Consider the following 144,179-nt stretch of genomic DNA (forward strand, 5'->3'; position numbering starts at 1 on the left):
TAGGGTAATCACTCTATCCTTCTCTAATCATGCTCTCTAACTTTTGTTTTTCTCCTAACCAATCAACAACAGTTAATATACCAATGCAAACATCATGAGGTCTTTTCAGGGTTGTAATGGGGCCAAGGTAGGGGTAGGGTTACATATATGGTTAAGTGAGCTTATAAATTGAATCTTTAATTAACCCAAGCTTTAACCCAACCTATATATATTTAATGTAACCTTAGAATTCATACCTAGCTACCCAGAATTCCCTTTTTCATTCCATACTCATGTATCAACTTTTTATTTTAATTTTATCATATGTGCATTGATATTTGAATTCTTAATTCAGCATTGGGGTGATTTTGTCCCCTTATTTATTTATTGATATTTTTTTTATTTTTTTTAGACATAAAAATAAACATAGCTTATCAACGCACATAGATTTTTAATTCTTATAGTTTCACCTGAGTAGGTATCCAAATTCCCATTGTGTTATCATGACACATTCCCTTAATAACTTTTGTTCCCACAATTTCCCATATTTAACTAGCACACACAATTCTATCTTAAGCTAACCAAAGATTCAATTTGGATATACAATTGTTTTTCTTCTTAAGGCTAGTAATGTGGTGAAATATAGAACAAATGGGATTTAAAGGCTCAAAGTGGTTAACAAAGGTAATTGAAAAGGGTAGGCTTAATTTGGATAAGTGAGTTTGAACAAAAAAAAAGGCCTCAATCATATGCAAGCATACAAATATAATAAATATTGGACATACAGGATGAAACAAAATATAGATTACAATCATAGAGAAGTAAACACACAAGAATAAAATATTTATGGTTAAATAATGTAACCATGCATAAAGGCTCAAATCTTCACAGGTTGTGTGTTCTTTAGCTCAAAAATCATGTTCCAAATACAACTTCAAGCAGATTTATCATAAAAAATTTTTTTTAAAAATTAGTGAAATTTTGTTCCAAAGATAGAGTCTTAGAAGAAACTTATTGTCTTTATAATCAAGTAGAACATGCATGCAACTAACCTATTACTGTGAAATTTATCTTATTCTATAAAAGAAAGAAAATCTAACTAAAATATCCTAATTTATTTGTGCTAGGGAAGAGAAATTACCTCCGGAAGTCAGGTACTGACCGACCTCCCTGCACTTAAGGCTTTGCACCGTCCTCGGTGCCATCTTTCAGGAATAGGGGTGGGCTGGTGGCAGTATCTCCACAGTCGGGACCATCATGGCTCCCTGTGCTGGTAAAGGAGGTGGAGTTCGGGGTGTCTGAGTCCTTGAAGTGTCCCTTGAGTAGCTCCTTGAGGTGTTTGAATCGGTGCTCGTTACGGCGCTCTCTTAACTTCGCTTTCTGTTCTTGCCGATCCAACCTTTCGATTATCTGCTGGAGCAGTGCGTCTGTTGTAGGTGCTTATGGTGTTGAAGAAGGGATATCTTCAACCGGTGCAGTAGGAAGGCTTGTAGTGGCTGCTGGAGGTCTGAGGTATTTCCCGTTAGGGACATACTAATCATCCCGTGGAAGCATGGCTTTGGTGTCCCCAGCTCTGTAGAAGACTCCGGCTGCTGAGACAAGATCTGAGATCAAGGCGGGAAAAGGTAAGTTGCCCGCGATTTGTACGTGTCCCATGGCATTCCGGATATGTCTTGGTAGATTCAGAGGTTGGTCTGTAAGGATGCACCATAGTAGAACGGCCATGTCCGCAGTGAAGGAGGACTCGTGAGTGCTCGAAAAGACGTAATGGGACATGATTTGTGCCCATACGCGAGCCTCCAAGGTAAGTGCTGAAGCTGATATTCCCTTAGGGCCGGTACGATGGTATCCGTAGATCCAACGGCTGCCAAGTAGTGCGATAACTCTGAGAACAGCTTCCCAGTCAAATTGGTACATCTGGCGCTTGAGTGCGGCTTCTTGAAAGGCGTCCAATCCTTTTGGAATAGGGGGAAGACGTAAAGCTTTTTGAATGGCCTCTTCTGTAATGGGGACTTGCTTCTGACAGACAAAGACAGACTGCAGGGTAGGCAGCTAGAAGTTAGAGTAGAACTCGACTACCCAAGAAAGATTGGCCTGCCTTGGTTGTCTCTGTAGGAAACCCCATTGTCTTCGTTCAATGTACGGGAGGATAAGAAGGTGTTCGTTGTTGTAGCTCCTTTCATCCAGGATGGGGAACGTCTGCTCACAGTAGCGATTGGGAAATCGCACAGTGTCCTTTGCTTGAAAGGCTTTCTCCTTTTCATCAACCTTTATGATCCTCTTAACTCTTTTTGTTGAGGGCTTGACTGTAGTTGAAGAAGGCTCTGCCACTAGTGCTCTTTTAGTTCCGCTTCTTGTTGGGGGTTTGGGAGTAGCTTTCTCTTTTCCTTTCTTGGTGGCCATCCTGAAAAAGGGAAGAGAAAGTAAATTAAATTCAAAGGGATATATAGCAAGGAAGAGAACGGAAAAGGAGGTGATGGATGCACATTAAGAGGTAACTGACATTAACACACGCTCATGAGTACATGTGAAAAGTCATAAATGGAAAATAGCTAGTGCATATAATGACAAGTGAATGCGAGGTGTTTATTGGCATGCCGGCAAAGGGCATGAGTAGCATAGATCAAGCATCACGTTGTAGCAAACTATCACGTTTGTAATGACAATTAATTTCAATTAATACAATAGTAAAGGGAGTTTATGAAAAACAGCATTGAATAGTAGAATAACATAGAGAAGTGCATAATGCCATATGGGCTTTTTCACAAACACATAGCATGCATGGTAGATAAGGTATAGAAAGTATTATAGTGAACATGCAAGCAATCCTTTAAAAATTTATATATAATTATCAAACAAGTGCAATAATCCACAAGCATATAATGAAGAATAATGACTCAAATAAAATTCTAACACCATGTAAAAAGGAAAGAAGAAGAAATAAAATATGGATAATGAAAAGAAAATGAAAAGAAAAGAAAATAACATATAAAATAAGAAGAATTGTAGAAAAGGAAAAAGGGAAGAAGAAAATAAAACCTTGTTAATGGAGGTGAAAGAGAGAGAGAGAGAGAGAAAAAGGGAAGATAGAAGGAAGAAGGAAGAAGGAAGAAATAAGGAGGGAAAAGAAAAATTAGGATTTGGAGAGGAAAAAGATAAGATATTTTGGCAGTTAAGGTTGAGCTGTGCGGCGCAAGCAACGCGGCCACATGGGGCACGCGTTCGCGCGATTGCGCTTTAGTGCAGGTGACGCGGTCGCGTCGGTCACGCGGTCGCGTGACCCATGTTGTGCTTTTGGCGCGAGTGCAACCTCGCGCCTGCACAACTCTCTGTTCGAATTGATATATTTGCCAAATTTGGGGTGACGCGATCATGTGGGGCATGCGAACGCGTGAGTCGGCTTCAAAAGGGAACGACACAGACGCGTGGGCTAAGAGTCCGCGTGGGTAGAATTGTGCATTCAGCACCAATCTAGCACCACTCTCCCACAATAATTCATTCTGCACCCTTTTTACGTCGAAAATCAGGGCACGCGGCCGCGTGGGTCACGCGGTCGCGTGGGAGCCATTATGCCCATACGACGCGGATGCGTCGGCGACGCAGCCGCATGGGTCGAATTGTGCCACTGGCACGCCTCCAGCCACGCTCCAGCGTGACTCTCTGTTCGTTTTTATTTTTCTCCCATCTCCTTGCGACGCGGACTCGTCGCTGATGCGGTCGCGTCGCGTGGCGTTTTTTTTTTTTTTAATAAGAATATGCAAATGCAGATGCACGAAATGTACTGATAAAGAGAAGAGTTATTGAATAGAAAAACTAAAAATAAAGAAAAGAACGATCATACCATGGTGGGTTGTCTCCCACCTAGCACTTTGCTTTAACGTCCGTAAGTTGGACGCTCCACTAGCTCAATCTTCTGCTATGTGGGGATCTTCCAGGAGGAAGATCTCAAGCTCCTTATTTTTTGGCATCTTCTCGTCATGGTATAGCTTCAGGCGTTGTCCATTAACTTTGATAAGTTCAGAACTTGAAGGATGACTTAGGTGATAAACTCCGTACGGTTCGGCCTTCTCTACTCTGTATGGACCTTCCCATCTTGATCTCAACTTACCTGGCATGAGCCTCAGTCGAGATTTGTAAAGGAGGACTAAATCTTCAGGTTGGAACTCTTTTTTCTTGATGTGCTGACCATGTGCAGCCTTCATCTTCTCCTTGTGTAGTCTTGAGTTCTCATAAGCTTCTAGGCGAAGGCTCTCCAGTTCTTGCAGTTGCAACTTCCCTTCAGCTCCGGCTTTCTCGATTCCCATATTGCACTCCTTGACTGCCCAAAAGGCTCTGTGCTCTACTTCAACTGGGAGATGACAAGCTTTTCCATAAACTAAGCGGAAAGGACTCATCCCAATGGGTGTTTTGTATGCCGTTCTGTATGCCCAGAGTGCATCTTGTAGCCTGGTGCTCCAGTCTTTTCTATGAGGTTTGACTATCTTCTGCAAGATACGCTTTATTTCTCTGTTTGACACCTCGGCTTGCCCATTGATCTGAGGATGGTATGTTGTTGCAACCTTATGAATTATCCCATGCGTCTTCATTAATCCTGTTAGTCTACTGTTACAAAAATGGGTGCCTTGATCGCTCACGATTGCTCGTGGTGATCCAAAGTGACAAATAATATGGTTTCTCACAAAGGAAACAACAGTGTTAGCATCATTAGTGCGGGTAGGAATTGCTTCCACCCATTTGGAAACATAATCCACAGCTAACAATATATAAAAATAACCATTAGAATTTGGAAATGGACCCATGAAGTCAATGCCCTAAACATCAAAGATTTCACAGAAAAGCATAATTTGTTGAGGCATCTCATCCCTCCTGGATATATTACCAAATTTTTGGCATGGGAGACAGGATCTACAAAACTCAGCAGCATCTCTAAAAAGAGTAGGCCACCAGAATCCACAGTCTAAGATCTTTCTAGCTGTTTGTTGAGGGCCAAAATGCCCTCCACTCTCAGATGAGTGACAGGCCTCTAAAATGGGCTGGAATTCTGATTGAGACACACAACGTCTAATTACCTGATCAGCGCCACATCTCCATAAATATGGGTCATCCCATATATAATATTTAGACTCGCTTTTCAGCTTGTCTCTTTGATGCTTAGAAAAGTTTGGAGGAAATGTGCAGCTAACTAGATAATTAGCGACAGGTGCATACCAAGGGAATACTTCAGATACTGCTTGCAAGTTATCAAATGGAAAATTATCATCTATAGGAGTAGAATCATCCTTAATGTGCTCAAGGCGACTCAAGTGGTCTGCCACTAAATTCTGGTTACCACTCCTATCCTTTATTTCTAAATCAAATTCTTGTAATAGCAGTATCCAACGTATAAGCCTTGGTTTGGACTCCTTTTTAGCTAATAGATATTTTAAAGCTACATGGTCCGAATACACTACTACTCTAGTACCAAGAAAATTAGCTCGGAATTTATCCAAAGCAAAAACAATAGCAAGAAGCTCTTAGACGCTAAAGTCTTAGACGCATAAGCAATAACAAAAGGATCCTTACCTTCACGCTGAGCCAGCGCTGCTCCTACTGCATGGTTGGAAGCATCGTACATGATTTCAAACGGTTGGCTCCAGTCTGGTCCTCTTACAATTGGGGCTTGAGTCAGGGCGGCCTTCAGCTTATCAAACGCTTGTTTGCAATCCTCACTGAACTCGAACTCAATATCCTTCTGCAGTAATCTGGATAAGGGAAGTGCTACCTTACTAAAGTCATTAATAAATCTCCTGTAAAAACCTACATGGCCAAGGAACGAACGGACTTCCCTCACAGAGGAGGGGTAAGGTAAACTAGAAATAAAAATAACATTCACCTTTGCTGGGTCTACAGAAATGCCATTATTAGATACTACATGTCTTAATACAATCCCTTGTTTTACCATAAAATGACATTTTTCAAAATCCAATACAATGTTTGTATTAACACATCTATCTAATACTCTAGATAATCCATCTAAGCAAAGGCTAAAAGAATCACCATAAACACTAAAATCGTCCATAAAGACCAAATGGCATTTTCTTGTAAGCATAAGTCCCAAAAGGACATGTGAAAGTGGTCTTTTCCTGATCCTCGGGAGCTATATGAATCTGGAAATAACCTGTGTAACCATCTAAAAAGCAATAATGTGATTTACCTGACAGGCGATCCAGCATTTGATCAATGAATGGAAGTGGGTAGTGATCCTTACGGGTGGCTTGGTTGAGACGCCTGTAATTAATGCAGACTCTCCAAGTGTTCTGAACTCTAGTTGCTATGAGCTCTCCATGCTCATTCTTCACTGTAGTGACTCCAGATTTCTTGGGCACCACTTGCACTGGGCTAACCCATTCACTATCTTAAATGGGATAGATGATACCTGCTTCCAATAGTCTGGTCACTTCTTTTTTGACAACTTCCATGATAGTGGGATTCAATCTTCTTTGGGGTTGACGGACAGGTCTTGCTCCCTCTTCTAAAAATATTCTATGCTCACATACTTGAGGTTTGATGCCTACTATGTCTGCCAAACTCCACCCAATTGCCTTTTTATGCCTCCTCAGTACATCAAGCAATTGCTCTTCTTGTTGTGAAGTGAGTTCCCTTGCAATGATAATTGGAAACTTTTGCTCATCTTCAAGATAAGCATATTTGAGATGTGGAGGAAGAGGTTTTAATTCCAACTTCTGATCATGGGCAGGCTTTGGATTGTCTGAAGCTTGTGAAAATGCCGAAGTGCCCTCATTGTCAGTCAAGAGGGTCCCCACACTTGGACCTTCTCCAGTGTGCCTCTCCTCTAATTCTTCCTTATGAACTTCAGCTACAGTTTCATCTATGACATCACACTGGAAGATAGAATGATCTTCTGAAGGGTTGTTTATGACTCCATTCAGATTGAAGATCACTATTCGGCCATCTATTTCAAAAGAGTATGTTCCTGAAAAAGCATCCAATTTGAATTTTGATGTCTTCAGTAATGGTCTTCCAAGTAGGATTGATGATGGCTTATCTGAGTCATTATGGGGCATCTCTAAGATATAAAAATCAGTGGGAAATGTAAGCCCTTTAATATTCACTAAAACATCTTCAGCAACTCTAGCCACTGTAATAATGCTTTTATCTGCTAACACAAAACGAGCTGCCGACCTTTTTAAGGGAGGGAGCCTCAAAATATCATATATAGACAAAGGCATTATACTAACACATGCTCCTAAATCACACATGCAATCATAAATTACTACTCCACCAATAGTACAACTAACTATACAAGGACATGGATCACTACACTTTTCAGGTAATCTTCCCATTAAAGCAGATATGGAACTACCTAAAGGAATAGTTTCTAATTCATTAATTTTTTCTTTATGTATACATAAATATTTTAGAAACATTGCATATTTAGGTACCTGTTGAATAACATCAAAAAGGGGAACAGTTACCTCAACCTTTTTGAATATTTCTACCATTTTGAGATCGGGTTCCAGCTGCTTCCGGGGCTTCCTTGCAAGTTGTGGAAATGGAATGGGAGTGGTGTTTTCAGTAGTGTCTGTGCCTTTTGGTGCTTCCTCTTGTGGTTGGGCTTCTTCTTTTTCAGCTATGTCCTGTATGTCCTCTTCCTCTTCAACATCTTCTATTTCTACTAACTCTTCAGCTGAGGCGTGTTCTGGTGGGCTTGGCTCCTCCTGATTCCCCTTCTGCAGTGTAGTTCTGGACCTTAGGGTGATGGCATTAATGCCTCCCTTTGGATTGGGTAATAGTTGGGAGGGAATTCCAGTGGAACTTGAAGGTTGGTTATTGGAATTTTGCATTGATCCAATATGTGAGACAAGAGCTTGCAAAGTAGAGGTCAGACCATTCAGACTGGCATTAATGTTATTCATAATGTTATTTTCCATGGTCTGTTGTCTCCGCTCAAAAGATTGTAGTAAGTCTTCATTAGAAGATGAAGAAGGATGAGTAAATTGAGAGGTCTGCTGTTGGGTATTCTGTGGTCCTTGGGATTGCCTCAAGTGAGGTGCTCTGTAAGGTTGATTCTGCTGCCTGTTGTTGTTATTATTCCACCTCTGATTTCCTTGATTATCTCTGCCTCCTCTGTTATTGTTGTCCCTCTAATTCTGGTTCGAATTATTCTGCTATCCATGGTTATGATTTCCACCTTGATTGTACCCTTGGTTGGGGAGGTCATAGAAGTTATGAGTGGATGCCACCATGTTGTCTTCCTGGTGGAGCTGCGGGCATTCATCAGTATAATGGCTATAATCAGCATAAATTCCACAAACTCTCTGTGGGACTAACTGTTGACCTTGCTGTGCTGGAGAAGGTTGAGCTTGCTGAACTTGTTGTTGATTCAGTTGCATCTTCTTCAGCAAGTTGGTCATTTCACAGATACTCTGAGCTAGAGCAGCAATCTCTCTGCTAGAGGATACTTCTGCAACGGCTTTTGAATGGCCTTGTTTCTGCCTGTGGTTCCTAGTAAATTCAGCTAAGTCGCTGATCAATTGCCATGCCTCATCAGTGGTCTTGTACTTCTTCATAGACCCATTGCTAGCACTTTCCAATGTGGTCTTATCTTGGGGCCTCATGCCCTGTGTGATATAGCTGAGTAACACTATCTTGTCAATCCTGTGGTGGGGGCATGCTTCCAGAAGATTATTGAAGCGCTCCCAGTATTCAAAGAGAGTCTCGTTGTCATCTTGAACAATTGTGGAAATGTCTTTCCTCAGTTTATCAGTAACTTTAGATTAAAAGAATTTCTCCAAAAACTCTTTTCTGAGCGTATCCCAGTTGGATACATTTGGTAGGGGTTGAGTGCAGTACCACTCTCTTGCTTTTCCCTCAAGAGAAAACGGGAAAGCTTTCAGCAAAATTGAAGTTTCATCTGCACCATCACGCCTAACAGTAGAACAGGCTGCTTGGAAATCTCTCAGGTGCTTGATAGGCTCTTGAGCAGGTAAGCCATGAAACTTGGGCATCAAATTGAGCAGTGCGGTATTTATTTCCAAATCTATAGCCACCACTGGGTGATGCGCTTGAAACGGTTGCATTGTAAAATTAGGGGCTTCTTCCTCCTGGATAGTAACTCTTCTGGCTGCCACCATGTTACCTGTACGTAAATCAACCGAATCAGTAGAACGGGAGCTGGTTTCTTCCTCAAATGGCGTTTCAAATCCGCCCTCAGAGAGGACTAACCGACGCCGAACTCGCCTTATTCGTGAGATGGTTCTTTCAATCTCAGGATCGAATACTGGCAAGCGTGGATCAGGAAGTGAACGCGTCATCTAGCGAAAGAAACAAGCAGCTCATAGGAGCAAAACAAAATAAAATGCAAATAAATAAATAAAAATCTAATTAATAACTTTAGCACTCTATTGCAACTCCCCGACAACGGCGCCAAAAATTGATGCGGGCAGAAATTGACGAATTAAAAATTGTTAATTTATATACGTTGCAAGTATAGTCCTTAACTCGCCAGAAATCTGCCTATCAATTTAAAAAGGTGTCACAGAAAATTGAAATTAAATTACTGGGAGTATGAGTCCAGGTCGTCTCCCAACGATTTGCAGAAAGGCGTGCTATTTTATTAATCAGATATTTTCAAAAAGGTTTGAGTTGAGTAAATAGTAAATTAAATTGGTGAATTTGAATAATGTAAATAAAAGCCTTGACTGGGAGTTGATTAGTTAGAATCCCTATTATTGTTGGAATACTCTCAAGATTAATTGACAATTAAAGGTTGTCCTATTTAGTTATCCCTTACTAGGTAAGGAAAAGTCAAACAAGTTAGAATTTTGCGTCTGTTCACAAGTTGCAATCCACTTAACTAAAAGAGATTGGTGTTAGTGACTAGAAGGCAATCCAACCATAAACCCAATTACAATTTTTCTTTCAAGCTTTCCAACTCAAAGGTTCCTTTCAATCAACTCCCCATCAAGTTAGGGAACTACTCGCTCATTTTGAATATAAAATTCATAGCATATGAAAAGGAATTAAGGAAAGACATTGTAAATAAAAATTGAATTAGTCAATTAAAAATAAAAGTGATCCTTGTATTAAATAACCCTAAAGATATTCCAATGGTAAAATTAAACAAAGCAAAGGACATGGAAGAGTAAAGCCAAGTAAAGAAAACGAACTAGAATGACGAAGTCTTGATGAGGTAATAGCTCTTCTCAATATCTCAATGTAAAAGCGAGAGAAAATTAAAATCCTAAGAACTATGAATGTGCAGAGAGAAATCTAGGGGAGGAATAAAAACTAGATCTAAAACTAAAACTGTGTAGAATGAATGCTGTTCTTGGTTTCTGCATGTTCTCTGGCTCTAGTCTGCTGTTCTGGCCCGAAAACTAGGTCAAAATAGGGTCCAAAATCGCCCCCAACGAATTCTACAGATTATGCAGATCGCGTACGTCACGCGATCGCGTCACTCATGCGGATGCATCATTCGCGCTGTTCCATGCCGTGCGGTCACGTCGTCCATGCCTCCGCGTCGCTTGTGCTTTTCCATTCCGCGCGGTCGCGTGAGCCATGCGGCCGCGTCACTGTGATTTCTCCTCTTCCGCGTGGTCGCGTGAGCCATGCGGCCGCGTCACTTCTCGCTGGTTTTCTCCTCAATTTCTTGTGTTCCTTCCATTTTTGCTAGCTTCCTTTCCAATTTCCAATTCATTCATGCCCTATAAAGCCTGAAACGCTTAACACACAGATCACGGCATCGAATGGAATAAAGGAGAGGTAAAATGTATAATTAAAAGTCTCTAGGAAGCAGTTATTCAATCATGTAATTATTTCAGGAAGGAAATATAAATGCATGCTATTTTAATGAATAAGTGGGTAAGGATCATGATAAAGCCACACAATTAAACACAACATAAACCATAAAATAGTGGTTTATCACTGCCCCGAAGCCAGGCAATGTGAATGCGTGGATCACGCGGACGCGTGACCTGGCAAAAATGCAATCCACGTTAACGCATGGACGATGCTTCCGCGTGACTTTGCAGCGACCTGTACGTACCAGAAATTGCCAGGCAATTTCTGGGCTGTTTTTGGCTCAGTTTTCGGCCTAGAAAACACAGATTAGAAGCTATAAAGTGGAGGAATCAATCCATTCATAAAAAATAACATATAGAACTTTCATAATAACAATTTTAGGATTAGATGTAGTTTTTAGAGAGAGAGGCTCTCTCCTCTCTCTTAGGATTTAGGATTAGGATTTCTCTTAGATTTTAGGATTAGGATTCCTTCGTTTTCTTCAATTAAGGTTCAATATTCCTTTAATTTATGTTTCTCTTCTACTTTTATTTATTCTAATGCTTTTACTTGTAATTACTTATGTTGCCAAATTGGCTTATGAACCTTCCCATGTTAGATTTGAATTTATGTTTAAATGCAATTTGAGGTATTTCAAATTTATGATTGTTTTCTTCTATTTATGATATAAATAATTTAGATTTTTCCCCCTTTTGCTTTGGTTGAGTAATTGGTGACACTTGAGTTGTCAAACTCAGCAGTTGATTGAAAATTGGGAATTGCTGATTAATTTGGATCCCTCTAAAGGTAGTCTTTCCACGGGAGTTGACTAGGACTTGAGGAATCAAATTGATTAGTCCACTTGACTTTCCTTTATTTAGTAAGGGTTAACTAAGTGGGAGCAATAAACAATTCTCATCACATCTGATAAGGATAACTAGGATGGGATTTCCAGTTCTTATACCTTGCACTGGTGTTCATGATAATTTATTTACTTTATTGCCAGTTTATTTTCCTGTTCCCTATTTCAAAAACCCAAAAATATACTTTTTTCCATAACCAATAATAAATCATACCTCCCTGCAATTCCTTGAGAAGACAACCCGAGGTTTAAATACTTCAGTTTATTATTTTTATTGGGTTTGCTTAAGTGACAACCAAAACTTTTGTACGAAAGGATTCTCTGTTGGTTTAGAAGCTATACTTACAACGCGATTATATTTTTATAAAAATTCTTTACTGGCAAAAGTCTGATTGTCATCCACCTCCATGAGATTGCGAATATGCTGACAGAGCGGAGTATGGTTCCTCCTTGGTTTATTTATGTTTTTCTTTGTTATAGTTGCTCTCACATCTTTTGAATATTTATCTTTATAGCCTTAGAGGCTTACTTGAGAGAATAGTTGTATAGGCTATTTTTTTTAACTCCAAACTCGGTATGTCTGTATATATACTAGTCGGCTTAAACTCCGCAAGTCGTGACTTGTCCCCTATGATTATTATACTATTACATCTATATATATTCCATTCTTTTGCATCTATATCTTGTATCTTATGCGTTAGCATCGTGTGCACGTTTCGCGCTTTTGTAATTATGTGTTTGAGCTATATCCTTCATCAGGCTTCTAGATTATATTATTTCCTTCTATATATATAAATATGTATAAGCCTTAGGACTGCCGTAACCTCTGATTAACCTTTGCTTTATGGCTAGAGGTAAGGCTTAGGGTAATTGGGGTGTTACACCCTTGGGTCGGGATTTAAGGCTCCCTCGGATCCAAAATGACTCCGGTCTGGCATGACTCGGCGGATAGCATCCCAATTAAGAACAAAATCAAAGTCATCACGCTGGCGGAGGACCTCTTGGTAACCATCTACCTCATCCGCCACTGGCAAGACCTTGAGGATCCCTTGGATAGCTTCTTCCGAGACTGGGACTTGCTTCCGGCGCACAAAAATAGTCCGAAGAGAGGGAAAGTGGTAATTGGAGTAGAACTCCACTACCTACGAGAGATTGGCTTCTTGTGGTCGACACATGAGAAACCCCTATTACCGCCGCTCAATGCAAGGTAACACAACTTGAGCTATATGCTCCGGAGGGGTAAGAAGAGGTTCAGAATGATAATTCCTTACAATCATGATGTGGTACATAAGCTCACAATAGCGGTTGGAAAACCTAGTGGGGTCCCTCGTAGGGTTCTCCTTCTCTTGTGCATCAATATTAATGATGCTTTGCGCCTTCTTGGAGAGAGGCTTAGTCTTAGGCCCATGGTGCACATTGGCGTTGGATCTTTGAGGTGCCCTTTTGGTAGGCGGCTTCTTTGGTGCCTTTTCCTTGTCTTTTTTTATGGCCATTTGATAAAGGGGAGGAGAAGAGAAGACATTAAACTCAAAGAAACAACACTTGAATTAGAACATGCAAGTGAGACAAATGCCACAAAAGAATAGGTGTCTTGAAAGCATGACAGCTGCAACATGCAAGCAAGACAACAATTGAAACATGGGGCAACGCACTAGCATGGGATGCAAGAGTGAGATAAGCATGCAAGTAAAAGGCATGAGAGGAATAAGCTCAAGCATCAATAAGAATACAAAGTAGCATATGCAAGAAGGGAATAAGCACAAGAAGGTGATACACCTAGTCCAATTCCATGACAATGAGGCATACAAATGAAGTAAGGCGGAATTAGAGAAAGTGGAACTAATAGTTTTGTAACATGCCACAAGGAAGGAAGTCATAGGTAATGAGCACGTGAGTGGGAAATAAGAAGAATAACCGGCGCAACACACAAAAAGATAAGCAAGTGTAATGAAAAAGGGCACCAAGTTGAAAGCATAGTGTCAAATTTGAAACAAGAACTCATTGGTGCCTTTCATCGAACACTTGGTGTGAGACCCTCAAACAAAAAGCAAGTGGAGGAAATTTAGCAATGTAGCACCCCCAAAATGCAATACAAGTCATCAAACAACACCTCATATTGCCAAGAAGTCGAAACATATCAAAATAACCCACCAATGCAAGAGATAAATCCAACCTCAACACCCATGGAAAATGGGAAAAGAAAGCAAGCAATTAAACAAGACTGCATTAATCAAAATGTAACTAGGGAAAAATGGGAAAAATAATGGAGTGCAACTAAGGATAGAAAGATTTAAACAAAAAGAATAAAAGAAGAAGTAGTAAAAAACCTTGAGTAGAGAGAGGGGGCAAGGTGTAATGCAAGTGGAGATAGGAGAGGAGGAATGGAAGGAATAGATGATCCGCCAGAGGTGGCGGCGATGGGTGGTGCTGTCGGAGGTGGTGGTCGGCGGTGAGAAGGTGATAGGAGGGGGTAAAGAAGAAATGAAGAAGGAATGGAAGAGGAGAATGGAGAGGGAAAACTAAAACAGGGCACGCTGCATCATAAGTGCCGTCGTGGAAATGACGGGTGAGCGCCACCCACGCGTGCGTTGGTTGGTAAACTGGGACGGGGCACGTACGCGTCAAAGCACGCGCACACGTGGAGGCAGCTGTAGCGACCCAACTTCCAGCATGTCTAGATCATACTAGAAATCGAATGTTACCAACTTGTTTTTCCTTTTTGTATTATTAATTAATAAATATAAGCCTGTACGTTGTTAAAACCCCGCGAATTTTACAAGTAATTTTTTTAACAAGAATAATTTAAAGTCGCATACCTTCCATATATCAAGGGATAATTAAACATTCACATACATAAGACAAAAGATAACAGAATATGGAACAACACACTATAATATACATCATGTTACAGAAGTGGTTCAGTTATATAAGCATAGAGCTATGGTACAGCACCCCTAAGTCAGTGACTCATATAGTATATACATATATGTACATAAGATGCCCCAGGGCCTGGCCTGACCCAAAGTCCCTAAGCTAGCACCCAGGCTAGCCTAACTCAAATATATGCCTATTCCCTTTAATCATGCTAATAAAAGTGAGGGAGACACTCTAATGTACTGAAGTTAGACTAGGTGTCTCAAAAAGTCTCCTCAATCCTGGTCTAGAGTACCTCACGGAAAATCACCGGGCGAATGGTGATGCTCGCCTGCTGGTGCCTCTCCTGGCTCATCGTCATCACTGCCAGAGGAGATAACTATGAAGTTAGGATCTTCCTCTGGATCTTCTTCTTCCTCGTTGTCTTCTTCTGCCGTAGTGATAGCAGAGGAACTACTGCTGGCCACAGGAACCATAAAAGGATAGCTACCAAACAAAATACAGTCGGGAGAAGGAGGTGGCACCTCCATGATCTGATCATACTCATGTCCCTACTGCTCATCAAAGACAGGAGGCTCGATCGTCTCAGGTAAAGGATCAAGCTCGGGTGGTAACACAGGAACACCCCACTCATCAAGGACAAAGGGTGCAGGAGGTGCCTCATGGATATGCTAGGCAGGTATAGGCTCATCAGGTAGAGGAGGTTCAGGTGGAGGAGGATAGTCAGGTGGAGGTGGCATCTGCTCCTCAGGATGAGGTATCCCAGGTCCGCCGGGGTGTAACCAAGATAAAGGAAAGTCATAGGGTGCATCAGGATTAAAGTATGCTGTCCTAATAGGGTACTGGAAAGATCTACCACGAACTACATAATTACGGATACGAGGTACCGCACAGTAGATGTAATACTCGCCACGCACCGGGTCCTCGTAGAATAGGACTCCCGTGTCCATCTGTAGAGGTGTAAGGGGTAAGAACTGGGGAGTTCTTAGTAAGGTCGGGGTTTACAGTTAAGTTCGTTTATAATATCCGTGGTCATAGAAGTATAAGGCCCTCCCAGAACTTAATCCCAGATTAAGTACCGCATACCCTCTACCAAGTGCTCTCGACTTACAGGACTGCTATTTGCTCAGGTCTCAATATACCGCAGGTATGCAAGTCAGGCCTCTACCAAGCATTCAGCTTGCAGGGCTGGTACTACTCTACCGCAGCCTGTCTGGGAAGCAACATCACAATACGGGCGTCCCCGCACAACATTCACAAGCATTGCCCGAAGGCTCATAATTCACATATAACCATACTTTACATCATTTAGCAATCATCATAAATTAAGCATTACAACATCACAGAAAGCTCATTTTACAATTCTCTGTTTACTCTGTAAGGTCAGGTACACAGCTATATCACTTTTAACTCCTTTTCTTTTTAACTTAAACACAGGTTTCAAAATCTTGTTTCTTTACCTCATATACCTCTATATCTTCTCTTATACCTCTTCTTAGGTGTTTAGTAAAGGAAATTAGAGAATTCTGGACTCAAATCTGCCTTCCTGAGGCTTTCAGGGAAAACTGTCTTTTTATCAATATTTTATTATTATTAATAAAATAAAATAATTAATAAAATAATATATTAATATTTTATTATTAAAATAATAATATTTTATTTAACTTTCAAAAATTGCATTTTGGCCCCGGACTTCTTGGAAATTGCACTTTGACCCCTATAACTTTTAATATTTGCACTTTAGCCCCTCAACTTTTGATTAATTAATTTTCAACCCCAAACTTTTTAATAATTGCATTTTGATCCCAAAACTCCTTGAATACACGTTTTCATGTTCTTCCAAAAACCAAAAACATTTTTTTTTTCCAAAAGTTCATCAGATTTCTGCTTGATTTTCAGCTAGTTTTTCAATCTTTTCGGAAACCGATTTGAACCCGATTTTTATCAAACCAAAGAGAAACTTTTCAGCCATCAAATACACATCAAATAAGCATCAAAAATCATGATTTTCATGGCTGGAATGTCACGTTTTCCAGCAGCACCAACAGCCACTTCAAAACCATCATAAACATGATTTTCAAGCATTAAACAACAAGTTTCCATGATCAAACCATCACACAAACACCCAAAATCAAATCTCAAGCAACAAGATCTGGTTTAACACTTCAAGAACACAGCCAATCATTGACTAATTTACCAAACCTTACCTCCTTTGCTGCTGCCCGAGATTGCACCAAAAACAAGCTTCCAGAAGCACTTTTACGCCTATTTTAACATCAAAAACAACTTTAGAATCTTATGAACCATGAAGGCTGAAGCTTCATGATGATGAAAAGAAGGTTTTCCTCACCTTAAGGTAACTAGAAATCACGTTTTCTTGGAGCTTTTGGTGATTGAATAAGAGATCCTAAGAAAGAACATGAAGAAAACATCATTAACTTAAGGAACCACCATGGCCGAATCTTCAAGGAGGAGGAGCAGCCTTCATACCTTGATTTACTCCATGAAAAGTGACATAGAAATGAAGAGGAGGAAGAGGTGAACACTTTGGTAAGATTAGATTTTTGATAGGGGTTTCGGTTTGAGAAAGAACGGAGAAAGTAGCTCAGGTGTTCATGGAAACTTCATGGTTTTCTTTCATGGTGTTCTAAGCTTTTCCAAGAACAAAAATGATAGCCAAGCTGTCCTAGGGAGGCCGTGGCTTTTGGATGATGATTATCCAAAAGTTACTTGTCAAAATATCTCAGAAAAGGATAATTACTAAAGCAAGATGTATTAGAACTTAAGTAATTACACTACAAATGGATAAACATTAAGTTACTTAGTGTAAATGACACTAGTAACTGGATAATCATAAGAATAAAAGATATATGATGAAGCATTAGCAGTGCTAAGTTCATCTAAGAATGCCGGTATTATCCGTTACCGGTAGATTTCAAGCTCAGTTATTATATTACTAAACATAGATCAACATTAATCACAGTAGAGAAGATAATAATATAATATTCTGAATAAAATAATAATATATAAATATTATATTAATATAATTTTTCTCTCGAAATTTGTGACCGGCTAGTCACATAAAGACTAACCACGTAAATCAGAATTTTGAAATTCGGGCCCTAAGTGGCTCAAAAACGCAACTCTTCACGACGTGCCTACTTAGATTAGGAGAGGTGTCCTGTGCAATCAAGCTGCTGACTCAGCAGCTTGATGATGCAGCACCTGTGCAGTGGAGGTGCTTATATGCATAGAAATTCCTAAAAATTCTGTAAAAATTCCGTTTGATCCCGAAAAAGCGCCGTTTCTTCGGGGCTAGGCCGTTACATTCTACCCTCCTAAAAGAAAATTTTGTCCTCAAAATTTCAATTACCTGAAAAGAGAAATGGGTAGTCTGTTCTCATCTTATCTTCCAGCTCCCATGTGTACTCTTCAGTTCCAGTTTGTCCCCATGCTACCTTAACCAATGATACTGTCTTGTCTCTAAGCTGTTTGTCGCTTCGTTCCACAATCCTGACTGGTAGGGTTTGATATGTCAAGTCGGCTCACAGCTGTACTGTCTCTGGTTGTAAAACGTGGCTTTCGTCGGGATTATACTTTTTGAGTTGTGAAACATGAAAAATATCATGAAGGTTTGACAAATAAGGAGGGAGAGCTACTTGTTATACTACTGGACCGACTCTTTTAAGAATTTGAAAAGGACCTAAGTATCGTGGATTCAATTTCTTATTCCTAAGAGCTCTACCTATTCCAGTCGTAGGTGTCACTCTTAAGGAAATATGGTCACCTTCGTTAAATTCTAAGGGCCTACGCCTATTATCTGCATAGCTCTTTTATCGACTTTGGGCAGTTTGAATCTTCTCTCGAATGTGCTTAATCCGTTCGGTAGTTTCTTGTACCAAGTCTGGCCCTAAAATTCTGCCTTCCTCCTTGTCATACCAGCATAATGGTGATTCTACAAGCTATGTGCAAGAAAGTATAAGCAAAGGTAGATCATACCATGGTGGGGTGTCTCCCACCTAGCACTTTTCTTTAACGTCCTTAAGTTGGACGGTCATGAGCTCAACTCTCGTCGCCTTCGGGTGCATCCTCAATGAGGAACACCTTAACCTCTTTGTTGCTTTTCATCTTTTCTCCATGGTATAGCTTTAGACAATGACCATTAACCTTGAAGATATTGGGGCTTGAAGGATGGCGCAAGTGGTAGATCCCATACGGCTCTGCTTTCTCCACTCTATACGGGCCTTCAACCTTGATCTCAACTTTTTGGGCATCAATATTAACCTAGAGTTATAGAGGAGAACTAACTTTCCTGCTCTAAAATCTCTTCTTCTAATATTTCTATCATGCACCGCTTTCATCTTCTCCTTGTAAAGCCTTGAATTCTCATAGGCTTCCAAGCGAAGGTTCTCAAGCTCCACCAATTGTAACTTCCTTTCGACTCCAACCCCAAAACCCGTGTTTAACTCTTTCACGGCCTAATACACTTTATGCTCTATCTCCATCGGTAGATAGCAAGCCTTCCCACAGACCAACCGGAACGGGCTCATATGAATCGGCGTCTTGTAGGCCGTCTAGTAGGCCCAAAGTGCATTACCGAGCTTAGAACTCCAATATTTCTTGTGAGGCTTCACAACCTTTTCCAATATGTGCTTGATTTCCCGATTGGAGACTTTAGCTTGCCCGTTCATTTGTGGGTGGTATGCCGTGGCCACTTTATGGATGATTCCATACTTCTTCATTAACCCTGCCATTCTTTTGTTGTAAAAATGCGAGCCTTGATCACTCACGATTGCTCGTGGTGATCTAAAGCGGCAAATAATGTTATTCCGAACAAAAGAAAGAACCACATTAGCATCATCGGCTCGGGTGGGAATCGCCTACACCCACTTGGAAACATAGTCAACGGCTAGCAAAATATACATGAAAGGGCCCCATAGAGTCAATACCCCAAACATAAAAAATTTTGCAAAACAACATTGTTTGTTGGGGTATCTCATTCTTCTTAGAGATATTTCCAAACCTAAGGCATTGTGGACAAGAGCTACAAAAGAGAGATGCATCTTTGAAATGTGTAGGCCACCAAAACCCACAATCCAAGACCTTCCGAGCCGTCCTTTGAGGACCAAAATGGCCACCACTCTCGGAAGAGTGGCAAGCCTCGAAAATAGCTTGATGCTCAGATTGTGGTATGCACCTTCGAATTACTTGATCGGTACCACATCTCCATATGTATGGGTCATCCCATACATCATATTTGGATTTGCTTTTGAGCTTTTCCTTTCGATGTTGAGAAAAATTAGGAGGGAAGGTGCGAGCAACCAAGTAATTGGCAATAGGTGCATACCAAAGGATCACCTCAGATATTGCTAGCAAGCCCTCAAGAGGAAATGTATCATTAATAGGAGTGGAATCGCCCTTTGTATGCTCAAGGTGACTCAAGTGGTCCGCCACTAAGTTTTGCGAACCACTCCTATTTTTGATTTATAGGTCAAATTCTTGCAATAGCAACACCCATCAGATCAACCTAGGTATGGGTTCCTTCTTGGCCAACAAATATTTCAATGCTGCATGATCCGAGTACACTACAACCTTAAAGCCAAGTAGATAAGCCCGGAATTTATCCAAGGCAAAGACAATAGCTAACAACTCCTTCTCGGTGGTAGTATAATTGGATTGCGCTCCATCTAAGGTTTTTAAGGCTCAAGCAATGACATAAGGAATTTTACCATCGCACTGTGCTAGCGCCGCTCCCACCGCGTAGTTTGATGCATCACACATTATCTCGAATGGCCTAGTCCAATCTGGCCCTCTGACGATGGGAGCTTGGGTCAAAGCGATCTTGAGCTTGTCAAATGCCTCCAAGAACTCTTCACTTAAATCAAATTTCGTATCCTTTTGCAACAATCGAGAGAGAGGTAACGCCAACTTACTAAAGTCCTTAATGAATCGCCGGTAAAAACCTGCAAGTCCAAGAAATGCACGGACTTCCCTCACAGAAGAGGGATAAGGCAAACTAGAAATAACATTGACCTTTGCCGAATCCACAGAGATCCCATCATTAGAGACAATGTGCCCTAAAACAATACCTTGTCTCACCATAAAATGGCATTTCTCAAATGTTAACACAAGGTTTGATTTAGAACACCTGTCTAATACTTTTGCTAAATTGTCCAAGCAAAGGTCAAAAAAGTCTCCATAAACAGAAAAATCATCCCTGAACACCTCCATGTAATGCTCCAAAAGATCCGCAAATATACTCATCATACACCTTTGGAACATTGCCGGTGCGTTGCACAAGCCAAATGGCATTCTCTTATACGTATACGTTCTGAAAGGGCATGTAAAGGTGGTTTTTTCTTGATCATTTGGAGCAATGTGGATTTGAAAATAACCAGAAAATCCATCTAAAAAAACAATAATTAGATTTACCACATAGGCGATCAAGCATTTGATCGATGAAGAGCAACGGAAAGTGGTCCTTCCTAGTGGCCAAGTTTAGGCACCGATAGTCAATACACACCCTCCATGAGTTTTGGACTCTTGTAGCTATAAGCTCCCCTTGTTCGTTCTTGATTGTAGTAACACCGGATTTTTTTGGAACCACTTGGATGGGGCTCACCTACTCGCTATCCTAAATCAGATAGATAATGTCCGCTTCTAATAGCTGGGAGACCTCCTTCTTCACAACCTCAAGAATGGTAGGATTTAGACGCCTTTGAGGTTGTTTAACGAGTTTGGTTCCTTCTTCTAGGAAAATCCCGTGTTCACACACTTGGGGTCTAATGCGAATTAAGTCCACTAAGCTCCACCCAATGGCCTTCTTGTTCCCTCTGAAGACATCAAGCAACTTCTCCTCTTGGTGGGAGGAGAGCTCCTTAGCAACAATTACCGGGAGCTTTTAGTCATCCTCAAGGAAGCCATATTTTAGGTGGGCCGGGAGTGGTTTCAAATCTACCTTTTGCTCATGACTTAGCACTTTGTCATCCGGTGACATTGGAGGTGATAAGGCATCTTCTTTACATATATGGGAACTCCCCACACGTGGATATTGAATCATACTCTTTCCATCAAAATCATCTTGTTGAACTTGGGCCACAACATTATCAATTAAATCACACCAGAATATAGAGTGATCCTCCAGTGGATGTCTCATGGCTTCATCAAGATTAAACTCACTTCTCTTCCATCGATCTCAAACGAGTAGGTACCCAAAAACGCATCTAGTTTGAACCGGGAGGTTTTCAAGAAGGGCCTCCCAAGCAAGATAGATGAGGTCCTCCCGGAATCATTAGGGGGCATCTTGAGAATATAAAAATCAACTGAGAAGACCAACCCCTTTATACTAACTAGAACATCCTCCGCGATACCAACTACGGAAATTATGCTTTTGTCTGCCAAAACAAACCGGGCGGCTGACCGTTTCAACGGTGGAAGCTTCAAGACCTCATAAATGGACAAGGGCATAATACTTACACAAGCGCCAAGATCGTACATACAATCAACAAATTTGACCCCATCTATAGTGCAAGTTACTTGGCAAGGGCCGGGGTCACCACACTTCTCCGGCACATCATCCATTAAAGCAGAGATTGAGCTTCCTAATGGAATAGTTTCTAATTCACAAATTTTTTCCTTGTTCATACATAAGTCCTTTAGAAACTTTCATATTTAGGAACTTGGCAGGTAGCATCAAAGAGAGGAATGGTTACCTCAACTTTCTTGAACATCTCCACCATTTTGGGATCCAACTCAACTCGCTTCTTGGTCTTCCTTGCCAATTTGGGGAATATGATTGGAGTAGCATCTTGCAAGACATCCCCATCCTTAGGTATTCCACCCCTTGGTTGAGCAATCACCTCTTCAACTTCCTCTTGAGCTTCATCCTCCTCTTTAACTTTTTCTATCTCAACCACATCCTCATCTTGAGTGACCACTATTAGACTTGGCTCTTCATGACTCCTCTCTTGCAATTTGGTGCCGAACTTCAAGGTCATGGCATTGATGCCACCCTTAGGGTTGGGTAGAGGTTGAGAGGGTAAGGCGCTTGAACTTGAGGGTTGAGTGGTAGAGGTAGAGGTAGAACTTGAGGGGGATTTCATTCGGGAAATACAGGCTTGGAGTATAGAAGTAAGACCGGTAAAGCTTGGGGCAAGTGTTGCTTGAAGCTCCTTTTGCCCTTGGAGGATGGAGCGAAGTGTCATCTTGGTTGGAAGAAGGGGAAGGATAAGTGATTTGGGGGCTTGTGGTTGGTTGGGTGGCGGTGCTTGCCTTTAATGAGGTGCTTGGTAGGTTTGGTAGGCTCTTCCTTGGTTTTGGTTTTGGTATGGAAGATTTTGTTGGTATCGGTTTTGTTGGTTGTTGTTGTTGTTCCATCTTTGGTTCCCACTACTGTCCCTTCCTCCTTGATTATAATTGTCCCTCCATCCTTGGTTGGAGTTGTCCCTCCATCCTTGGTTGGAGTTATCCTTCCATCCTTGGTTGGAGTTATCTTGCCACCCTTGATTGAAATTGCCGCCTTGGTTATAGTTGCCTCCTTGTTGATGGTAACCTTGGTTTAGACGATTGTAGTAGGCGTTAGTAGCCGCCAAGGTATTATCTTCTTGGAGGTTTGGGAATTCATCGGTGTAATGGATGTAACAAGAGCAAATTCTGCACATTCTTTGGGGGACCAATTGTTGACTTTGTTGTGGTTGAGGAGGTGGAGGTTGTTGTTAATTTAGTTGGAGTTTCTTTAGAATATTTGTCATTTCTCCCAAGGTTTTGGTAAGGGCGGCAGTCTCACCACTAGTAGAAACTTCATTTATAGCTCTTGGATGGTTATTTCTTTGTCTAGCATGTTGGGTGGACTCGGACGAATTGGTGATCAATTGCTATGCCTCCTCCACCGTTCTATACTTTGTCAAGGAACCATTGCTTGAGGCATCCAAGAAGATCTTGTCTTGTGGTTTCATTCCTCGGCAAAAATATCTTATCAACACTAGAGTGTCAATCATATGGTGAGGGCATGAGTCAAGTAGTCTCCGAAACCTTTCCCAATATTCGTATAGAGTTTCCATTTCACCTTGGACAATGCATGAAATTTCTTTCCTCAATTTATCCGTCACCTTCGGAGGAAAGAATTTATCTAAGAACTCCCTTCTAAGCAAATTCCAATCACCAACAATCTCATTGGGCAAAGTGTAGAACCACTCTTTGGCTCTTCCTTCTAGCTAGAGAGAAAGGGAAGGTAAACAACCAAATAGCAACCTCATCGGAAATCTCCCACCTAGTTGTTGAGCATACACCTTGAAAATCACTAAGGTGTCTAATAGGATCTTGGGCGGGGAGTCCATGAAACTTGGGTAGAAGATGAATTAAAGCAGTCTTGAGTATAAAATTAGCGTTTAACTCCGGATAGCGCACTTGAAGCGGTTGAAAAACAAAGTCGGGAGCACCGGCTTTCTTAAGAGTGACTTTCCTTGGAGCGGCCATCGGTTTGGTACCTAGATTGATAGAAGAAGAATTAGTAGTATCGATGGAAGAATAGATGGTTTCCTCCTTAAATGATGTGTCCGATTCACCCTCGGATATGGTTGGTGAATTAGTAGAAGCCCTTTCACCACCTCCAAAGGCTAACTGTCTCCTAGCTTGCCTAAGATGTGAGATAGTTCTCTCAATTTCCGGATCAAAAGGGGCTAAGCTAGGATCCAGTAGTGAACGCATCATTCAAAGAAAGAAGTATAGAGCTCATGACAATAAGATGCACTAAACAAATAATAATCCTAACTAACAATTGAACTAGCAAACAATCAAGAGAAAATGCAAGTATTCACATATCCACATATTTACACTAACCAACAACATGGCACACAATTGCAACTCCCAAGCAACGGTGCCATTTTGATGAACTATATTTTGTCGGTATAGAATTATCTAATGGAATTATGTCGTGTGTATAGTCTAAACCAACAAACTATAACGCATCAAATAAAGAGAGTGTGTGTCCACAATTCAAATCAACAACCGAGAGCATTAGTCTCGAGTCATTCTCCCTAGGAGTTGCCTTAAGGTGCACATCATTGGCTAGAAATTCTCTTTGTGTTTGAGATTGAATGCAAGATATGTAAATAAGCTTGCATAAGAGCAATGAACAATTAATAAGTAATCTAATGGACACAAGAAATCGAACTAAACAAGTGTGAATGACAATCAATCAATGTAAAAGACTTGGCTAGGGTTGGGAATTGGAAGTCCTATCATCATTAGCTCCATCAATTGTGACATCAATTGGTTATTGCTCCACTAGTTAACCTCTAACTATGAAGGAAAGTCAAGTGAAGATAATCAATTTGAGTCCACAGGTCCTAGTCTAATACTTGGAAGAGACTAGAGTTAGTGTCATTCAAATCAATTAGCAATCTCTAGTTGTCAATCAACAAAAGGCCTTAATAATTCAAGTATTTCCAATTACCCAACCCCTAAGCCAAGAGTGAAGAACTATTCCATAGCTATAGTTGACATTTTATCAAGCATTTGGTGAGCAATAATGGAATACATCATGAAAATTGGAGAAAGGAATTGAATTAAAGCTATCTATTGCAAACAATTAACAACAATCAAACAATTACCAACAATAAAAATGAAATTCGTCATTGCATTAATGGAAATTAAAGTAACAAGGTCTAGATCCAAGATCTACAATACTAGAGCATCAAGAACACCAAATTGAGAGAAAAAGAAAAGGATCTACAATCTAGAGCAATGTAAATTTGAATCAAATTTAGATCTTACCAAAGTATCCAAGTACAATTGGGATTGAGAAAGCCAAAAAATCCTAGAGAGAAGTTAGAGTTTCTCTCTCTAAAAATGTAACTTCCAAAAGTAACCAACTAGAAAGTGTGTAAAAGATGAGTTCTCCTTCAATCCTTGGTTCTTTTAATCTTTTCCAGCCAGAATTCTACTCAGAATTGAGTCTGGAAACCCTCTAAAATTGCTAGGCACGTTTTCACTAAAGAGATCACGTGCGCGCTTCACGCGTACGCGTGGGTCATGCATACGCGTCGATGGGATTTTGCGATCCACGCGTATGCGTCAGGCGTGCGTACGCGTCGATGAAGATTCCGCCCAGCCATGCGTATGCGTCCATGCTCCCGTGCCGATTCCAAATTTTAGCTTCCACGCGTACGCATCAGCTGCACGTGCGCGTCGATGCCAATGCTCCAAATCTCCATTTTTCATGCTCCTTCCACTTATGCATGCTTCCTTCCTCTCTTCTAGATCATTCTTGCCCCTATAAACTCTAAAATCACTCAGCAAACAGATCACGGCATCTGATGGTAATAGAGAGTGATAAAAATATAGCTCATTTAGTGCCTAAAAAGCATGTTTTCAATCATCAAGCAAAATTAGGAAGGAGACATAAAATCATGCATTTTATATGGATAAGTGTGGTAGAATGTTGATAAAACCATCTAAATTATACATAAAATATACCCTAAGATTGGGGCTCATCAGTCAATTTCGCACACCAGTGGTGGTTCTTGGGTCTAGGAGGTTGAAGGGGGAATGTGAAATATTGGAGGAGGGGAAAGGTGTAGTGACGCGAAGAGGGGGGCTTGTTTTGATATCGTGCATACGTACCAACGTTCGTGCGTATGCACGGATTGGGAAATGGGCAATTGTGTGTATGCAACATGCTGTGCGAACGCTGTGAGCGGAGGGCATGCATGAGAGTGTGCGTACACACCAGGCATGTGCGTATGCACAGGGTTTTTTTTTCAAAATAGGATTTCTCCCAACATTCCAAAATGCATATAAACAAAAAATAACAAAAATATACAATTATTCACATTAAACTTTAAAAACTAGCTAAAATTTTATTTTCCAAATCAAAATCATTGGACTATTCAAAGCATTTGTAGTATGCACAAACAAGAATTTACCAAAACTATTTCAACCATCCAAGAACTAATTGAAAATTTTAAACGTGCAATTCAAGTAAAAAAAGCCATTTAAAACAAAATTACTAACTATTCAAATATGAATTTTAAAACAAAAATTTATTAAGGCAAGCTAACAACCAAGAGATATATTTACAAGTAAAAACAAGCAACCAATCAAAAATAAACTATTCACATCTTCACATATTAATAGTAGCCAATAATGTAACACCATTGCAAATCCCCAGCAACGGCATCAAAAACTTGATGTGAGAATGATTGTTAATCTAAAATTTCACAAAAATATGGAATCTCATTGCAAGCATAGTCTAGACCAACAATTAACTATCAATCAAAGTTTAAATTTCAAAGGCTGTCACAATTAACACAAAATATCTGGGAGTTTTAAGTCCCGGGTCGTTCTTTCCAAGAATTGCAATAAAGTGTCCTATTATTGGTTATGGAGGAAACAAGGGGGATTTTGATGGCAATTGACAAGAAATTTAAAAGGCAAGAAATTAAATAATCATGCAAGGAATTAAACTCAAAGCAATAAATCAAAAATAGAATTTAAGTGGCAGAAAGGACTCTTGGTAAGGGTTGGAGAATTGAGGATTTCTATCCTAGTCGTAGACCACAAACATGGTAATTGCGTAGAATTAATCCCAATTAGTCTATCCTAACATCGAGGATAAGTCAAAAGGGCATAATTGATCTCAATCCATAAGTCCTAGTCAACTCACTAATTAACTTAGTGAAAGATTAGCATCAATGGAAACCAAACCAACTAACAATCATAACACAATGTGGAATGGACATCCATAACTCAAGTTCACCTAATTACTCAATTCCTAACCAAGAGTGTGAAAAACTATACAAAAGCTAAAAGAGACATTTTATCAAACACCTAGCATGCATAAAAGGAAAAATATCATAAATTGTAATAAAAATAAAATCTATACTACCAACTGCAATAAAATGATAAGAACAACTCAAATAGCATAAAATATACATAAAACATTAAAATTGCATTAATGAAACCAAAATTGACAAATGTATTCATAAACTAAAAATGAAAAATTAAGAAAATGACAAAAGAAATTAAGAAGATCAAGACAAGAAAACATAGAAACATAAATAAAACTATATTAAAACAAGAATTAAAATCTGAAATTAAAAAGAAACTAAGACAATACCCTGAATTCTAGAGAGAAAGGGGGCTTCTCTCTCTAGAAAACTAAGCTAAAACATGTAAAAACCTAAACCTAATTACTTCCCCCTTCAGGCCTCTTCAATTTGGTTTGAAATAGCTTCAGAATTGAGTTGGATTGGGCTTTGGAAGCCCAAAAATCGCTGCCAGCGAGTTGCAAACGTGCCAGGACTTGTTGTGCATGTGAACAAATATGTTCGTATGCACACCCAAACTCCATGTCCATTATAGACATATGCATATTATTTTGAAGTCCCGGATGTTAGCTTTCTAATGCCACTGGAACCGCCTGATTTGGAGCTCTGTAGCTAAAGTTATGATCAATTTAGTACCAAGAGGTCAAGATTGAGAGCTTTACAAATCCTTCATTTCTTTAATTCTCCCATTTTTCATGTTTTTTTTCTTCACTTCTTCAATCCATATTTGCCTTCAAAATCTTAAATCACTCAACAAACGCATCAAGACATCAAATGGAATTAAAGTGAATAAAATTTAGCAATTTTAGGGTTTAAAAATCATGTTTTCACTTTTAAGCACAATTCAGGAATAAATCATGAAACTATGCTATTTTAATGAATAAATGCAAGAAAAGTCAATGAAATCCACCCAATTAGAGCAAATAAATACCATGAAAGGTAGATTCATCAATAAGCGCAAAGAATTCTCACTTAAGCACACAAACGTTCTCCTTGACCCACACAATTCAGCTCTACACCAACCCTTGCAATTTAACCTTAATCTTTCAACCATAATGAATGTTGAATGGCAGTTCCAAAAATAAATCATCTCCCATTTACTCTTAAATCTACAAAGAGCTCTAAGTTGACCATCCATTTCAAGCAAACCATATTCAAGCGAGAAAGTAAAGCTTAGGAATAGAAGATTTACGCACTTGAATGAAGAAATGGATGGTGATGGCTTGGGGAGAGGTGTTTCCAATGGTCTTGCATGTTCCACTCTCTTGTGCTCTTTTTTGACTACCTCCACCTCTTAGCAAGCTTCTTCAAATCCAATCTCTTCCTCATTGCTTATCAAAGGTCTAGGAGGTTGTGCACGTTCCTCTTTGACCTCTATTTCATGTCCAAAAGGAGAGGATTCAACAAAATCATTGAGGGGATAAGTGAGTGTAGATAAGAACTCATCAATGATTGAATCCATTTCTTGATCAACCTCTCCAAGTTTAGAGGGCTCTACAACTTTAGATTCTCATGGACATTCGGTATCACCTAAATCTTCAACCACTTCTTCCTTTTCAATAATTTCGGCTTCCTCCACTTGTTCTAATACAAAATCCCACTATTTGTTCTCCACTGGAGTTTCTAACCTCTCTTTCATACTCCTCTCTTCATTTGATTCTCCAAATGTGACCATGGGAGTGCTTTGAGTATCTAAGCATTGGGAGACTAAATTGGTTACTACCTCAGTCGAGGTAGCCATGAATTCATCTTGCCTCCTTAGAGCTTCAAGTAGCTCTTGAAGAATGGTGCGACATTCCTTTAGCTCTTGGAGATATAAAATGAGGGTGTCATCCATTGGGGTTTGGGGTAGATAGGAGGGTTCATTGTTTAGGAGAAAGGGCTCATAATAGGAAGGTGGTTCATTTTGGTAAGAACATGGAGATGGTGTATATGGAGGTTGTTCTTGGGAGTAGTTGTGTTGGAGTTATTGTGGTTCTATGTATAGTTCATATGGCTCATATGGTTGTTGGTATGGTGGATATGGACTAGGGTCATATGGAGGTGTTTGATGGTATGAGGCTTGTGAGTATGGTGGTTGAGGGCTATATTGAGGAGGGGGTTCATAGGCATATGGTGGGTGTATACAATAACCACAAGGAGCTCCACCATAACCAATGATTGGTATGCATCATGGTATGGTTCTTGCTCATAGTATACCGGAGGAGGTTGTTGCCATGAATGTTGTCCATAAGCTTGAGGTTCCTCCCACCTTGGATTGTCACATCCTTGATGCATATCCTCATTGTAATTCCCAATTCCTACAACATAGTTAGAACCAAACTCATAGCCAAAGAGGTGAGAATCCATAGTAGCAAGAGAAAATAAAAACAAATACTAATAACAAATAAAGAAAACAAACTCCTACAACTAGCAAAAAACTAACAAAGAAGCAAAAGGCAAACATTAAAATATTCACATATATACAATAACCAATAACAAGCGCACATTTGCAATTCTCCGGCAATGGCGCCAAAATCTTGATGGAGGATAAATGTCGGTTAGAATTTTTGCAAAAATAATCTTGTCAAAGTATAGATCTAAACTGACAAACAACCCTCAGTCAAAGTTTATTTCTTTGTCACTTAAGCAAACCAATAAAAATCGAGAGTATTTATACCTCGGGTCGTCTCTCAAAGTAATTGCAGGAAAGTGTGCATATTATTGGTTATGAGGTATTTTTGGGGTTTTGGGTTGATAGACAAGAAAATTAAACTAACAACTAAGAAATTATAAATGCTAAAAGTCACTCATGGAAAGGATCAAGAGTCAAGGTTTCCCATCTTATATCATTGACCACAACATGGTAATTACAAAGGATTAATTCCACTTAGTTTTCCTCTAATGTCGAAGGGTGAAGTCAAATAGACATAGTTGATCCTAAAATCAACTAACAACTCTAACATACCAATAATACTGGACATCTATAATCTCAAGGGACCTAAGTTCTCAATCACAAGCCAAGAGTATAAAAATCTACTCTAAAACCCAACTAAGCATTTCATAAAAAATTTTGAAGGCATAAAAGAAAAGCATGGTAAAATTACAAGAATGATACAATCTAAAACTACCAAATGCAAGAAATTAATAACCAACAATTAAAGAAAGCAGCAATAACATGAAAACATAAATTGCATTAAAGAAATCAAAACTAACAAGAGTTCATAAACATAAAGGCAACAAAGTAAAGGAAATAGCAAATAAGACTAAAGGAACAAAGATGTAAGAATAATACATTGTAAAAGGAACTAAATCAAAGCAACAATTAAACCTAAATCTAAGAGAAATCTAACCTAATTCTATCCTAATTCTAGAGAGAAGAAAGAGTTTCTCTCTCTAGAATATCACCTAAAGTATATTTGTAATCTATCCTAATTACTCTCCCCTTGTTCCTTCTTAAATTTGGCCACAAATACTTCAAAATTGAGTTGGATTTGGGCCTCAATGAGCTCAGAAATTGCCCCCAGCATGTTTCTTTAAGTTGGTCACGTACTGCTTGTCACGCGTACTCGTGGGTCATGCGTACGCGTGACGGAGGTAAATTGTTGGTAAAGCATGATCCTAAGCTACAGTAATTGCTCCCCCCTTGATCCATCTTGAATTCAGCCTCTAATTGCTTCATAAATGAGTTGGATCCGGGCCTCGGTAGTGATTAGTCTATATTTTTTGATATATTTTAGCTTGATTTGAATGGAGTTCATCATATAAACTCACACTTAAGCACCAAAATAGCATACTTTTGTTTTTTGTCCCTAAATTGACCGTAAATATGAAAACATGCGTTTTTGCGCTTAAATTGAGTAATTTAATTCCACCTTTATGCCATTCAATTCCATGACTTGTTTGTTGACTGATTTCAGGCCTTAGAGGCAAGATTGGCAAGGCAAAAGTGGAGGAAAGCATGTACAAGAGAGAACACATGAAGAAAACAAGGAAAAGCACACACAGCAAGGTGTGCGTGCGCACAAGCAAGCGTGCGTATGCACAAGACCGAATAAGCCAAGTGTGTGTGTGCACAAGCCAGCGTGCGTACGCACAAGAGGAAATTTGTATATGTGCATGCGCACAAATAGTTGTGCGTCCGCACAGGTGGATTTTTAGCAAAGTGTGCGTACACAGACATCTATGCGTACGCACAGGACCCTGCACGTGGTTGCATTAATAAAACACATGCTTTGCGATTTCTGAGGCCTCTTGGCCCATTTTGGAGGGCTGGAATGCTGAATTGGAGTGATATATCAAGAGGAATTCAACACATATCAAGGGAGCTCACTTAGATAGTTTTAGAGAGTAATTAGGAGTAGAAGTAGGAGTAGGAGTAGTGTAGCATTGCTCCCTTAGGGTTTCATTTTTCATTTCCATTGTAGCATTTTATAGCAAGCTTTGATCTTTGATTTTGCTTCTTTAATTGTAAGTACTCTCAATTTCCTCTTTAATTATAGCACTTTTACTTTCATTTCCTCTTGGTTCAAGCACTTTGTTTACAATTGCAATTTTGAGTTCTTGAAGTTTTGATTGATGAATTTAATGTTTCATGCTTTCTTTATGTTTGTTTGGATGTTTATTGTTGATATTGTTGATAGTTGGTTATAGTTTCTATTTTTCCTTGCAATTTTTCATGTTTTACTTTTATGCACACAAGGTGTTTGTGAAAATGCCAACCTTAGAATTTGATTAGACTTTCACACCTTGGCTTGGGATTTAAGTTCCTAGGATACTAGAGTCATAATGTCCGATATTTAGTGGTAATTCTTGGGTAGTTAGTTGACTCTTGTTTCCATTGACGCTAGCTTTTTATCATCTAGTTTGGTAAGTTAGCTAGGACTTATGGATTAAGGTCAATTATCATAGTTGTGGTTACGGCAATGATAGGATTCCTTAGATCCTCATATTCCCAAGGAAAGGTTCTTTTTATTTCATTTATAGCATTTTCACTAGTTTTGATGTTGTTTTCTCTTTACTTGCATTAATTCACAATTTCGCTCATTCCTAGCCTATGCAAATTGGCCGTTGTCAGGTAGCTCAAAAATCGCCCCCAGTGAATTTCCTTTAATGAGGTCATGTGCCGCTTGCCACGCGTACACGACAGTCATGCGTACGCATCATCTTGCAATTCTATGTCACGCTTACGCATCATGTCATGCGTACGCATCGTTGACAAATGACCTTATCACACACGTGCGTCGCTCACGCGTGCGCTCGCCATGAAATCTCCAAATGCTCATTTCTTCAGGAATTCTCCACTTTGCATGCTTTTTCTTCACTTCTTCCATCCAATCCTTGCCTTGTAAGCCTGAAATCACTCAACAAACATATCAAGGCATCGAATGGAATCAAAGTGAATTAAATTTAGCAATTTAAAGCCTAAAAAGCAAGTTTTCACTCTTAGGTGAAAATTAAGGAGAATTACAAAATCATGCTATTTCATTGAATAAATGTGAGATAAGTTGATAAAGTCCCCCAAATTAAGCACAAGATAAACCACAAAATTGGGGTTTATCAACCTCCTCACACTTAAACGATAGCATGTCATCATGCTAAACCAAGAAAGACAAGAAAGGGTGTGAACATTTATTCAATACAAACTATCTAAGTGCAATCTAACTATATGAATGCAACTACTTGGTCAAAATAAATCAACCTCCAAGAATACATATATGAACATTGCTGACTGCGCATCATGTTATGTTTTTCTATACTTTTTCACCTTTAATTTTCACTAATCATGCTTAATTATTGAATACTTTTGTGCTTAAATCATAGATTACTTTCAATTCTTTGATTTGGTTTAAATTTTTAGAAATTGGTGGAAAAGAAAGTAAAAAGCACAAAACAAGCATGAAAAAAGAAAGGAGTTTAAAGGAGAAGCAAAGGAGAAGCAGAGAAGAAGCAGAGGCCATAGCGTTAGTGGCCAAAGTTAGCCCACTAACGCTATGGTTAATGTTGCCAAGGAAGGAGGAAGCAACATTGGTGACCCAAGTTGGCTCACCAACGTTGCCCATCAACGTTGGCTCAAGGAGAAAGGAAGCAATGTTGGTGGCCAAAGCTGGCTTACCAATGTTGTTATAAACGTTGCCAAGAAAGGAAGCAACGTTGGCGACCAAAGCTGGCTCACCAACGTTGCTACAAACATTGCTAAGGATGAGAAGCAACGTTGGTGGCCCAAAGTTGGCCTTCCAATGATGCTACGCAAAGAAGGGTGCCAACGTTAGTGTGCTAACGTTACCCAAAGTTAGCCTACTAACGTTGCACTTGGCAGCCTGACTGTATCTTCTTCAAACAAGAATAACTTGAGCTACAAAGCTAAAAATTAGGTGATTCTAATAGCATTAGAAAGTAGGAGTCTAAAGATTTCTAAGCATATATGGCACTACATGGTGGACACTATATGGCACTACATGGTGGACACTATATTTCCAAGCAAAGATGAACATGGTATCAACCTGTAGTAAGGCCACCTGACCTCTTCACCTTCCATGGAGTATAACTCGAGCTCTAGGGCTCCAAATGATTCCCTTCCAACTGCATTGGAAAGTAGACATTCAGGGCTTTCCAACAATGTATAATAGTACAGGGTAGATAATAGGTTTGAGCTTCAGAATCTGGCATTGTTAACAGTATTAATACTGGCATTTGTGGCAGCATTGGCACACCAACACCAGCAACAACACCAGTGACCTTGTCCACTTCAAAGGAGCTAACATGAGTTACAGATATCCAATTAGGGTGCTTTTAGTTGCGTTAGAAAGCTGACATTCAGAAATTTCCAACGATGTATAATACTCAATAGTGGGCATGAAATTGGAGCACAAATAGTAGGCATCTTTAAGCTCCAAAAATGGTAAGACCAAGTCAATCTGGAACCTCAATTTGGATCAAATATTTCACTCCAAACATCAAGCAAGCAAGCCCACAATTGTCAACTAATCAAGGCCACAATAAGCATCTAGAATAGTTTATTTTTATTTTATTGTAATTTGCTTTTAATTTCATTTAAGTTTGTAATTTAGGGGAGCCTATATAAAGGTTTTAGTTTCATAGAATTGGGGAGGAGGCTAGACAAGGAACTCTAGAGAGGGGTCTTCGAACTCTCCCCTCATACACTCTTCCTCTTCTTTTCTTTCTTTTAATAGTTTAGTTTTCAAGTTTTAATTTTCATTTATGAATCGTTAGTTTTCATTTTAGTTATGAATCTCTAATCTTCATCTTTACTTTCATGCACTTGAATCTTCATTTGAGAGCAATGACCACTTAAATCCCCATTCATGAGGGAAGGCAGCTCTGTTTCAAATTTTGATTGAATTGATGTTTATTTCTTCTTCTCAATCCACTTGTTGTATCTAAGAGATAACTTCTATGTTTATTTTGATCTATTCACTCCGAAAGGGTGTTTAGATCCATTGAATTTCTATGTGAGCCTCAGAAGGGAAATCATGGAAATTAGTTTGGAGTTCTGTCTCTCACAACTCTCTTGATCAACACATTCGGGAGAAATTGAGATCTTGAGAATTTGTATGGCTTATGGAAAAGAGAATGCACTTAACCTCTTCTTACGACAATTAGATCAAGGAATTGGCAAATTTATTGTGCTAAGAGAAATTGGGTTGCCAACGAATTGGGACCCAATTAATTATAATCCGCCATTGCTTACTTCATATGATTGAGGTTAAGATCAATTGATTCATGAAGAATTAACATCTCCAATCCCTTATGTTTTCCATCTTTATTTTCCAACATTTACACTTTCCTGCACTTCACTTTATTTTAATTACTCTCTTCTACTTTCTTCCTTGCAATTTACTTTTCTTGGCAATTTACTTTTCCGCATTTACTTTCTCTGTACTTTACATTCCTTGTCATTTACCTTCCTTGCTCTTTGTTGCCTTTATTTACTTTTCTGTCATTTACATTTCATGCTTGCTCATCACTTTTATATCTTTGTCTAACTAGATTAATCAACTCACTATGGTTGCTTAATCCTTTAATCCTCGTGGGATCGACCTCACTTTTGTGAGTTTTACTACTTGATATGACTCGGTGTACTTTCCGGTAGTTGTATGGATATATAATTTTTCCGTATCAAGTTTTTGGCGTTGTTGCCAGGGATTAATTGTGATTGACAATCTACCGGTGGTTGATTACCTAGATTAGACATTTTTTTCTTTTGTTTTTGTCATCTAAGTTTTTTTAATTTTCTATTTTCTTTTGCTAATAAGGTGTTTGTGTTATTGCCTCACTAAGAACCCCTTATCTGTGACATAAGAAATTTCAATCTTTTTTGATGATTGTATTTTACAAAAATTCAAATGGAGTTTACTTCACATTTTGATCAATCATATCTTATGGGATATTGTCCACCACCACAAAATGATGCAAGTCATTATCCTAATGGTGGCTAGAAATATCACCAAGAAATGATAGATTATGAGCAATCAACCCAATTGGAACATGCTCCAGGGCCACAAAATGATCAAGAAAATTTCTTGGGATATTTTCCACCACAATAAAATTATTCATGTCATTATGCTAATGATGGCTGGGAATATCAACAAGGAATGTAGTGTGAACAATCAAGTGAAATGGGATACCTCCCAGGGCCACAAAATGATCCATACTTTGATGAATTCAACAATTACTTAAGTTGTGGGTGGAAGGATCAAAATCAAAGAGCATTCAATAGTCCATACTCCACTTATCAAGAGCCATCATCACTTGAGCGTACCTTCAATTTATTTATACAAAATTGTCCAACTTCACCTCCCAGTTTTTCATATGAAAATTCCTCATCACTTGACTATGCCTCAACACAAAACCCCTTCCAAAACCCACAACCCACACAAACTTTCTTGAACCAAAGACTCTCAAAACTTGAGTCCATGCTTGAAAGATATGAAGAGGAGATGAGAAAATCATGGTAAGAACAAGAAACCTCTTTCAAAAACATGGAAATGCTTTTAGACCAAATGTTGAGTACAAAGGAGGAATTAGAAAAACAAGAAAAAGAGGCTCCTATACCAAGTGAAAACCCAATGAAGAAGGAGGTGGTGGAGGCATATGAGCCTAGGATTCCATGTCCATAGAGGCTACTTAAGGTGACAAAGCAACATGAAAAATCACTCCTAAATTAAGTAATGCAATACCCTACAAAAGAAAGGGAGGAAGACTACCAAGGGAGTCTACATTCCCATGATACAGAGAGTTGTATGAAGGATAGGTGATGAATAAATTTTAACTGTTTAGAATTCACACATGAATTTCCATTGCAAGTATAGTTTCTAAACCAACAATAATCCTTTCATACAAAAATTTGTTTGTCACAAGTACAAACCCCTAAAAATAATAACCAAAGTATTCAAACCTCGGGTGGTTCTCCCTAGGAATTGCGATAAAGTGTTCTTGTTATTGGCTATGAGGTATGTTTTGGGGTTTTTGAGACAAGAGATATGAAATGTAAATGGCAATGAAAGTAAACTAACAACTAACAAAGCTCTTGACAAGGTATGAGAACTAAAAGTCCTATCCTAGTTATCCTCCTCAATTGTGATGAGAATTGTCTATTGCTCCCACTTAGTTAACCTCTAACTATGGAGGAAAGTCAAGTGGATGGATTAACTTGAGTCCACAAGTCCTAGCCAAATCTAGATGAAAGACTAGCTTTAGTGGCATTCAAAATCAATTAGCAACTTCTAATCTTCAATCAACAAAGGAATTAGATAACTCAAGAGTCACTATTTACTCCACTTAGGCCAAGAGGAGGAAAAAATCTATACTAAAATCCAACCAAGCATTTCATCAAACACTTGGAATGCATAAAAGGAAAATAAATGGAATTAAAAAACAACAAAGCAATTCAACAATAAAAGAACATGAATCATAAATTGCATTAAAAGAGAAATAGAAGAACAAAACTACATCAACATAAGACTAAAGAATTACAAGAATTAAATGCTAAACTAGAGAGACGAGAGGTAGAAGAAGAAGAATTACAAAAGGAAAAGTGAATCAAAGCATGAAATTAACCTAGATCTAAGAAATTCTAATCTAAATCTAACCTAATCCTAATTCTAGAGAGAAGTGAGAGCTTCTCTATCTAAAACTAACATTCCCTCCAAAACTCAACTCAAACTAAACTAATGATAAATAGACATGTGATTCACCTTCAGTCCTTGGGTTAAATAGCATCAGAGATGAGCTGGATTTGGGCCTGGGAAGCCCAGAATTCACCTCCAGCATTTTGACTTTATGTGAGTCACGTACGAGCATCGACGCGTACGCGTGGGTCACGCGTACGCGTCGCTTTACAATTTTCCATCCACGCGCACGTGTCATGTAAACGTACGCGTCGCCATGCGATGTCACAATCCACGCATGCGCGTCTGCTGTGCGTGCGCATGGGTCTCAACATCCCAAATCCTTGTTTCTTCATGAGTTCTCCACTTGCATGCTTTTCCTCTTCACCCCTTTGATCCATTCCTAGCCTTTCCAATCTGAATTCACTAACAAACATATCAAGGCATCTAGTGGAATCAAAGGTGAATCAAAATTTACAATTAATGGCCTAAAAAGCATGTTTTCACACTTAAGCACAAATTAGGAGACAATCATGAAACCATGCCATTTCATTGGATAAATGTGGGTAAAAGGTGATAAAATCTCCTAAATCAAGTACAAGATAAACCATACAAATGGGGTTTATCAACCTCCCCATGCTTAAACCAAGCCTGTCATCATGCTTAAACCAAGAGAGAAACAAAGGGTATCAACATTTATTCAATGTAAATAAACTATATGCAACCTAAACAATATGCAACTATCTAAATGAATGGAATTGCTTGGTCAAAATAAATCAATTTCCAAGAAGCATATATGCACAAGGGCCAAGGACTAGCAAGTATAATCCACAATTGAATTGAGTTATTAAATATTTTTATAAACTTGCAAAAAAAGTGATGATTGTAGGTGAAAACATGTAATTGAGTATCAAACCCTCACCGGAAGTGTTTGCACTCTATTCGCTCAAGTGTTTAGGGTTGATTCACTCAATTCTCCCCTAATCATGCTTTCTAAGATTTGTTTTCATCTAACAATCAACATTTATTTCATGCATGCATACAAATATCATGAGGTCTTTTCTTAGGTTGTAATGGGGCTAGGGTCAAGGTAGGATGCATATTTGGTCAAGTGGACTTGAAATTTGAATCCTTGATAAGCTTAGACTTCCCACCTAACCTATGACATCCTATACAATTTCAAGGCTAACCTAACTACCCATTCTTCCCACTTTTTCACATACTCATGTGTTTCCTTTTTACTTCACAACACATATGCATTGATTTTATTATTTTGCTTTGGGGCATTTTGTCCCCCTTTTTTTTTTTTCTTTCTTTTTCTTTTTCTTTCTTTTTCTATTTTTTTTCTTTTCCATATTATTTTTTCTTTTTCCTTTCTTTTTGCTTTGCAATAAAATATATACAAAAGCATCAATGCGTTAGGTTTTACATTCATTACACATGAGCATGTACCCAATTCTCAATATTTACAACAAAAATACAAAACTACCCTTTTATTCACCCAATGTCCCAAGTTTTCCCACACTTGAATGATACACACACACTAGCCTAAGCTAATCAAAGATCCAAATAAGGACATTTATTGTTTTCCGCTTTAAGGCTTGTAATGTGCTAAATTAAGAACAAGTGGGTTAATCGTAGGCTCAAATTGGCTAACAATGGAAGATAAAAGGTAAGGCTATTTGGGTAAGTGAGCTAAATGAAATGATGGCCTCAATCACATAAATGCATGAATATACAAAATAATGGACATAAAGAATTAAACAAATCAACGATTACAATCATAGAAAGAGAATAATGCACATAAGAAAGAAAATAAGTGGTGATAAGATGTAACCACACCATTAGGCTCAAAACTCACTAGGTTGTGTGTTCTTAGCTGAAAAATCATGTTCCACAATATATATAATTCAAGCAAGTTCAAAGAAAAGTTTTTCACTCAAATCAATTGAAATGCCTTATAGATAATTTTCTCGAAAGATTTCATTATTCTGACTAAGCTTATTATGTATATATATATATGAAAAAAATGAGAAAATGCAACAAAAAAATCCTAAAAGACCTAAAAATGAAATGCAAAACTGTTGGGATTAGAAATTTGTCACCCAAAAGCGCCGATTGGTCAGATGACCTCCCCACACTTAAAAGTTTGCACTGTCCTCGGTGCATTGATGAGTTAATTTTTGATGGTATAGAATTTTACAAATGAATTCTCGTTGCAAGTATAGTTTCTTAACCAATAAATAATCCTTTTATACAAACATTTGGTTGTCACAAGTGACAAACCCCTAAAATTATAAACCGAAGTATTCAAACCTCGGGTCATTCTCCCTAGGAATTGCGATAAAGTGTTCTTGTTATTGGTTGAGGTATGTTTTGGGGTTTTGGGGATAATAGACAAGAAAAGTAAATGGCAATAAAAATAAACTAACAACTAGAAAAGCTCTTAGTAAGAAATGAGAATTTGAAGTCCTATCCTAGTTATCCTCCTCAATTGTGACCACAATTGTCCATTGCTCCCACTTAGTTAACCTCTAACCATGGAGGAAAGTCAAGTGGATTAATTAATTTGATTCCTCAAGTCCTAATCAACTCCTAAGGAAAGACTAGCTTTAGAGGCCTTCAAATTAACTAGCAACTTCTAATCTTCAATGAACAAAGGCATTAAATAACTCAAGAGTCACTAATTACTCTACCAAAGCCAAGAAGAACAAAATCTATACTAAAATCCAACCAAGCATTTCATCAAACACTTAGAAGGTAATAAAAGTAAACAACATGAATTAAGCAATTCAACAATAAAGGAACATGAATTATAAATTGCATTAGTAGAGAAATAGAAGAAACAAAAGTACATCAACATAAAAGTAGAAAATCACATGAATTAAATGCAAAACTAGAAAGAGCAAAGGTAGAAGAAGAAGAATTACAAAAGAAAAAGTAAATCAAAGCATGAAATTAACCTAGATCTAAGAGATTCTAATCTAGATCTAACCTAATCCTAATCCTAGAGAGAAAAAAGAGCTTCTCTCTCTGAAACTAACTTTCCCTCCAAAAACTTAAAACTAAACTAAACTAGTGTGTAAAAAGTGTATTGATTCCTCTTCATTTCTTCGGTTAAATAGCATCAGAAGTGAGTTGGATTTGGGCCTGGGAAGCCCAGAATTCGCCCCCAGCGGATTCACTTTAAGTGGGTCACGTGCGAACATCGACGCGTACATGCACGTCACGCGTACGCATCGCTTGACAAATTTCCATCCATGCGTACGCGTCATGTGCACGTACGCGACGCCTTGCGACCTCGTCGTTTCACGCGTGCGCGTTTGCTGCGCGTGCGCGTGAAGTGAATTTTCTCCCAATCCTTGATTTTGCATGATTTCTTCACTTTGCATGCTTTTCTCTCCATTCCTTTGATCCATTCCTAGCCTTTTCAATCTGAAATCACTAACAAATACATCAAGGAATCTAGTGGAATCAAAGGTGAATTAAAATTAGCAATTAAGAGCCTAAGAAGCATGTTTTCACACTTAAGCACAACTTAGGAGACAATCATGAAACCATGCTATTTCATTGAATAAATGTGGGTAAAAAGGTCATAAAATCCCCTAAATCAAGCACAAGATAAACCCTTTATCATGCATCATTCATGAAAAGTAGAAAATAACACTGTAAGATAAGAAGATACAAAAGCAAGGAAGCATACTTTGTTGGAATGAGGTAAATCACTAGAATGGAGTGAGTGAATTAGTGTGACATTAAGAAATATAGGTGTGTGAATTCTAAATTAGGCACCTTTTAGAACACGCATTAGCATAAAAAGCGATGTCACAAAAGAGGCAAGCACTTTACTCATTCTAGTGTACTTGAAATGCTCTAAACTTATGGGTTAAACAACCAAGCAAGCAATAAAGAAGCATAAAAGTATTCAAGCTAAACACATATAGATGCATATGATTAAGAAATACAATGCATTAACATAAATGCACGTCATCATCCATCAAGAAATTGCCTATTCAAAGGATAGGATTCAAATCACATGGTGGCCAAATCATGCAATTCAAAAGGGTTAAGTGCTCTAAAGGCAATATCATTCACTTGGTATTCAGAAAAGTTAAGCTTGAAGAAGTAAACTAAGTAACTAGCTAAGTAACTAACTAGCTAACCTAACTAACTAAAAGAAGTGGTTATAGATGGTGGTTGGAAGTGTTGGATGGGGGGTAGGAGAAGGGGAGAAGAGAGGAGAAGGAAAGAAATGGAAAGAGGAGAAGAAAAGAAGTGGATTGAAGGAAGGGCATCCACGCGTACGCATGCATCACGCATCTGCGTCGATGGGTTATTTCGAGAGTGACGCGTACACGTCGTGTACGCGTACGTGTGAGTTGGTTTGTGCCTCAGGCACAATGCTCGCATACTGCACGTGCAACTCTTGGGTTTGTGGCTGGGAGGTGAAAATTTGGCATCCACACGTACGCGTGCATGACGCGTGCACGTGGATGGGCGAAAATGCTTGGCGCACGCATATGCGTGAGGTACGCATATGCATGGATGGTGCTCTATTTTTCAAAATTTTTCTATGTGTTTGCACGAATCCAAGCATTCCAAACCTCCAAACAGCTACCAAAACACCATAAAACCTTATTCAACATACCAAACTACTAACTAAACTCAACAAATCAATCAAAACTTGAATTTAAACTGATTCTATCAATATGTACAAAATAGAAAATGAAAAGATATTACCATGGTGGGGTGTCTCCCACCTAGCACTTTTGTTTATTGTCTCCTCTCAAGGTGGCTTGTGCTTGAATTCTTCTTAGAACTCCCACCAATACTTGGTTCTCCATTGTGCCCTAAGATTTCTCATGGATTGAGCCAAGTCTTGATGGAGTTCTTTACAAGTTTGGGGCTCCCAAAGTTGATCCTCTTCTTGTAATCTGGGATCCCACATTCTATTTTCACACCCGTCTTGAAGTTGATCATTATTGTTCCATCCGGGTGGTGAGCAAGATGAATTCTCAATGAAGTGCCCAACAATCCTCCTAGACCCATTTATGTGAGCACTATTCCAACCTTTGTATTCAACTCTTGATGTATCAACCAAAATGAGCCTTGATTTGCAACGCCAACCACAAAACATCATTCTCTTACATTTCATCCCACAAAGTTCCCTAAGTTGACCATCCTTTTCAAGCAAGCCATATTCGAGTGGGATAACAAAACTAATAGAGATGAATTTTACCCACTCAAATGAATGAGTAGATGACAACCTAGGCAAAGAGGCTTCCAAAGATCTTGACAAAGCGTAACCAACCCCCATCCTTCTATTTCTAAGGACTTCCACCTCTTTACAAGATCTCTTAATTTCAATCCTTTGTTCATCAATTCTATCTAAGCCTTTTCCCTCACCCAAATCATAAATGGGAGGATGAGAGAAATTTACCTCCACATTGCTTTCTATCTCATCGGAAGAAGGTTCTTCAAGCTCAAAGGATTCTTCACCACTAAGATTTGATGCATGGTCTTCAATTCCAAGGGAACTCGACTCTTGCTCTACCCCGTCCAATTCTTCATATGGAATATGCTTTGGAGGTTGTGCACATTCCTCCTTAGCATCAAATTCAATCATCTTGGAGGGGTTTTCATCAAATCTAGATTCCCATGGAGGTTCCACATCTCCTAAATCTTCAACCACTTCTTTCTTTTCTTTAGCAATTATAGCTTCCTCCAATTGTTCCAACACAAAGCAATATTTCTCAACATTCAATATCTCCTTCATGCTATGCTCTTCCTTAGATTCTTTGCATATAGCCATGGGAGTACTTTTGGTTCCCAAGCATTGGGATGCTAACCGGTTTACCACCTCATCTAAGGCAGCCGTGAATTATTGTACATCCCTTTTCATCTCCTCTTGCCCTTGAAGAAGAACACCAAGGATGTCATCCATTAGAGGTTGAGGTGGATGAGAGGGCTTATTGTCTTGGGGGAAGGGCTCATAGTAGAAAGGTGGTTCCTCATAGTAAGGATGTGGTGGTTCTATGTTCTCCATTTGTTCTACTTGTTGCCCAACACACTCCAATCCATTGTTCTCAAGTTAAGATTCTATAATCTCCGTCATACTCCCCTCTTCGGTTGCTCGTCCGCAATCATCCGTGAACATGTGGTATGAGTCCCATGCATATAACTTTTGACGGACGGTTGCCTAAAGCCGATCCATGGTATCCTTGAGATATTGACATTGATAATCTTCCATGGAGGGTTGTGGTGGGAGATAGAATTCATCTTGAGGTTAAAAATTTGTGTACATTGGAGGTGGCTCATTGATGATTGGAATTTTGGCAGTCTAGAATTTCTCAAATGAAGTCTCATTGCAAGTATAGTTTCTAAACCAACACTAATCCTTTCATAAAAAAATTTGTTTGTCACTAAAACAAACCCCTAAAATTATAAACCGAAGTATTGAACCTCGGGTCGTTCTCCCTAGGAATTGCAACAAAGTGTCTTGTTATTGGTTATGAGTTTTTTTGGAGCTTTTGGATGAGAAACATGAAAAGTAAATTACAATGAAATTCAAATAACAAAAAGGCCTTGGCAAGGGTTGGTGGTCAAGGATCTCTATCCCTATCACTAACCACAACATGAGAATTGGCAAGGATCAACCCCATTAAGTCATCCTCTAACTAATAAAGGAAAGTCAAATGAGCTATGTCAATCCAAGTCTATAAGTCCTAGTTCTCCACCAATTTAATTAGTGATATCTAGATTTAATGGCTCCCAATCATCAATCACTTGGACATTAGTAACTCAAGAGTTCTTAAGTTACCTTCCCAAGCCAAGAACATAAAATTCTACTCTAAAATCCTTCCAAGAATTTTATCAAACACATGGAAGGAAAAAGAATAAAGCATAGTAAATTAATCAACAAGAATAAAATCTAACAACAATTATTGCAAGAAGTCAATGACAACAATTAAAAGGAACACAATTATTATGAATTACCTTTAATTGAATTGAAAGAAAAGAGAAAGAACAAGAGTAGATCTACAACAAAATATAGAAGCAACATAAAGGGAATTACAACAAAAGAATAGAAGAAGAATGAATGTAACAACAAGGAATTGAAGAGCAAAAGTAGAAGAAAGCATGAATTAAACCCTAGATCTAAGAACTAAACCTAATCCTAATCCTAATTCTAGAGAGAAGTGTGAGCTTCTCTCTCTAAAACTAACTTTCCTTTCAAAAATTAAACTAAACTAAACTATTGTCTAAAAGTATGTTGATTCCTCTTCATTTCTTGGGTTAAATAGCATAAAAAATGAGTTGGATTTGGGCCTGGGAAGCCCATAAATCGCCCCCAGCGGATTCACTTTAAGTGGGTCACGTGCAGATATCGTTGCATATGCGTACAGTGCGTGTGCGCGTCGCTTGACAATTTTCCACCCACGCGTACGCATCATGTGCGCATACACGTCGCCATGCGACCTCAAATTCCACGCGTGCGCGTCTGCTGCGCGTGCGCGTCGTTGATCTTATCCCAAATTCTTGCTTTTCCATGATTTCTCCACTTTGCATGCTTTCCTCTCCATTCCTTTGATCCATTCATAGCCTCTTCAACCTGAAATCACTTAACAAACATATCAAGGCATCTAGTGGAATCAAAGGTGAATTAAATTTATCAAATTAAAGCCTAGAAAGCATGTTTTCACACTTAAGCACAACTTAGGAGACAATCATGGAACCATGCTATTTCATTGAATAAATGTGGGTAAAAGGTGATAAAATCCCCTAAGATCAATAAAATATAAACCCTAAATATAGGGTTTATCAATCTCCCCACACTTAAACCAAGCATGTCCTCATGCTTAAACCAAGAGAAAGCAAGGGGTATCAACATTTATTCAATGAAATCTAACTAAATGCAACCTAAACTATATGCAACTATCTACATGAATGCAATTGCTTGGTCAAAATAAATCAATGTCCAAGAAGCATATATGCACAATGGCTAAAGGTATTAGCAACCATGCCAAACCACAATTGAATTGAGCTATTAAATATTTTTACAAAGTTGCATGAAGAGTGATGATCATAGGTGAAAACATGTAATTGAGCAATCGAACCCTAACCGGATATGTTTCTACTCTATTCGCTCAAGTGTTTAGGGTTGATTCACTCAATTCTCACCTAATCATGCTTTCTAAGATTTATTTTTCTTCTAACAATCAACATTTATTTCATGCATGCATACATATATGGTGCACAAATTATGAATCACACTTTTCACAACTCGTACCACTGACCAGCAAGTGCACTGGGTCGTCCAAGTAATACCTCACATGAGTAAGGGTCGAATCCCACGGAGATTGTTGGTTTGAAGCAATCTATGGTGATCTTGTAAATCTTAGTCAGGAAGTCAATTATGTTTATCAGTTGAATTGCGAATAAACAAGAGAGCATGAATTAAAGGTTACTTGTTATGCAGTAATGGAGAATATGTTGGAGTTTTGGAGATGCTTTGTCTTCTGAATCTCTGCTTTCCTCTATCTTCTTGTTCACGCACGCACGTCCTTCTATGGCAAGCTGTATGTAGGGGTTCACCGTCGTCAATGGCTACATCCCATCCTCTCAGTGAAGAATATGCTCACATGCTCTGTCACAGCACGGCTAATCACCTGTCGGTTCTCGATCATACTGGAATAGGATCCTTCTTCCTTTTGCGTCTGTCACTAACGCCCAGCACTCGCGAGTTTGAAGCTCGTCACAGTCATTCGATCATTGAATCCTACTCGGAATACCACAGACAAGGTTTAGACTTTCCGAATTCTCATGAATGCTGCCATCAATCTAGCTTATACCACGGAGATTCTGATTAAGGAATCTAAGAGATATTCATTCAATCTGATGTAGAACGGAGGTGGTTGTCAGGCACGCGTTCGTGGGGGAATGATGATGATTGTCACGTTCATCACATTCATGTTGAAGTGCGAATGAATATCTTAGATAGGAACACGCATGTTTGAATAGAAAACAGGAATACTTGCATTAATTCATCGAGACACAACAGAGCTCCTCACCCCCAACAATGGAGTTTAGAGACTCATGTTGTCAAAGAGTACAAAGTTCAGATCTAAAATGTCATGAGATCCAAAATAAGTCTCTAAAAGTTGTTTAAATACTAAACTAGTAGCCTAGGTTTACAGAAAATGAGTAAACTATGATAGATGGTGCAGAGATCCACTTCTGGGGCCCACTTGGTGTGTGTTGGGGCTGAGACTTAAGCAATTCACATGCATAAGGCCATTTTGGGCGTTCAACGCCAGGTTTGGATCCATTTCTGGCGTTGAACTCCATTTTTTAATCCTTTTCTGGCGCTGGACGCCAGAATTGGGCAGAGAACTGGCGTTGAACGCCAGTTTACGTCGTCTATCCTTGAGCAAAGTATGGACTATTATATATTGCTGGAAAGCCCTGGATGTCTAATTTCCAATGCAATTGGAAGCACGCCATTTTAAGTTCTGTAGCTCTAGAAAATCCACTTTGAGTGCAGGGAGGTCAGAATCCAACAACATCAGCAGTCCTTTTTCAGCCTGAATCAGATTTTTGCTCAGCTCCCTCAATTTCAGCCAGAAAAATACCTGAAATTACAAAAAAACACACAACTCATAGTAAAGTCCAGAAATATGAATTTTTCCTAAAAACTAATGAAAATAAACTAAAAACTAACTAAAACATACTAAAAACTATATGAAATTAACCCCAAAAAGCGTATAAAATATCTGCTCATCACAACACCAAACTTAAACTGTTGCTTGTCCTCAAGCAACTAGACAAATAAAATAGAAGACTAATAGGTTGAGAAGCAATAATATCTCAGAGTTTTGAGTGAAGCTCAGATTCTAATTAGATGAGCGGGACTAGTAGCTTTTTGCTTCCGAACAGTTTTGGCATCTCACTTTATCCATTGAAGCTCAGAGTGATTGGCATCTATAGGAACTTAGAATTTAGATAGTGTTATTGATTCTCCTATTTCAGTATGATGATTCTTGAACACAGCTATTTCATGAGTCTTAGCCGTGGCCCTAAGCACTTTGTTTTCCAGTATTACTACTGGATACATAAATGCCACAGACACATAATTGGGTGAACCCTCTGGATTGTGACTCAGCTTTGCTAAAGTCCCCAATTAGAGGTGTCCAGAGTTCTTAAGCACACTCTTCTTTCTGCTTTGGACCTTGACTTTAACCGTTCATTCTCAAGTTTTCACTTGACACCTTCACGCCACAAGCACATGGTTAGGGACAGCTTGGTTTAGCCGCTTAGGCCAGGATTCTATTTCCTTAGGCCCTCCTATCCACTGATGCTCAAAGCCTTGGGATCCTTTTTATTACCCTTGCCTTTTGGTTTTAAGGGTTATTGGCTTTTTGCTCTTGCCTCTTGGTTTTAAGAGCTTTTGGCTTTTTCTGCTTGCTTTTTCTTTTTCTTTCTATATATATATATATTTTTTTTTTTTGCCTATTTTTTTTCTACAAGCTTTGTTCTTTGCTGCTTTTTCTTGCTTCAAGAATTATTTTTATGATTTTTCAGATTATCAATAACATGTCTCATGTTCATCATTCTTTCAAGAGCCAACATATTTAACAGTCTTAAGCAACAAATTCAAAAGACATATGCACTGTTCAAGCATTCATTCAGAAGACAGAAAGTATTGCCACCACATGTAACTAATTAGAATTTCTCTTATTAAAACTCGAAATTTTATTGCCTCTTATTCAAAAGATCTACTATTTTATTCATGTTTGCTGATGATGAGAAAAATAAACTATAGCTTAATTGGAGATAAGATCAAAATAGATACTAATTACTACTATATAACTCCTAAGGTGAACTTTTCTAATGACACTATCACAGATTTAAAGCAGAAATTGGAATTTAACAACCTTTATTCTGGGGGAACAGGGGTTCCTCTGATACTTGGGGTGCTCGGTCCTGCAAGAGATAACTTATAGCGCTTCAAGTCCCTTAAGTCACGCCCTTGCTCCTCTTGTTCTTTAAACATATAGGTAAGAATTTGACTGTGTTCCTTCTGTTCTTTTATTATTTGCTCCATAGCTTCCCGTATCTTGGTGATGGACGTCTCAAGATACTCCCAATATTCAGATTGAGGGATTTCTGGGAGGAATTCCTGCGTTTTCTTCTTGGTGGGATCCTCCTGCGCTTGTTGTTTTTCCATTGATGCTTTGGTGATTGGCTTCTCAACTGAGATGTACTCAGTTATTCCCATCCTTATTCCAGCATCCTTGCAGAGCAGCGATATCGCACTTGGGTAAGCCAACCTGGCTTCTTTAGAATTTTTATTAGCAATTTTGTAGAGTTCAGTTGAGATCAGCTGATGAACTTCCACTTCTTTTCCCATCATGATGCAATGGATCATCACTGCTCTTTTAACTGTGACTTCAGAACGGTTGCTGGTAGGCAACAGAGAATGCCCAATGAAGTCCAGCCATCCTCTGGCGACTGGTTTGAGATCTTCTCTCTTGAGTTGATTTGGGACACCCTTTGTGTTGGTGGTCCATCTGGCTTCAGGGATACATATGTCCTCTAGAATCTTATCCAGGCCCTTGTCTGTTCTCATCATTCTCCTGTTGAAGGAATCTGGATCATCTTTCAGCTGAGGTAGCTTTAAGATCTCTCTGATCTTGTCAGGGGTGGTATGAACAATCTTTCCTCTGACCATGGTCCGATATTCATAGAAGGCAGTTCCAGATAGTTTTTGCTTGTCAGTCTGCCACATATTAGCATAGAACTCCTGGATCATATTCCTTCCCAGCTTCGTTTCAGGATTAGCTAGGACTTCCCAGTTTCTGATTTGAATTTGCTCCTGGATCTCCGGATATTCATCTTCTTTCAGATCAAATCTAACTTCCGGGATCACTGATCTCAGACCCATTATTTTGTTATAATGGTCCGAATGTTCTTTAGATAAGAACTTCCCTTGATTCCAAAGTGGTTTTGGAACGCTCTCTTTCTTGCCTCTTGGAGTGGGTTGTTTTCCTTTGGGGGCCATGATCTTAGTGATCGCGGATAAACACACCAAACTTAGAGGTTTGCTTGTCCTCAAGCAAAAGAAAAGAAAGGAGAGGGATAGAAGGAGAGCTAGGTGCAATTGTTGGTGGGAGAGGAGGGAGGCCGAACTCAAATTTATAAGGGGGGGAGGGTGGGTTTTCGAAAAAAAAAGATAAAGATATGATAAAAAGATTTATTTGGAAAAGATAAGATAGAAGATATGATAAGAGAAGATATAGTTTAAAATTGAGAGGATATGAAAGATTTTTGAGAAAGATAGATTTAATTTTTGAAAAAGATAAAGTGGAGGTTTTGAAAAAGATATTGATGAGTTGAAAAAGATAGATTTGTAAAAAATTTTGAAAAGAGTTGGATTGAATTTGCAAAGATGCCTGGTGCTTATGGATTAAAATACATTTGATATTTTTAGTGGTAGGTTTTTTAGAAATTATGGAATTTAGAAATAAGGGTTCTTAACATGTTTATGTAAGAAATCATGAATTGAAGTAGGAAAATCAAGGTTGGAATGAAAAATTTTGAATAAAAATGAGTTTTGTCTCCTCCCTGCCATCCTGGCGTTTGAACGCCCAAACACTGCCTGTTTTGGGCGTTCAGCGCCCAATTGCTGCTCTCCTGGGCGTTCAACGCCCAGCTGTTGCCATTACCGGCGTTCAACGCCCAGTGGGTGCCCATTTCTGGCGTTGAACACCCAGATTGCTGCCATTACTGGCGTTCAACGCCCAGTGGATGCCCATTTTGGGCGTTGAACGCCCAAAATACACTTTTACTAGCGTTTTCTTGCCAGTGAGCTCTTTTTCTCTGTTTTGTGTGCCGAGGTCTTCTGTAAATGATTCCTCACTTTAGTGTCAGTGAAATTTATATAAACAAATAAAAATAAAAATAAAAATAGGGCAAAATGCTTAGAGGATTGTTGCCCCATGGCTGGGTTGCCTCCCAGCAAGCGCTTCTTTATTGTCTTTAGCTGGACCTTGCTGAGCTTTTAATCTAGCTTCAGCCTTGAGCATTCTTGCTCAATGTTGCCTTCAAGATAATGCTTGATTCTCTGTCCATTGACAATGAACTTCTTATCAGAATCAATATCTTGAAGCTCCACATAACCATATGGTGATACACTTGTAATCACGTATGGTCCCCTCCACCGGGATTTCAGTTTCCCGGGGAATAACCTGAGTCCAGAGTTAAACAACAGGACCTTCTGTCCTGGTTCAAAGATTCTAGATGACAGCTTTCTTTCATGCCATTTTTTTTATTTTTCTTTATAAAGCTTGGCATTTTCGAAAGCTGTGAATTTGAATTCCTCTAGCTCATTTAGCTGGAGCAATCATTTTTCTCCTGCTAATTTGGCATCAAAGTTTAGGAATCTGGTTGCCCAGTAGGCCTTATGTTCCAGTTCCACGGGCAGGTGACATGCCTTACCATACACGAGTTGGTATGGAGAGGTCCCTATAGGGGTCTTGAATGCTATCCTGTAAGCCCACAGAGCATCATCCAAGCTCCGTGCCCAATCTTTTCTACGGGTATTTACTGTCCGTTCCAGGATTCTCTTTAATTCTCTGTTAGAGACTTCAGCTTGCCCATTGGTTTGTGGATGATATGGAGTAGCCACCTTGTGGCGAATCCCATACCGAACCATGGCAGAGTAAAGCTGTTTATTGCAAAAGTGAGTGCCCCCATCACTGATGAGTACTCTAGGGACACCAAACCTGCTAAAGATATGTTTCTGGAGGAACTTCAGCACTGTTTTAGTATCATTGGTGGGTGTGGCAATGGCCTCAACCCATTTTGATACATAGTCAACTGCTACCAGAATATAAGTGTTTGAGTATGACGGTGGGAAAGGTCCCATGAAGTCAATTCCCCATACGTCAAACAACTCAATTTCCAAGATTTCCTGTTGAGGTATGGCATAACCATGAGGCAGATTACCAGCTCTTTGGCAACTGTCACAGTTACGTACAAACTCTTGGGAATCTTTGTAGAGTGTGGGCCAATAGAAGCCACATTGGAGGACCTTGGTGGTTGTTCGCTCACCTCCGAAATGGCCTCCATATTGAGATCCGTGGCAATGCCACAAGATCCTCTGTGCTTCTTCTCTAGGCACACACCTACGGATAATTCCGTCTGCACATCTCTTAAAGAGATAAGGTTCATCCCACAAGTAGTACTTTGCATCAGTAATTAATTTTTTCTTCTGTATCCTGTTGTACTCCTTGGGTATGAACCTTGCAGCTTTATAGTTTGTAATATCGGCAAACCATGGTGTTTCCGGAATGGCAAACAAATGCTCATCTGGAAATGTCTCAGAGATCTCAAGAGAGGGGAGGGGCGTCCCTTCTACTGGCTCTATCCGTGATAGATGATCAGCCACTTGGTTCTCTGTCCCTTTTCTGTCTCTTATTTCTATATCAAACTCTTGCAGAAGCAACACCCATCTAATGAGCTTGGGTTTTGAATCCTGCTTTGTGAGTAGATATTTAAGAGCAGCATGATCAATATACACAATCACTTTTGATCCTACTAAGTATGATCTGAACTTGTCAATGGCGTAAACCACTACAAGTAATTCTTTTTCTGTGGTTGTGTAGTTTTTCTGGGCATCATTTAGAACGCGACTAGCATAATAAATGACATGCAGAAGCTTGTCATGCCTCTGTCCCAATACTGCACCAATGGCGTGATCACTGGCATGACACATTAGCTCAAATGGTAACGTCCAGTCTGGTGCAGAAATGACTGGTGCTGTGACCAGCTTAGCTTTCAGCGTTTCAAACGCCTGCAGGCACTCTGTGTCAAACACAAATGGCGTGTCAGCAGCTAGCAGATTGCTTAGAGGTTTTGCGATTTTTGAAAAATCCTTTATAAACCTCCTATAGAATCCTGCATGCCCTAGAAAGCTTCTGATTGCCTTAACATTGGCAGGTGGTGGTAATTTTTCAATTACCTCTATTTTTGCTTGATCCACCTCTATTCCCTTGTTTGAGATTTTATGCCCAAGAACAATTCCTTCAGTCACCATGAAGTGACACTTTTCCCAGTTTAAAACTAGGTTGGTCTCTTGGCATCTTTTCAGAACAAGTTTCAGGTGATCAAGACAGGAGCTGAATGAGTCTCCATATACTGAGAAGTCATCCATGAAGACTTCCAGAAATTTTTCCACCATATCAGAGAAAATAGAGAGCATGCATCTCTGGAAGGTTGCAGGCGCATTACATAGCCCAAATGGCATCCTTCTATAAGCAAACACTCCAGATGGACATGTAAATGCTGTTTTCTCTTGATCTTGGGGATCTACTGCAATCTGGTTATAGCCTGAGTAGCCATCCAAAAAGCAGTAATAATCATGACCTGCTAGTCTTTCTAGCATCTGGTCTATGAATGGTAAAGGAAAATGATCCTTTCTGGTGGCTGTATTGAGCCTTCTGTAGTCAATACACATGCGCCACCCTGTAACTGTTCTTGTAGGAACCAGTTCATTTTTTTCATAATGAATCACTGTCATGCCTCCCTTTTTTGGGACGACTTGAATAGGGCTAACCCAGGGGCTATCAGAAATAGGATAAATAATCCCAGCCTCCAGTAATTTGGTGACCTCTTTCTGCACCACTTCCTTCATGGCTGGATTTAGTCGCCTCTGTGGTTGAACCACTGGTTTGGCATTATCCTCCAAAAAGATTTTGTGCATGCATCTAGCTGGGCTTATGCCCTTAAGGTCACCTATGGACCACCCAAGAGCTGTCTTGTGTGTCTTTAGCACTTGAATAAGTGCCTCCTCTTCCTGTGAATTTAAAGCAGAGCTTATGATCACTGGAAAAGTGTCACCTTCTCCCAGAAACGCATATTTCAAGGATGGTGGTAATGGCTTGAGCTCGGGTTTAGGAGGTTTTTCCTCTTCCAGAAGAAATTTCAGAGGCTCTTTCATGTCCTCTGAATCCTCTAAATCAGGCTGAACATCTTTAAAGATGCTTTCCAACTCTGATTCAAGACTCTCAGCCATGTTGATCTCTTCTACCAAAGAGTCAATAAGATCAACTTTCATGCAGTCTTTTGATGTGTCTGGATGCTGCATGGCTTTGACAGCGTTCAACTTGAATTCATCATCATTGACTCTCAGGGTTATTTCCCCCTGTTGGACGTCGATGAGGGATCGTCCAGTTGCTAGGAAGGGTCTTCCTAGAATGAGAGTAGCACTCTTGTGCTCCTCCATTTCCAGCACAACAAAGTCAGTGGGAAAGGCGAATGGCCCAACTCTGACAATCATGTCTTCAATCACGCCTGATGGGTATTTAGTGGAACCATCAGCAAGTTGGAGACATATCCGGGTTGGTTTAACTTCTTCAGTTAAGCCAAGCTTCCTGATAGTGGATGCAGGTATTAGGTTGATGCTTGCCCCAAGATCGCATGAAGCTGTCTTGGTGCAATTACCTTCTAATATGTATGGTATCAGAAAACTCCCAGGGTCTTTAAGCTTTTCAGAAAAGCTCTTCAGAATGACTGCACTGCATTTTTCAGTGAGGAGAACTCTTTCTGTTTCTCTCCAATCCTTTTTATGACTCAAGATCTCCTTCATGAACTTGGCATAAGAAGGTATTTGCTCAAGTGCTTCTGCAAATGGAATCTTTATTTCAAGAGTCCTAAGATAATCTGCAAAGCGAGCAAATTGCTTATCCTACTCCTCTTTCCAGAGTTTTTGAGGAAAAGGTATCTTGGCTTTATATTCTTCAACCTTAGTTGCTGTAGATTTACTGCCTACAGAAGTTGTTGAAGAAGCCTTTTTAGAGGGGTTGTTATAAGCATATGTGTGTGTCTGATCCCTCACTGGCAATTGAGTGCCAGAGTTAGAAACTGGAGTGACGTTAGATGCTAACTCCTTGTCTGTTCCTGGCGTTTGAACGCCAGAATTGTGCCCATTTTGGGCGTTCAGCGCCAGATCCTGCCCATTTTGGGCGTTCAACGCCAGATCCTTGCCCATTTCTGGCGTTGAACGCCAATCCTGCTTTGTTTCTGGCGTTGAACGCCAGTTTTGGCCATAGTCTGGGCGTTCAGCGCCAGCCTTCCACCAATTTTCTGGCGTTTTAGCGCCAGAATTATTTTTCCCTGGGCTCTTACTGTCCTCAGGTGAATCTTGGGTGGTTTGCTCATTTCTTGGCTTTTTGCTGCCTTGAGGTGGGTTATTTAATGTTTTCCCACTTCTTAATTGAACTGCTTGGCATTCTTCTGTTATTTGCCTTGACAGCTGCTGCTTTGTTTGCTTAAGCTGTTCGTCCATATGTATATTAGCCATCCTTGTCTCTTGTAGTCTATCTTTGAATTCGGCTAACTGCTTTGTTAGAAAGTCCAATTGCTAATTGAATTCAGCAGCTTGTTTTACAAGACTGAGTTCAGCAGTTGCTGTTTTAACCTCTTCTTTCATGGAAGGGTCACTGCTTAGATACAGATGCTGATTCCTGGCAACTGTATCAATGAGCTCTTGAGCCTCTTCAATTGTCTTTCTCATGTAGATAGATCCACCAGCTGAGTAGTCCAAAGACATCTGAGCTCCTTCTGCAAGCCCATAATAGAAGATGTCTAACTGAACCCACTCTGAAAACATTTCAGAGGGGCATTTTCGTAGCATCTCTCTGTATCTCTCCCAGGCATCATAAAGAGATTCATTATCTCCTTGTTTGAAGCCTTGGATGTCCAACCTTAGCTGTGTCATCCGTTTTGGGGGAAAATATTGATTCAGGAATTTTTCTGTTAGCTTCTTCCATGTCCTTATGCTGGCCTTAGGTTGGTTATTCAACCACCTCTTAGCATGATCTTTTACAGCAAATGGAAATAGTAATAGTCTGTAGACATCCTGATCTATTTCTTTATCATGTACTGTGTCAGCAATCTGTAGAAACTGTGCCAGAAACTCTGTAGGTTCTTCCTGTGGAAGACTGGAATACTGGCAACTTTGCTGCACCATGATAATGAGCTGAGGATTCAACTCAAAGCTACTAACTCCAATGGAGGGTATGCAGATGCTACTCCCATATGAAGCAGTAGAGGGGTTAGAATATGACCCCAGAGTCCTCTTAGACTGTTCATTTCCACTTAGATCCATGATGGAGAAAGGGAGATGATGTAAAATAAAAAAATTTATTTTTATTTCAAAAATGAAATAAATTAAAATAAAATAAATAAAAATGGTTAAAAATTTTCGAAAAAATGAGGAGAGAGAGAAGGTGGTTAGGAAGTTTTGAAAAGGATATGATGATTTTTGAAAAAGGTTTTAAATTTTGAAATAAAAATCTGAATTTTAAAGGCAAATTTTGAAAATTTGCTTTAAAATAGAGAGAAAAGATATTTTTGAATTTAAAGAGGAGAGAGAAAAATAATAAGATAGCATAAGATTTAAAATTTTTAGATCTAATGCTCCTTGTTTTTGAAAATTTTGGAGGGAAAACACCAAGGAACACCAAACTTAAAAATTTTAAGATCAAGACACAAGAAAAACTCAAGAACACTTTGAAGACTCACAAGAATACAAGAACATGAAGGAAGAACACCAAACTTAAAATTTTTTTGAAAACCAAAATAAATTTTCGAAAATTTTAAGAAAAATCAACAAGAAAACACCAAACTTAAAGTTTGGCACAGGATCTAATAGAAAAATTATTTTTGAAAATGGTTTTAATAAGAAAATAAGGATTCTAAAATTTTAACACGAAAATAATACGAGACTCTAAAAAAAAAGAGAAATTTTTCCTAATCTAAGCAACAAAATAAACCGTTAGTTGTCCAAACACGAACAATCCCCGGCAACGGCGCCAAAAACTTGGTGCACAAATTGTGAATCAGACTTTTCACAACTCGTACCACTGACCAGCAAGTGCACTGGGTCGTCCAAGTAATACCTCACGTGAGTAAGGGTCGAATCCCACGGAGATTGTTAGTTTGAAGCAATCTATGGTGATCTTGTAAATCTTAGTCAGGAAGTCAATTATGTTTATCAGTTGAATTGCGAATAAACAAGAGAGCATGAATTAAAGGTTACTTGTTATGCAGTAATGGAGAATATGTTGGAGTTTTGGAGATGCTTTATCTTCTGAATCTCTGCTTTCCTTTGTCTTCTTGTTCACGCACGCACGTCCTCCTATGGCAAGCTGTATGTAGGGGTTCACCGTCGTCAATGGCTACATCCCATCCTCTCAGTGAAGAATATGCTCACATGCTCTGTCACAGCACGGCTAATCACCTGTCGATTCTCGATCATACTAGAATAGGATCCTTCTTCCTTTTGCGTCTGTCACTAACGCCCAGCACTCGCGAGTTTGAAGCTCGTCACAGTCATTCGATCATTGAATCCTACTCGGAATACCACAGACAAGGTTTAGACTTTCCGGATTCTCATGAATGCTGCCATCAATCTAGCTTATACCACGGAGATTCTGATTAAGGAATCTAAGAGATATTCATTCAATCTGATGTAGAACGGAGGTGGTTGTCAGGCACGCGTTCGTGGGGGAATGATGATGATTGTCACGTTCATCACATTCATGTTGAAGTGCGAATGAATATCTTAGATAGGAACACGCATGTTTGAATAGAAAACAGGAATACTTGCATTAATTCATCGAGACACAGCAGAGCTCCTCACCCCCAACAATGGAGTTTAGAGACTCATGCTGTCAAAGAGTACAAAGTTCAGATCTAAAATGTCATGAGATCCAAAATAAGTCTCTAAAAGTTGTTTAAATACTAAACTAGTAGCCTAGGTTTACAGAAAATGAGTAAACTATAATAGATGGTGCAGAGATCCACTTCTGGGGCCCACTTGGTGTGTGTTGGGGCTGAGACTTAAGCAATTCACATGCATAAGGCCATTTTGGGTGTTCAACGCCAGGTTTGGATCCATTTCTGGCGTTGAACTCCACTTTTTAATCCTTTTCTGGCGCTGGACGCCAGAATTGGGCAGAGAACTGGCGTTGAATGCCAGTTTACGTCGTCTATCCTTGAGCAAAGTATGGACTATTATATATTGCTGGAAAGCCCTGGATGTCTAATTTCCAATGCAATTGGAAGCACGCCATTTCAAGTTCTGTAGCTCTAGAAAATTCACTTTGAGTGCAGGGAGGTCAGAATCCAACAGCATCAGCAGTCCTTTTTCAGCCTGAATCAGATTTTTGCTCAGCTCCCTCAATTTCAGCCAGAAAAATACCTGAAATTACAGAAAAACACACAACTCATAGTAAAGTCCAGAAATATGAATTTTTCCTAAAAACTAATGAAAATAAACTAAAAACTAACTAAAACATGCTAAAAACTATATGAAATTAACCCCAAAAAGCGTATAAAATATCTGCTCATCAATATATCATGAGGTCTTTTCTTTAAGTTGTAATGGGGCTAGGGTCAAGGTAGGATGCATATTTGGTCAAGTGAGCTTGAAATTCAAATCTTTGATCAACTTAAACATCCCACCTAACCTATGACATCCTATACAATTCAAACTAACCTAACTACTCATTTTTTACTTTTTAACATACTCATGCATTTCCTTTTCATTTCACAACTCATATGCATTGATTTTATTGAGCTTCACTTTGGTTTGGGGCATTTTGTCCCCTTTTTATTTCTTTTCTTTTCTTTTTCTTTTCTTTCTATTTTTTTCTTCTCTTTTTTTTCTTGTGATATCTACATATATTTTTTTCTTTCTTTTTATTTTCTCATTTTTTTTCTTTTTGCAATAAGGTATATACAAAAGTATCAATCCATATGGTTTTACATTTATTTAACACAGGAGCATGTACCCAATTCCTAATATTTACAACAAAAATACAAAACTACCCTTTTATTCACCCAATGTCCTGAGTTTTCCCACACTTGAATGATACTCACACTCACTAACCTAAGCTAATCAAAGATCCAAATTAAGGACATTTATTGTTTTTCGCTTTAAGACTTGTAATGTGCTAAATTAAAGAACGAGTGGGTTAATCGTAGGCTCAAATTGGCTAACAATGGATGATAAGAGGTAAGGCTATTTGGGTAAGTGAGCTAATAAAATGATGGCCTCAATCATATAAATGCATGAATACACAAAATAATGGACATAAAGAATCAAACAAATCAAAGATTACAATCATAGAAAGAGAATAATGCACACAAGAAGGGAAAATAAGTGGTTATAAGATGTAACCACACCATTAGGCTCAAATCTCACAAGCTTGTGTTCTTAGCTCAAAAACCATGTTCCAAAATAAATTCTTTCAAGCAAGCTTATCACAAAAATTTCAAATTGGTAGGGTGCCCTAAAACAATTTTCTTGGAAAAGAAATCACCACCCTAACCAAGTAGTTCTAAGAAAGAAGTGGTAAAAATATGTACAAATTCTAACTAACATGCAACCTATCATACAATGTAATAACAAATCTAACATAGAAAACTAAGAATTGGCGTTGAGAAAGGAATTGTTACCCACAGAGATCGGACGGACAACGTCCCCACACTTGAAGATTGCACCGTCCTCGGTGCATGTAAAGGAGAACAAGGTGGACGGGTTGCTACAATTGATGAGCTTCCTCAAAAGATTGTGCGGATGACTTGTTTGTTGCCCCATTTAAAAGCTTTTCTTTTTTCCTTCTTTCTTGGTGGCCAACCTAAAAAGGGAGAAAAAGAAAGAAAATCAAGCCTATAGCAAAGATATCAAAGCAAATAGAACATAAGCGGGGGCTAATGCCAAATAAAAGTAAGGTTCTCACTACATGTTAGCTACGCATGTAAGTGAGAAAGCAATATAGGCAAAGGGCATATCAACTAATACTTGATGCAAGAGTAAACTCAAAGCATGAAGAGCATATTAAGCATCAAGATCAAATAAGAATTGACACAAACAAGATTAGTGATAAGCATGAGAGCAATTGGTCCCATCCTAACTCAATGATAATGAGGCACAAGAACAAAGAATAATGAGTTAGGAAGGACTAAAGCACTAATCTTATGTGTAGAACAAACATTACAATTAATGCAACAAGTCACGAAGCACCAAAATAATGCAAGAAATTCTCAACAATTGAGTATAAAAATTTAACACCAGTATTAAAAAAAGGACTCAGAAAAAAAATGAAAACGGGCTATAAAAAAATTGAAATGCAAAGAATAGGAGTATACGAATGCAATAAACAAAAGAAAATGGAAGAGGGAAAAAAACTCTTTTTTCTTACCGGCGCGGACGCGTCATGCACGCGTTCGCATCGATGCGCAGATTGGCCGAAGGGCGCGTCCGCGCCAGGTGCGCGCATGCGTGGGCTAGGCTAGGCGCATACTGTCAGCCCAAGATTGGCCTAACTGATAAACCTCTATTTCATGGTTTATCTTGTGCTTATTTGAGTGGTTTTTATCAACTCTTTACCCACTTATTCATACTATTTGCATGGTTTTACATTTGCCTTCCTAATTATGTGCTTTGATTGAAAACATGCTTCTTTGGACTTATAATTTCTAATATTAATCCTCTCTTATCACCATTAGATGCCTTGATATGTGTGTTAAGTGATTTCAGAGATTACAGGGCAGGAATGGCTCAGAGGATGGAAAGGAAGCATGCAAAAATGGAAGGAATACAAGAAGTTGGAGAAATTGCTAAGCTATCCAGCCTTACCTCTTCTCACTCAAACGGCTATAACTTTAGCTACAGAGGTCCAAACGACGCGCTTTCAGTTGCGTTGGAAAGCTAACGTCCGGGGCTTCAATTTGATATATAATATGCCATGGTTTCCCTGATGCTAGGTGACGCGACCGCGTGCTCCATGCGGCCACGTCGCAGTGACGGAAATTCAGCACGTTTGAATTCGCAACCAGCGAATTCTGGGCTGTTTCTGACCCAGTTCTCGGCCCAGAAAATACAGATTAGAGGCTATAAAGTAGAGGGATTGCATCCATTCATAATCAGGCTCTCATATTCACAATTTTAGGAGTAGATGTAGTTTCTAGAGATAGAGGTTCTCTCCTCTCTCTTAGGATTAGGATTTAGGACTTCTCTTAGTTTTAGGAGTAACTCTCAATCCCAGGTTCTTTATTTTTATTTATTTTCCCAATTTAGTTTATGAACTGTTCCAGATTACTTGAATTAATGTTATTTGAGGTATTTCAGTTATTATTGCTTTCTTTTATTTACATGATTATTGCTTCCCATCTGAAGGCATTCTTATTCCAGTAGATTTACTTTTCCCCTTTTGGTTTTGGTTAAGAATTCAATAACTCAGGAGTTATCGAATTCAACAGCATAATTGATAATTGTTATCTTGCCAATTGAGTTGAACTTCAATAATCCCAATCTTTTCTTAGGAAATAAATAGGATTCGAAGATCAAACCAATTTGTCCCTTGACTTTCCTTTGGCTTAGTAAATGTCAACTAAGTGGAATTAAGATTCGACTTTCATTGTTATTGATAAGGATAACTCAGTCTGGACTTCCAATTTCTCATACCTTGCCAAGAGATTTTATTATTATTATTTAATTTACTTGTCATATAACATATTCCCTCCTTACTTCCAAAACCCCCAATTTACAATTTTCATAACCAATAATAAGAACATACTTCCCTGCAATTCCTTGAGAAGATGACCCGAGGTTTGAATACTCGGTTATCAATTTCAAAAGAGGTTTGTTACTTGTGACAACCAAAACGTTTGTATGAAAGGACTTTTGAAGGTTTAGAAACTATACTTGCAACGAGGATTTATCCACAAATTTCTAGACCACGCAAAAGTTCTCTCATAAAAATGGCGCCGTTGCCGGGGAATTGCAAACGTGTGCCTTATTATTGGTTATTGTAAATATTTGTTTTTTGCTTGTTTATTTGTTTTTATTTTTGTTTTTACTTTTTTTTCGTAAATTAAGAGGTTATTGGTTTTTATTTTAAAATTTTTATCTTATCTTATCTTATTTCAAAAAAATCAAATTTCAAAAATTCAAATTTAAAAATTTTCAAAATTCAAATTTAAAAATTTTCAAATTTCAAATTTCAAAAATTCAAATTTCAAAAATTTAAAATTCAAAATTTAATTTTCAAATTCAAAATTTAAATAACCTTTTAATTTAAATTTGCTTTTATTTTTGTTTTTAAATTTTCATTAACTAACTATGAGTTCTCACCCCTCTCGCTTCAAGTTTGATTCCAATGTTGTTGTTAGGAATGGAAACTATAATGAGAACAGGCATTAAGGTTGGAAGAATCAAAGATGGGAGGAGCCACAAGGATTTAATCAACCCTCATGGCAACAACCACCTCCAATGGACTATCAACAACCATTCTGTGATGCATATCAAGGCAATGGCTATGGTGAGTGCTCTTTTAACTATCAACAACCACCACCATACACCTATGAATCCCCTCCTCAACATAACTTTGGACCACCAAACTCACAAGCCCCTTTTCGCCATTCACCTCCATATGACCCTAACCCTCATCCACCATACCAACCACCTTATGAACCATATGAACCATATATGGAACCACCCCAATTCCAACCCAATTACTCCCAAGAACCACCACCTCCATATATACCATGTCAAGAATCAACAGAGCAACTCAAGGAAACATGTGCAAAACTTCAAGCAACCATTCACCAATTGAATCAAGCAATAAATCAATTAGCTTCCCGATGTTCGGACACTCAAGGAACCCCCATGGTTTCATGTGGACAATCTAATGAAGAACGCAGCATGAAGGAGATACTAGAAACTCCAATGGACAGTACAGAGCATGATTTTGTTCTGAAACAAGTGGAGGAAGCTATAATTATTAAAGAGGAAGAAGTGGTTGTAGACTTAGGAGATGCTGAACCTCCATGGGAAAGTCAGGTTATAGAACCTCCTTCCAAGGCGATTGAAATTGATGTTGAGGAGGGTATACAACCTCCAAAGCATATCATAGTTGAAGACTTGGAAGAGGTTGATCAGGAGATGGAGATTAAAGAAGAAGAAGCACAACCTCCCATGCCCTTGGAAAGCAATAAAGAGAGGATTGAATTAGAAGAAAGCTACCAAGAGGAAGAGGTTGAAATTAAAGAATCTTGCAAAGAGGTGGAAGTTGTCAAAAAGCACAAGGGAGTGGGGCTTGGAATCACCTTGCCAAAGTTATTGGAGACCCCTCCCCCTAAGTTGCCATCATCCTTCACAACATTCAAGTGGATAAAATTCATATCCCTTAGCTTTCTAATTCCAATTGAATATGGGCTACTGGAGATGGATGGTCAACTTAGGGCTCTTTGTGACATTAAGAGTAAGAGGAAGATGGTCAGTGGTAAGAATTGTCCTGTAAGGTTCATTATGGTTGGAAGCCTTAAGTTTAAACACAAAGGTTGGTGTAAAGCTCAATTCAATGGGTATAGGAAGCTGTTTGGTAGCTGCAGTGAGAATTCAAATTACTTATCACCCGGCTAGAAAAATACAGATCCCGACAAAGATGGGTGTAAAAGCAAGATTTGGGATCCTGGAATCTGCTCTGACATTTGTCACCCCGGGAGCCTAAGAATCTGTTTGAAGCTTCTTAAGGGATTTACATGCTTAGTTTGGGACCTCGGAGGTTACTGGAGATACAAATATTGGTGGAGATTCCTGGATGAGTTCAAACACAAACCACCATAACAGGGAGCTCACCAAATGTCCAACTTAAGGACTTTAACTAAAAGTGCTAGGTGGGAGACAACCCACCATGGTATAATCATTCCTTTCTCAATTTTAATTTTATTTCATTTTGTTTGTTTTTTATTTTATTTTATTCTATTTTTATTGAACCTGGAATTATTCATAACATCCATATCAGCACTGCATTTGCATCTGCATATTGCATATAAAAAAAAAATACGCACACGACGCGACCGCGTCGCTCACGCGTCCGCGTCACTAGTGCATTGGGGAGAAAAAGAATTGAACAGAGAGTCACGCGAAAGCGTAGCTGGAGGCGCGCCTTTAGCATCATTTGACCCCACGCGACCGCGTCACCCACGCGGCTGCTGCCATGTAAATCGACGTAAGCAAGGGTGTATGGCAGCAAGTTGAGCTGGAGTCGGGCTGGACACGTGCTGGAAGCCCAAGCCCTCCCACGTGAACGCGTACCCCACGCATCCGCGTCATATTGGAAATAAGGCCACTCACGCGATCGCATGCCCCACGCGACTGCGTCACCCAGATTTTTGGCAATATGCATTTAAACAGAGAGTTGCGCGAATGCGAGGCTGCACTCGCGCCATTCGCACAAATCAGGTCATGCGACGCGTCTGCGTCACCTGACCTTATCGCGCACCACGCGACCGCGTCACTCACGCGTCCGCGTCGCTTACGCCGCACAGCTTATCCGGATCAGCCAATTATCTTATTTCTCTTCCCCAATCCTAATTTCTTCTATCTTTTCTTCTTTCTTCTTTCTTTCTTACTCTTCTCATTCCTCTTATCTTTTATTTTATTTTATTTATTTGTATACTTTCATTCATTGTATTTTAATTTTGTGCATATTTTTATTTTCTTTTCTAAAATTATTGGTGTTCAAATGTTCTTATTCAACTGTTATATCTTTTCTGGTATTATCTTGGTGCTTATGACTTGTTTTATTCTGATTGGGTAACATTATTTAAATCAATGCTAATCTTTTAAGATACTTGTACTTCTCTTGCATTGATATGAACTTATCTTATCTTGCATTACCCACATTCTCCACTCCTTTGTTGCAAATTCTGCACCACTGGGATGCCATGGCTTCTATTGTTTTCTCACGTACATGTTGAAGCTTCCATGTAAATGAGACCCTTATCATTTGGCATTAACCCAACCATACTTCATTTATTTTCTTATTGGTTACCTTCCTTCCCTTTTTCTTTCAGGATGGCTACCAGGAAGCGAACCGGAAGACGTTTATATGGGGAGACAGACAAGTCCATCTGCACAATCTTTAGAGAAAAGCATCAGTTAGAACAACCCGTCCACCTGCACATCTTAGCATGCACCGAGGACGGTGCAATCTTTAAGTGTGGGGAGGTCGATACCGATCTCCATGGGTTAGTATTTTCTTCTCAACACCAATATTTTATTTTCTTTGTTAATTGCTGCATTTGCATATTTAATTGCATGTTTGTTTGATTTTATGCATTTAGTTACTACTTGGTTGAAGTAATATTTTCTTTTTCAAGAAATTTTTATAGTATTTCACTAATTTAAATTAGAAAATTTTGTGTAAAATTTGTTTGAAGTTGTATTTGGAACATGATTTTTGAGCTAAAGAATACACAACCTGTGAGATTTGAGCTTATTTATATGGTTACATTATTTAACCATAAATATTTTATTCTTGTGTGTTTACTTCTCTATAATTGTGATCTTAGCTTTGTTCCATTCAATATGTCCAATATTTAGTGTATTTACATGCTTGCATATGATTGAGGCTATTATTTGATTTTAGCTTACTTATCCCAAATAAGCCTACCCTTTAAATCACCCTTGTCAGCCACCTTGAGCTTTTTAATCCCCATTTATTCTGTATTTTATCACATCACTAGCCTTAAGCAGAAAAATAATTAAATATCTCAATTGAATCTTTGGTTAGCTTAAGATAGGGATTGTGTAACAATTAAGTGTGGGAAAACTGTGGAAACATGGGTTAATAAGGGAATGTATCATGTTTCTAATTTATTTGAATATTGGGAATTTGGGAACCTACTCATGAAAAACCAAAATAGAAAAATAATGGAGAATCCATGTGCATTGATAAGTTATGTTTGCTTTTATGATTCAAAAAAAAAGAGAAAAAAAGAAAAAAATATATATATATAATATAAATAAATAAGGGGACAAAATTACCCCAATATTAAGTTTAATAAAAGATCAATGCACATGTGATAAAAATTAAAGAAAATTTGGTACATGAGTATGGAAATTATACAAAAGTGGAAATTATGGGTAGCTAGGCATGAATTTAAAAGTATATAGAGTATATGTATATTAGGTGAGAGTTTAGGTTAATTAAAGATTCATATTATAGCTCACTTGGCCATACATATATCCTTACCTTTACCTCAGCCCCATTACAACCTTGAAAAGACCTCATGATGTTTGCATTGGTACATTAAATATTTGTTGATTGGTTAGATGAAGAACAAGGTTTAGAAAGCATGATTAGAGAAGAGTAGAGTGATTGACCCTAGACACTTGAGAGACTAGAGTGATATACACTACCAATAAGGGTTCAGTGCTTAATTCTATGTTCCCTGCTTTCATGAGCTATCTTCTTACAAGTTTACTTGTCTCTTATTGTAAAATTTGAATTAGTGAAATCTGATTTATGTTTGTCTTGGAGAACTTATTTTCTTTTAACCAAGTAGGTAGAAACATTTTTGTATGTAGTTGCATTCATATAGATAGGTTGCATTTCATACATTCTATCATTCCTCTTCACCTTTATAGTTTCTCTTGAGCTTAGCATGAGGACATGCTAGTGTTTAAGTGTGGGGAGGTTGATAAACCTCTATTTCATGGTTTATCTTGTGCTTATTTGAGTGGTTTTTATCAACTCTTTACCCACTTATTCATACTATTTGCATGGTTTTACATTTGCCTTCCTAATTATGTGCTTTGATTGAAAACATGCTTCTTTGGACTTATAATTTCTAATATTAATCCTCTCTTATCACCATTAGATGCCTTGATATGTGTGTTAAGTGATTTCAGAGATTACAGGGCAGGAATGGCTCAGAGGATGGAAAGGAAGCATGCAAAAATGGAAGGAATACAAGAAGTTGGAGAAATTGCTAAGCTGTCCAGCCTGACCTCTTCGCACTCAAACGGCTATAACTTTAGCTACAGAGGTCCAAACGACGCAGTTCTAGTTGCGTTGGAAAGCTAACATCCGGGGCTTCGATTTGATATATAATATCCCATAGTTGCCCTAATGCTAGGTGACGCGACCGCGTGCCCCATGCGGCCGCATCGCAGTGACGGAAATTCAGCATGTTTGAATTCGCAACCAGCGAATTCTGGGCTGTTTCTGACCCAGTTCTCGGCCCAGAAAATACAGATTAGAGGCTATAAAGTAGAGGGATTGCATCTATTCATAATCAGGCTCTCATATTCACAATTTTAGGAGTAGATGTAGTTTCTAGAGAGAGAGGTTCTCTCCTCTCTCTTAGGATTACGATTTAGGACTTCTCTTAGTTTTAGGAGTAACTCTCAATCCCAGGTTGTTTATTTTTATTTATTTTTCTAATTTAGTTTATGAACTGTTCCAGATTACTTGAATTAATGTTATTTGAGGTATTTCAGTTATTATTGCTTTCTTTTATTTACATGATTATTGCTTCCCATCTGAAGGCATTCTTATTCCAGTAGATTTACTTTTCCCCTTTTGGTTTTGGTTAAGAATTCAATAACTCAGGAGTTATCCAATTCAACAGCATAATTGATAATTGTTATCTTGCCAATTGAGTTGAACTTCAATAATCCCAATATTTTCTTAGGAAATAAATAGGATTCGAAGATCAAACCAATTTGTCCCTTGACTTTCCTTTGCCTTAGTAAAGGTCAACTAAGTGGAATTAAGATTCGACTTTCATTGTTATTGATAAGGATAACTAAGTCTGGACTTCCAATTTTTCATACCTTGCCAAGAAATTTTATTATTATTATTTTATTTTACTTGTCGTATAACATATTCCCTCCTTACTTCCAAAACCCCCAATTTACAATCTTCATAACCAATAATAAGAACACACTTCCCTGCAATTCCTTGAGAAGACGACCCGAGGTTTGAATACTCGGTTATCAATTTCAAAAGAGGTTTGTTACTTGTGACAACCAAAACGTTTGTTTGAAAGGACTTTTGAAGGTTTAGAAACTATACTTGCAACGAGGATTTATCCGCAAATTTCTAGACCACGCAAAAGTTCTCTCATCACTAACTCTCTGGAAAATGTACCAGGAGGGCAAGTGGCGCTATCGGCGCGCGCGCGCACAGCGTGCGTATGCGCACATTGTGCAATTAGCATCAAGGATGCGTACGCGCCAGGTGCGCCTACGCGGGTTGGTTTATGCCTTAGGCCCAATATTCGCACAGTGCAGGCCTAACTCTCGGGTTTTTGGCTGGGTCGAAAATGCTTGGGTTGCGCGTACGTGCCAGGTACGCGCACGCGTGGGTTGATTCTCTGTTTTTCAAAATTTTTCCAATTTCTTGCACCAAACCAAGCCTTCCAAACCTCCAAATAGCTACCAAAACACCCTAAAACCTTATTTAACATATTATACTACCAAATATACTCAACTAACTAATCAAAACATGAAATTAAAATACTTTTACCAATATGTACAAAAGGAAAAAATGAAAAGAATTTTCCATGGTGGGGTGTCTCCCACCTAGCACTTTTGTTTATTGTCCTTAAGTTGGACTTATGGGGAGCTCCTTTCAAGGTGGCTTGTGCTTGAATCCATCCTTGAACATCCACCAATGCTTGAATCTCCAATAAGATCTATTCTTCAAAAATAATAATTCCAAGCCTTGATAGAGTTCTTCACAAACCATGGGCTCCCAAAGTTGATTCTCCTTTTGCGATCCGGGATCCCACACTTTGTTTTGACACCCATCTTCTAATTGATCCTCATGAGTCCAATTGGGTGGCATGAACTTAGAATTCTCAATAAAGTGACCAAACATGCTCCTAGACCTAAGCGATTTAGCTCTATACCAACCTTTGCTATTAAGCTTTGAACATGTCACCATAATGAGCCTTGCTTTACAATGCCAACCACTAACCATCTCCCTCTTGCTCTTGAATCCACAAATATTTCTAGGTTGACCATCCATCTCAAGCAAACCATATTCAAGGGGAATAATAAAGCTTATGTATAAGGAATTTACCCACTTGAATGAAAGAATGGATGGTAATGGCTTGGGAAGAGGTATCTCCAATGTCCTTGCAAGCTCTACTCCCTTATGTTCTTCCTTAATCACTTCCACCTCTTGACAAACTTCTTCACTTTCGATTGTTTGTTCATCAATGTCATCTAACTCTTCTCCCTCACTCAAATCATAAATGGGAGGTTGAGAGAAGTCTACCTCCATATTGCTTTCCATCTCATTGGAAGAGGGTTCTTCAAACTCAAAGGATTCACCACCAAAAAGTTTGGATGCATGATCTTTATCTCCAAGGGAACTTGATTCTTGCTTCATTCCCTCCAAGTTTTCATTCAAAAATTGTTGTGGAGGTTGTGCACATTCCTCCTCAACATCAAATTCAATCTTCTTGGAGAGGTATTCTTCAACTCTAGGTTCCCAAGGGGGTTCCGCATCTCCTAAGTCTTCAACCACTTCTTCTTCTTTTTCAATGATCATAGGCTCCTCCAATTGTTCTAACACAAAGTGGCATTCCTCATTCTCCACCGGAGTTTCCAATCTCTCCTTCATGCTATGCTTTTCAAATGATTCTCCACATGTGACCATGAGAGTGCTTTGAGTGCTCAAATATTGGGAGGCTAAAATGCTTACTACCTTGGTCAAGGTAGCCACAAATTCTAGTGTCTCCCTTTGCATTTCTCCTTGCCCTTGAAGTATAAGGCTAAGGGTTTCATCAATTGAGGATTAAGGTGGATAAGAAGGTTCATTGTCTTGGAGAAAGGGTTCATAATAGGAAGGTGGTTCTTCTTGGTAAGGGTATGGTGGTATATTGAGGTGGTTCTTGGGAGTAGTGATCATGGAATGGTGGTTCCATGTATGGCTCATATGGTTCAAAAGGTGGTTGGTAGGATGGTGATGAATCCAATTCACACCCCATTCAAAAATTGGTGAATTAGTTTTTTTGGCAAGCGCACCAAAATTATCGTCAAGTAATAACCCACAGTAGAGTGGGATCGTATCCACAGAGATTGGCGAATTCAAGCAGTTTTAATTAATTAATGAATTAGTCAAGCAGATCAATAAGATTGTGAAGTGCAGAATTGTAAATGACATAAATGTAAATGGCTAGAATATAGAGAAAAGCAATAAAATGCAGAAATGGAAATGGCAGAATGTAAAGTGCAGAATCATAATTGACTTGAATGTAAATGAGATTGGGGAATTGCTGAATGTAAAATTAAGCTATAAAGAAAGGGATAGATAATAACGGGGAAATTCATTGAAATCAGGAGATGTTGTCTCTTTGGATCAAATCTAGCTTATATCCTCTTCAATCATGCAACTCATTGACCTCTTGGCAATCATGATTAATTGAGCCCCAATCCCTTGGTGACTCAATCTCTCAGATCTTGATCAATAGCCAATTCCTTGGTCTAATTGCTCATGAAGAGAAAAATGCTTGGTCCTTGATTATACCACACACCATCATAGGTCGAAGTAGAGGGAGGATTATATGTCACATATCCAAACACCAAAACCCAGATTCTACTCAAGTGTGAAAAGGGATTTCAAGCATGGTTTCATGTTTCCTTTCCCAAGGTTCCAATGAAACCCAATTGCATTCAATCTCTTTTCCATGATAATTGAACACTAAGCATTAAGAATGAAATTCCTTCTAGCAAATCAAAGAGAAGATGAAGAAAAGAAGAATTTCACTATTATCAATCCATCAAGTACAACAGAGCTCCCTCTCTCAATGAGAGGGAAGTTAGCTACTCATAGCTCAAGGAAAAGTACTCAAAAGTGAAGTGTAAAAGTGGATCTAAAACTAACTGCTCAACCCCTTCTTTAGTACTCTTTGGGGGTATTTATACTACTCCTAGTAAAATAAAAGAATTACAAAAGTGAAAAAGGAAAATTACATTTTGAAGGGAAAAGAAGCTCAATAAGTGTGACCCCCCAGCTGGCGTGTGATTGGCACTCTAGTGGCGTGTCACGTGCTCTTCAATTTTAGCTTGGCGTGCCACGCCCAGCCCTTCAAGTGGCACGCTCGTCTTCACTAACAACCTTGGCGTGCCACGCCTTCAAGCTCAAGTGGCACGCCCTAGTCTTTTTTCACTTCTCTTTGCCTCTGGAAACCTGAACTAGCGTGGCACGCCAGGGTCTGGCGTGCCACGCCCTTGCTCTATGCTTGGCTAAGCTTCTCTGGAAAGTTAAACTAGCGTAGCACGCTGGTGCACGAAATTGTGATCCTTGATAATGGCTCCAAAAAACTTGGTGCTCTAATCTTAAATCATAATTTGTCACAACTTCGATACAACTAACCAGCAACTGCACTGGGTCGTCCAAGTAATAAAACCTTACATGAGTAAAGGTCGATCCCACGGAGATTGTTGGTATGAAGCAAGCTATGGTCATCTTGTAAATCTCATTCAGGCGGATATCAAATGGTTATGGAGTTTTCGAATAATAATAATAAATAAACAGAAAATAAAGATAGAAATACTTATGTAATTCATTGGTGAGAATTTCAGATAAGTGTATAGAGATGCTTTCGTTCCTCTGAACCTCTGCTTTCCTGCTGTCTTCATCCAATCCTTCCTACTCCTTTCCATGGCAAGCTTTATATAGGGCATCACCGTTGTCAATGGCTACATCCCATCCTCTCTGTGAAAAAAGTCCAAATGCTCTGTCACGGCATGGCTAATCATCTGGAGGTTCTCGATCATACTGGAATAGGGTTCACCCTCCTTTTGCGTCTGTCACTACGCCCAGCACTCGCGTGTTTGAAGTTCGTCACAGCCATCCCTTCCCAGATCCTACTCGGAATACCAAAGACAAGGTTTAGACTTTCCGGATCTCAGGAATGGCCATCCATGGGTTCTAACTTATACCACGAAGATTCTAATATCTCGGACTCGGTCCTCTGTATTAGATATCTAAGAGATACTCATTCCAGCTTGTTTGCATGTAGAACGGAAGTGTTTGTCTGGCACGCGTTGATAAGTGAGACTGATGATGAGCGTCACATAATCATCACATTCATCATGTTCTTGGGTGCGAATGGATATCTTAGAAGCGGAATAAGTTGAATTGAATATAAAACAGTAGTACTTTGCATTAAATCATGAGGAACAGCAGAGCTCCACACCTTAATCTATGGAGTGCAGAAACTCTACCGTTGAAAATACATAAGTGATAATGGAGTTCATTGGTCTCAGCCCCAGAGGGGAACTGGAGTAACCAAGACTTTAAATGATCCGAAGATGTCTAATACAATAGTAAAAAGTCCTATTTATACTAAACTAGTTACTAGGGTTTACAGAAGTAAGTAATTGATGCATAAATCCACTTCCGGGGCCCACTTGGTGTATGCTTGGGCTGAGCTTGAAGTTTACACGTGCAGAGGCTTCTTTTGGAGTTGAACGCCAAGTTGTAACATGTTTTTGGCGTTCAACTCTGGTTTGTGACGTGTTTCTGGCGTTTAACTCCAGACTGCAGCGTAGAACTAGCGTTCAACGCCCTTTTGCGTCATCTAAACTTGGGCAAAGTATGGACTATTATATATTGCTGGAAATCCCTGGATGTCTACTTTCCAACGCCGTTGAGAGCGCGCCATTTGGAGTTCTGTAGCTCCAGAAAATCTACTTTGAGTGTAGGGAGGTCAGAATCCAACAGCATCAGCAGTCCTTCTTCAACTTCTGAATCTGATTTTTGCTCAAGTCCCTCAATTTCAGCCAGAAAATACTTGAAATCACAGAAAAACAGACAAACTCATAGTAAAGTCCAGAAATGTGAATTTAACATAAAAACTAAATAAAAACATCCCTAAAAGTAACTAGATCCTACTAAAAACATACTAAAAACAATGCCAAAAAGCGTATAAATTATCCGCTCATCACAACACCAAACTTAAATTGTTGCTTGTCCCCAAGCAACCGAAAATCAAATAGGATAAAAAGAAGAGAATATACTTTAAATTCCAAACTATCAATGAAACATAACTCCAATCAGATGAGCGGGACTTGTAGCTTTTTGCCTCTTGAATAGTTTTGGCATCTCACTTTATCCATTGAAGTTCAGAATGATTGGCATCTATAGGAACTTAGAATTCAGATAGTGTTATTGATTCTCCTAGTTCAGTATGTTGATTCTTGAACACAGCTACTTTATGAGTCTTGGCCGTGGCCCTAAGCACTTTGTTTTCCAGTTTTACCACCGGATATATAAATGCCACAGACACATAATTGGGTGAACCTTTTTAGATTGTGACTCAGCTTTGCTAAAGTCTCCAATTAGAGGTGTCCAGGGTTCTTAAGCACACTCTTCTTTTTCTTTGGACCTTGACTTTAACCGCTCAGTCTCAAGTTTTCACTTGACACCTTCACGCCACAAGCACATGGTTAGGGACAGCTTGGTTTAGCTGCTTAGGCCAGGATTTTATTCCTTTAGGCCCTCCTATCCACTGATGCTCAAAGCCTTGAGATCCGTTTTATTACCCTTGCCTTTTGGTTTTAAGGGTTATTGGCTTTTTGCTCTTGCCTTTTGGTTTTAAGAGCTTTTGACTTTTTCTGCTTGCTTTTTTTTCTCTTTTTTTTTTCTTTTTTTTCGCTATTTTTCTTTTCTTTTTTTTTTTCGCAAGCTTTTCTCTATTCACTGCTTTTTCTTGCTTCAAGAATCATTTTTATGATTTTTCAGATTATCAAATAACATGTCTCCTTGTCATCATTCTTTCAAGAGCCAACATATTTAACATTCATAAACAACAACTTCAAAAGACATATGCACTGTTCAAGCATTCATTCAGAAAACAAAAAGTATTGTCACCACATCAATATAATTAAACTAAGTTCAAGGATAAATTCGAAACTCATGTACTTCTTGTTCTTTTGAATTAAAAACATTTTTCATTTAAGAGAGGTGATGGATTCATAGGACATTCATAACTTTAAGACAAAGTTACTAAATACTAATGATCATGTAATAAGACACTAACATAGATAAGCACTTAACATAAAGAAAACGAAAAACAGAAAATTTGAGAACAAGGAATGAGTCCACCTTAGTGATGGTGGCGTTTCCTTCTCGAGGAACCAATGATGTCCTTGAGCTCTTCTATGTCTCTTCCTTGTCTTTGTTGCTCCTCCCTCATTGCTCTTTGATCTTCTCTAATTTCATGAAGGATGATGGAGTGCTCTTGATGTTCCACCCTTAATTGTCCCATGTTGGAGCTTAATTCTCCTAGGGAGGTGTTGATTTGCTCCCAAAAATTCTGTGGAGGAAAGTGCATCCCTTGAGGCATCTCAGGGATTTCTTGGTGATGAGCTTCTTCATGCATCTCTTGAGATCTATGAATAGGCTCTCTTGTTTGCTCCATCCTTTTCCTAGTGATGGGCTTATCCTTATCAATGAGGATATCTCCCTCTATGTCAATCTCAGCCGAGTTGCATAGATGGCAAATGAGGTGAGGAAAAGCTAACCTTGCCATAGTGGAGGACTTGTCAGCCACCTTGTAGAGTTCTTGAGGTATAATCTCGTGAACCTCCACCTCTTCTCCAATCATGATGCTATGGATCATGATGGCCCGGTCTATAGTAACTTTAGACCGGTTGCTAGTGGGAATGATTGAGCGTTGAATGAACTCCAACCATCCTCTAGCTATAGGCTTAAGGTCCAGTCTTCTCAGTTGAACCGGTTTGCCTTTTGAGTCAATCTTCCACTGAGCTCCTTCCACACATATGTCCATGAGGACTTGGTCTAACCTTTGATCAAAGTTGACTCTCCTTGTGTAGGGGCGTGCGTTCTCTTCCATCATTGGCAAGTTGAACGCCAACCTCACATTTTCCGGACTAAAATCTAAGTAATTCCCCCGAACCATGGTGAGATTATTCTTTGGGTTCGGGTTCTTACTTTGATCATGGTTCCTAGTGATCCATACATTAGCATAGAACTCTTGAACCATTAGAACTCCGACTTGTTGGATGGGGTTTGTTAGAACTTCCCAACCTCTTCTTTGGATCTCATGTTGGATCTCCAGATACTCATTTTTCTTGAGTTTGAAAGGGACCTCGGGGATCACCTTCTTCTTAGCCACAACATCATAGAAGTGGTCTTGATGGGCTTTGGAGATGAATCTTTCCATCTCCCATGACTCGGAGGTGGAAGCTTTTGTCTTTCCTTTCCCTTTTCTAGAGGATTCTCCGGTCTTAGGTGCCATCAATGGTAATGGAAAAACAAAAAGCTTATGCTTTTACCACACCAAACTTAGAATATTGCTCGTCCTCGAGCAAGAGAAGAAAGAAGAGATGAAGAAGAAGAAAAAATAGAGGAGAGGGATAGAGGTTAGTGGTTCGGCCAAGAAGGGGAGGAGAGGGTTGTGTTGTGTGAAAATGAAGAAGAATGGAGGGGTTTATATAGTGGAGGGAGAGGGGTTAGGTTCGGCCATTTAGGGTGGGTTTAGGTGGGAAAGTGATTTTGAATTTTGAAGGTAGGTGGGGTTTATGAGGTAGGTTTATGGGGAAGAGTGGATGGATGTGAGTGGTGAAGGGGTATTAGGGAAGAGAGCTTGATGTGATTGGTGAAGGATTTTGGGGAAAGGTGTTTATTGGGAAGAGAGGATGAACATTGAGAAGAGGGAAGAGTATGAGTGGAGGTAGGTGGGGATCCTGCGGGGTCCACAGATGCTGAGATGATTCTGTGGGGTCTACAGATCCTGAGGTGTCAAGGATTTACATCCCTGCACCAATTAGGCATGTAAAATGCCTTTGCATGCAATTTTGGCGTTTAAACGCCGAATTGATGCTTGTCTGGGCGTTCAGCGCCCAGATGCAGCATGTTTCTGGCGTTGAACGCCAGTTCTATGCTTGTTTCTGGCGTTCAGCGCCAGCTTTCCTCAGTGTGCATTCCTGGTGTCTGAACGCCAGGATGCTGCTTGTTTTGGGCGTTCAACGCCAGATCCATGCTCTATTCTGGCGTTGAACGCCAGCCAGATGCTCCTTACTGGCGTTTAAACGCCAGTAAGCCCTTCCTCTAGGGTGTGATTTTTCTTCTGCTATTTTTGATTCTATTTTTGATTTTTCTATTTATTTTGTGACTCCACATGATCATGAACCTAATAAAACATGAAAGAACAATAAAATAAAAATAAAATTAGATAAATAAAAATTGGGTTGCCTCCCAACAAGCGCTTCTTTAATGTCAATAGCTTGACATTGGGCTCTCATGGAGCCACACAGGTGATCAGGTCAATTTTATAGACTCCCAACACCAGACTTAGAGTTTGGATATGGGAGTTCACCACCAAACTTAGAGTTTGGCTGAGGCCTCCCAACACCAAACTTAGAGTTTGACTGTGGAGGCTTTAGTTGACTCTGTACTGAGAGAAGCTTACTGTGCCTCTTTTCTATATTTACAGAAGGATGTCCTTGAGTTTTAAACACAAGGGAGTCCTCATTCAATTGAAGGACTAGTTCACCTCTGTCAACATCAATCACAGCTCTTGCTGTGGCTAGGAAGGGTCTTCCAAGGATGATGGATTCATCCTCATCCTTCCCAGTATCTAGGATTATAAAATCAGCAGGGATGTAAAGGCCTTCAACCTTTACTAATATGTCCTCTACTTGTCCATAAGCCTGTTTTCTGGAATTGTTTGCCATCTCTAATGAGATTTTAGCAGCTTGTACCTCAAAGATTCCCAATTTCTCCATTACAGAGAGTGGCATGAGGTTTATTCCTGATCCAAGGTCACATAGAGCATTCTCAAAGGTCATGGTGCCTATGGTACAAGGTATTAGAAACTTTCCAGGATCCTGTTTCTTCTGAGGCAATCTCAGTTGATCCAATGCATTTAGTTCATTGGTGAATAGGGGAGGTTCATCTCCCCAAGTCTCTTTGCCAAATAAATTGGCATTCTGCTTCATGATTGCACCAAGGAACTTGGCAACTTGCTCTTCAGTAACATCCTCATTCTCTTCTGAAGAAGAATACTCATCAGAGCTCATAAAAGGCGTAAGGAGGTTTAATGGAATCTCTATGGTATATAGATGAGCCTTAGAGTCCTTTGGTTCCTCAAAGGAAAACTCCTTGTTGATCACTGGACGTCCCAGGAGGTCTTCCTCTTTGGGATTCACGTCCTCTCCTTCCTTCTTGGATTCGACCATGATGGTTATATCAATGGCCTTGCACTCTCCTTTTGGATTTTCTTCTGTATTACTTGGGAAAGCACTAGGAGGGGTTTCGGTGATCTTCTTACTCAGCTGGCCCACTTGTGCCTCCAAATTTCTAATGGAGGACCTTATTTCATTCATGAAACTCAGAGTGGCCATAGATAGATCAGAGACTAAGTTTGCTAAATTAGAGGTATTTTGTTCAGAGTTCTTTGTCTGTTACTGAGTGGATGATGGAAAAGACTTGCTATTGCTAAACCTGTTTCTTCCACCATTATTAAAGCCTTGTTGAGGCTTTTGTTCTATCCTTCCATGAGAGATTTGGGTGATTTCTCCATGAGGGATTATAAGTGTTTCCATAAGGTTCACCCATGTAATTCTCCTCTGCTATTGTAGGGTTCTCAGGATCATAAGCTTCTTCTTCAGAAGATGCCTCTTGAGTATTGTTGGATGCAGCTTGCATTCCCTTCAGACTCTGAGAAATCATATTGACTTGCTGAATCAATATTTTATTCTGAGCCAATATGGCATTCAGAGTATCAATTTCAAGAACTCCCTTCTTCTGAGGTGTCCCATTACTCACAGGATTCCTCTCAGAAGTGTACATGAACTGGTTATTAGCAACCATGTCAATGAGTTCTTGAGCTTCTGCAGGCATTTTCTTTAGGTGAATGGATCCACCTGCAGAAGTATCCAATGACATCTTAGCTAATTCAGACAGACCATCAGAGAATATATCCAGGATGGTCCATTCTGAAAGCATGTCAGAAGGACACTTTTTGGTCAGTTGCTTGTATCTCTCCCAAGCTTCATAGAGGGATTCACCTTCTTTCTGTCTGAAGGTTTGAACATCCACTCTAAGCTTACTCAGTTTTTGAGGAGGAAAGAACTTGGCTAAGAAAGCCTTGACCAGCTTATCCCAAGAGTTCAGGCTATCCTTAGGTTGAGAGTCCAACCATATCCTAGCTCTGTCTCTTACAGCAAATGGGAAAAGCATGAGCTTGTAGACTTCAGGATCTACTCCATTAGTCTTAATAGTGTCACATATCTGCAAGAATTCAGTTAAGAACTGAAAGGGATCTTCAGATGGAAGTCCATGAAACTTGCAGTTTTGTTGCATCAGAGAAACTAATTGAGGTTTAAGCTCAAAATTGTTTGCTCCAATGGTAGGGATGGAGATGCTTCTTCCATGTAAATTGGAATTAGGTGCAGTAAAGTCACCAAGCATCCTCCTTGCATTATTATTATTTTCGGCTGCCATATCCTCTTCTTGTTCGAAAATTCTTGTAAGGTTGTCTCTGGATTGTTGTATTTTAGCTTCTCTTAGTTTCCTTTTCAGAGTCCTTTCAGGTTCAGGATCTGCTTCAACAAGAATGTTCTTGTCCTTGCTCCTGCTCATATGACAAAGAAGGGAATAACAAAGAAAATATGGAATCCTCTATGTCACAGTATAGAGATTCCTTTGTGTGAGTAGAAGAAGAAAAGAATGTAATGTAAAGAAAGAGAAGGGAGGAGAATCCAAACACAAGGGTGAGGGGAGCAGAGATATGAGATGAGGAGAAGTGTTAGTAAATAAATAAATAAATAGAAGAAGATGAGGGAGAGGGAATTTCGAAAATTAATTTTGAAAAAGTGTTAATGATTTTCGAAAATTAAGATAAAATTAAAATTAAAATTAAAAATTGAAACAATTAATTAATTAAAAAGATTTTTTGAAAAAGAGGGAGGTATTTTCGAAAATTAGAGAGGGATAGTTAGTTAGGTAGTTTTGACAGAGATAAGAAACAAACAAAAAGTTAATTAGTTAGTTGAAACAAATTTTGAAAATCAATTTTTAAAAGATAAGAAAATAAATAAGAAAAATGAAAAAGATTTTATTTTTGAAAAAGATTTTGAAAAAGATAAGATTTTTAAATTGAAAATTTGATTTGACTCATAAGAAACAATTGAATTTTAAAAATTTTTGAAAAAGTCAATCCAAATTTTCGAAATTTATGAGAGAAAAAAGGAAAGATATTTTTTTATTTTTGAATTTTTAAAGATGAGAGAGAAAAACATGAAAAATGATGCAATGCATGAAAATTTTGGATCTAAACATGTGATGCATGCAAGAACATTATGAATGTCAAGATGAACACCAAGAACACTATGAATGTCAAGATGAACATCAAGAACTTATTTTTGAAAAAAATTTTCAAGAAAAGAAAACATGCAAGACACCAAACTTAGAAATTTTTCATGTATAGACACTATGAATGCAAGAATGCATATGAAAAACAACATAAGACACAAAACAAGAAAATATGAAGATCAAACAAGAAGACTGGCCAAGAACAACTTGAAGATCATTAAGAACACTATGAATGCATGAATTTTCGAAAAAATGCATAAAGAATTTTTAGAAAAAATGCAATTGATACCAAACTTAAAAATTGACTCAAGACTCAAACAAACAACATAAAATTTTTTTGATTTTTATGATTTTATAAATTTTTTTTATTTTTTTCGAAAATTAATGTGAAAAATAAAAATAAAGATTCCAAAATTTTTAATATGAATTCCAGAAATCTTGCACTCTTAGTCTAAAGCTCCAATCTGAGGGTTAGACATGGCTTAATAGCAAGCCAAGCTTTAGAAAAAATGGATCCTCTCCATTTTTTTTGTCACTGGAGAGAATAAAGTGTAATCTCCCACCTTTAATTTTACAAATGGGACCAGAAATAAATAAGAGAGAGAATGCAATGAAGGGTGAGATCTTCCACTGGATACCATCCAGTTTTTTTCCACTGGAGAGGATCCAATCCCAGCTTTAGAAGATACAAATGAGTCATACAATAACAAATTTGATTAGCAACAACTAGCTTGCTCTTGTAATGATGACTTGGGAGCCTCAGTCCAAATGAATTTAGACGTGGCTCTACAGCCAGCCAGGCTTCTACATGCTTCATGAAACACTAGAATTCATTCTTAAAAATTCTGAAGAAAAATATATATATATATATTTTTTGAAAATTAATTGGGAAAAATAAAAAGAAGAAAATATTTTTGAAAAATTTTTGAAAACTTTTTGAAAATAAAATAAGAAGAAAATTACCCAATCTGAGCAACACGATGAACCGTCAGTCGTCCAAACTCGAACAATCCCCGGCAACGGCGCCAAAAACTTGGTGCACAAAATTGTGATCCCTGATAATGGCTCCAAAAAACTTGGTGCTTTAATCTTAATTCATAATTTATCATAACTTCGATACAACTAACCAGCAAGTACACTGGGTCGTCCAAGTAATAAAACCTTACGTGAGTAACGGTCGATCCCACGGAGATTGTTGGTATGAAGCAAGCTATGGTCATCTTGTAAATCTCAGTCAGGCGGATATCAAATGGTTATGGAGTTTTTGAATAATAATAATAAATAAACAGAAAATAAAGATAGAAATACTTATGTAATTCATTGGTTAGAATTTTAGATAAGTGTATAGAAATGCTTTCGTTCCTCTGAACCTCTGCTTTCCTGCTGTCTTCATCCAATCCTTCCTATTCCTTTCCATGGCAAGCTTTATATAGGGCATCACCGTTGTCAATGGCTACATCCCATTCTCTCTGTGAAAAAGGTCCAAATACTCTATCACGGCACAGCTAATCATCTGGAGGTTCTCGATCATACTGGAATAGGGTTCACCCTCCTTTTGCGTCTGTCACTACGCCCAGCACTCGCGAGTTTGAAGTTCGTCACAGCCATCCCTTCCCAGATCCTACTCGGAATACCACAGACAAGGTTTAGACTTTCTGGATCTCAGGAATGGCCATCCATGGGTTCTAACTTATACCACGATGATTATAATATCTCGGACTCGGTTTAGCTTGTTTGCATGTAGAACAGAAGTGTTTGTCAGGCATGCGTTCATAAGTGAGAAAGATGATGAGCGTCACATAATCATCACATTCATCATGTTCTTGGTTGCAAATGGATATCTTAGAAGCGGAATAAGTTGAATTAAATATAAAACAGTAGTACTTTGCATTAAATCATGAGGAACAGCAGAGCTCCACACCTTAATCTATGGAGTGCAGAAACTCTACCGTTGAAAATACATAAGTGATAATGGAGTTCATTGGTCTCAGCCCCAGAGGGGAACCGGAGTAACCAAGACTTTAAATGATTCGAAGATGTCTAATACAATAGTAAAAAGTCCTATTTATACTAAACTAGTTACTAGGGTTTACAGAAGTAAGTAATTGATGCATAAATCCACTTCGGTGGCCCACTTGGTGTATGCTTGGGCTGAGCTTGAAGCTTACACGTGCAGAGGCTTTTTTTGGAGTTGAACGCTAAGTTGTAACGTGTTTTTGGCGTTCAACTCTGGTTTCTGACGTGTTTCTGGCGTTTAACTCCAGACTGCAGCGTAGAACTGGTGTTCAATGCCCTTTTGCGTCGTCTAAACTTGGGAAAAGTATGGACTATTATATATTGCTGGAAAGCCATGGATGTCTACTTTCCAACGCCGTTGAGAGCGTGCCATTTGGAGTTGTGTAGCTCCAGAAAATCCACTTTGAGTGCAGGGAGGTCAGAATCCAACAGCATCAACAGTCTTTCTTCAACTTCTGAATCTGATTTTTGCTCAATTCCCTCAATTTCAGCCAGAAAATACCTGAAATCACAGAAAAACACACAAACTCATAGTAAAGTCCAGAAATGTGAATTTAACATAAAAACTAATAAAAACATCCCTAAAAGTAACTAGATCCTACTAAAAACATACTAAAAACAATGCCAAAAAGCGTATAAATTATCCGCTCATCACACGCCCAGGGTCTAGTATGCCATGCCCCTTTGTGAGTGAATGGTTCCTCTGTTTGGCGTGCCACGCCACGAACTCAAGTGGCACGCCCCAATGCTTCTTTGCTCTCTGAAGAGAGGAACTTTTGCGTGGTCTAGAAATTTGCAGATAAATCCTCGTTGCAGGTATAGGTTCTAAACCAACAAAAGTCCTTTCTTACAAATGTTTTGGTTGTCACAAGTAACAAACTCCTTTGAGATTGATAACCGAAAAATTTAATCCCAGGTCGTCTTCTCAAGGAATTGCAGGGAAGTATGTTCTTATTTTTGGTTATGAGTCTTGTAAATTGGGGTTTTGAAAGTAAGGAACCAGTATGTTAAATGATAAGAAAAATAAAATAATAATAATAAAATAAACTCTTGGCAAGATATTAGAACTGGAAGTCCTATCCTTATCAATTGTGATGAGAATTGGATTTTAATCCCACTTTGTTAACCTCTAACTATGAAGGTAAATCAAGTGGATTAATTAGCTTAATCCTCAGTTCCTAGTCAATTCCTAAGGAAAGACTAGAGTTATTGGAGCAACTCCCAATTTCAACCACTGCTTTATTTGACAGCTCAAGCGTTACCAATTACTTAACCCAAGCCAAAAGGGAGAAAATATCTAAATTAAATTAAAAGCATCAATATAAATAAAGCAAAGCAATCTTAAATCTGAAATACCTCAAATAATATTAATTAAGAAAATCATAACATGAATGTAGCATAAGCCAAATTGAAAAGATAAATAATAATTAAAAGTATATAATAAAACTAGAAAATAAATAAAAGGAACATTGAACCTGTGATGAAGAAGAAATAATCCTAAATCCTAAAACTAAATCCTAAGAGAGAGGAGAGAGCCTCTCTCTCTAAAAATTACATCTAAAACTAAAATTATGAATTATGAGCTTGTCTTTATGAATGGATGGATTTTCCCACTTTATAGCCTCTAATATGTGTTTCTTGGGCCGAAAACTGGGTCGAAAACAGCCCAGAAATCGCTGGAGAAGAAAACTGCCACGCTGATTTTCGGAACTGCGATGCATCTGCGTGGAGCACGCGTTCGTGTCACCTAGCGTCAAGGCAACCATGGCATATTATATATCAAATCGAAGCCCCAGACGTTAGCTTTCCAACGCAATTAGAACCGTATCATTTGGACCTCTGTAGCTAAAGTTATAGCTGTTTGAGTGCGAAGAGGTCAGGCTGGACAACTTAGCAATTTCTCCAACTTCTTGTATTCCTCCCACTTTTGCATGCTTTCCTTCCATCCTCTGAGGCATTCCTGCCCTGTAATCTCTGGAATCACTTAACACACATATCAACGCCTCTAATGGTAATAAGAGAGGATTTAAACATAGGGAACTTAAGGCCAAAGAAGCATGTTTTCAATCAAAGCACATAATTAGGAAGGCAGATATAAAACCATGCAAATAGTATGAATAAGTGGGTAAAGAGTTGATAAAAACCACTCAATTGAGCACAAGATAAACCATGAAATAGTGGTTTATCAACCTCCCCACACTTAAATATTAGCATGTCCTCATGCTAAGCTCAAGAGAAGCTATAAGAGGGTGAAGAGGAATGGTAGAAAGTATGAAATGCAACCTATCTATATGAATGCAACTACATGCTAAGATGTTTCTATCTACTTGGTTAAGAGTAAATAAGCTCTTCAAGACAACTATGAATCAAATTCCATTAATTCAAATTATATAATAAAAGACAAGTAAACTTGTAAGAAAATAGCTCATGAAAGCAGGAAACATAGAATCAAGCATTGAACCCTCACTGGTAGTGTATATCACTCTAGTCTCTCAAGTGTATAGGGTAATTCACTCTACTCTTCTCTAATCATGCTTTCTAAACTTTGTGCTTCATCTAACCAATCAACAAAAATTTAATGTACCAATGCAAACATCATGAGGTCTTTTCAAGGTTGTAATGGGGCTAAGGTAAGGGTGAGGGTATATATATATGGCTAAGTGAGCTATAAATTGAATCTTTAATTAACCTAAACTTTCACCTAACATACATATACTCTATATAATTCTAATTCATGCCTAGCTACCCAAAATTCCCACTTTTGTATAATTCCCATACTCATGTACCAATTTTTTTCTTTTAATTTTTATCACATGTGCATTAATCTTTTTATTGACTTAGCATTGGGGTAATTTTGTCCCCTTATTTATTAAATATTTTTTTTGTTTTTTTTATTTTTATTATTTATTTTTGAATCATAAAAGCAAACATAACTTATCAATGCACATGGATTTTTCATTATTTTTCTATCTTGGTTTTTCATGAGCAGGTTCCCAAATTCCCAATATTCAAATAAGTTAGAAACATGATACATTCCCTTATTAACCCATGTTCCCACAGTTTCTCCACACTTAATTGCTACACAACCCCTATCTTAAGCTAACCAAAGATTCAATTGGGATATTTAATTGTTTTTTTTCTGCTTAAGGCTAGTGATGTGGTTATAGAACAGAATAAATGGGGATAAAAAGGCTCAAAGTGGCTAACAATGGTGATGTAAAAGGTAGGCTTATTTGGGATAAGTGAGCTAATAACAAATAATGGCCTCAATCATATGCACGCATGTAAATATATTAAATATTGGACATATAGAATGGAACAAAATCTAAATTTGCAATTATAGAGAAGTGAACACACAAGAATAAATATTATGGTTAAATAATGTAACAATATAAATAAGCTCAAAATCTCACAGGTTGTGTGTTCTTTGGCTCAAAAACCATGTTCCAAATACAACTTCTTGTAAGTTTAACACAAAAATTTTGGTTTTAAATTAGTGAAAATTTTTCAAAAATAGGGTCTTTAAAAAGAAACTTATTATTTCTCAACCAAGTAGTAGCTAAATGCATAAAATCAAACAAACATGCAATTAAACATGCAAATGCAATAATGAACAAACAAAAAAAAAAATAAATAAAACAATGGTGTTGAAAAGAGGAAAGTAGCTAACCCATGGAGATCGGTATCGACCTCCCCACACTTAAAGATTGCACCGTCCTCGGTACATGCTAAGATGTACAAGTGGACGGGTCTCTCCAACTGATGCTTTTCTTCAAGGATTGTGCTGATGGACTTGTTTGTCTCCCCATTTAGAAGCTCTTCCTCTCCCTTCGTGGTAGCCATCCTGAAAGAAGAGGGAAAAGAAGAAAAGTAACCCAAAAACAAAGATAGAAAATAAATAAAATATGGGTGTTAATGCCAGATAATAAGGGTCTCATTTACATGGAAGCTTCAACATGTACGTGAGAAAACAATAGAAGCACATGGCATACCAGTGGTGCAAAATTTGCAACAAAGAGAAGGAGTGTGGGTAATGAAAATATCAATATAAGTTCATGTCAATGCAAATGAAGTGCAAGTATCATAAAAGATTGGCATTAGCAGATAATTAATATTATTCCACAGTGTAAAACAAGTCACTAAGCACCAAAATAATTTAAGAAAAGATGCAACAGTTGAATAAGAACATTTAACACCAATGGTAAAATAATAAATTTAGAAAAGAAAAATAAAAATATGCACAAAATTAAAATGCAATGAATGAAATATGCAAATAAATTAAGTAAAATAGAATGAAGGTGAAAAGGAATGAGAAGTGAAAGAAATAAAGTAAGAAAGAAAGAAGAAAAGATAGAAGAAATTAGGATTAGAGAAGAAAAGAGAAGATAATTGGTGCTGATCTGGATAAGTTGTGCGGCGAAGGCGACGCAAACGCGTGGGTGACGTGGTCGCGTGGTGCATGATAGGATCAGGTGACGCGGATGCGTGGGTCACGCGATCGTGTGGCCTGATTTGTGCGATTGGTGCGAGTGCAGCCTCGCGTTCGCACAACTCTTGGTTCAAAACTCTTTTCACCAAATTTTTTGGTAACGCAGTCGCGTGGTTGACGTGATTGCGTGGATGGCCTTATTTCCAATATGACGCGGACGCATGGGGAACATGTTCACGTGGTAAGGCTCGTGCTTCTAGCACCGTTCCAGCCCCATTCCAACCAAACTTGCTGCCAAACACCTTTTTTACGTCGATTTTCAGGGCACGCGTTCGCGTGGGTGACGCGAACGCGTGGGAGCATTTTCGCAAATGATGCGGACGCGTCAGCGACGCGGTCGTGTGGATCAATTTGTGCCATAGGCACGCCTCCAGCCATGCTCTCACGTGACTCTCTGTTCACTTTTCTTTTCTTCCAAACGCACTGGTGACGCGGACGCGTCAGCGACGCTGCCGCGTCGCGTGCGTGCTTTTTTTTTTTATATATGCAGTATGCAGAATGCAATGCTAATGTAGATGCAATAAATAATTTCAGGTTCAATGAAAATAAAATAAAATAAATTAAAAACAAACAAAACAAAATAAAATTGAAAAAGGAATGATCATACCATAGTGGGTTGTCTCCCACCTAGCACTTTTAGTTAAAGTCCTTAAGTTGGACATTTGGTGAGCTTCCTATTATGGTGGCTTGTGCTTGAACTCATCCAGGAATCTCCACCAATGTTTTTAATTTCAATGGCCTCCAGGATCCCAAACTAGGCACGTAAAGCCTTTGAGCAGCTTCAAACAGATTCTTCGGCTCCCGGGGTGTTGGATGTCAAAACAGATTCCAGGATCCCAAACCTTGCTATTGCACCCGTCTTCTTGTTGATCATCATGATTTCATCCGGGTGGCAAGCAATCTGAATTCTTACTAAAGCGGCCAACCAACTTTCTAGACCCATTCAGTTGAGCTTTACACCAACCTTTGCATTTAAACTTTGAGTATGCAACCATGTTGAACCTTGTTTGACAACTCCAACTACTAACCATCTTCCTCTTACTCTTAATGCCACAAAGAGCTCTAAGTTGACCATCCGTCTCCAGTAACCCATATTCAAGTGGAATCAGAAATCTAGGGGATATTAATTTTACCCACTTGAATGTTATGAAGGATGATGGCATCTTAGGGGGAGGTATTTCTAACGAATTTGCAGGCTCCACTTGATGACATGTCACCATGTCATATTTTTCTATGCTTATTCATATAAGAAATTGATGATTTGTGCATGAATAATGAATGCTTTTGTACTTAAATGGTATATTTCCTTGATCTTTTGATTTTATAAATTTTGTAGGAAATAATAAGAAAAAGAAGCAAAAAGCACAAAATAAGCTAAAAAGGAAAAAAAGAGCTTTGGGACACACTTTGAAATTGGAGCACACTTTGGAGGCTTAGGCCACGCTTTTAAAAGCGTGGCCCATGACCAAATCAAAGAAAATTGGCAATCAGCACAAAGCTCCGCTCTTGCCAAGAGCGGAGCTTTATCCTGATCCAAAGATGAGATTGGAAGCAAAATTTTCGCTAAGTTAAAATCTGGGCGCTCACAGCATGACCATGCCTCCTTCAAAGGGCTATAACTTGAGCTACAAATGTCTGATTGAGGTTCTTCTAGTTGCATTGAAAAATTGACATTCAGAGCTTTCCAACGATGTATAACAATCCATATTTGGCATGAAATTGAGGCACGAATGAAATGCATCTTTAAGGGCCAAAAACAAGCAAAAAAATCAGCTAATACTTCCACCAAGGTTCGAAGCTGGAGCCTCACTCCAAAGTATAATGCTCCGCTCCCTTGGAGAGCATTGTCGTGCTCTCTCCAAGAAAAATTCAAAGGAAAATGTTTGCTAGTGAAGCCACAAGGATTTGAACTTGGGACCTTCCCTTGGAAGCACCAATGCTCCGCTTACAAGGATAGCAGAGTGCTACTCCTTAGTGCATCACACAAGAGCATGACACGGACCAGGGAGGCAAGGCAAGGCGCACAAGACACACACCAAGGCAGCCAATGCTCCGCTCCCCACAAGAGCAGAGCATTACCCTGGGAGCAACACCCATGGGCCAAAAATTCAATAAAAATCTAATTTAATTCAATTCTTCACCAATTGAACCAAGGCCATCGAGATCCACTCTTCCTCAAATCTAAAGCAAGCAAAGCCCACATCATCACTCAAAGGCACAAGAACAAGCTAGAATTAGGATTTTCATTTAATTTGTTTTTCATTTCAATTTTATTTTATTTTGTAAAAAGCCTATATAAGGCATTATTTTCATCTTTGTTAGGGGAGCCCCATTAGAGATTATTGGAGGGCAGCTCCATTAGAAAGCTCTCTCTTAATTTTCATTCTTGTCTTGGATCTTGGGTGAAGAATTGAAGAAATTTTGTTTCAATCTCACCTTGAGATCTCTTTCTGTTTATTTTGTCTGCATAATTCAAGGAATTGTGGTTTGGAATTAAAATCTCTCTACTGTTTTCATCTTTACTTCTTCTGCAATTTGTTCTTCTACTTCTTTTGCACTTGTTCTTAGTTGGATCAAGGAAGGACTTGAGATCTAGACTTGTTTTCTAGTCTCTTTGATTCCCTGAGATCCTCAATTTTATTTTACAATTGAGTTGAGTTTCTTGTTGTTTTGGATTTTTCAAGCAACATCCCTTTTCTGTTTAGATCTATTGCAAGCTATTGCATCTTTTATTTCTCTGATTGATTGCTATTTACACTTTCTGGTTGAAGTTTTAATTTCCAACACCAAATTCCTTTTACTTTTCCTGCAACTAGATTCCTCTGCATTTTACATTTGATGTTGACTGTGAGCTTGATTTACATTTCCTGCAAATTTACATTTTCTGCACTTACTCTAAGTTACTGGTTTACTGCTTCTCTTTAATTTCCAGCACCCCAGCCCCTTTACTTTTCATGCAATTTACATTTCTGGTCATTTAAGTTTCTACAATTTACTTTTCTTTTTCTTTAAGTTTCTGCACATTTACTTTCTGCACTTTAAATTTTCTTGTCATTTACATTCTGTTGGCTACATTTCACCCAATTTCACTTCAATGTTAGCTTGACTAAACTAATCACCCACTAAAGTTGCTTGATCGATCAATCCCTGTGGGATCGACCTCACTCTAAGTGAGTTTTACTACTTGATGCGACCCGTTACACTTGCCGGTGAGTTTTGGGTGTTTTGGAAATTCGTTTTTCCACAAAAAACACCATCAAGTTTTTGGCGCCGTTGCCCGGGATTGATTTAGATCAACAATGATTAAGTGGGTGAGAAGTCTAGATCAAGCATTTTCTTTATTTTTGTTTTCTGTTTTAAATTGAAACCAAGGTGTTTGAGTTTTTGCCTCACTTAGAAATTCTCATCTCTGATATGAGTAATTTCAATTTTCCTTGGTGTTGTGTTTTCCAAAATTTAAATGGAGTTCAACTCATCTTATGATCAAATAAATTTTATGGGATATTAGCCAGCATCATCAATTTCTAATGGTGGCTTGGAATATCACCAAGAAAATACAAATTCTAAGCACTCCAATCCATGGAGATTTGCTTCAGAGACACAAGATGAGCAAGAAAACCATATGGGACATTTCCTTCCACCACAAAATGATGCAAGTCATGATTCTAATGGTGGCTGGGAAGGGAATTCTAATGCTCCATATGATATTCATCCAAAGATATCATCACTTGACCATGCTTTAATAGAAAGCCCCTTTCAAAACTCACCACCCACACAAACTTCCATGAACCACTCAAGGTTCTCAAAGCTTGAGTCCATGCTCAAAAGATATGAGGAGAAGACAACGAAAGTTTGGAAAGAACAAGAAAACTCCCTCAAAAACATGGAAGTGCAGCTAGCTCAATTGGTGAGTGCAACAAAGAAGGAGGAAAAACAAGAGGAAGAGGCTACTGAGTCAAGTGGATTTTTACTGAAAAAAAAAAGAGGTGATGGAAACATTTGAACCGGATCTTGCAGATTCACAAAAGCCACTTGAGATGACAAGGGAACATGAAAACTCAGAACTCTCTCAAACCTCCTTGAAACAAAACGGCTCAACAATTGAATCCATGATTGAAAGATATGAAGAGGAGATGAAGAAATTTTAGGAAGATCAACAAACCTCCTCAATGAAAAAGCTATTAAGTCAAATGTTGAGTGCAAGGGAGGAAGTGGAAGAGCAAGAAAGTGAGAAAGTCAACCAAAGAATTCCAAACTCAAGTGAAGCAGAGAAGAACATAGAGGAAAAGCTCATGGAACCACCAATTCAAAAGGCCCTGGATGAATACAAAACTCCAATAATCACACAGCAACCAAGTCTTGAATCCAAAGAAGTGAAGGCAACTAGCAAGAACACCAATTCTGTCCCCAATCCAGCAAGCAAGATCAATCAAGCCATTTGCAAAAGGAAGCTTGCTGAGGAAAGGCCAAGACAAGGGACACTAGCTGAATCTTTTCCTCCTTTGAGGTCATTCCTCTTAACAAACTGGAAGAAGAGGAAGAAAGTGAAGAACAACATGTCAAGCTAATGACACTAAAAGAGCACTTGTTGGGAGGTAACCCAACCGTAGGTAACATTTCTTCTCTTCTTTGTTTTCTTTCTTTGCTTTGTTTAAATTCAATAAATTGGCATATAGTTATATTCTAAGTTTGGTGTTGCCTTGCAACAAATTGTTTTCAATCTTTTTGGATGATTGCATCAAATCAAAAAATGAAAGTGACACACCAAAATTCTAAGTTTGGTGTGCCACTTATTTTTCTATGCAAATCATTCAGCAACACCACTTGTTTGCATAATCATAATGTTCTTTGCACTGTTATCTTTCTTTTAGTTAGACAATTTTAGTTTTCTCTTTGTTTTTAGTCATTTTCTTGTTTTAAATGCTTTCTTTTATTTACTGTGTTTGTTAATACACTACCAAGAGAGCTTTATTCATGACAGATTCTTGGCTTGGTGATTGTATTTAACATATATCAGTTTCTTTCGTTTAGTTTTATTTCAAATAAATTGACATGTAGTTGCATTCTAAGTTTGGTGTTGCTATGCAACAAAATTTGGTTCTAATCCTTACAAGATACTTGCATCAATTCCACGTGAAAGTGTCACAATAAGTTTGGTGTGCCACTTATCTTTTATGCAATGTATTGTGCACACCTTCTTATCTATGCAATCAAAATGTCTCTGTCTCTTGTGCCTTGATTGATATCTTTAATCTTGCTTGCTTAAAACACATGTGCTTCTAATATTTCATTATGTAAGACATTCATGATCCATCTTAGCCCCATAGCCATTGTTCTAATTGTTGCTTGAGGATGAGCAAGCATTTTGAGTATTGGTATGGGAAGAAGGAAGAATAGAATGAAAAGAACAACAATAGAGAAGACGAATTGCAAGGTTGTAAAGTTCCTTTTCCTCTCATTTGTTTCCAGCACTATAATTTGCATGATTGTCTTTATCTTCTCTGTATTCATGTGTGGTATGAATAAGCATAGCTTGAATTTTGATTTGTAACATGTTGCCATGCCATTATTACTACCAACTTGAGTTTTGTAAAGCTTAAAGCAGTAAAGTATCATGATCATAAACAAACAAGGAATTAAAGAAGATTCTAGCATGTGCATACAAGTATTGGAAAGCTAGTATGATTAATTGTTACTCAATTGCATTGGATTTTATTTAATTGAAGTTTTCATCTAGGACATTTTGTGAAATCTTTTAAAATCATGAAAATCTTAAAGAAGCAATTACAAATTAAAGCAAGAAAAGAAAAAGGGAAAGAATGAGAAAAAGGCTCTGAGTACCAATGGCAATCTATTTGTTAAGTACTTGTGGTGTTTATGTATCAAGCCAAATGCTTGAAAATAAAACACTTAGAAGTCAAGGCTAGGCTCAAGTGCAAAAGCACTCCCTCAAAGCTCAAGGTTCTGAGCATCAATGATTAGAGAGTCAACAAAAGAAAAGAAAAATGAGCTTAATGAAGTCCTCTAATTAAATGCTTGTGGTGCTTATGTATCAAGTGGTAATACTTGAAAACAAAGCATTTAGAAGTCGTAGCTTTGTTATCAACTCATGGGGCAAAGCACCCAAAAGGAGAAGCTAATAAGAAAATCAAAAGCTTGTTTCAAGGAAAAATTATAAGAAAAAGATTTCATAAATTGAGCTAGATGGAAGCATCAATCATTCACATATCTTTTGTAATTGTAGCATGCTTAGAAAATTAGCTAACCATGAACATTGAGTTTCTATTTTTCTTACCTTGGATTGTTAATCTTTATTGCATGATTCTTTTCTTGCTTGAGGACAAGCAAGGTTTAAGTTTGGTGTTGTGATGACATGTCACCATGTCATGTTTTTCTATGCTTATTCATACAAGAAATTGATGATTTGTGCTTGAATAATGAATGCTTTTGTACTTAAATGGTATATTTCCTTGATCTTTTGATTTTATAAATTTTGTAGGAAATAAGAAGAAAAAGAAGCAAAAAGCACAAAATAAGCTAAAAAGGAGAAAAAAGAGCTTTGGGACACACTTTGAAGTTGGAGCACACTTTGGAGGCTTAGGCCACGCTTTTAAAAGTGTGGCCCATGACCAAATCAAAGGAAATTGGCAATCAGCACAAAGCTCCGCTCTTGCCAAGAGCGGAGCATTATCCTGATGCAAAGATGAGCTTGGAAGCAAAATTTTCGCTAAGTTAAAATCTGGGCGCTCACAGCATGACCATGCCTCCTTCAAAGGGCTATAACTTGAGCTACAGATGTCTGATTGAGGTGCTTCTAGTTGCGTTGGAAAGCTGACATTCAGAGCTTTCCAACGTTGTATGGAAATCCATATTTGGCATGAAATTGAGGCACGAATGAAATGCATCTTTAAGGCCCAAAAACAAGCAAAAAAATCAGCTAATGCTTCCACCAAGGTTCGAAGCTGGAGCCTCACTCCAAAGTATAATGCTCCGCTCCCTTGGAGAGCATTGTCGTGCTCTCTCCAAGAAAAATTCAAAGGAAAATGTTTGCTAGTGAAGCCACAAGGATTTGAACTTGGGACCTTCCCTTGGAAGCACCAATGCTCTGCTCACAAGGAGAGCAGAGTGCTACTCCTTGGTGCATCACACAAGAGCATGACACGGACCAGGGAGGCAAGGCAAGGCACACAAGACACACAACAAGGTAGCCAATGCTCCACTCCCCACAAGAGCAAAGCATTACCCTGGGAGCAACACCCATGGGCCAAAAATTTAATAAAAATCCAATTTAATTCAATTCTTCACAAAATGAACCAAGGCCATCCAGATCCACTCTTCCTCAAATTCAAAGCAAGCAAAGCCCACATCATCACTCAAAGGCACAAGAACAAGCTAGAATTAGGATTTTAATTTATTTTGTTTTTCATTTCAATTTTATTTTATTTTGTAAAAAGCCTATATAAGGCATTATTTTCATCTTTGTTAAGGGAGCCCCATTAGAGAATATTGGAGGGCAGCTCCATTAGAAAGCTCTCTCTTAATTTTCATTCTTGTCTTGGATCTTGGGTGGAGAATTGAAGAAATTCTGTTTCAATCTCACCTTGAGATCTCTTTCTGTTTATTTTGTCAGCATAATTCAAGGAATTGTGGTTTGGAATTAAAATCTCTCTACTGTTTTCGTCTTTACTTGTTCTGCAACTTGTTCTTCTACTTCTTTTGCACTTGTTCTTGGTTGGATCAAGGAAGGACTTGAGATCTAGACTTATTTTCTAGTCTCTTTGATTCCCTGAGATCCTCAATTTTATTTTGCAATTGAGTTGAGTTTTCTTGCTGTTTTGGAATTTTCAAGCAACTTCCCTTTTCTGTTTAGATCTATTGCAAGCTATTGCATCTTTTATTTCTCTGATTGATTGCTATTTACACTTTCTGGTTGAAGTTTTAATTTCCAACACCAAATTCCTTTTACTTTTCCTGCAACTAGATTCCTCTGCATTTTACATTTGATGTTGACTGTGAGCTTGATTTACATTTCCTGCAAATTTACTTTTTATGCACTTACTCTAAGTTACTGGTTTACTGCTTCTCTTTAATTTCCAGCACCCCAGCCCCTTTACTTTTCATACAATTTACATTTCTGGTCATTTAAGTTTCTACAATTTACTTTTCTTGTTCTTTAAGTTTCTGCACATTTACTTTCTGCACTTTAAATTTTCTTGTCATTTACATTCTGTTGGCTACATTTCACCCAATTTCACTTCAATGTTAGCTTGACTAAACTAATCACCCACTAAAGTTACTTGATCCATCAATCCCTGTGGGATCGACCTCACTCTAAGTGAGTTTTACTACTTGATGCGACCCGGTACACTTGCCGGTGAGTTTTGGGTGTTTTGGAAATTCGTTTTTCCACAAAAAACACCATCAAGTTTTTGGCGCCGTTGCCGGGGATTGATTTAGATCAACAATGATTAAGTGGGTGAGAAGTCTAGATCAAGCATTTTCTTTATTTTTGTTTTCTGTTTTAAATTGAAACCAAGGTGTTTGAGTTTTTGCCTCACTTAGAAATTCTCATCTCTGATATGAGTAATTTCAATTTTCCTTGGTGTTGTGTTTTCCAAAATTTAAATGGAGTTCAACTCATCTTATGATCAAACAAATTTTATGGGATATCAGCCAGCATCATCAATTTCTAATGGTGGCTGGGAATATCACCAAGAAAATACAAATTCTAAGCACTCCAATCCATGGAGATTTGCTTCAGAGACACAAGATGAGCAAGAAAACCATATGGGACATTTCCTTCCACCACAAAATGATGCAAGTCATGATTCTAATGGTGGCTGGGAAGGGAATTCTAATGTTCCATATGATATTCATCCAAAGATATCATCACTTGACCATGCTTCAATAGAAAGCCCCTTTCAAAACTCACCACCCACACAAACTTCCATGTACCACTCAAGGTTCTCAAAGCTTGAGTCCATGCTCAAAAGATATGAGGAGAAAACAACGAAAGTTTAGAAAGAACAAGAAAACCCCCTCAAAAACATGGAAGTGCAGCTAGCTCAATTGGTGAGTGCAACGAAGAAGGAGGAAAAACAAGAGGAAGAGGCTACTGAGTCAAGTGGATTTTTACTGAAAAAAAAAAGAGGTGATGGAAACATTTGAACCTGATCTTGCAGATTCACAGAAGCCACTTGAGATGACAAGGGAACATGAATACTCAAAACTCTCTCAAACCTCCTTGAAACAAAACGGCTCAACAATTGAATCCATGATTGAAAGATATGAAGAGGAGATGAAAAAATGTTGGGAAGATCAACAAACCTCCTCAATGAAAAAGCTATTAAGTCAAATGTTGAGTGCAAGGGAGGAAGTGGAAGAGCAAGAAAGTGAGAAAGTCAACCAAAGAATTCCAAACTCAAGTGAAGCAGAGAAGTACATAGAGGAAAAGCTCATGGAACCACCAATTCAAAAGGCCCTGGATGAATACAAAACTCCAATAATCACACAGCAACCATGTCTTGAATCCAAAGAAGTGAAGGCAACTAGCAAGAACACCAATTCTGTCCCTAATCCAGCAAGCAACATCAATCAAGCCATTTGCAAAAGGAAGCTTGCTGAGGAAAGGCCAAGACAAGGGACACTAGCTGAATCTTTCCCTCCTTTGAAGTCATTCCTTTTAACAAACTGGAAGAAGAGGAAGAAAGTGAAGAACAACATGTCAAGCTAATGACACTAAAAGAGCACTTGTTGGGAGGTAACCCAACCGTAGGTAACATTTCTTCTCTGCTTTGTTTTCTTTCTTTGCTTTGTTTAAATTCAATAATTGGCATATAGTTACATTCTAAGTTTGGTGTTGCCTTGCAACAAATTCTTTTTAATCTTTTTGGATGATTGCATCAAATCAAAAAATGAAAGTGACACACCAAAATTCTAAGTTTGGTGTGCCACTTATTTTTCTATGCAAATCATTCAGCAACACCACTTGTTTTCATAATCATAATGCTCTTTGCACTGTTATCTTTCTTTTAGTTAGACAATTTTAGTTTTTTCTTTGTTTTTAGTCATTTCCTTGTTTTAAATGCTTTCTTTTATTTACTGTGTTTGTTAATACACTATTAAGAGAGCTTTATTCACGACAGATTCTTGGCTTGGTGATTGTATTTAACATATAACAGTTTCTTTCGTTTAGTTTTATTTCAAATAAATTGACATGTAGTTGCATTCTAAGTTTGGTGTTACTATGCAACAAAATTTGGTTCTAATCCTTACAAGATACTTGCATCAATTCCACGTGAAATTGTCACACTAAGTTTGGTGTGCCACTTATCTTTTATGCAATGTATTATGCACACCTTCTTATCTATGCAATCAAAATGTCTCTGTCTCTTGTGCCTTGATTGTTATCTTTAATCTTGCTTGCTTAAAACACATGTGCTACTAATATTTCATTATGTAAGACATTCATGATCCATCTTAGCCCCATAGCCATTGTTCTAATTGTTGCTTGAGGATGAGCAAGCATTCTGGGTATTGGTACGGGAAGAAGGAAAAATAGAAGGAAAAGAACAACAATAGAGAAGACGAATTGCAAGGTTGTAAAGTTCCTTTTCCTCTCATTTGTTTCCAACACTATAATTTGCATGATTGTCTTTATCTTCTCTGTATGCATGTGTGGTATGAATAAGCATAGCTTGAATTTTGATTTGTAACATGTTGCCATGCCATTATTACTACCAACTTGAGTTTTGTAAATCTTAAAGCAGTAAAGTATCATGATCATAAACAAACAAGGAATTAAAGAAGATTCTAGCATGTGCATACAGGTATTGGAAAGCTAGTATGATTAATTGTTACTCAATTGCATTGGATTTTATTTAATTGAAGTTTTCATCTAGGACATTTTGTGAAATCTTTTGAAATCATGAAAACCTTGAAGAAGCAATTACAAATTAAAGCAAGTAAAGAAAAAGGGAAAGAATGAGAAAGCTGAAGGCTCTGAGTACCAATCACAATCTATTTGTTAAGTACTTATGGTGTTTATGTATCAAGCCAAATGCTTGAAAACAAAACACTTAGAAGTCAAGGCTAGGCTCAAGTGCAAAAGCACTCCCTCAAAGCTCAAGGTTCTGAGCATCAATGATTAGAGAGTCAACAAAAGAAAAGAAAAATGAGCTTAATGAAGTCCTCTAATTAAATGCTTGTGGTGCTTATGTATCAAGTGGTAATACTTGAAAACAAAGCATTTAGAAGTCGTAGCTTTGTTATCAACTCATGGGGCAAAGCACCCAAAAGGAGAAGCTAATAAGAAAATCAAAAGCTTGTTTCAAGGAAAAATTATAAGAAAAAGATTTCATAAATTGAGCTAGATGGAAGCATCAATCATTTATATCTCTTTTGTGATTGTAGCATGCTTAGAAAATTAGCTAACCATGAACATTGAGTTGCTATTCTTCTTACCTTGGATTGTTAATCTTTATTGCATGATTCTTTTCTTGCTTGAGGACAAGCAAGGTTTAAGTTTGGTGTTGTGATGACATGTCACCATGTCATGTTTTTCTATGCTTATTCATACAAGAAATTGATGATTTGTGCTTAAATAATGAATGCTTTTGTACTTAAATGGTATATTTCCTTGATCTTTTGATTTTATAAAATTTGTAGGAAATAAGAAGAAAAAGAAGAAAAAGAAGAAAAAAGCACAAAATAAGCTAAAAAGGAGAAAAAAGAGCTTTGGGACACACTTTGAAGTTGGAGCACACTTTGGAGGCTTAAGCCACGCTTTTAAAAGCGTGGCCCATGACCAAATCAAAGGAAATTGGCAATCAGCACAAAGCTCCGCTCTTGCCAAGAGCGGAGCATTATCCTGATGCAAAGATGAGCTTGGAAGCAAAATTTTCGCTAAGTTAAAATCTGGGCGCTCATAGCATGACCATGCCTTCTTCAAAGAGCGATAACTTGAGATACAAATGTCTGATTTCGGTGCTTCCAGTTGTGTTGGAAAGCTAACATTGAGAGCTTTCCAACAATATATGGAAATCTATATTTGGCATGAAATTGAGGCACGAATGAAATACATATTTAAGGGCAAAAAACAAGCAAAAAAATCAACTAATGCTTCCACCAAGGTTCGAAGCTGGAGCCTCACTCCAAAGTATAATGCTCCGCTCCCTTGGAAAGCATTGTCGTGCTCTCTCCAAGAAAAATTCAAAGGAAAATGTTTGCTAGTGAAGCCACAAGGATTTGAACTTGGGACCTTCCCTTGGAAGCACCAATGCTCCGCTCACAAGGAGAGCAGAGCGCTACTCCTTGGTGCATCACACAAGAGCATGACAGGGACCAGGGAGGCAAGGCAAGGCGCACAAGACACACACCAAGGCAGCCAATGCTCCGCTCCTCACAAGAGCAGAGCATTACCCTAGGAGCAACACCTATGGGCCAAAAATTCAATAAAAATCCAATTTAATTCAATTCTTCACCAATTGAACCAAGGCCATCCAGATCCACTCTTCCTCAAATCCAAAGCAAGCAAAGCCTACATCATCACTCAAAGGCACAAGAACAAGCTAGAATTAGGATTTTCATTTAATTTGTTTTTCATTTCAATTTTATTTTATTTTGTAAAAAGCCTATATAAGGCATTATTTTCATCTTTGTTAGGGAAGCCCCATTAGAGAATATTGGAGGGAAGATCCATTAGAAAGCTCTCTCTTAATTTTCATTCTTGTCTTGGATCTTGGATGGAGAATTGAAGAAATTCTGTTTCAATCCCACCTTGAGATCTCTTTCTGTTTATTTTGTCTGCATAATTCAAGGAATTGTGGTTTGGAATTAAAATCTCTCTACTGTTTTCATCTTTACTTCTTCTGCAATTTGTTCTTCTACTTCTTTTGCACTTGTTCTTGGTTGGATCAAGGAAGGACTTGAGATCTAGACTTGTTTTCTAGTCTCTTTGATTCCTTGAGATCCTCAATTTTATTTTACAACTGAGTTGAGTTTTCTTGCTGTTTTGGATTTTTCAAGCCACTTCCCTTTTCTATTTAGATCTATTGCAAGCAATTGCATCTTCTATTTCTCTGATGGATTGCTATTTACACTTTCTGGTTGATGTTTTAATTTCCAACACCAAATTCCTTTTACTTTTTCTGCAACTAGATTCCTCTGCATTTTACATTTCATGTTGACTGTGAGCTTGATTTACATTTCCTGCAAATTTACATTTTCTGCACTTACTCTAAGTTACTGGTTTACTGCTTCTCTTTAATTTCCAGCACCCCAGCCCCTTTACTTTTCATGCAATTTACATTTCTGGTCATTTAAGTTTCTGTAATTTACTTTTCTTGTTCTTTAAGTTTCTGCACATTTACTTTCTGCACTTTAAATTTTCTTGTCATTTACATTCTGTTGGCTACATTTCACCCAATTTCACTTCAATGTTAGCTTGACTAAACTAATCACCCACTAAAGTTGCTTGATCCATCAATCCCTGTGGGATCGACCTCACTCTAAGTGAGTTTTACTACTTGATGCGACCCGGTACACTTACCGGTGAGTTTTGGGTGTTTTGGAAATTCGTTTTTCCACAAAAAACACCATCACCACTCCCTTGTGCTCTACTCTGACAACTTCCACCTATTTGCAAGTTTCTTCAATATTAACCTCTTCTTCTTGGTAGCTTTCTTCCTATTTGATCTCTTCTTCATTGCTCACCAAGGGCATGGGCGGCTGTGCTTCTTCTTCTTTAATCTCTATTTCTTGATCAACCTCTTCCAAGTCTTCAACTATGATATGCCTTGGAGGTTGTACACCCTCCTCAACATCAAATGCAACCGTCTTGGAAGGAGGTTCTATGTCTTGACTTTCCCATGGAGGTTCAGCATCTCCTAAGTCTTCAACCAATTCTTCTTCTTCGATAATTACAGCTTCCTCCACTTGTTCCAGCACAAAAGTATGTTCCTCATTGTCTATTGGAGTTTCTAGTGTCTCCTTTATGCTACGCTCTTTTATAGATTCTTCACATGTAGCCATGAGAGCACTTTGAGTGTCTGAGCGTTGGGAAGCTAATCGACTTATCGCTTGATTTAGTTGATATAGAGTTGCATGAAATTGATCCACTGTTTCCTTGAGACGATCTGTTGATTCTTGTTCTGCTTGGGTATCATAAGTAGGACCATAAGGCTCTTGGATTGATAGATATGGATATGGTGCATACGGAGGTGGTGGTTCTTGGGAGTAATTGGGTTGGAATTACGGTGGTTCTATATATGATTCATATGGTTCATAAAGTGGTTGGTATGGTGGATGAGGGTTAGGATCATATGAGGGTGTTTGGTGGTAAGGGGCTTGTGAGTATGGTGGTCCAAAATGATGTTGAGGAGGTGGGTCATAGGTATATGATGGGGGTCTACCATATCTATCGTCTTGGTATGCACCTTGGAATGGCTCTTGACTATAGCAGTTAGGTGGGTGTTGGTTGTCACGGAAGGGTCCACCATAACTGTTGTTTTGACATGCATTGTGGAATGGTCGTGGTCTATGGTATCTTGGAGGGTGTTGTTGCCTAAAGAGTTGATCAGATCCTCGTGGCTCCTTCCATCTCTGATTGTTTTGACCTTGATGCATGTTCCTGTTATAATTTCAATTCCTTGCAACAGCATTGGAACTAAACTCAAAGCGAGAGGGGTGAGAACTCATAATAGTAAAAAAAAAAATTAAAAACAAAAATAAAAACAAATTTTAAATTAAAAGGTTATTGAAATTTAAATTTTGAATTTGAAAATTAAATTTTGAAATTTGAAATTTTGAATTTTAAATTTTTAAATTGAATTTTTGAAAATTAAAATTTGAAATTTTGAAATTTGAATTTTAATTATTTCTTTTAATTTGAATTTTGAAAATTGAAATTTGAAATTTGAAATTTGAGTTTTAAATTTTGAATTTTTTGAATTTAATGAGGAGAGAAAAAAATGATAAAATGACACTAAACTTAAAATTTTTAGATCAAAACGAAGAAAACAACTAAGAACAAATTGAAGGTCAAGATGAACACGAAGAACAACTTGAAGATCAAGATGAACACCAAGAACAAATTTTTTTGAAAAAAGTTTTTAATAACTAAATAAAAACCAATAACCTCTTAATTTATGAAAAAAGCAAAAATAAAAACAAAAATAAAAACAAAAATAGAAATAAATAAATAAGCAAAATGAAAATATTTATAATAACCAATAATAAGGCACACATTTGCAATTCCCCGGCAACGGCGCCATTTTGAAGAGAGGAACTTTTGCGTGGTCTAGAAATTCGCAGATAAATTCTCGTTGCAGGTATAGCTTCTAAACCAACAAAAGTCCTTTCTTACAAACATTTTGGTTGTCACAAGTAACAAACCCCTTTGAAATTGATAACCGAAGTATTTAACCTCGGGTCGTCTTCTCAAGGAATTGCAGGGAAGTATGTTCTTATTTTTGGTTATGAGTCTTGTAAATTGGGGTTTTGAAAGTAAGGAACCAATATGTTAAATGATAAGAAAAATAAAATAATAATAATAAAATAAACCCTTGGCAAGGTATTAGAACTGGAAGTCCTATCCTTATCAATTGTGATGAGAATTGGATTTTAATCCCACTTTGTTAACCTCTAACTATGAAGGTAAATCAAGTGGATTAATTAGCTTAATCCTCAGGTCCTAGTCAATTCCTATGGAAAGACTAGAGTTATTGGAGCAACTCCCAATTTCAACCACTGCTTTATTTGACAGCTCAAGTGTTACCAATTACTTAAGCTAAGCCAAAAGGGAGAAAATATCTAAATTAAATTAAAAGCATCAATATAAATAAAGCAAAGCAATCTTAAATCTGAAATACCTCAAATAATATTAATTAAGAAAATCATAACATGAATGTAGCATAAGCCAAATTGAATAGATAAATAATAATTAAAAGTATATAATAAAAGTAGAAAATAAATAAAAGGAACATTGAACCTGTGATGAAGAAGAAATAATCCTAAATCCTAAAACTAAATCCTAAGAGAGAGGAGAGAGCCTCTCTCTCTAAAAACTACATCTAAAACTAAAATTATGAATGGATGGATTTCCCCACTTTATAGCCTTTAATCTGTATTTTTTGGGCCGAAAACTGGGTCGAAAACAGCCCAGAAATCGCTGGAGAAGAAAACTGCCACGCTGATTTTCGGAACTGCGACGCGTCCGCGTGGAGAGCGCGTTCACATTGCCTAGCGTCAGGGCAACTATGGCATATTATATATCAAATCGAAGCCCCGGACATTAGCTTTCTAACGCAACTGAAAACGTGTCATTTGGACTTTTGTAGCTAAAGTTATAGCCGTTTGAGTGCGAAGAGGTCAGGCTGGACAGCTTAGCAATTTCTCTAACTTCTTGTATTCCTCCCACTTTTGCATGCTTTCTTTCCATCCTCTGAGCCATTCCTGCCCTGTAATATCTGAAATCACTTAACACACACATCAACGCATCTAATGGTAATAAGAGAGGATTTAAACATAGGGAACTTAAGGCCAAAGAAGCATGTTTTCAATCAAAGCACATAATTAGGAAGGCAGATGTAAAACCATGCAAATAGTATGAATAAGTAGGTAAAGAATTGATAAAAACCACTCAATTGAGCACAAGATAAACCATAAAATAGTGGTTTATCACTCTCTAAATGACACTGGCGTGCCACGCCTGGGATTCAAGTGGCACGCCTAAGTGAAGAAAAGTGAGTGGCGTGCCACACCTTCAATACCAAGTGGCACGCCCCATGTAATTGGCCTCCTTCATCCACTCTGGAAACTTATACCAGCGTACCATGCCTAAAGGCACTACAACATTTTTTGCCTACGGTAACCCTTATTCGAAGCAACATTTAATAAAAGTTGTCTTAGATAGGCAAAGACAACATTTTTGATAAGTTGTCTTTAAGTAAAGCAAAGATAACAAAATTTTTTGCCACTCATAAAATAGTTGTCTTTGATATCTAAAACCACATTTATAAAATGTTACAAAATAAAATTTTTAAGACAACATTTTTAAATAAAAATATAATATTTTATATGAGTTATCAAAAATATTAAACAAATAACATTTATAAAAAGTTGCCTAAAATTGTTTATGATTAAAAATTAAAAAAAAAAACTTTTAATCATATCCCTAGCTACCAATTATTTTTTTCAATGAAAAAATAAGTTAAACACAAAAAAAGAAAAAAGAGCTTCACTTGTTCCACTTCACGCACATACACAATGAAGAACCCTAACATTTCTCCCCTGCAACAACGTACACACCATACCCTTTCTCCCCTTCCTAACGGCAACAGTAGGTCAGCAGCGTTCAATCGCACGTACTCCTCCACTCACAGAGATGGCGCGGTGCTCTCCTCGACGGGCGACGGCGCGGTGCTCTCCATAATCCCTAACATAGCCACTGCAACAACTCACCCTTTCTCCCCTTTCTAACGGCGACAGCAGCGTTCAATCGCGGTGCACTCCTCCACGTACGGCGACGGCGCTGTGCTATCCTCGACGGGCGACGGCGTGGTGCTCTCCACAAGTCCTAACATAGCCACTGCAACAGTGCACAGACCCTTTCTCCCCTTCCTAACTGCGACAGCAGCGCTCAATCGCTAGAAACCCCTCTCTTCTTGGTGCTCTCCTTGACGGGCGCGGTGCTCAATCGCTAGAAACCCCTCTCCCTTCTCTTCTCCTTCTCGTTCTTCCTATGTTCCTCCATTTTCAGGTATTTGAGAAAACTAATTTTGATGTTCTTTGAATTAATTCATTACAGGTTAGTTAGAATTTAATTTTTAGTTAGTAAATTACTTTGTTGTTGTCTAATTTGTTGTTCTGTGATTTGTTGTTCTACAGATTATTATTGTTGTGTTTAAAAGTTTGTTATATATATATAAGAGCAAATAAAAATAAGTTTATAGAGTGATATAGAGATTATTGAACTCAGATGCTAAAAGCATGCGCAAACATTGTAAACAATCTTGCTGTATAGGGCAACACACAAAGAAGTGCTAATCAGAGATAATATTTAGGATTAAATAGGACAGAATGTCAAAATAATTTTGAAGTTTCTTTACACAGGCGTTCATATTCTTATGCTAATTAAAATATAAAATCCATTCTATCTTGTCTTGATTTGATAGGATATTCTCACGCTTCATCTAAATTATTATTTGAATAAAAACCATCATTAGTATTGATTTACATTATTTTGTGTGTCTTGTAGGATGCCGCTGAAGCATTTCTACATCTATTGTGCTCATTGAGAGAAGAAATTGGAAGTTGTTATGCTCCAAAGATGAGTTCTTTAGCAGACATTTTTGCTTCTAATAATAGAATTCTTACTTGAATACATAGGGACTGGCAGAGTGAGCATGAAAGATGGCACCAACTCTACCTTGGACCTTTTGATGGGATTCTTAGTAGCAGCTTGACCTGTCAGAGTTGCTCATCCCAGTTATAGAAGGCTTTCAATGTAGTTCTCTTACCTTTGCTGTTAATTGTGTGTACACTTTATGTATTGTCATACAGTTTTGATTTGACAATGTTGCATTAGGAGGAGAAAGGTTCCAAGGTAATCGAAATGGCTAAAATAGGAGAAATGTTAGAATTAACCAATTGATTTTGTATGATGACATGGGTTAGATTTGAGAAGCTAAGAAAAGACTCAGTTGTAGCTCTATCTAAAGATAATGGTACTCCTAACCTATATTTCTAATGTAAATGTTTTCTCGTATCTGTCTGAAATTTTAATTTAATTTCAAACTGTATATTTGTTTGTTTTGCAGATCTCAATTAACTTAGAACAATTTGATTGTTTGCCTCTTTCACCTGTACTTAGTGGTTCTACCCTGGTGAGTTTCAAAAATTCAGCGCTAATTATATTGTTGTTTTAACTTCAATATTATTTCTTGGGTAACTAAAATTCTACAAGCCTTCATCGCTCCCTGATAGTTGATGTCTCTCGCTTTAGATATTTGGATGTGCACTGCTGGATTGCCTGAAGCAATTCATTGTTGCTGAGCATTTTGAGAACTATCACTGTCACTACTGTTGGCATAATGCTGCGATTAAGTATCTTTCATTAATGGAACGAAATGAGGTAATTGTTTCGTGGAGAGAATAATGAAAGAGGAGAGATATGATTATCAAGTTTTATTTGTTCTTTTAATTATAAACATAGAAGAAAATATGTTTTGGTTACTTATTGCATTCCACTGTCGTCAAGTCTCACAAATATAACATGATTATTCCTTGAGCTATGCTAATACATCTTGTCCGGCTTTAATTTATGTTTGAGCTTATTTGTAAAAGTATTACATAATCAAAAACATATAATCAAAATTTTAACTAAAAGTTAATAATAATAATTGAATTTAATGATAACAAGTAATAGTTCTTCATCTATTGACCGAATCCAGCTTTAACTTTAACTTTTATAATGTATTATGTTTAGAGGCATTTTAGAAAGTTGTTTGGAAGGAGTAAGGTGTTAAATTGATGTTATTTTAACTTTGTTTGTGTCTGATATTATTGCTGGTTTTTTTATCTTGGTTCTGCATTTTACATGAGTACTTGATAGGAGTTTCATTTTTTTGTAACAGGTGCCCCTGCCATGACTTCTAGTTTACAGGATTTTTGAAAAACCTCAGGTTAGTAGGGTTCTTATAATTCATCATCAATTTGTTCTCAAAAATTGAAAAAGGCATTAGAATTTAGATGTATAACTTTTGAAAAAGGACAGAAAAAATTCCTAGAAGTAGAACTCCTCAAATTTTTATCATCTGGTACATTGAGTTAAATTGGAAATACCCTATCATTTGTTTGGTTGTTTTCTAAAGTAAGAAAGACATCATTAGGTTTATTCTTATCTTATTTCAAATGTCATTGCAGGTGACACAGGCAACAAAATTGGGACCTATAGAATTACCTTGTGTACCAATTTTCACAATGTACCTTTTTATGTGGCTGCACCACTGACTTCAATTGATTTGTCACTTTCTTTCGGAGAAGAAATCGTCATCGAGGAGAGATCTCCGAAGGAGTTGTTGAACATGCGAGGAGGACTTGGAGAGCAAGTTGCTGCCTCATGATAAATGTTAAAGAAATTTTGTTCATAATGAGAAAAATATGTATTTTATTTACTTATGTTTATTATTTATTTGACTTGATAACTTAGCAAGTATATAATTGACACTTGGAACACCTTTCTACATACATGCAATATATATTATTAGCTTATTCTCCCTACATTGATTAAATTGAATTTAAGCATTGTTAGTTTGTGTTATATATCTTATAAATATAACAAAGGCAAAAAATATGTTGTTTTAGATATAAAAAAAGAGAACTTAAGAAAAATTCAATAAGGTGTTGCTTTAGATATTTAAAAAAAATTGCAAATAAATTTAAATAAGTGTTGCTTTAGGTCTATAGAAAGGCAAATTAAAAAAATCTAGACAAGTGTTGCTTTATGTATTAGAAAATACAACTCGTAAAAAGAGTTGCCATAAAGTCTTTGTTAAAGTGTTGTGTTTGGATCCTCTAAGGCAACCCTTATGTGGAGTTGCTTTTTTTGTAGAAAAGGCAATGCGTCCTGAAGGTTGCCATAAAAAGGGTTCCCTTTTATACACAAAAGCGTTGCCTTAGACCAAAGGTAACGGCCGTATAGCCAACCCCCCAAAAAGCGTTGCATTTTGTCGAAAAGTGTTGCCTTTGATCAAAGGCAACACTTTTTCTTATTATAGACAATGTTTTTAAAGGGTTGCCTCAACCAGAATTTGTTGTAGTGAGGCTGGCGTGCCACGCGCATGATCTTGCCTTGGTTCCAGTAGCTGGCGTGCCATGCCTTAGCCTTCAAGTGGGACGCCATAGTAAGATGCTTGGGTTGGCGTGCCACGCCTTCGATACCAAGTGGCACGCCCAGTCCTTGCTTTTGGTCTCTTTGTGCATTGGCGTGCCACGCCTGGTTGTTCAAGTGGCACGCCTAAATGAGATTGAGAGGTTGGCGTGCCACGCCTTTGACCTCAAGTGGCACGCCCAGTCTTCAATTGCCCACATCCCCTTCTCTGGATTATTGTACCAGCGTGCCACGCCATACTGTTCAAGTGGCATGCCCATGCATTTGTGAACTCTTCAAGCTTGGCGTGCCACGCCTGGGTTCTTAAGTGGCACGCCCAAGTGACTTCTTGGAGCTGGCGTGCCACGCCTTCTATACCAAGTGGCACGCCAAAGTGGAGGTTCTTCTTGGAATGGTGAGTTGGCGTGCCACGCCACGAACTCAAGTGGCACACCCGTAGTAGCTGATGCGTTAGGCGTGCCATGCCCATCCTGGCGTGCCATGCCCACATGCATGCTTGGACTTCCCCTCTGGAATTTAGTACTGACGTGCCACGCCAGTGCATTTTTGTGGTGTTTGCTCCCATGTGGCACGTCAATTTCACACGCCTAGCTTCTTATTGTCTTCTACCCATTTTTGATGCCTTTTTCACCTGAAATTCAACACAACTCATCTCAAAGTAGTGTACCATAAAATTCATCAAATAATGCATGAATTGTACTGATCAAATGAGATTTATGCTCTTTTATGGTCTTCTTTATGCAAGAAAGAAGGGTAGAGGATGCAAGTCATCACAACACCAAACTTAAGCTTTGCTTGTCCCAAGCAAATCAATGTGAGTAAGCCTTTATAACTTGAGGCCTTGGCTTTGAATGATTGCAATACAACTAAGAGTAAAACTAAGTGTTCAACACATGTATGAATGTTTTAATGTCATGAAACGCTCTTGGATCCTTGAGGGTTCTTTCAGGTATAGGCTTTAGGGGTCCTTTCTATTGATTGTCACCATGAAGTAGCAAGGGTTGTTTTGCTTTCTTGACCACGACTCTAAGTGTTTTGTCTCAAGACAACCCTTTAATTAGGCTTTCAATTAGCACTCCCAAACTAGTTGGTTTTAGGGTACTAGGTGTTGAGACACCCCTAATAATTTACTTGCTCACGTCTCTTCTTTACACATCTTTACCACAAGCATCTACTAAGGTCTTTAATTCTTTTTGCTTTTTTAATGTTTCTTTTTCCATCCCAGTAGTTGATGCTCAGAGCCTTGGGCCTTTAATGCTTACTACCAATTGATTCTATGGATATTCAAGGGAAACCCCTTAACCTTCTCTTGTTATACCTTCTAGGACTAGTTGCTCTCCATGACTCATTTTCTTTTTAGTTCATCCAAGGTTCTACACTTAGTTTCTTATTTCTTAGTTTGTTTGATGATCTCTCTTGGCTTTGGTCTCTCTTATTATTTTTGCACAACTCACAGTAACTCTTATGGAGACAAGCTCTACTTTTATTTGTGTTGAAATGAAGACTTGAAATACATGGAATTTTCTTTCTTGTAAACTTAAAAGACTCATAAAGACTTCAAACAGGAATTAAAACTGAGCATAAAACATAAACTATCCTTGCATGATTATTTATTCAAAGAGTAAATCGAACAAAAGCTTAAAACAGGATTTCAGAAATTAGAAAGTGTCAACCATGGGACTCAACAACCTTGAGCAGTTTCATGTTCAGTTCATTGGCCCCTTCCCTTTGTCCTTCTTCTTGGAAGGGGAGGAGCCACCTTTGGTGCGCGCGAATGTGATCTTAACACTTCTTCACAACTCCGCACAGCTGACCAGCAAGTGCACTGGGTCGTCCAAGTAATACCTTACGTGAGTAAGGATCGATCCCACGGAGATTCTCGGCTTGAAGCAAGCTATGGTCATCTTGTAAATCTCAGTCAGGCGGATTCAAATAGTTATGAGGTTTTGATAATTAAAATATAAATAAAATATAAAATAAGATAGAAATACTTATGTAATTCATTGGTGGAAATTTTAGATAAGCGTCTGGAGATGCTTTGTTGCTTTTGAACTTCTGCTTTCCTACTGCCTTCTTCCAATCATGCGTTACCTCTTTCCATGGCAAGCTGTAAGATCCTCTCGGATGAAAACAAATCCATATGCGCTGTCACCGCACAACTAATCATCTGTCGGTTCCCGCTAGCGCCGGAATCGGACCATTGTCCTTTTGCACACTGTCACTGCGCCCAACATTCGCAGGTTTGAAGCTCTTTACAGTCATCCCTTCCTAGATCCTACTCGGAATACCACAGACAAGGTTTAGACTTTCCGGATCCCAGGAATGCTGCCAATGGTTCTAGCCTATACCACGAAGGTTCTAATCTTAGATTAGAAACCCAAGAGAATATACTCCAACTATCGTCCAATGACTACGTTGAACATCATGTAGACCGCTTTGTGGTTGTCAGGCACGTGATCTTGGCTAAGCGAGTAACGAAGATTGGGTGATTGTCACGGGTCACCCCTTTATTGTGACTTAACTGAATTAAGTACGAGAGTATATCTTGGAGAAGAAGTAGGTGTGAATTGAATAGAAAAACAGTAGTAATTTCATTAATTCATGAAGAACAGCAAAGCTCCACACCTTAATCTATGGGGTGTAGAAACTCCACCGTAGAAAATACATTAGTAAAAAAGGTGTAGGCATGGCCGAATGGCCAGCCTCCAAACGTGTACAAAATGATCTATGATAGCATAAAACTGATAAAGGATGTAAAATAAATCACTAAAAGTAGTTTTTATACTAAACTAGTAACTAGGTTTTACAGAAAATGAGTAACTAAGTGCAGATAGTGCAGAAATCCACTTCTGGGGCCCACTTGGTGTGTGCTTGCGCTGAGCATTGATGCTTTTTCGTGCTTAGGCTGTTCTTGGAGTTAAACGCCAGCTTTGGTGCTAGTTTGGGCGTTTAACTCCAATTCAGGTGCCAGTTTGGGCGTTTTACGCCAAGATGTTTTAGGCTAACTTTGGACGCCAGTTTGGGCCATCAAATCTCGGGCAAAGTATGGACTATTTTGTTCCATCCTATATGTCGAATGTTTATTATATTTATATGTTTGCATATGATTGAAGCCATTAATTGTTTAGCTCACTTATCCAAATTAAACCTACCCTTTCAATTACCTTTGTTAGCCACTTTGAGCCTTTAAATCCCATTTGTTCTATATTTTACCACATTACTAGCCTTAAGCAGAAAAAAAAAAGCAATTATATATCCCAAATTGAATCTTTGGTTAGCTTATGATAGAATTGTGTGTTCTAATTAAGTATGGGAAATTGTGGGAACAAAAGATAATAAGGGAATGTGTCATGATAATATAATGGGAATTTGGATACCTACTCATGTGAAACTATAAGAATTAAAAATCTATGTGCATTGATAAGTTATGTTTATTTTTATGCTTATGTTAGAAAAAAAAAACCAAAATTATTCAATAAATAAATAAAGGGACAAAATTACCCCATTGCTAAGTTAAGAATTCAAAGATCAATGCATGTATGATAAAATTAAAATAAAAAGTTGATACACGAGTATGGAATCTGAAAAGGAAATTCTGGGTAGCTAGGTATGAATTCTAAAGTTATAAAGAATATATATAGGTTATGTTAAAGCTTGGGTTAATTAAAGATTCAGTTTATAAGCTTACTTAGCCACATATCTATCCTTACCATTACCTTGGCCCCATTACAACCTTGAAAAGACCTCATGATGTTTGCATTGGTATATTAAATGTTGTTGATTGGTTAGGAGAAGAACAAAAATTAGAGAGCATGATTAGAGAAGGGTAGAGTGATTGCCCTATACACTAGAGAGATTAGAGTGTACATACATCATCAGTGAGGGTTCAATGCTTAAAATTCTATGTTCCCTGCTTTCATGAGCTACCTTCTTGCATTTTTATCTGTTCTTACTGTATAAGAATTGAATTAGTGGAATTTGATTTGTAATTGTTTTGAAGAGCTTATTTACTATTGATCAAGTGGACAAGAATCATATAGTTGCATTCACATATATAGGTTGCATTGCATTGCATGAGTTTTACATGTTCCTACTCATTTATTTTATCTCCTTCAACTAAGCATAAGGACATGCTAATGTTTAAGTGTGGGGAGGTTGATAAACCACTATTTTATGGTTTATAACGTGTTTAATTGTGTGGTTTTATCATGATCTTTACCCACTTATTCATATGATTAGCATGCATTTATATTTCCTTCCTAAAATTATTACATGATTGAAAACTTGCTTCTTAGAGACTTTTAATTATGTATTTTTAATTCTCCTTTATTCCATTCGATGCTGTGATCTGTGTGTTAAGTGTTTTAGGCTTTATAGGGCATGAATGAGTTGGAGATTGGAAAGGAAGCTTGCAAAAATGGAAGGAACACAAGAAATTGAGGAGATGACCAGCGAGAAGTGACGCGGCCGCATGGCTCACGCAACCATGTGGATTGGAATAGCACAAGTGAAGCGGAGGCGTGGACGACGCGCTCGCGTGGCAGGGCAAAACGCCGAATGACGCGGCCGCATGAATGACGTGATCGCGTGATGTGCGCGATCTGCATATTCTGCAGAATTCACTGGGGCGATTTTGGGCCCTGTTTTGACCCAATTTTTGGTGCAGAAAAGCAGACTAGAGCCAGAGAACATGCAGAGACCGAGAACAACATTCATTCTACACAATTTTTAGTTTTTAGATCCAGTTTTACTCCTCCTCTAGGCTTTCTCTGTACACATTCATAGTTCTTAGGATTTTATTTCTATTGCTCTTTGCATTGGGATATTGAGAAGAGTTATTACCTCATCAAGACTTCGTCATTCTAGTTCGTTTTCTTTACTTGGCTCTTACTCTTCCATGTCCTTTAATTTACTCAATTTTACTATTGAATTATTTTTTGAATTTATTAATATAAGAATTACTTTTATTTTTACTTGATTTCTTCGATTTTTATTTATCATGTCTTTCTTTAATTCCCTTTCCTATGTTATGAATTCTACATTCACAATGAGCGAGTAGTCCCCTAACTTGATGGGGAGTTGATTGAAAGGAACTCTTGAGTTTGAATGCTCAAAAAGAAAAATTGTAATTGGGTTTATTGTTGGATTGCCCTCTAGTCGCTGACACCAATCCCTCTTAATTGAGTGAGTTGGAACTTGTGAATAGAAGTAGCATTCCAACTTGTTTGACTTTTCTTTACCTAGTAAGGGATAACTAAACAAGACAACCTTCAATTGTCAATTAATCTTGAGAGTACTCCAACAAGAATAGGGTTTCCAGCTAAACTACTCCCAGTCAAGGCTTTTATTTAAAATACATAAATTCTCTAATTTAATTTCCTGTTATTCAATTCAAACCATTTTGAAAACATCTGATTAATAAAGTAGCACACCTTTCTGCAACTCGTTGGGAGACGACCTGGGATTCATACTCCCAGTATTTTAATTTTAATTTTTGTGACACCCTTCTAAATTGATAAGCGGGTTTCTGGTTGGTTAAGAACTATACTTGCACGCATATCTTATAACAATTCTTGATTCGCCAATTTCTGCCACGTCAATTTTTGGCGCCGTTGCTGAGGTGAATAGGGTCCAAAATAATGATAGATATGTAAAAAGTGGGTCCGATTACGCCTATTCCTAATCCTAAATGGAACGGAACGACGCAGGGATGTATTATATATAAACATAGTATCTATTTAGATACGCTCGAATGACCCCTTTCTCATAATGAGAATGTATATAACCCTATTCCGGTCTGGTCCGGTATGGAATGAACTTAGAATCATGGAATCGACTCGATCATCAGATTCTAGATTCTAAGTTCATAACCCTAGCCCATTCCCATTTTGGGCGGAACAGATCTACTAATTCTTTGATTCCAGTTAGTAAGATAAGAGGGGTCGGATCTTGAACTAAGAAATAGATTCTAGAAGCTAAAAAAGGGTATCCTGAGCAATTTCAATAATCGGGTTCATTGATATTCCTGGTATAGTAGATGCTATCACACATACAATCATACTCAATTCGATGGAATTGTTTGATCTTAAAGGGGACCCTCTATAATTTCGCACGTGAGGAGTTATTTCTTGGTTTCGTCCAGTCATTAATAACTTGATTATTTTTAGATAATAGTAGATAGAAACAACGCTCGTAAGGAGTCCTATTGAAACCAAGAAATATAGGCCTGCCTGCCATCCACACCAGAATAAATGAAGTTTCCCGAAAAAACCTGCTAGTGGAGTGCTAAAGTTATTAATTGGAATTTATTTATTTGTATTTTATTTTATCCTGCTACTATGAGCTGCTTGTTTCTTTCGTTAGATGACGCGTTCACTTCCTGATCCAAGCTTGCCAGTATTCGATCTTGAGATTGAAAGAACTATTTCACGAATAAGGCAAACTCGGCGTCGGTTAGTCCTCTCTGAGGGCGGATCCGAAACGTCACTTGAGAAAGAAACCAGCCCCTGTTCTACTGATTCGGTTGATTTATGTGTAGGTGACATGGCAGCAGCTAGAGGAATTACTATCCAGGAGGCTGGAGCCCCTGATTTTTCAATGCAACCGTTTCAAGCGCATCACCCAACGGTGGCTACAGACTTTGAAATAAACACTGCACTACTCAATTTGATGCCCAAGTTTCATGGCTTACCTGCTCAAGAGCCTATCAAGCACCTGAGAGATTTTCAAGCAGCCTGTTCTACTGTCAGGCGTGATGGTGCAAATGAAACTTCAATTTTGTTGAAAGCTTTCCCGTTTTCTCTTGAGGGAATGGCAAGAGAGTGGTACTACACTCAACCCGCAGCAACTATATCCGACTGGGATACACTTAGAAGAGAATTTTTGGAAAAGTTCTTTCCAGCTGAAGTTACTGATAAACTGAGGAAAGACATTTCCATGATTATTCAGGACGAATCCGAGACTCTCTATGAATACTGGGAGCGCTTCAATAATCTTCTGGAAGCATGCCCCCACCATATGATTGACAAGATAGTGTTACTCGGTTACGTCACACAGGGCATGAGGCCCCAAGATAAGACCACATTGGAAAGTGCTAGCAATGGGTCTATGAAAAAGTACAAGACCACTGATGAGGCATGGCAATTGATCAGCGACTTAGCTGAATCTACTCGGAATCACACACAGAAACAAGGCCGTTCAAAAGCCGTTGCAGAAGTATCCTCTAGCAGAGAGACTGCTGCTCTAACTCAGAGTATTTGTGAAATGACCAACTTGTTGAAGCAGATGCAATTGAATCAACAACAATTTCAGCAAGCTCAACCTTCTCCACCACAGCAAAGCCAACAGTTAGTCCCACAGAGAGTTTGCGGAGTCTGTGCTGATTATAGCCATTATACTGATGAATATTGATGACAAGTCATATTGACCCAGTTTTACTAGCCTTTTTCTTTATTTTTATTTAGTTTTATACACTTTCTTGCATCCTAAGAAATCAATTTGGAATGAAAATGCACAACTCCTTTGAATCAAACAACCACCATGAAATTTATGCTAAATCATGAGGTTTAAGCTAAATTTAATTAATTTTTAATGATTTATAAGCCTTGTGAATTTGGTGATACTTTGATTGGTTGTTTTGGTTATTTGTAGGTGAAGAAAAGAAGAAAAGAAGAAAAGCGTGGCCTAAGAAGTATGGCCAAGAAAGGAGGAAGTGTGGTGCAAAAAACTATGAAGCTCACTCCAAGAGCACCAAGCTCACTAAATGAGCGCTACACTCACTCCCAAGGGACCAAGGCACAAAGCTCAGCTCACTTTGTGAGCTGAGCACAACATGAGGCCAAGAAACAAGGAAAGAAGAACCAAGCTCAGCTCATAAAGAAATAATTCAAGGAAAATGATTTGCAATTGCATGCTCCAAGACTTGAACTCATGACCAAGGGGGATGGGGGAGGCGTTACTCACAAAGGAAAATAAGCCAAAAATGGCCAAATGCACTCCCCAAGGATCGAACCCCACACCTTGAGGAAGCAAGGAAGTAAGGCAACCAAGAAAAGGGGTAGCGCATGCTACCCATGGGTTTCGAACCAAGGACCTTTCCTTGGATGTCCCAAGGCTCAGCTCACTTGGAGAGCTGAGCGCTACCTCTTGGTGCATGAAGCACAAATTTGACACGGCCAGGAGCACAAGGAGCGCGCATGACACGGTCCCTGGGCAGCACACAGCACACAACATTTGGCACCAAGGCACCAATGCTCAGCTCACAAAATGAGCTGAGCTCTTCCCTGATGCACCCCAAGACAGCAGCACGCTACCAATGCTTCCCCACACTAAGTGTCAAAGCTCAGCTCACTTTGTGAGCTGAGCACTCCCCTGGAAGCATATTACCCATGGGTTGAAAATTCAACCAAAAGTCCAATTTAATTCAAATCTTCACCAAATCAAAAGCCCATCCAAATTCCAATATCCGAGAATAGAAAGTGTGTAAATAGGAGTTAGTTTGATGTAATTAGAGAGTTGAATTTTATTTTAAATTTTTCTTTGAATTTTCATTTTCATTTTGAGCTTTTGTTTTTGAGTTTAGATTTCAGAGAACTTGGAAGGAGAATTGATCTCTCTTCTTCTTGTTTCTTGCTTGAGCTCTCTTTAATTTTCTTGCTTTGGATCTTGGGTGGAGAATTGAAGAACTTCTGTTTCAATCTCACCTTGAGATCTTGTTTTAATTTTCTGCATAATTGAATTTAAATTTCCATTTACTGCTTCTTCTTCTACAATCCCTACAATTCACTTTTCTTCATTTCTCTTGCAATTGTTCTTGTTGGATCAAGGAAGGATTTGAGATCTAGAATTGTTATCTAGTCTCTTCCACTCCTGAGATCTTCAACCTCTTTTACTTTGCTGCAAATTAAGCACTGCTTTCCTGTTTTTAAATTCTTCAAAGCATTTTACTCTTTTCTTCAAGATCTACTTCACTGCAAGTGAATTTTCTCTTTTATGTTTAATGCAATTTACTTGTTCTTGTTTAAATTCTGCAATCCCAATTCCCAATTCCTTTTATGATTCAAGCAATTTATATTTCTTGCACTTTAAGCTTCAGCCATTTACATTTCTTGCAATCTAAGTTTCTGTAATTTACATTACTTGCACTTTAAGATTCTGCTCGTTTACTTTCCTGCTCTTTAATTTACTGCACTTTACCCCTCTCCCTTTACATTTCAAGCAATTTAGTTTCTGCAAATTACAAATCACTCAACCAAATCATGATTCGCTTGGCTAAATCAACCACTAAACTAAAATTGCTCAATCCTTCAATCCCTGTGGGATCGACCTCACTCATATGAGTTATTATTACTTGATGCGACCCGGTACACTTGCCGGTGAGATTTGTGTGTTTTGGAAAATTCGTTTTTCCACAAAAAAACACCATCAAGTTTTTGGCGCCGTTGCCGGGGATTGATTAGATTGACAATGATTAAGTAAAGTGGAGATCTAGATCAAGCACTTTTTCTTTTCCGTTTCTTTAACCTTTTGACTAACCCACTAACTGTTTGAATTTTTGCTTGAACTAACTGAAACTTCACTTTAGCAATAGAGTGAAGTTTTCGTGGTTTCTCTGGCTCTGTATGCTTCTCATGCTTTAGCTTGTTGAATATACGAGAGAAGCAATTTTCTTCCATTAAGCTTTCAAGTTTATCAACTATTTGACACATTGTGTCAATTAATCCTCTAATCACATTCTGGCATGAATATACTCTATCTTCATTTGTACCGTTTGTGATTGTGTAGATCATGGAGAAGAACCCAACGAATTCCAGTCATTATGGGAGCAGTGTCCTAACCCCAGATGACAATGCAACCAATAACTTGAAGCACCCACTCGTCACAATGAACGACATTGCTCAATGGTTTGAAGCTTTCCCACAAGGAAACATTATCGGATGGGAAGAACTAATGAGTGAACTCCTGGCCAAGCTGAAACCACCTCAAGAAATTGTTAAACCAGAGGCAGAAGTGCAACCATTCACACAAGAGAAGGAGATTGAAGGTGTCCGTGCAGTCATGAACCAAAACAAGCAGATGCATCAGCAGACTCTACAACACCTAGATATGATGGTTAGAAAAATCAATGAGCTGCGAACTGCTGTAGTACATGCATACAACCTAACTCAAAACTCATACGGTTGGAATCAGCCTGAATAAGGTTTTGGAGCAATTAACCATGAGCAACAAAGTTATGAACAATCACACTCTCCAAACAGTTCCTCTAGCATGTTCCAACACAGGTCTCAGAATGATGTGTACACCCCACCCTGGAGAACTTATTCCAACTGGAGGGGGGTTGAAAACCAAAATCAAAGACCAAGGGACTTCAACTGCAACAACCCCAACTTCAAAAACCAGCATAAAAACCACCCCCACAACAACAACCATCACGCACCACCCCAATGCACACACTTCCAACCCCATCCTACCTCACAACTCGCCCAAAATGATTCTCACCAACCATCACAGTTGACACAACCACAACAAATTCCAAACTCTCAAAGACTCTATGTTCTAGAAATGATGATGGAAAGATTCATGAAAGTTCAAGAAATGATAACAATAGAGCAGGAAGAAATAAGGAAAAATCAAGAGATGATAAGCAGGAACCAAGAGGCCTCACTTAGAAGAGTTGAAAGGAAAATGGAACAATTGGTTCAGAACCTTGCTGAATTGGGCGAGAGAGAAGCAAATATATCCCTAAGGGCCACTGAAGATGACCCAAAGAACAGTGAAAAAGCTACTGGGTTAAAAGGGAAAGCAGTTAGGGAAGAAAGTGAGAAGGCTATGGAAAAGGAAATAATCATCAAAGAAAGACACCACAGAGGAATTCCACAAAAAGAAACAGAGGAAAGGAAGCCCATAGTGAGAGGAGGAAACCAAAGGCAACAGAAGCCTCAACTTCCATGATCCGAGGATGAAAGATGTCAAGCTAGTGACAATAAAAGAGCGCTTGTTGGGAGGCAACCCAACCGGAGGTAACATTCTTTTCATAACTATTTCAATAAAAAGGTTAATTAGTTTTATCTATATTGCGAGAAGCTAAGTTTGGTGTTGCACACCAAAACAATCTAAGGAAGAATGAAGGATTCTAAGTTTGGTGTCCCACCAAAATTTCATCATAAAATATATTCTCACTTTCTGCATCATGCTAGCTTCAAGCATTCGGATAAACTAGTTAACTATTTTGCTGTTTCCTAGTTTTCAGTTTTACTACTTTTAGCAAAGAAAAAGAGTTTCACATCTGGTTAGTTTGATGAACAAGAACCATTGGCAATGTACTAAGTTTGGTGTTCCCACACCAAAGTAAGTACAAAGGCCCACAAATAAATCGTGCATGCTAACCATTGTTTCTAAGTGCTTGGGGAACAAGCAACTTTCAATATCACTGCAGAGTATCATACAAACTTTTGGGAAGATTTAGCATCATCAATCAATGAGATGAAAGAGGAATGTGAAGACCAGCAATGATAATGAGGAAGAGGACAGCAAGTAAACTCCAAAAGGTTGTATTATTTATTATCAGATATTGCTGTGATTGAAAGTTATATTATACCCCTATCTGCCCTTCTGTCTAGTATAGTTTTTCTACAAATCAATAATCAAGATGCTTGATCATTTACAACACTATACTCTCCAAAACTTGTTTGCACTCAATATTTCAAAAAAATGCATTACATGAAAGTTCTTTGAAAAGAAGGATTGAGGAATTAAACAATTTTGAGGCAAGCAAAAGATTAGGAGAAGTGGTGGTTCTAGTTGTATGATTATGCATTGAGGTTGCATGCTTATGAAAACTTGCATGGGAGCTCATAGGCAGGACGTAGAGTTCAAAGAAGTGTTGTGGAGATTCTCAAACATTTATTGATCCAAGAAGCAGCAAACAAAACAAAAGAAAATAAAGAAAATACAAAAACAAAAAGAACATGGCCCAAGGCTCTGAGCATCAATTACTAGGCAGAAAAGAAAAAAGAAATAAAAACTCAAAGAGCTGTTATCCTAGTAAATGCTTGTGGTCGAATTGTGTCAAAGAGAGAGGCTTGAGCAAGTAAATCCTTAGGGGTGCTTTAACACCTAATACCTTAAAACCAACTGGTTTAGGAGTATTGATTGAAAGCTTATCTAAAGAGCCGCTTTGAGACATGACACTTAGAGTCAAGGCCAAAGCACAAAAACTATAAGCTGCTTCAAGGTGATTACCTATAGAGAGATCTCCATGATATCATTTGGATGAAAGTCCTAAGACCTAAGACTTCCAAGATGTAGGGACTAGTAAGCACTGAAGCCCTTGCAAGAGCATATAATTTAGAGTTCACTCCACTGTCACTTAATCACTTCACTCACAGGGCACTGCATGTTATTCTTCAAATCTATTTTAATTGAAAGAACCTTTAAGCATAATTCTTTTCTTGCTTGGGGACAAGCAAGTTTTAAGTTTGGTGTTGTGATGACAAGTCATATTGACCCAGTTTTACTAGCCTTTTCCTTTATTTTTATTTAGTTTTATACACTTTCTTGCATCCTAAGAAATCAATTTAGAATGAAAATGCACAACTTCTTTGAATCAAACAACCACCATGAAATTTATGCTAAATCATGAGGTTTAAGCTAAATTTAATTGATTTTTAATGATTTATAAGCCTTGTGAATTTGGTGATACTTTGATTGGTTGTTTTGGTTATTTGTAAGTGAAAAAAAGAAGAAAAGAAGAAAAGCGTGGCCTAAGAAGTGTGGCCAAGAAAGGAGGAAGTGTGGTGCAACAAACCATGAAGCTCATTCCAAGAGCACCAAGCTCACTAAATGAGCACTACACTCACTCCCAAGGGACCAAGGCACAAAGCTCAGCTCACTTTGTGAGCTGAGCACAACATGAAGCCAAGAAACAAGGAAAGAAGAACCAAGCTCAGCTCATAAAGAAATAATTCAAGGAAAATGATTTGCAATTGCATGCTCCAAGACTTGAACTCCTGACCAAGGGGGATGGGGGAGGCATTACTCACAAAGGAAAATAAGCCAAAAATGGCCAAATGCACTCCCCAAGGATCGAACCCCACACCTTGAGGAAGCAAGGAAGCAAGGCAACCAAGAAAAGGGGTAGCGCATGCTACCCATGGGTGCTCTTCGCACTCAAACGGCTATAACTTTAGCTACAGAGGTCCAAATGATGCGGTTTCAGTTGCGTTGGAAAGCTAATGTCCGGGGCTTCGATTTGATATTTAATATGCAATAGTTGCCCTGACGCTAGGTGACGCGACCGCGTGCTCCATGCAGACGCATCGCAGTGACGGAATTTCAGTATGTTTGAATTCGCAACCAGCGAATTCTGGGTTGTTTCTGACCTAGTTCTCGGCCCAGAAAACACATATTAGAGGCTATAAAGTGGAGGAATGTATCCATTCATAAGGAGGCTTTCACATTCACAATTTTAGGAGTAGATGTAGTTTTTAGAGAGAGAGGTTCTCTCCTCTCTCTTAGGATTAGGATTTAGGACTTCTTTTAGTTTTAGGAGTGACTCTCAATCCTAGGTTCAATGTTCTTTTATTTCTTTTCTCAATTTTGTTTATGACTCTCTATGTTTAGATTGATTTTCTATTTAATATATTTTGAGGTATTTCAGACTTATGATTGCTTTCTTTTATTTATATAAATAATTTGGATTTTTTCCTTTTGGCTTTGGTTGAGTCATTGGTAACTCTTGAGTTATCAAACTCATTGTTGATTGAAAATTGGAATTCTTCAAGAATTAATTCGAGTTCCAATAACTCTAGCCTTTCCCAAGGAAAGACTAGGACTTGAGGAATCGAAAATAATTCATCCACTTAACTTACCTTCATACTTAGAGGTTAACAAAGTGGGAGAAAAATCCAATTCTAGTCACAATTGATAAGGATAACTAGGATAGGACTTCTAGTTCTTCATACCTTGCCAAGAGTTTTATTATTATTATTTTATCTTTCTTGTCATTCAACTAACTTTTTACCTTAATCCAAAACCCCAAAACACACTTTTTCATAACCAATAATAAGAACACCTCCCTGCAATTCCTTGAGAAGACAACCCGAGGTTTAAATACTCGGTTATCAATTTCAAAGGGGTTTGTTACTTGTGACAACCAAAACGTTTGTATGAAAGGACTTTTGAAGGTTTAGAAACTATATCTTGCACCTTTATCTGTCTTACTGTATAATGATAGAATTAGTGGAATTTGATTTGTAATTGTTTTGAAGAGCTTCTTTACTTTTAATCAAGTTGGCAAGAATCATATAGTTGCATTCATATATATAGGATTGCATTGCATTGCAGGAGTTTCTACATGTTCATACTTATTTATTTTATCTCCTTCCATTAAGCATGAGGACATGCTAATTTTTAAGTGTGGGGAGGTTGATAAACCACTATTTTATGGTTTATATTGTGTTTAATTGTGTGGTTTTATCATGATCCTTACCCACTTATTCATTAATTTAGCATGCATTTATATTTCCTTCCTGAAATTATTACATGATTGAAAACTGCTTCCTAGAGACTTTTAATTATGTATTTTAATTCTCCTTTATTCCATTCGATGCCGTGATCTGTGTGTTAAGCGTTTCAGGCTTTATAGGGCATGAATAAGTTGGAGATTGGAAAGGAAGCTAGCAAAAATGGAAGGAACACAAGAAATTGAGGAGATAACCAGCAAGAAGTGACGCGGCCGCATGGCTCACGTGACCGCATGGAAGAGGAGAAATCGCAGTGATGCGGCCGCATGGCTCACGCGACCGCGCAGAATGAAAAAGCACAAGCGACGCGGAGGCGTGGATGACGCGAACACGTGGCAGGGAAAAACACGAATGATGCATCCGCATGGATGACGCGATCGCGTGACATGCGTGTAACGACCCAACTTCCAATACGTCATGATCGTACCAAAAGTAAGGCGTTACTGACCTGTTTTCCTTATTAACTATTTACTATTAAGCCTTTAGTTCGATATCGCGATTCAATTTTAGTAAAAATACCAGAAATTTTTGTTTTTGTTTATTAAAATCATATAGCAAACATCACCAAGTAATAATAATCACATAATTACTAATAATAATTTCTGTCATACAAAAGATTTAAAATAAAACTTAGATATAAATCCTATCCCTCTGTATAAAATAAAAATCTTAAGCAATAAGGGCGAGGGAATTCTATGAAAGAAACTCAAGTCATAAACTTAACTCGTAAATAAGGTTTAACAATCGCCCGCAGCTTCGAACGGAGTCTTCGAACCTGTGTCACTGAAAGGGTGGAAGATTTTGGGGTGAGAACAAACCACACGTTCTCAGTAAGGAATGGGAATGCCGTAAAAGTAATGATTAACATGCAAATAATTAACTTTGCTTAATAAACATTCTTTGTCAACCCTTTGAAATACTTTTTAATCTTATTTTAGATAAATAGTTACTTTCTTTAGATTCCTAAACCCAAAACAGATCTCAATCACAAAATTTGACATATTAAATATCTTTCAGCCACATAATTGATTCTCAGTCACAACAAACAGTTATCAATCATCTTTATACATTCACAAACTACTAGCACCAGTAAGTAACTCAATTAATCACACAAACAAATCACAATAAAATAAACAACACAATCACAGAGAAGTAATATAAGCAAACACAACTAAATCCAAATGCACAACCAATATGATGCATGTCTGTCCTAAGCAGGCCATGAGCTCACGTGTCGGTTTACACCCTGCAGCCCGACATTACCTAGGAACAAGTCCCAGATATGGCTTCCCTTTATGTCCTTAGTGCATATGTGTCGGTGGTAAGAATACCACTCCTTCGTGACTACCGGCAGTCGGCACAAAGCCCGACCTCATAATATACGCACAAGGGGAAACAGTGATCCTCAGTTCGTGGGCGTCCCCGAGATCATTTCACAAACAAAACAGAGATCTTCAGTTCGTGGGTTATACCCGAGATCAATACACAATAACATAGCGATCTTCAGTTCGTGGGTTATACCCGAGATCAATACACAGCAAACATTGATCTTCAGTTCATGGGCTATATCCAAGATCAACATACAACAATTCATGGGTTATCCCGTAATCAATGATTATCAGTCCGTGAATTTTTCCGGCATATAAAACAAATAACAATCTATAGGTTTTCCCCGAGATCAATGATCATTCAGTTCGTGGGTACTTCCCAAATTTTACCAATTTATCAATTCATGGATTTTCCCCGTAGTTAAACAACTAACAGTTCGTGGGGTTTTCCCGTATTTTATCACTTTTCATTTTCCTTTCTAAAACTCAACAATCCATATATCAGTTCCCCATTCTCTTTTCCCTTTGAATCCTTAACATATTTTCTTAAACCTTTCTTAACTTTCTCAAGCATTCGTTCGTAAAAATCTCAATTATCAATTCAGTTCATAATCTCTGCTTTAGCAACCTTGAGTCAAGCCAACTTTAAAACTATTTTTCAGTTTAGTCCTCTATCAAAAGACTCAAGAAAATCATTTATTTTAATTTCATTAAACACCTTTCAAAACATAGCCTCTCATTAGAAGTAATCAAATAAAACTTAAATAATCATTTTTCAAATCCAAATCTTCTAAAATAATTTCTCAAATAAAACCTCAAATTTTATAAAATTTCGGCAGTACCTCCCCTAAAAACTCGGACTTAGCCACCCTTACGGGTTCCCTCTTTCTCAACAAGTCTCCCCCTTTCCTCAACAACTACCAAATAAGAGGTTCTCAAATCAGTCAAAAAATTCACAATTTACAATAGCCAACAGTTCGGTCATAACCCACAATTCCCACATAACCCATCAATTCAACTTTCACCTCATCAATTCGTAACTAACTTTCACTTATCATATGATTCTTTCAAAATTAAACTCAATAAACTAGTATTCCAAGAAACTTGGTGTTGAGGTAATTTGATCACAATAAAAACTTGTACCATCTCTCTTATAATTCTGTTATTGTTTCCTAAGAAAATGCAGAAAAACAGCAGCAAGTAGTAAGTTTGATAAATTCCTTAAAAATCCAGTTTTCACCCAATGCCTTTCAAAATTCACGACCTCAAACAAGACTCTTTTAGCTTTTTATTGAATCACATTCCAGATTAATACCATGTGATATGAAAAAGTTATGAAGTGAGAAACACAGCCAGGCCTTTTAGAATTCGGTTTCCAAAATCCAGTGAGTTATCCATACTCTTTTCAACATATCTACTTGGTTAAATAGGATATTGACATGAAATTTAAAATGAAGATTTTGGACACAGGAAGCTTGAAAATGCCGTTAGTTTCAGCTCAAATACTTACCAGAATTTAAGGTTAAGTGAGTTGGAAGTTGGTGCTTCTGCAGTAAAGAAACAGAATTTTCTGCAGAAACCATCAATCTTCAAAAATTCATTTCTCCCAAAATACTCATCAATAAATTCTGAATTTTTTATGAGATGCTCAAAACACAGTAAAGTTTCATGAAAAAATAGTTTCATTCAATTATATGACCTGGGATGCTCCCAGAAATTGATTCTTTCTACTGTCATGTATGCAGAAATTCTGCCTTAAGCATTTTCAACAACCTTACTTATCAAAAACCACATTTGAACTTATAACCCTTCCAAAATCACACGTTTAACCTCTTTCCAGTTATTCAAAATTGTCTTCATTGCCAACACAGTCCAAGAACCCAGAATCAATAATTCACACGATGTCAAGTACTTAAGCATCATCAAACCTTTTCTTTTCTACACTATGCCAAGCATAATTTTCCATATACACTCTTCATCATTCAAACACACAATAACTCATCAATTCACACCAGCAAGCTCAGCAACAAAAGTAACACCATTTATTCTATCCCTTACAACATTTAGTACGCACAATCATCAAATCAATCACCAACTACAGTTATAATTCAACTCAATAACAAAGCCCAAAGACATTCGTAGCCTTAACCTGAATTCAATAATCCAATTGAAGCACTAAAACATCATCAAACTTACTCCAAATTTCACAACCTCAAACCAAGCTTATTTCTATTAATTAGTCTCTCATAACAACAAAACTAATTACATTCACAGCAATAATCAAAACTCAATTCATCAGTTATCCATACCACAGCTTTTCAATAATTAACTCGGCATATTTCAATTTAATAAACTATACTAAATTAATCATTGTTCACAACAGCATCTAAATTCAATCACAACTCAGAATAATCACAACAATTAACTAGTTTCAAATGCATTTCAAATCATTCATGTCAATTAAGAAATTCTTAACCATTTGCACTTATCCAAATAACTTTGTAGGCATTCTAAATTAAAAATGTTAAATCCCCTACCTCGACTAGCCGAAACCGTCGAAAATTCACTAAACGCAGCTGCTCCATTAGCAGTTTCCAGCACCTATTTCCATGGCAGCAACAATGACAAGGTTAAACGCCTCCTCTCCTCTCCGATCTGGGATTCCAGAAGTAGCAGCCAAACAGGGCCAGCAGCAACGTGAGGTGGTCACGGTGAATTCAAATAGGATAATAGTAAAAATTATGGAAACTCCATGCTAACTCAAACTAAAGCAAGAACCAGAATGCCTTACCTCCATTAGACAATAATAACAGAACGAGAAAACAACGGCAGCAGGAACAGCAGCCCAGGGGTGACGGCGATGCGGCTCCCCCACCAGTGACCAAGAAGCACGGCAGAGGCGTTTACCCCACTCAACGGCGTTTTCTCCCTCAACTGGCCTTCCTCCACCCATAAGCTCCTCTCTCAGCGGACCAGAGAAGCCTAAACGGAGCTCCATCAAGACCCTCTGCTTTGGACAGCGACGCTGATGAGCGGATAATTTATACGCTTTTTGGCATTGTTTTTACTTAGTTTTTAGTATGATTTAGTTGGTTTTTAGTATATTTTTATTAGTTTTTAATTAAAAATCACATTTCTGGACTTTACTATGAGTTTGTGTGTTTTTCTGTGATTTCAGGTATTTTTTGGCTGAAATTGTGGGAGCTGAGCAAAAATCTGATTCAGGCTGAAAAAGGACTACTGATGCTGTTGGATTCTGACCTCCCTGCACTCAAAGTGGATTTTCTGGAGCTACAGAACTCCAAATGGCGCGCTCTCAATTGCGTTGGAAAGTAGACATCCAGGGATTTCCAGCAATATATAATAGTCAATAATTTGCTCAAGGATAGACAACGTAAACTGGCGTTCAACGCCAGTTCCATGTTCCAGTCTGGCGTCCAGCGCTAGAAACAAGTTACAAGTTGGAGTTCAACGCCAGAAACAGGTTACAACCTGGCGTTGAACGCCCAAAACAGCCCAAGCACGTGAGAAGCTTTAGTCTCAGCCCCAGCACACACCAAGTGGGCCCCAGAAGTGGATTTCTGCACTATCTATCATAGTTTACTCATTTTCTGTAAACCTAGGTTACTAGTTTAGTATTTAAACAACTTTTAGAGATTTATTTTGTATCTCATGACATTTTTAGATCTGAACTTTGTACTCTTTGACGGCATGAGTCTCTAAACTCCATTGTTGGGGGTGAGGAGCTCTGCAGCGTCTTGATGAATTAATGCAATTATCTCTGTTTTCCATTCAAACACGCTTGTTCCTATCTAAGATGTTCATTCGCGCTTCACTATGAAGAAGGTGATGATCCGTGACACTCATCACCTTCCTCAATCCATGAACGTGTGCCTGACAACCACCTCCGTTCTACATCAGATTGAATGAGTGTCTCTTAGATTTCTTAATCAGAATCTTCATGGTATAAGCTAGAATTGATGGCGGCATTCATGAGAATCCGGAAAGTCTAAACCTTGTCTGTGGTATTCCGAGTAGGATTCAAGGATTGAATGGCTGTGACGAGCTTCAAACTCGCGATTGTTGGGCGTAGTGACAGACGCAAAAGAATCAAGGGATTCTATTCCGACATGATCGAGAACCAACAGATGATTAGCCGTGCTGTGACAGAGCATTTGGACCATTTTCACTGAGAGGACGGGAAGTAGCCATTGACAACGGTGACACCTTACATACAGCTTGCCATGGAAGGAGCCTTGCGTGTGTGAAGAAGAAGACAGGGAGAAAGCAGAGATTCAGAAGACAAAGCATCTCCAAAACTCCAACATATTCTCCATTACTGCATACCAAGTATTTATTTTATGTTCCCTTGTTCATTTGCAAGTCAACTGATAATTATAATTGGCCTCTTAACTGAGATTTACAAGATAACCAGAAATTGCTTCAAACCAACAATCTCCGTGGTATTCGACCCTTACTCACGTAAGGTATTACTTGGACGACCCAGTGCACTTGCTGGTTAGTGGTATGAATTGTGAAAAGTGTGATTCACAATTCGTGCACCAAGTTTTTGGTGCCTTTGCCGGGGATTGTTCGTGTTTGAAAAACTGACGGTTTATTTTGTTGCTTAGATTAGGAAAAATTTTTCTTTTTGGTTTAGAGTCTCTTATTATTGTTTTTGGTTAAAAATTTTAGAATCCTTATTTTCTCTTTCAAAAAAAAAATATTTCTTTCATTCTTAGTTATTTAAAAAAAATACTTCTTCAAAACAAGTGTTACATTTACTGCCAAATTGGCTAGAGCGTTGGTCTAACTTCGTGGCAATTTGGTATACTCTTTCCAAACTCTTCTTTTTAAAAAAAAAATAATAATTTCTCTATTAAATTTTGTGCCAAACTTTAAGTTTGGTGTTTTCTTGTTGATTTCCCTTTGGTTTTCGAAAATTTTAGCTTGGTTTTCTAAAAATTTTAAGTTTGGTGTTCTTTCTCCATGTTCTTGTGTTCTTGTGAGTCTTCAAAGTGTTATTGAGTTTTCCTTGTGTCTTGATCTTAAAATTTTTAAGTTTGGTGTTCCTTGGTATTTTCCCTCCAAAATTTTCAAAAACAAGAAGCATTAGATCTAAAAATTTTAAATCTTGTGCTATCTTATTCTTTTTCTCTCTACTCTTTAAATTCAAAAATATCTTTTCTCTCAATTTGAAGCAAATTTTCGAAATTTACCTTTAAAATTCAGATTTTTATTTCAAAATTTAAAAACTTTTTTCAAAAATCATCATATCCTTTTCAAAACTTCCTAACCACTTTCTCTCTCCTCATTTTTTCGAAAATTTTCAACCATTTTTATTTATTTTATTTTAATTTATTTCATTTTCGAAATAAATAAATAAATAAATAAATAAAAATAAAATTTTTTTTCATCATCTCCCTTTCTCCATCATGGATCTAAGTGGAAATGAACAGTCCAGAAGGACTCTGGGGTCATATGCTAACCCCTCTACTGCTTCATATGGGAGTAGTATCTGCATACCCTCCATTGGAGTCAGTAGCTTTGAGTTGAATCCTCAGCTCATTATCATGGTGCAGCAAAGTTGCCAGTATTCCGGTCTTTCACAGGAAGAACCTACAGAGTTTCTGGCACAGTTTTTACAGATTGCTGACACAGTACATGATAAGGAAGTAGATCAGGATGTCTACAGATTATTATTGTTCCTATTTGCTGTAAAAGACCAAGCTAAGAGGTGGTTAAATAACCAACCTAAGGCCAGCATAAGGACATGGAAACAGCTGACAGAAAAATTCCTGAATCAATACTTTCCCCCAAAACGGATGACACAGCTAAGGCTGGACATCCAAGGCTTTAAACAAGGAGATAATGAATTTCTTTATGATGCCTGGGAGAGATACAGAGAGATGCTACGAAAATGCCCCTCTGAAATGTTTTCAGAGTGGGTTCAGTTAGACATCTTCTATTATGGGCTTGCAAAAAGAGCTCAGATGTCTCTAGATTACTCAGCTGGTGGATCTATCCACATGAGAAAGACAATTGAAGAAGCTCAAGAGCTCATTGATATAGTTGCCAGAAATCAGCATCTGTACCTAAGCAGTGACCCTTCCATGAAAGAAGAGGTTAAAACAGTAACTGCTGAACTCAGTCCCGTAAAACAAGCTGCTGAATTCAATCAGCAATTGGACTTTCTAACAAAGCAGTTAGCCGAATTCAAGGATAGACTACAAGAGACAAGGATAGCTAATATAAATATGGAAGAACAATTGAAGCAAACAAAGCAGCAGCTGTCAAAACAAATAACAGAAGAATGCCAAGCAGTTCAATTAAGAAGTGGGAAGACGTTAAATACCCCACCTCAAGGCAGCAAGAAGCCAAGAAATGAGCAAACCACCCAAAATCCACCTGAGGACAGTAAGAGCCCAGGGAAAAATAATTCTGGCGCTAAAACGCCAGAATTTGGGTGGAAGGCTGGCGCTGAACGCCCAGACCATGCTCAGGACTGGCGTTCAACGCCAGAAACAAGCAAGGATCTGGCGTTGAACGCCCAAAAGAAGCACAGTTCTGGCGTTCAGACGCCAGGAACAGATGAGGAGCTGGCGTCTAACATCACTCCAGCTTCTAACTCTGGCACTCAATTGCCAGTAAGGGATCAGACACACACAAGTGCTGATGACAACCCATCTAAAAAGGTTTCTTCAACCACTTCTGTAGGAAATAAACTTACATCAACTAAGGTTGAGGAATATAAAGCCAAGATACCTTATCCTCAAAAACTCCGCAAAGAGGAGCAGGATAAGCAGTTTGCCCGCTTTGCAGACTATCTCAGGACTCTTGAAATAAAGATTCCGTTTGTAGAGGCACTTGAGCAAATACCCTCTTATGCCAAGTTCATGAAAGATATCTTGAGTCATAAGAAGGGTTGGAGAGAAACTGAAAGATTTCTCCTCACTGAAGAATGCAGTGCAGTCATTCTGAAAAGCTTCCCAGAAAAGCTTAAAGATCCCGGGAGCTTTATGATACCATGCATATTAGAGGGTAACTGCACCAAGACAGCTCTATGTGATCTTGGGGCAAGCATCAACCTAATCCCTGCATCCACTATCAGAAAGCTTGGCTTGACTGAAGAGGTCAAACCAACCCGGATCTATCTTCAACTTGCTGATGGCTCCATTAAATACCCATCAGGCATAATTGAGGACATGATTGTCAAGGTTGGGCCATTTGCCTTCCCTACTGACTTTGTAGTGTTGGAAATAGAGGAGCACAAGAGTGCAACTCTCATTCTAGGAGGACCATTCCAAGCAACTGGACGAACCCTCATTGACGTCCAAAAAGGGTAGATAACCCTGAGAGTCAATGAGGATGAGTTTAAGTTGAATGTTGTCAAAGTTATGCAACATCCAGACACAACAGACGACTGCCTGGGTGTTGATATTATTGACTCCCTGGTGGAAGAGGTCCATATGACTGAGAGTCTCGAATCAGAGCTAAAGGATATTTTTAAAGATGTTCAGCCTGATCTGGAGGAACTAGAGGAAATAAAAGAACCTCTGAAAACTCCTCAGGAAGAGGAGAAACCTCCTAAAATCGAGCTCAAACCACTACCACCATCCCTGAAATATGCATTTCTGGGAGAAGGTGACACTTTTCCTGTAATCATAAGCTCTGCTTTAGGGCTACAGGAAGAAAAAGCACTAATTCAGGTGCTAAGGACACACAAGACAGCTCTTGGGTGGTCCATAAGTGATCTTTAGGGCATTAGCCCAGCCAGATGCATGCACAAGATCCTATTGGAGGATGATGCTAAGCCAGTGGTTCAACGACAGAGGCGGCTAAATCCCACCATGAAGGAGGTGGTGCAGAAAGATGTCACTAAGTTACTAGAGGCTGGGATTATCTATCCTATTTCTGATAGCCCCTGGGTGAGCTCTGTCTATGTTGTCCCTAAGAAGGGAGGAATGACAGTGGTTCATAATGAAAAGAATGAACTGGTTCCTACAAGAACAGTTACAGGGTGGCGTATGTGTATTGACTACAGAAGGCTCAATACAGCCACCAGGAAGGATCACTTCCCTTTACCATTCATAGACCAGATGCTAGAGAGACTAGCAGGTCATGAATACTACTGCTTTTTGGATGGCTATTCAGGTTACAACCAAATTGCAGTAGATCCTCAGGACCAAGAGAAAACAGCATTCACATGTCCTTCTGGAGTGTTTGCCTACAGAAGGATGCCTTTTGGTCTGTGTAATGCACATGCAACCTTTCAGAGGTGCATGCTCTCTATTTTCTCTGATATGGTAGAGAAATTTCTGGAAGTCTTCATGGATGACTTTTCAGTATTTGGAGACTCATTCAGTTCCTGCCTTAACCATTTAGCACTTGTTCTGAAAAGATGCCAAGAGACCAACCTAGTTTTAAACTGGGAAAAATGTCACTTTATGGTGACTAAAGGGATTGTCCTTGGGCATAAAATTTCAAACAAGGGAATAGAGGTGGATCAAGCTAAAGTTGAAGTAATTGAAAAATTACCACCACCTGCCAATGTTAAGGCAATCAGAAGCTTTCTGGGGCATGCAGGATTCTATAGGAGGTTTATAAAGGATTTTTCAAAAATTGCAAAACCTCTGAGCAATCTGCTAGCTGCTGACACGCCATTTGTGTTTGACACAAAGTGTCTACAGGCGTTTGAGACCTTGAAAGCTAAGCTGGTCACAGCACCAGTTATTTCTGCACCAGACTGGACATTACCATTCGAACTAATGTGTGATGCCAATGACCATACCATTGGTGCAGTATTGGATAGAGGCATAACAAGCTTCTGCATGTCATTTATTATGCTAGCAGTGTTTTAAATGATGCCCAGAAAAATTACACAACCACAGAAAAAGAATTACTTGCAGTGGTTTATGCCATTGACAAGTTTAGATCCTACTTAGTAGGATCAAAAGTGATTGTGTACACTCACCATGCTGCTCTTAAATATCTACTCACAAAGCAGGATTCAAAGCCCAGGCTCATAAGATGGGTGTTGCTTCTGCAAGAGTTTGATATAGAAATAAGAGACAGAAAAGGGACAGAGAATCAAGTAACTGATCACTTGTCCCGAATAGAACCAGTAGCAGGAGCATCCCTCCCTCCTACTGAGATCTCTGAAACCTTTCTGGATGAGCAATTGTTTGCTATTCAGGAAGCTCTGTGGTTTGCAGACATTGCAAACTATAAGACACAAGGTTCTCCTTCTGTAACCATGGAGAGGAAGCATAAAAAGCTTCTCTCACTACAGAGTCAACCAAAGCCCCCACAGTCAAACTCTAAGTTTGGTGTTGGGAGGCCACAACTAAACTCTAAGTTTGGTCTTGAACCCCCATATTCAACTTCTAATTTTGGTGTTGGGAGGTCCCAACCTTGCTCAGATTATCTGTGAGGCTCCGTGAGAGCTCACTGTCAAGCTATTGACATTAAAAAAGCGCTTGTTGGGAGGCAACCCAATGTTATTTAATTATATCTATTTATTTTCCATGGCTATTTTATGTTTTCTTTAGGTTGATGATCATGTGAAGTCACAAAAACAAATGGAAAATCAAAAACAGAATGAAAAACAGCATGAAAAACAGCACACCCTGGAAGAAGATCATTCTGGCGTTTAAACGCCAGAAACAAGCATCTGTCTGGCGTTTAACGCCAGAAACAAGCACCAAGCTAGCGTTTAACGCCAAAAACAAGCATCAGTCTAGCATTAAACGCCAGAAATAGGCTACATTTGGGCGTTTAACGCCAGAAACAGGCAGTAGTCTGGCGTTAAACGCCAGGATTGCATAGTAAGGGCATTTTATACGCCTAATTGGAGCAGGGATGCTAAATCCTTGACCCCACTAGATCTGTGGACCCCACAGGATCCCCACCTACCTCACCATTCAAATTCAAACCATTCCCCTCCCAAACCCACCCATTCACACACTTCCATCTCCACCATCTTCTCTGCTTCTTTCTTCCTTTGCTCGAGGACGAGCAAACCTTTTAAGTTTGGTGTGGTAAAAGCCTTGCTTTTGGTTTTCCATCATTCAGAGGTAGAGCAATTGACTGCAGATCAAAGAGCTATGAGGAAAGAGCAACAAAGGCAAGAAAGAAACATAGAGGAGCTCAAGAGCACCATTGGTCCTTCAAGAAGAGGAAGACGCTACCCTCATTAAGGTGGACCCATTCCTTAATCTCCTTGTTCTTATTTTCCTATTTTTCATTTACTATGCTTCATGTTTAATTATGTTTGTGTCTTCACTATATGATCACTAGTATCTACGTGTCTATGTCTTAAAAATATGAATGTCCTATGAATCCATCACCTTTCTTAAATGAAAATTGTTTTCTGAAAAAGAAAAAGAAGTACATGAATTTCGAATTTTAAAATAGTTTAATTATTTTGATGTGGTGGCAATACTTTTTGTTTTCTGAATGAATGCTTGAACAGTGCATATGTCTTTTGAATTTGTTGTTTATGAATGTTAAAATTGTTGGCTCTTGAAAGAATGATGAAAAAGGAGAAATGTTATTTGATAATCTGAAAAATCATAAAAATGATTCTTGAAGCAAGAAAAAGCAGTGAAGAACAAAGTTTGCAGAAAAAAATAGCGAAAAAAAAGAGAGAGAAAAAAAGCAAGCAGAAAAAGCCAAAAGCTCTTAAAACCAAAAGGCAAGAGCAAAAAGCCAGTAGCCCTTAAAACCAAAAGGCAAGGGTAAATAAAAAGGATCCCAAGGCTTTGAGCATCAGTGGATAGGAGGGCCTAAAGGAATAAAATCCTGGCCTAAGCGGCTAAACCAAGCTGTCCCTAACCATGTGCTTGTGGCGTGAAGGTGTCAAGTGAAAACATGAGACTGAGCGGTTAAAGTCAAGGTCCAAAGCAAAAGAAGAGTGTGCTTAAGAACCCTGGACACCTCTAATTGGGGACTCTAGCAAAGCTGAGCCACAATCTGAAAAGGTTCACCCAGTTATGTGTCTGTGGCATGTATGTATCCGGTGGTAATACTAGAAAACAGAGTGCTTAGGGCCACGGCCAAGACTCATAAAGTAGCTGTGTTCAAGAATCAACATACTGAACTAGGAGAATCAATAACACTATCTAAATTCTGAGTTCCTATAGATTCCAATCATTCTGAACTTCAAAGGATAAAGTGAGATGCCAAAACTGTTCAGAAGCAAAAAGCTAATAGCCCCGCTCATCTAATTAACACTAATCTTCATAGATGTCTTTGGAATTCATTGTATATTCTCATTTTTTATCCTACTTTGTTTTTAGTTGCTTGGGGACAAGCAACAATTTAAGTTTGGTGTTGTGATGAGCGGATAATTTATACGCTTTTTGGCATTGTTTTTACTTAGTTTTTAGTATGATTTAGTTGGTTTTTAGTATATTTTTACTAGTTTTTAATTAAAAATCACATTTCTGGACTTTAGTATGAGTTTGTGTGTTTCTCTGTGATTTCAGGTATTTTCTGGCTGAAATTGAGGGAGCTGAGCAAAAATCTGATTCAGGCTGAAAAAGGACTGCTGATGCTATTGGATTCTGACCTCCCTGCACTCAAAGTGGATTTTCTGGAGCTACAGAACTCCAAATGGCGCGCTCTCAATTGAGTTAGAAAGTAGACATCCAGGGCTTTCTAGTAATATATAATAGTCAATACATTTCTCAAGGATAGACGACGTAAACTGGCGTTCAATGCCAGTTCCATGTTGCAGTCTGGCGTCCAGCGCCAAAAACAAGTTACAAGTTGGAGTTCAATGCCAGAAACAGGTTACAAGCTGGCGTTGAACACCCAAAACTGCCCAAGCACGTGCAAAGCTTTAGTCTCAGCCCCACCACACACCAAGTAGGCCCCAGAAGTAGATTTCTGCACTATCTATCATAGTTTACTCATTTTCTGTAAACCTAGGTTACTAGTTTAGTATTTAAACAACTTTTAGAGATTTATTTTGTATCTCATGACATTTTTAGATCTGAACTTTGTACTCTTTGACGGCATGAGTCTCTAAACTCCATTGTTGGGGGTGAGGAGCTCTGCAGCGTCTTGATGAATTAATGCAATTATCTCTGTTTTCCATTCAAACACGCTTGTTCCTATCTAAGATGTTCATTCGCGCTTCACTATGAAGAAGGTGATGATCCGTGACACTCATCACCTTCCTCAATCCATGAACGTGTGTCTGACAACCACCTCCGTTCTACATCAGATTGAATGAGTGTCTCTTAGATTTCTTAATCAGAATCTTCGTGGTATAAGCTAAAATTGATGGCGGCATTCATGAGAATCCGGAAAGTCTAAACCTTGTCTGTGGTATTCGGAGTAGGATTCAAGGATTGAATGGCTGTGACAAGCTTCAAACTCACGATTGTTGGGCGTAGTGACAGACGCAAAAGAATCAAGGGATTCTATTCCGACATGATCGAGAACCAAAAGATGATTAGCCGTGCTGTGACAGAGTATTTGGACCATTTTCACTGAGAGGACGGGAAGTAGCCATTGACAACGGTGACACCTTACATACAGCTTGCCATGGAAGGAGCCTTGCGTGTGTGAAAAGGAAGACACGGAGAAAGCAGAGATTCAGAAGACAAAGCATCTCCAAAACTCCAACATATTCTCCATTACTGCATACCAAGTATTTATTTTATGTTCTCTTGTTCATTTGCAAGTCAACTGATAATTATAATTGGCCTCCTAATTGAGATTTACAAGATAACCAGAAATTGCTTCAAACCAACAATCTCCGTGGGATTCGACCCTTACTCATGTAAGGTATTACTTGGACGACCCAGTGCACTTGCTGGTTAGTGGTACGAATTGTAAAAAGTGTGATTCACAATTTGTGCACCAGACGCACAGCGGTGAGACCCGGCGGCGGCGGCGCTATGGCTCAGCAACGGTGGCACGAACGGCAACGCGAATAGCTCGTCTTCCACCTCGTGCCACTCCACCTCTGTCTCCCTCAAACCCAACGTCGTTCTCCCCTGCTCCTTCGAGCTCGATGGCAATGGACCCACAGCGGCGCAGCGGGTCACGCTCCTCCAGCATCGCGCCTTCTCCCTCCCCCTCTCAGTGACAGTGGCGCGACTCATGTTTCTATGGACGGGATGACGCCGTGAAGCAGCTCGGTGGTGAGTTCCGTGGAGGCGGCAGTGACAGCGAACCTGATGGTGACGAGAGGTGCGGAAGAGCGAGCGGAGCTGGACGATGGCTAGGCGCGGCTCAGTCTTCTCCGGTTTCCCCTTCCCTGGTTCACCCTTGACTCCTCACTCTCCCTCTCTGATGTTCTATTCTGAAGCATGTATTACGTTGGAGGGATGTTTTGGGTGGCTGGGATAAGAAATTAGGGTTAGGGTTTCTGGGATTTGGGAATTAGGGTTTCTGATTCAATTTGGGAATTTAGTTTTAGGAATTAGGGATTTTATAAAGTAATATGGATAAACATAAATAGATATTTTGATAAAATTGGAGGGTAGAGAAATTTTAAAATTAAATATACTCTATTAAAAATATTTAGGAACATTATTTGTCAACATATTGCTAAATTCAATCAATTATTTCTAATTTAAAATATAAAATGAATATATTAATCATATTTTTATAAAATATAGTTGAAACTCAATATTAATTATTTAAATTGAATGATATAACTTTCTATTATTTTTCTATCACCGAAACTTTAATTTCAATTTATAAAATAACTAATTATGATAAAATTGTGCATAAATATTAACTAGCTTAAACATAAAGTATTTATAAAAATTAATCTAATAATTTCTAGTAAATTAATTCCTAAGAGTTCAAATTAATGACATAATTCATTCAAAATAGAATTTTATTTAAATTAAATTATACAATTCTTCTTATTTTTTTTAATTATCAAAATTATAATTTCAATTATACCAAATATCTAATAAAGATTATATAAAAAATTATAATTAATTTAAACTTCAATTATTATGAAACTCCATTTAATTACCTTTAGTAAAATAATTTTCTTAAAATAAAATTATCAACAAGTAAAATAAATCACAAATAATTAATTATTTGATTTTCAAAACCTAGGGTTGTTACAATGCGCGATCTGCATAATTTGCAGAATTCGCTGGGGGCGATTTTGGATCCTATTTTGACCCAGTTTTCGGCCCAGAACAGCAGACTAGAGCCAGAGAACATGTAGAAACCAACAACAACATTCATTCTACACAGTTTTAGTTTTAGATCTAGTTTACTCCTCCTCTAGGTTTTCTCTCCATACATTCATAGTTCTTAGGATTAAATTTTCTCTTACTTTTTTGCATTGGAACACTGAGAAGAGATATTACCTCATCAGGACTTCGTCATTCTAGTTCGTTTTCTTTACTTAGCTTTACTCTTCCATGTTCTTTGCTTTGTTTAATTTTACCATTGGAATATTTTTAGGATTATTTAATACAAGGATCACTTTTATTTTTTATTGACTATTTTGATTTTTATTTACAATGTCTTTCTTTAATTCCTTTTTATATGCTATGAATTTTACATTCACAATGAGCGAGTAGTTCCCTAACTTGATGGGGAGTTGATTGAAAGGAACCCTTGAGTTAGAAGGCTTAAAAGAAAGATTGTAATTGGGTTTATGGTTGGATTGCTTTCTAGTCACTAACACCAATCTCTTTTAATTAAGTGGATTGCAACTTGTGAACAGACGTAGCATTCCAACTTGTTTAACTTTCCCTTACCTAGTAAAGGATGACTAAACAAGACAACCTTTAATTGTCAATTAATCTTGAGAGTATTCCAACAATAATAGGGATTCCGACTAACCAACTCCCAGTCAAGGATTTTATTTACATTATTCAAATTCACCAATTTAATTTCCTATTTACTCAACTCAAACCTTTTTGAAAACATCTGATTAATAAAATAGCACACTTTTCTGCAACTCGTTGGAAGACGACCTGGGACTTATACTCCCAGTATTTTAATTTCAATTTTCTGTGACACCTTTTTAAATTGATAGGCAGATTTCTGGCGAGTTAAGAACTATACTTGCAACGTACATAAATTAACAATTTTTAATTCGCCAATTTCTGCCCGCATCAATGATCTCCCTCTCACTCACCCAATCATAGAATTGATTTTTGTTGAATGCGGAGAGGAACTTGTAGTCATTGAAAGATCTTGAGGGTCTAGAGATTGGTTCCTTGGTTTTTCTTTTCTTTAAGCCTAAGCTTTTTGGTGGTGCCATTAGGTTGAGAGAGTGTGTTTGAGGTTGTGAAAAAATGGGGGTTGCAAGAAAGAGCAAGCAAAATAAGGTTTTGCTCCAACACCAAACTTAAGACTTGATTGTCCCAATCAAGAAAAAGAAGAAAGAAAGTAGGGGGGAGAGAGATAGTAAAAGGTGAAAAGAGAAAGGAACGTGAAGGGTGTGTGTATGCTTTTTGCGTGTGATTGGGGTTCTGAAGTGGGAAAGGAGTTGGGGAGGTGAGGCTTTTATAAGGGGTAAATGGTGTGGTTCGAAAGGTGGGAAATAAAAAGGGTTAAATGTTTTCCCACTTGGGGAGTGGCGCCTAGCGTGGGAAGAGGCGCCAACTCTTATCTAATTGTGTCTTCTGCATGTGTTGAGTTCCAAAGTGCAAGTATATTTTGTGAGTTGTTCACCATGTGGGCCCCCTCCTCTCTCCTGAAATTGAAACCGAAACCCATTAGTAATAACAAAAGAACCCCTTCACATTTCTTCTCATCAAGAGTAATTTGGATTGCAACTGATGGGTGTCCCTTGGGACACCAAACTTAATCCTTTGGCATCTTAATAAATTGGTTCCATCATTGTGTATTTAATGTGTTCATAAGAATGGAATAATACCAATCTTTTCATTTTCTTTAGATTCCAATTCCTCTGAACTCATTAAGCCACGTTCATAATCTTGCCCAAAACATTAAGTGTGTTCAATTTGGGTAACTTGGGCTGCTAGATGATCCTTGGTGGTGGCCACACCAAACTTAATCTCTGGGCTTACTCTTCAAAATCAAGCTACTAATTGGTTGTAAGCCTAGATTAAGTGGGTGAGTGGCCACACCAAACTTAGCAATTTAGCTAGTTCTCAGCCCATTTACTCACCATTAGTTATGCCTTCATCAAGTTGCAATTCCAGAATAAAAAGAAATAGAAGAGTGTAAAAAAATATTCTAACTACCAAAGCTAATATCAAACTTTCTAACCTACTATTGTAATCTAATCCTAATATGGTAATGTAGCACAAATGTGAGACTGAAAGTTAAACTATCTAAAGAAATAGATTTTAAACTACTTTTAAGAAATGCAATTAAATCAAAAAGGATAAAGTGTTGGGGTGCCTCCCAACTAGCGCTTCTTTATTATCATTAGCTTGACATTCCTTCATCTTTAGCTGAGCTTGTAGCTCACTCTCTGCTCCTCTAAGGAGCCTTCCAAGTAGTGTTTGAGTCTATGGCCATTGATAGTAAAAGTTCTTTGAGTCTTGTCCTCCATGAGCTCTACATGACCATAGGGAAACACCTTCAGTATGGTGAAAGGTGCTGACCATCGAGACCTAGGTTTCCCAGGGAAGAACTTGAGTCTTGAGTTGTAGAGTAGCACCTTCTGTCCTTTAGTGAACTCCCTTCTTGCTATCTCTTGGTCATGCCACCTTTTTGTGTTCTCTTTGTAGATTTTTGCATTCTCATATGCTTGATTTCTAAACTCCTCCGGTTCATTGAGTTGCATTAATCTCTTTTCTCCAGCAGCTTGCTCATCATAATTTAACATTTTTAGAGCCCAAAATGCTCTTTGCTCAAGTTCAATTGGCAAGTGACAAGCCTTACCATATACCAGTTGGTATGGAGACATCCCAATGAGAGTCTTACAGGCTGTTCTGTAGGCCCATAGTGCATCATCCAGCTTCTTAGACCAATCCTTTCTTGAGCTTCCAACAGTTTTTTCAAGGATTCATTTTAGCTTTCTGTTGGAAATTTCATCTTGCCCGTTGGTCTGTGGGTGGTATGGAATTGCCACTTTGTGCTTGAATTTATATCTGAGAAGGAATGTCTCGAGTTGTTTGTTGCAGAAGTGTGTCCCTCCATCACTAATGAGAGCTCTGGGAACTCCAAATCTGCTGAAGATATTCCTTCTCAATAAGCTTATCACAACTTTGTTGTCATTTGTTGCAGTGGCTATGGCTTCTACACACCTTGAGACATAATCAACAGCCACCAATATGTGGCTATTTGAGTAGGAGGTTGGGAAGGGTCCCATGAAGTCAATCCCCCATACATCAAATAGCTCCAGCTCTAGTATGAATTGCTATGGCATCTCATTTCTATTGGTTAGATTACCAGCTCTTTGGCATTCATCACACCTTGACACCATTTCCTTGGCATCCTTAAACATTGTTGGCCAGTAAAATCCAGATTGAAGCACTTTTGCTGCTGTTCTTTCTCCAGTAAAGTGACCTCCATATGCAGATCCATGGTACTGCCATAACACTTCTTGCCCTTCTTCATGGGATATACACCTTCTTAGGATTCCATCAGTACACTTTTTAAACAAATAGGGCTCATTCCAGATGTAGTGTTTGGCATCCTTGATTAGCTTCCTCCTCATGTGCTTATTGATGTTAGTTGGTAGTTCCCCAATAGCCTTGAAGTTAGCTATGTCTGCAAACCAAGGGGCTACTCGAATCATCATCAATTGTTCATCAGGAAAGCTTTCATTTACTGCTACTTGATGCATTTTTTCTTTTTGTGGGATCCTTGAGAGGTGGTCAACTACCTTGTTCTCTACTCCGCTCCTATCCTTAATCTCAATATCAAATTATTGGAGCAGCAGAATACATCTTATTAGTCTGGGCTTAGATTCTTGTTTGTGATGACAAGTCATCATATACCCTTTTTATTAGTCTTTTTCTTTATTTTCATTTGGTTTTATACACTTTCTTGTACTCTAAGTAAGTAATTTGGAATGGAATTGCATTACTTCTCTTAATCAAACAACCACCATATAATTGATACTAAATCATGAGGTTTAGGCCAAATTTAATTGCATTTTTATGATTTGTAAACCTTGTGAATTTGGTGATACTTTGATTGGTTGTTTTGATTAATTGTAGGTGAAGAAAAGAAGAAAAGAAGAAAGCGTGGCCTAAGAAGTATGGCTCAAAGAAGAAAAAGTTGGCCAAGAAAAGAGGAAGTGTGGTGCAACAAAACCATGAAGCTCCCTCCAAAGCTCACTAAGTGAGCGCTACACTTATCCTCAAGGGACCAAGGCATAAAGCTCAGCTCACTTTGTGAGCTGAGCACAACATGAAGGCAAAAAAATAAGGAAAAGAAGACCAAGCTCAGCTCACAAAGTGAGCATTATCGAGAGCGCTAAGGAAGAAATTCAAAGAGCGCTCCTTGCAAGGAAAATAAGCCAAAATTGGCCAAAATGCTACTAGCAAGTCTCGAACACGGAGGCTTCAGCAAGGAAGGTGCACTCCCAGCACCACTAGAGCGCTACCTTGAAAGATGTCTAAGACTTGGCACGCGAAATATTTTAAGGGATCAAGGCGCACAATTTGGCACTAGCGCTCAGCTCACAAAGTGAGCTGAGTTCTCCCCTGATGCACCCAGCAACACGCACGCTACCATTCCTCACACTAAGTGCCAAAGCTCAGCTCACTTTGTGAGCTGAGCACTCCCCTGGAAGCAATTTCTTCATGGGCTGAAAATTCAACCAAAAATCCAATTTAATTCAAATCTTCACCAAATCAAAAGCCCATCCAAATTCCAAAATCCAAGAATAGAAAGTGTATAAATAGGAGTTAGATTGATGTAATTAGGGGGGGAGACTTTACTTTGAATTTTCCTTTTTAGCTTTCATTTTAATTTTGAAATTTTTGCTTTGAGTTGGTAATTTCAGAGAACTTGGGAGGAGAATTGATCTCTCTCCTTCTTGGTTCTTGCTTGAGCACTCTTTTATTTTCTTGCTTTGGATCTTGGGTGGAGAATTGAAGAACTTCTGTTTCAATCTCACCTTGAGATCTTGTTTAATTTTTCTGCACAATTGAAATTTCATTTTCTGTTTGATTCACTGCTTCATCTTCTACAGTTTTCTGCAATTTACTTTTCTTTGTTTCTTTAGCAATTGTTCTTGTTGGATCAAGGAAGGATTTGAGATCTAGAATTGTTATCTAGTCTCTTCCACTCCTGAGATTTTCAACCTCTTTTAATTTGCTGCAACTTAAGCATTGCTTTCCTGTTTTTAAATTCTTCAAGTCATTTTACTTCTCTGTTAAGATTTGCTTCACTGCAAGTCAAATTTCTCTTTTATGTTTAATGCACTTTAATTGTTCTTGTTTAATTCCTGCAAGTCCACGTCCCAATCCCTTTTATAATTCAAGCAATTTACATTTCTTACACTTTAAGTTTCAGTCATTTATATTCCTTGCAAGTTAAGTTTCTGCACTTTATTTTACATGCTCTTTAAGATTCAGTTTCTTTATTTTCCTGCTCTTTAGTTTACTGCAATTTTCCCTTTCCCAATTACATTTCATGCAATTTAGTTACTGTTAATCACAAACACTCAACCAATACTTGATTCGCTTGACTAAATCAACCACTAAACTAAAATTGCTCAATCCTTCAATCCCTGTGGGATCGACCTCACTCATGTGAGTTATTATTACTTGATGCGACCCGGTACACTTGCCGGTTAGATTTGTGTGTTTTGGTGGAAATTTATTTTTCACCAAAATACTCATCAAGTTTTTGGCGCCGTTGCCGGGGATTGATTAAATTGACAATGATTAAGTGAGGTGGTGGTCTAGATCAAGCATTTTCTTTATTTTTGTTCTCTGTTATAGATTGAAACCAAGGTGTTTGAGTTTTTGCCTCACTAAGAAATTCTCATCTCTGATATGAGTAATTTCAATTTTCAAGGGTGTTGTGTTTTCCAAAATTCAAATGGAGTTCAACTCATCTTATGATCAAAAAAATTTTATGGGATGTTACCCACCATCACCAATTTCCAATGATGGCTGGGAATATCACCAACAAATTACAGATCCTGAGCACTCCAATTCATGGAGATTTGCTTCAGAGACACAAGATGAGCAAGAGAATCATATGGGATACTTCCCACCACCACAAAATAATTCAAGTCATTATTCTAATGGTGGCTGGGAGTATCACCAAGGAATGAAAGAGCATCCATCCTCACGTCCCAGTTTCTCATTTAAAAGTTCTTCATCACTTGATTATGCCTCAACACAAAGTTTCCTCCAAAATCCATACAAGTCATCCCATCAATCACACAACTCATTCCACACCCCTCAACACAACTTCACCACAACACATTCACGTCACAAAAATTACTCTCAACCTTCATCTCTTGAATTAGCAGTTGAGGATTACTTTCAATGGTCCAAAGAACCCTTAGAAAGCCAATGCCAAGCCATTGAAATACATAGAAAACTCGTGGAAAGATACACACAACCCCAATCCTGGAAAGAAACCATCCTCAAGAAGATGAATGGGCCCTTAGAGCAAACAAAGAGGAACTTAGAACCATCAAACAGTAAGGATGAAGACCAATTTGTGAGTGAGGAAGTGGAAAAGCAAGATGAGGAAGCCTTTGTGTCAAGTAAAATTTCAATAGAAAAGGAGGTTGTGGAGGCATTTGAACATGTGGCTTCATATTCACAGAAGCTAATTGAGGTGATAGAGGAACCTGAAACTTCACTCCCAAAGGAATTAGTGGAAAATCATGAAGAAGAAATAGAGAAAGATACTCAAGAGAAGTCACACTCAACTGAAGCAGAGAAGTGCAAAGAGGAAAAGCCCATGGAACCTCCAATGCAAGAAACTCTTAATGAAGAAATCACTCCAACAACCACACAACCACCAAAACTTGGACTCAAGGAAGTGAAGGCAATTAACAAAAGCACCGAGAAGAGGATTGTGACCAAGCTACAAAGGACAACATTCAAGAGAAGGTCAACTGCAAACAATCCTTCCCCTGAACTAGCAAGCAAGCTCAATCAAGCTATGTACAAAAGGAGGCTTACTGAGAAGAGAATAAGAAAGGGGACAACAGCTGAAGCATTCCCCCCCCCCCTTGAGGTCATTCCTCTTAACCAACTGGAAGAAGAGGAAGAAAGTGAAGAACAACATGTCAAGCTAGTGACAATAAAGAAGCGCTTGTTGGGAGGCAACCCAACCTGAGGTAATTTTCTCTTCATAGATAATTTAATAAAAGAGTTGAGTAGATTTCTCAGTATTGCAAAGAGCTAAGTTTGGTGTTGCACACCAAAATAATTAAGGGGTGAATGTTGGATGCTAAGTTTGGTGTTCCACCAAAAATTTCATTAAGAACATATTGCACCCTCAACGTGATCAGTATTGGCTCTAAACCATCAGAGAAACTGCTTAACAATTGTCATGTTTCTAGTTTTTAGTTGTTTTCTAGTTCATAGTTTGTTTTCTAGTCCATAGTTTATCTCCTTAATAAAAGTACTTGATGTTTCATGCATGTATTTATTCTGCTACATATAGAAGTAGGCAAGGAACTAAGTTTGGTGTTCCCACACCAACTTAGGTTCACAGAATCACAAGCATACATGCATGCTAACTGCCTCTCAAGTGCTTGGGGAACAAGCAACTTTCAATATCTTTTGTAGGAAGTCATTCAATCTCTTGGAGGAAAAGGTACATCATCATGGACAGAGGAAGGACATGGAACCCAACAATGATGATGACACAGATGAAACAAACAGACTCCAAGAGGTTGTATTGTTCTCTGACTGATTCTAGTTCAAATATGTTAATTGAAAGTGCAAATGTCCCCTGTTGATTAGTATCTTTCTAGATTCATTTACTGTCTGCAAGTTTGTTTGTTTTCATGCTGTTATGGCTTACTAGTCTAAGTGCTTGATTCACTTTCATCTTACTTGAATTATATGCTTTGTTCCTCATGCTTGAATAAAAGAAAAATAACTGTGAAATAGAGAAAGAGTAAAAGTCTGGTATGATATGAGACAAAATAAGATTATGTGGTGGTATGTGCTGGTTCATTAGGTGATTTATAAATAAGGCTGAATGCTGGCATGACTTTGTGATATAAACTTGAGTTACATTTCATGAGACTTGACAAATGAAAAAGGTCCAAAATGAAAGAAAAAAATGCAAAAGAAAGAAGCAAAAAAAAAAAAAAAAAAAAAGAAATACACAAGGCTAGGCACCAATGGCTGCAAATTTGGATAAATGCCTGTGATGT

At 38.3% G+C, this 144,179-nt stretch overlaps 1 non-coding gene across 1 annotated transcript; it reads left to right on the top strand.

The window, feature by feature from the left end:
• Nucleotides 1-77,281: 77,281 nt before the first annotated feature.
• On the top strand, nt 77,282-77,389 carry LOC112760832 (small nucleolar RNA R71). Its single transcript, XR_003181252.1, has one exon. It is a non-coding gene; the product is annotated as a small nucleolar RNA R71 (small nucleolar RNA).
• The last annotated feature ends 66,790 nt before the right edge of the window (nt 77,390-144,179 follow it).

The sequence above is a fragment of the Arachis hypogaea genome, chromosome 16, assembly GCF_003086295.3.
Source record: "Arachis hypogaea cultivar Tifrunner chromosome 16, arahy.Tifrunner.gnm2.J5K5, whole genome shotgun sequence".
Classification (NCBI taxonomy): Eukaryota; Viridiplantae; Streptophyta; class Magnoliopsida; order Fabales; family Fabaceae; genus Arachis; species Arachis hypogaea.